At 41.2% G+C, this 144,179-nt stretch overlaps 4 protein-coding genes across 5 annotated transcripts in view; 3 read left to right on the top strand and 1 right to left on the bottom strand.

Annotated features, from left to right (window-relative positions):
* The window catches only part of TMEM209 (transmembrane protein 209), a 21,073-nt gene extending 7,581 nt beyond the window's left edge, over window positions 1-13,492 (top strand). The window contains exons 5-15 of the mRNA XM_075273917.1: window positions 267-508; window positions 2,485-2,689; window positions 3,145-3,320; window positions 4,590-4,661; window positions 4,751-4,847; window positions 6,317-6,442; window positions 8,005-8,102; window positions 9,500-9,614; window positions 9,995-10,092; window positions 11,498-11,571; window positions 12,283-13,492. Of these exons, the coding sequence (XP_075130018.1) occupies window positions 267-508; window positions 2,485-2,689; window positions 3,145-3,320; window positions 4,590-4,661; window positions 4,751-4,847; window positions 6,317-6,442; window positions 8,005-8,102; window positions 9,500-9,614; window positions 9,995-10,092; window positions 11,498-11,571; window positions 12,283-12,340 (1,361 nt within the window). The 3' untranslated portion in view covers window positions 12,341-13,492. The remainder of the gene's footprint in view (window positions 1-266; window positions 509-2,484; window positions 2,690-3,144; window positions 3,321-4,589; window positions 4,662-4,750; window positions 4,848-6,316; window positions 6,443-8,004; window positions 8,103-9,499; window positions 9,615-9,994; window positions 10,093-11,497; window positions 11,572-12,282) is intronic.
* A 12,963-nt stretch (window positions 13,493-26,455) lies between these two features.
* On the top strand, window positions 26,456-63,718 carry LOC142203310 (uncharacterized). Its single transcript, XM_075273916.1, has 20 exons — window positions 26,456-26,523; window positions 31,664-31,816; window positions 32,656-32,783; window positions 34,797-34,905; window positions 35,147-35,263; window positions 36,211-36,272; window positions 38,919-39,065; window positions 39,175-39,360; window positions 40,283-40,385; window positions 45,863-46,004; window positions 50,818-51,001; window positions 51,145-51,244; window positions 51,449-51,567; window positions 54,044-54,081; window positions 55,813-55,925; window positions 57,007-57,155; window positions 59,394-59,488; window positions 60,793-60,871; window positions 62,195-62,303; window positions 63,645-63,718. Exons 1-20 carry the CDS (start codon window positions 26,469-26,471, stop codon window positions 63,716-63,718), a joined length of 2,262 nt encoding a protein of 753 aa, XP_075130017.1. The 5' UTR covers window positions 26,456-26,468.
* A 7,577-nt stretch (window positions 63,719-71,295) lies between these two features.
* KLHDC10 (kelch domain containing 10) lies at window positions 71,296-114,118 on the bottom strand. 2 transcript variants are annotated; one of them, XM_075273909.1, is made up of 10 exons: window positions 114,013-114,098; window positions 94,919-95,011; window positions 86,559-86,780; window positions 84,207-84,361; window positions 82,480-82,628; window positions 80,190-80,274; window positions 78,956-79,022; window positions 78,415-78,462; window positions 77,645-77,784; window positions 71,296-76,449 (listed from the first exon to the last, which is right to left on the bottom strand). In XM_075273909.1, the coding sequence occupies exons 1-10, from the start codon at window positions 114,077-114,079 to the stop codon at window positions 76,240-76,242; spliced, it is 1,236 nt and encodes a 411-aa protein (XP_075130010.1). In that variant the 5' UTR covers window positions 114,080-114,098; the 3' UTR covers window positions 71,296-76,239. The 2 variants fall into 2 exon arrangements, with proteins under 2 accessions (XP_075130010.1, XP_075130011.1); XM_075273910.1 differs by lacking the exon at window positions 94,919-95,011 and having other exon boundaries at window positions 114,013-114,118.
* A 6,583-nt stretch (window positions 114,119-120,701) lies between these two features.
* ZC3HC1 (zinc finger C3HC-type containing 1) lies at window positions 120,702-130,031 on the top strand. Its single transcript, XM_075276263.1, has 10 exons — window positions 120,702-120,829; window positions 122,946-123,060; window positions 124,954-125,104; window positions 125,261-125,344; window positions 126,074-126,201; window positions 126,679-126,827; window positions 127,596-127,815; window positions 128,691-128,879; window positions 128,991-129,200; window positions 129,612-130,031. Exons 1-10 carry the CDS (start codon window positions 120,711-120,713, stop codon window positions 129,678-129,680), a joined length of 1,434 nt encoding a protein of 477 aa, XP_075132364.1. The 5' UTR covers window positions 120,702-120,710; the 3' UTR covers window positions 129,681-130,031.
* Window positions 130,032-144,179: the final 14,148 nt, after the last annotated feature.

The raw sequence follows: 144,179 nt of genomic DNA, 5'->3' as shown, positions 1-144,179 counted from the left end.
CACTTTCATGTAGACATAAAATAAGACTTTTTATCGTTTTAGCTCAGAAAGTTTTGATGCAAAGTAAGTCAACTAATTATATATGGTTAAACTAGACCGACTAAAGAGGTACCTAATATACCATACAGCCTCTGCCAGTGTGATAAATCTTGTGTGTTTTTTTTTTTTCTAGTCTTACATTTTTGAAATATTAAATACAATTAATCTGATAAATGCATGTATATAATTTCTCTTTTATTTCTTAATTTCTAATGTTTTATTTACAGATGTTCAATGTTCTCCACCAAAGGATCTTGTGAAAAGTGTAGTTCCAGCATCCACACCTTCTCCAAGCATGCTAGGACAAAGTGTACTGAGCTACAGTCCATCACGTTCACCCAGCACCAGTCCCAAGTTCTCTTCTAGTTTCATCAGTGGGTATAGCCCCCAGATCCAGGCTCTGTTACCAAGCAGTGGTAGTTCTTTTACTACAACTGTCCCTTACTCTCCAAACAACAACTACACCAAGGTAATATCAATTATGTTAAAATCCTCCACTACCAACTTTTCTTCATTTAATCTGGAAACATTTAGAGTAATAATTAGTCAGCAGTGTTAGAGTATGTTAGTACAGCACATTTTGTTATAAACCTGTAGAAAAATCCTTTATCATTTTCATCCTCAACAGATGTCAACATAGCCTAAACTGTTTGGCTTATTTTTAATTTTTTTTAAAATTTTTTACCCCTTCCCAACATCTGCTGTAAAAGCAATACAGTCACCAAAATGGTATAACTAAAATGTACACCAGGCACCACAAAAAAGACACCTTATGCACATCTCCTTACATGGAAATATAAAAAAAAGTCAAGGGTGTCAGAACATGACGACTTTAGGAAATTATTTTTTCAAAGCTTTAGATTTTTTTTAAGGGGGGTAAAATGTAAATATAATATAATGTAAAATATAAAATTGTACCGAAACAGAATACAGGTGACATGTCGTCATAGTTGTAGAGGGAACACCATAAAAACAAAGCCCCTAAGAAACTCGTACAAATACACTTTTTCTCCAATTCTACCTCATTCTGAATTTTTATCCAGCTTCCCGGCAAATAGTACAGCATAATAATGGCACCATTATGAAGAACAATTTGTCCCTCAAACCATAAGCCCTCATGTGGCTCTGTGAACCGAATAAATTAAAAAATTATATGGTCAAAAACGAATATCAAAAATATAAAAAATGTCACTGTCAGGAAGGGTATAATAATGCTTTGTGTACTCCTTGTATCATTGCTATGTTCACTTATAGCCACCCTTCGTTTCTTTGAAGAATGGCTTTAATTGAATACCAAAATTCCGACATTCAGGTTTGCTTTAGGTTTTTGGTTTTTTTTTGCTTGTTCTTATTCCAAAACCAGGTGTGGATCATAAAGAGAGAAGGTATATGGTGCAGCTACTGCTATTTTATTGAACGCACTCCTAGTTTTTGGTTTTGAAAGAAAAAATTTATGTGGAAACCCAGTCTTATTCATGGATAAAGTATTGCATTTTCCAGACCATGTGCAGGAGGCTTTGGAGGGAAATCAGATCTAGCCCATTTAAGCTCACAAGTACTGACAAATGGAAGAAAACTTCCTTTGCTGGATACTTACTGCCCTGCATTAGATGATTGAATGTAGGGAGGCAAAAACTTAAAGGGATCTTATCATTCATACACTATTTTTTTCTAGGTACCATGTTGGAATAGCCTTTAGAAAGGCTATTCGTCTCCTACCTTTCCTTTTCTTCTCTGTGCCGCCGTTCGCCTACAATTCCGCTTTTTCTCGTTATGTAAATGAGCTCTCTCTCCGCACTGGGGGCGGGTCCCAGCGCTCAAACAGCACTGGGGGCGTCCCCAACGCTGCCAGAGAGCTCTCCAGCACCGCCTCCATCTTCATCTGCAACGAGGTCTTCATTGCGTCTTCTTCTGGCGGCTTCTTCTTACTTCTAGGCCTCGGGCACAAGAAAAATGATCGCTTCCACAGTATTGTAAGCGGCCATTTTCTCGTGGCCGGCGGGCATGCGCAGTCTGCTTGCCCGAGGCCTAGAAGTAAGAAGACGCAGTGAAGACGTCGTTGCAGATGAAGATGGAGGCGGCGCCAGAGAGCTTTTTGCCAGCATTGGGGACGCTTCCAGTGCTGTTTGAGCGCTGGGGCCCGCCCCAGTGCTCCGAGAGAGCTCATTTACATACCGAGAAAAAAACGGGATTGTAGGCGAACGGCGGCACGGAAAAGAAAAGGAAAGGTAGGAGACAAATAGCCTTTCTAAAGGCCATTCTGACGTGATACCTAGAAAAAATAGTGTGTGAACGATAGGATCCCTTTAAAAAATTTTTTTTTTTTTTTTTTTTTCCCAACAACCGATTGTCTTGCTCTTTAACTGATAAAATGTTTTTGGAGGTCTCTTTTGTTACCTCCTTTCTTGATTATGGGAGAAATAAAAACGTGTCTTCTGTTTTCAGGTACAAAACTTTAGTCCCACGCCAGGATCGTCATCCTATCCCAGTAGTCTTGGTCCGTTGGAAAACAGTGGCTTACGATCTCGGTATCGCTCATCACCATTTGCTTATAGTTCCCCTGCTGGCAAGGATGACTTCTTGAATGACCTCAAGTCACTGGATACTTTTATCCGTAGTGAAGAAGAAAAGCAGCAGCGTTCCCAGCTAGGTATATGATTTTTAAGAAATTTTAGGCTGGTGAAACCTGAGACTTACTGGCCGGAGGTTAGCTGCAGACCCACCCACTATGATGTACAGTAGCGCATAGTGAATGAGATTTTCCTCATATCTCATTGACTTGCTGAGACAAAATCCCGCAGTGCAAAGTGACCTATTCTGTCTGTTTTAAACCTGCAGCAACCTTTGATTGTTGAAGGTTTCATCTTTAGCTTTTAACCATTGACGTACAAAGGTTGAAAGGTATGGGAGACCCATGGGGAGTCGTTTACACTATGGGTGGTTTTTACTACTGTGGATTTGAGGGGAAACTCGTGTTCATGCCAGCATTAAAGTGATTTCAAGACAATTTACTATTTTGTCTTTTGTCATATTAATTTACTGTTTGATGTTCTACTGGAATTTCTACTGATCTTGCTACACTACTCTATGTACATGGTAATATAGGAAGTCCAGAATCAAGCTCGACATCAAACAGCCCAACCTTCTGGAATTATAGCCGCTCCATGGGAGACTACGCTCACACACTCAGAAAATACCAGTACCAGCTGGCATGCAGGTCTCAGGCTCCTTCTGCACATAAGGATGAGGCCGACCTTGGCTCTAAGCAGGCAGCAGAAGAGGTACAGTATTAAGGCCTTCTGCTTTTGTGTATTGTTTCTTGAAAATATTCACTTAACTAAAATCTAGGTAATGATTTCTTGTGTGTAAGATAATGAGCTATATAATTAGGGATAGAGAAAGTGATCCTCTGTTCATTGCAATACATCAAATATTTCTGTTGATCAGATAAATGCAGTGATCTCTCTTCTTGGCACACTTTACCTACATACCTAAGCACAGACATTTGTATATCATTTTCTTGACACTTAAAGGGGTATTCCCATAACCCTTGTTCACCAACCTGCAGGCTGTATGCTCTCTTCACTTCCTGGCTTTCTCGGCACATTGGTGGGCGGGGTTTCACTTGCTCTGCTATCTGCTATGTTTGCAGTCAGTAATGAGGGACTGGTTGTAAATGCATTACCACAGTATGAAGCTGATGTAGCAGAGCTGGATTTGAGTCGGTTTGTAATACATACAGAGGTACTGTGCTCCCTATCTCAGCCCTTATCAGCCAAATTCAATTAAACCGGCTGATAAGAGGAAGAGCAGGAGACAAAAAGTTGAAAAATTTTGGAGCTCTCACTTCCCCCCTCCCCTATTTCAGGAGCTCCCTTGAGACATACACAGCTCATAGCTGCTTCCAGCATTCAGCCCCAGCCTCCCCCCCCCTTCCCCCCGCATGTACACAATGAAGTGGATAAATTATCATAGCGGCCAAACAAAGCAGTTTTGTTGAAGCAATGTATTTAGAAAAAGTCTTAAATCCACATAAACTAGCAGTATAGATAGGATCCTTACTATGGGACAACCCCTTTAAAGGCGTTTTCCAGTCTTAGAGAATCATGTCTTCTTTCTCTAGAAACAACACCACAGTTATCTACATATTGTATGTGGTATGCTCTCTCATGTTAAGGTTGTATTCTTCTACTCTGATCTTGAATGAAGCGCTGCTAGCAGAGGAATTTAGCAGAATGTGTTCAGCTTTTCTACCGCAACTCTGCAATGAAAATAAACCATACCACTTTGCTTGTGGCCGGCCGCTTAACCCCCCGCGTGCCGGCTACGTCCATTCATTTCTATGCGAGCGTGCTGTTCAGATCGGCTGATACGAACAGTACTCGCTCATCTCTACTAGCCATGTAAAATGAGTGACCAGGCCCTCAAGAGGGAAAGGTGTTTTTTTTTTTTTGTTTTTTTTTTTAAAACTGCTTTGCTCTTCTTACTGATGCTGGATATTTCTGAGACATAAGTCAATGTTAAAAAGAATGCTTAACTCTCCTTTTTAGATCTGGGCTAGAGTTACAATGAACCGTCAACTTTTGGACCACATGGATTCATGGACAGAAAAACTACGGAACGTATGTCCTACTTCTAAAAAGATTTGGTGTTTGCAGTCTTAGCCACAAATATTAACTGCTAATGTACCAATACCTTTCTTCTCTTCTAGTGGATTAATGAAACCATTTTGGTACCGTTGGTTCAAGAGATGGAAACTGTTAACATGCAGATGAGAAGGCTTGGATGTCCTGAGCTGCAAATAGGGGGTAAGTCACTTAAATGGGTTGTCAAGGATAACTTTTTTTTTTTTTTTTTAAATAAAAAACCCCCCCAAAAAAACAGAACTCTCCTGTCCTCGGGTGTCTCTCACCATGGTCCAGTCCAAAGACACTGGGGTCAGGCGAGTATCGGGTTGTGTTTTGTTTTTTCTTTTGTTTCACCTACCCCATCCTCCAGACAAAAAGTTATCCTGGATGACACCTTTTCTGACCAACATTGCGACAAATGTTATTGTTTGTGTATTGTCAATTCCTAACGATTTTCTAGATGTCTGCTTGCTGTCATTCATTCTGCTTGCTGCCAGTGGATGAAAATCAGGCCATGGTCATGTGATGAGCACACAGGTGCACAGTTTGTTGCAGCATAGTAATCTGACATCTGCCTGGTAACAAGTTGTGCACCTGTGTTCACCCCATTATCATCTAATAAATTAGTGACAACCAATTGGCTACAATTATGCTCAATCTTTGTTTTATTATAGAGATTACAAAAAGTTACTGAAACAGAAAAGTCAAGAGATGGGGCAGATCCTCCTTTATACCGCAAGATTGCCTAGGTTTTTGAACACCTCTTTTTTTAGGACTGATAATTTAATCCCTGTTCCTGGCCATCTATTTTCTTTTTTTTTTTTTTTTTTTTTTTAATTTCTGCAAACTACTCTCAGTTGTTGAGCCTTGATAAGTACTAGAACAGTTCCTTGATCATGTTATTCCAGAGGTAACCGTGTAGTTTATAACAATAATGGAGCAAGATGCTGGCCTAACCTAAAAGCCAGGAAGTGTGTGTGGGGGGGGGGGGAATAGGAAAGAGGACAGCTGATAAAACCCCTCGAAGTATTCCTCATCTTCTTGTGAAGTATTCCTTACAATCATAAGAAAGGAGAGAAAAAAAATACACTCTTTATTCATAAATAATGTTGAATGTAAATCTAGAACTTTTCCTAGATAATTGGCTTCTGTGTTTCCTAATGATTTTTGTGTACAGAATATTTAATGGGTTGCCCTGAATGTACAATTTTCAGCAAGGTGGGTGGAGAAGTGGGAAAGAACGAAACAAAAAAACAAAGCAACGTTTGTCCCTGGTGTTTCGATGTCCCTCGCCATTGTCCAGTCTAGTGGTACCCCAGTGCTGCTTTAGGCAGAAGTCCTCATCTCGCATAACTGCTGAGGGAAATCAGTGGCTTAAGTGGCCTTTCCTTAGGCCACTGAGGCTGCTGGTTGGCCTCAGTGGTCACATGTGAAGTAGACTTCCAGTGTAACAAAACCCTGGGAGCAGCAGGACCGAACTGTGGTGGGAGACTCTGGGGACAGGGGAGGTATGTCATCTTTGTGTTTTGTTTTTTCACCTTTCCTTGCCTTTTGAAAAACTATCCTGGACAATCCTTTTAAATGGTGTAGAAAAGTGTACCTGAGTTATTAGACATCCCAGTAATTGGTACATTTGTTTTTATTTCTAGAGTCCAGCATTAGCAGTCTAAAGCAAGCCGCTCTTGTAAAGGCACCACTAATCCCTTCACTCAATGTTATTGTTCAGTACCTGGACACCACTCCAAATCAGGAATACCTCTTTGAGCGTATTAAAGGTAACAACTTATATAGTGCACAAAAGTGTGTTTCTTTTTCTGCCCAAAAAAAAAGATTGTTTTCCATATGGCTATTCATCTGATACATAACTTGATGATTGTTTCTGAAGTATGAGTAAAAGGTTTGTATACAGCATAAACTGTGACTGAATTCCATGCCAGCTAGGGTATTGGCTAGATATCAGTATCTGTCCATGTACTTGTTGGAGGAAGTCTAATTTATCACTATGCATATTCTTCAGCAGCACATGGGTTACAGAGACTGTTCCAAAAATTAAATTTACACTGCCTGAACTTGTAACCAACTTCACTTAAAACAAAATTTTTATTCAGTCTCAGTAAAAAACAGGAGATTACATGCATAGAGTCTGGAAAAATAAGGTACATAGTTCAGTTAATTGTGATTTTGATTTACATCACAATTGCTCAGCCCTTCTACTGTAGAAATCATATTGCCAAATCTCAAGCCCATGTCTATATCCAAGAGTCAATAAAAATACAGCACATACAGAGGAAATGCATTGGGAAAAATAATTGATGTGTATTATTGTCCCATATACATGACAAGTATGTTCTTTAAGTCACTGTATGTGGGGGCATCTTTCAGTGCCAGATAAGTCATGCACACTACCACAGATCTAAATAAAGCATGCAGATTTTAACCAATTGAGACCACAGAACATCCTGAAAATCCAGTGTGTGTGTGTGTGTGTGTTCAGTAATAGTTTGTCCCATTTGCCACCTCTAACAGGAAGTCTTGCCCATTATATTGCTTGAAATTGTAATGCCTCCTAATTGCTATGCCTAGCAACTTCTGTTTTCTTTCAGGTGCATGGGAGGTTGGTTATCGTCATTTCTGTCACTTTATTAGCACCCCCCTTGCATCGTAGGTATCTAGATATAGACTTAAAGGTGTTTTTCCCACATTATAAATATTGATGATCTGTGCTTTTGGGATAGGTCTGCAACATATCAGATTAATGTGAGTCCAACATCTAGCACAGTCACCTAACGAACAGAGAACAGAACTGGAAACCAGTGTATCGGTCGTAAGCTGTGGTAACCCAACTTAGTCACCACACAGAACAAAGCGGTCTGGTTCTGTCTCAGTTTTTAGTTATATCCAGTGGTTGTTTCAAGTAGATAATCAGTAGGTGTACCAATTGTCAGACCCTTACCAATTTGATATTGACGACCAATCCTAAGGATGTGTTCTATTGTATATATAATGCTGGATTCACACCAACGCTCGCTCTATATTTGAAGATAATGTCCGCAAATTTGCTTTAAAAAGGTAGATGGAAGTCCTGCAAGCAGGATTTTTCTCTCTGCATTTGTTGGGCGGAAACCCAGCTAACCTTATATAGCCTACAGAGTCTGTGGGAAACCACTTTTTAAGAGGATTGGGTTTTATGTTTTTCGGTTCTCCAAGCAGACCCAAAGAATGGAATCTTTAGCATAAGTGTGTAACACTCAAAATTCTTTTTAAATAAACTTTATCATCCCACTTTTTTGTGTGCTTGTGTTTCAGTTTAGGTATTTGGTTTTCTGTTTTCTTCTAGAACTGTCCCATGGGGGATGCATGAGCTCTTTCCGGTGGAATGGAGGTGGAGACTTTAAAGGTCGGAAATGGGACACTGACCTTCCTACAGATTCTGCGGTATGGTGGTTTTTTGTTTTGTTTTTTTTCGTTCTGTTCCTGCTAGAGGATACTATGAAGCATTATAATGTGTAGAATACACTAAGGAGCATTAAACTGTGTAGGTGGCACTGCCCTTAGTTCCGCCACAAATTATAATGGCACTTTATAGACCCCACACAGAACTAACCCAGACAGTGGTCGGGAGGAAAACTGACCTACAATGGTGTTGGCAGTCCTCAACATGTTAATGGTAGATTTTGGTCAATATGTTTTTATTTCCTCTTTTACCTGTATACTGCCAGTCGGTCCTGTGGCATTCAGCAGAGACATTTTCCTTTGATATCATATGGCCAGTTGTAAACTTTGCTTTAATAAATTTTACGGGTAGAAATAAACTTTAAAATCTAGCTTATTAAAGGGATTCTACCACTAAATAGCTATTTTTCCTGCTTTAGACGTCGGAATAGCCTTTAGAAAGGCTATTCGTCTCTTACCTTTAGACATGGTCTCCGCCGCGCCATTCCTTAGAAATCCCAGTTTTACCGGTATGGTAATGAGTTCTCGAAAATATGGCCGCTGGCCGGCATGTGCAGTCGGCTCTACTAGTGTCTCGCTGGCAGAGCCGACTGCTCAGGCATCGGAAATGACTCAGAAGGAGGACGACGAGAGAAGGGCAGGATGCAGTTGAAGAAGGAGGCGTCGCTGGAGAGGGTTCTCGGGCAGCAGTGGGGACGCCCCCATCGCCATTTGAGCGCTGGGGCAGCTCCCATTGCTGCGAGAGAACTCATTAGCATACCGGTAAAAACGGGATTTCTAAGGAATGAGATCACATCTAAAGGTAAGAGACAAATAGCCTTTCTAAAGGCTATACCGACATCTAAAGCAGAAAAAAATAGCTATTTAGTGGTAGAATCCCTTTAAAGAAATGTTTTCTCCACTTTTCCAGCAAAGCTATTTTCTCCATATAGCTATTTTTAAATATATGAGCTATGAAGATGAGTGGGGACAGCAAAGACATCTTATATAATACTATCTGTCTAGTATTGTTATATAATGTTATATATTCCATATTACAGCTTGGAATCCTGTCCCGACTGTGGGTCTAATAACCTGATATTACAGTAGCATACATCCCTCTGATGGTGCTATTTTGGGTCATTGGACCTTCTTCAGGACAATATTCGTGGCCCTAACGTGTACCATGTAATGGAAATCTGAGTGAGACCTCATGAGTTTATTGTATTACTTTAATTGCAAAGTTTGCTGTACTGCAAAGGTATCCACACATTTCCTTCTATTTCATGTACAAAATTAATTCACCATCCAAGATAACTGTGACCAGTGTAACTTGTACTCTATATGGCCTTTGATTATGAAACGTTCTACAACTGCCTTTTGATCTATTTATTTTTTAGATACTCATGCATGTCTTCTGTACTTACCTTGACTCTCGACTGCCTCCTCATCCAAAGTATCCTGATGGCAAAACCTTCACCTCTCAACACTTTGTTCAGACACCTGATAAACCTGGTATGTTAGTGTAAACTGGCTATAGGTTTTGAGCCGCATGTGTTTTATAACCTGATTCTTGTCAGAATGGAACATAATGTACTAACTTAGTCCTATGTGTAATTTCATTGACCATAAGTGTCCAATATCCCGATCAAAACTCATGCAGGTGTTAAGTAAAACTTTATATTACAAGAAATGTGAACTTTGAACATCTCTTTACCAGAGTAGGTATTCATTGTGGAGATTTTAGAATATAACTGGATAATACTTTTTTTTTTTTTTTTATCATCTTCTGTGAAATTGTATGTCTGGTATATGTGAGCATATCCAATGTTATGTTAACTTTTGTGCTGATTTTTATACTTGTCTTATACTATGTCTTATACTTTTATACTTAGATACTACAAACGAAAACGTATTTTGCATCCACCAGAGCAACATAAATCCTCCTCACTATGAACTTGTCTATCAAAAGCACATATACAACTTGCCAAAGGTATCAATTTTGCATAAGCATATGTGGGCATGTATAACTTCCACATTTCAGCTGTACAGAGCTCTACATTTTAATCACTTGCATCTATATGTTTTTTTTTTTCTGATCAAAGTATGTTTGTACATTATTTTTCCTTACAAATGAAGCATGGCACTATGGAATGCTTATAAAGGTTTATGGCTTGCCAGTGCTCATGATTTGAAGACTTCTAGTACTGTGCAAAAATTTTAGGTGGTGCTGACAAAAATAAAGTGTATGAACAAAAGAGAAATAGAAGTAAAATCAATATTTGGTGTGACCGCCCTTTGGATGAGTAGACGTGGTAGTGATATGGCCCCCACAGAACCCTGAACTCCAACATTGAATGTAACTGGGATTACGTGAAGGATTTGTGCAAGCCTACATCCACATAAGATCTATGGTTAGTTCTCAAAGATATTTGGAACGACCTCCCTGCCAGTTCCTTCCAAAAATTACCTTCAAAACAGCATCAGTTCTTGTACGTATACTTGCACACTTAGGGTATGTTCACACTGAATTTTTTGCAGGCGGATTTTGACACGTAATCCACCTGCAAAAAATGGCTCCCATTCACTTTGATAGGAGCCGCTCGTTTGTTGTTTTTTTTTTTTTTTCCCCCCGCTAGTAGCAGAAAAAAGAAGCCACATGCCCTATCTTGCCGTGGATTCTGCGGCTGAGTCAGCCGTGGATTCTGCAGCTTGAGACCCATTCCTGTTTAGGCCCATTCATTCGGGCCTAATCAGGAGTGGAATGCATTGGCAATTGGCATCTCATCATGGCTAGCCGCCGGCCAAAAAAGCACATGGCAGAAATATTTTCCGCAGTGTGAACGAGCCCAAAGGGTGGTCACACTAAATGGATAATTGACAAAACAAACTATAACACTTCTATTTTTGAAAGAATTCTTGTGTTGCAGACTTTCCATGCGTGCCTAAAACTTTTGCCCAGTACTGTATCTGGGTGATATACCCTGAACAACCTTTTGTAATTGTTCCTAGGGAGGGGTGCAGGTCTTATCTACTGTTCTGGGTGTCAGATTATGTTAAACCGTTAAAATCAATGTCATGGTTGCCTTTTTTAAGGAAACTATATTGGTTATACCAGATCCATTCTCAAATCGTTCTCCCCAAATCCTGTGTGTTTCTTTAGGCTGTAGTGATTAATATCCTATCACAAATAAGAACACTGTATTGTCTTGAGGTACTTCTGTATTTTATTGACTGGGGCTGCTGAACATCCTCTAGCTATTTTTATGGCTCCAAAAGAGTGTTGGGTAGGAACCCTTTGTATGAAATATATTTTCTATCATTAGTACAGTTTTTACCTTGTCAACATAAAATTATTTTAGTATATTTTTTCATATAATTTTTTTTTTTTTTGTTAGGGGAGAAACAACTTGTTTCATACATTGCTTATGTTTCTGTACATAATAAAGACTAAAGAATCAGGAATGCTTGGGTGAGTATAAACACTTCATGGATTTTTAAACATAACTTATTTTCCTGTGTTTTATGTTTTTTTTCTTTGCAGAATTTCTTCCCTTAGTAAATTTGTTGGGAAAACTCAAGCAATTCTGCATGTGTAATTGATGGCATGCGTTTTCTGAAAACGCAAATTTTCCTCAACTAAATGCCATACATCATTTTATTCTTGCTGTTCCGCAGATCAATTTGGTGCTTTTTGTTTTTTTAAATCTGTCTACCCATTCAAAAGATATGGCCCTGGAAGGTTATAGCTCTGATACTTCAAGTGGGTTTTTTCTCTGAAAAAATAAAAGGTTTCCGCCCACATGGAGAATCAGAGCTAGTTTACATATTCTCTTTAGGGGCCATATCTTTGGTGTCTTTCCTTTTAAAATCTGTCCAACCAGATTGTTCTGGGGAAGAGCAAGAATTAAAAGATATGTGTGTGTCATTTTCTAAATGGTGACAGGTCCTCTTATAGAACCTACACAATAAGACTGACTCCAAATGGTATGGGAAATTACAAGCGCAATGAAACACAAACTTAGTCCCAAACAGAAACCATAAGAACTTGTACAAATTTCCATTGATTCTACATGGAGAAGAATTTGCAGTAAAGACTTTCTATCCTGTTGTGAAATCATATTTATGATCTTTCATTGTGTAGTAAGTGTTTTTTTTTTGTTTTTTTAATTTTCTTCTCTAGGAGAGTCAACCTTGGCTTATCTGGAGTGAATATATTGTGGATTTTTGGTGACCTTTGAAAAAATGTATAATATTTTGATATGGATGCTACTTTCTGCTTGTTATTTAAAAGGATTGTCAGGTTTTTTTTGTTTGAATGAGTTTACACATGCCCCCCCCCCCCCCATCCCACATGGACTATGTAAACAGACAGCCTATGTAAATAATGTATTCTGGATTGGACATGTTCTTGAACTCATGATTACTTAGTGTGATTCCTCTTTTAAAAACCCTTGACCTTTTTGTCTTATACAGGCGTAATATTAGTTGGATAATTCATGTTTGTATGGCACCTAGTTTATTTTTAATGTTTGATATCTGTTACACCTGACCTCCATTATCATTGTTTAAAATCCCCTTTTGACTCTGAAGAATAGTAAAGTACAGACACTACTGGAATACATATGTGATTTTCAGTCCTATCTTCAGTAATATTGTGTAATGTATTTTTATATTAAATTGGATTGGCTGCAACATTTCCAGTGGTTCATTTAGGAGCAATGAAAAAAAATAAAATAACATATATATATATATATATATATATATATATATATATATATATATATATATAATTTTCTTTATTTAAGTGGGGGCCGTCAGTTGTAAACTAAATACACAATACTCTAGGGCAGATCACAGATTCTAATGGTAGCTCTTCTTATGACCTGATGCTTCAGTAATGAGTATTTCAGCTGTCCTCAGATTCAATTGCCCTTTTATTTATAAAAGGTTGATTTTTCTCCATGTTGGAGCATCATATTACCATAAAAAATACCTCATCCTTGTAATTTTGTGAAGTTCCTGAAAGTACTGTGTTTAGTTTTATAACTCGTACTAAGACTCCCTTTAAATTGATCCTGGCAAGCGATTTATTCCACCCTGTCTGAAAATGGAATATGATAGAGGAAGACCAGCTTAACTCTGATATATAGGATTCTGGGATTTGAGAGACGATTTCTAGGTAGAAGTGGAGTAAATACTTACAGGACTCCTAGGAGAAATGGAGTCCTGAATACCCTGACTCCCACCATGATCGACGGCATTCCCTGTATTGGTATCCAACTCTGTGCAGGTGGGTTAAGCAGGACGGTTGACTGATTCTCCTAGGAGTCTTGACAGGCTTTTACACTGCTTCCTATTCAAAAGTCCTCCAAATCATATAAATCTATATACATATGCTATTTTCAGATATGATGTGTGATTCAAACCCTTTCATTGCTGTATAATACATGTATTGTTCAGTCAGCTGTACATATTTTATATGGAATTGTTTATGAAATAAAACTTTAAGTTTTGACTTTGACTTTTTTTGTGCCAAGTATGGAACCCTCCCTTCATGTAATTTCATTAATCAAAAAATTTTACACATTGGCCCTTGAAAAGTGAACAGATGTGGAGGGATAAGAGTCAGGTCAGTCAAATGGCAACTGAACCATAGGTGCTGATTGACCCAGGTCCTCCTATTTAATGTATTACTTGGTGACATTTTGGAAAATTTACTGATAATGGGGTTGGCTTCCATATTTTTTATTTTATTTTACATGGATTGAATTCTATATTTTCCATTCAGTTTAAAAGACTCGGTAGGACTAGTACCTAGCACCAAATTCAACTATCGGAGAAATTGTCTTCCAGTAAAGTCAACTAATGGACTTGTGTTGGGTTTTGGGGGGGGTTTGAGCCAAAGTCAAGAATGGCCCGAAAAGAAAGAGAATATATTGGAAGATCTTATACTTCTGCCTTCTGTTAAATCTTTTGGTGGCTTTTGCTACGTTTTTTTAGCCAAATCTGCAAGAAAAAAAAAGTAGCTTTTCCACAACGTGAGACCTTTGTTCATCTATAATGGGAATATCTCTTAACTTTTCAAAATGAAACAAATCAGCAGCGCAGAATCATGAGCAATGCAAATTGGGGTGCACATATCACTAAGAATTGCAGTCCTTAGATAATTTAGTAATTGAGATACAAGCAGCACTTTATTGACCTGCTGCAACATTTCAGCATTAGAAAATGCTTATGAGCTGATATTTTGCATTGGCTCAATTAAGGATCAGCACTGGAGCGCTGCTGTATCCTCTTAAAGGAAGCACAGTTGCTATCGAACTATAAGGGTAAGTTCACATGGGGGTTTCTGGTGGGCACACATGCCGTTCCTCTTTCTGTTCTTTGAAAGTTGGGAGGCATGATTTAAAGGTTTTCATTAGATATTTGTAGGGATTTGAACCTAAGAAACAGAACATGCAGGGCTCCTCTTACTCTCCTTTCAACATGGGGCCACTTCTAGGGGTTTTTCATTGTTCTTGTACCTCTGGGGCTCTGTAAATAAAGAATGGCACCTGAAAACCACTCCAATAATGCTCCTTCTGAATCTTCCTGTGTGCCAAAACAGCAGGTTAATAATAGGGTATTGCCATACTTGAGAGAAATGTCATAATATATCGGGGTATTCCTAGTGAAAAATATTTTGTTTAAAATTACATCATAATAGGAAAATTTAATTTTTTTTTTTTTTTTTTTTTTTTAAATTTCATAATTATTCAACTGAAATAGAACACTTAGGGCTAGTTCACATGTGAACTGCCCGCGCGGGTTTTGACACAGAGAGAGACGCGGCGAGCCGCGTCTCTCTCTTGTCAAAACCCGCCCGCCGCGACCATCGCTGTCGCGGCTTAACCCTCTGCTGTCGGCTCAAATGAATGAGCCGACATAGGAGGGAGCTGCGGGGGGCGGAAGCCGCGCGACTGAGACAGCGCGGCTTCCGCCTGAAGAAAGGACACGTCCTTTCTTTTCTCCGCTAGCAGCAGCTCGCCGCTAGCGGAGAACAGAAGCCCGGCGGTCTCCATAGACCACCATTACAAGGGGAGGTTTTGGACGCGAAATCCGCTGTCAAAAACTTCCCCTTATACTCACGTGTGAACTAGCCCTTAATTGTAACTTTTATTATAACTTATATATACTGCAATTTTGCCTCTGATCCATTAATGTTGTCCTGTGAACCTCAGAAGCTGGTTATTCCCATACAAACTTATCTTTTAGCTGCCTGGCCATCTGGTTTCCATGCAACTAGAGGAATCTATGGGTGCCATATTTGACCCAGCTCCATGCAACTAAAGGAAGGGGAATGTCCCTATCTGGCATTGGATGCTCCTCTGCTGTTATTGGAGGGGCTTGGATTAGGGCTTATATATTCGGTGCTTTCACCCTCACCATACATTAGCAGGAACTTGTCTGGTCTTTTTTTACAGCTGATTGGCTATTAGCATAGCTTTCAATATTGAACGGTATGCTTTTTTTCAAAGATCACTGCAGATCACTATTAGCTTTCATTATTGAACTATCATTTGTTAGTGGGGAGAACTAGTTTCACACTCGAGCTTCAGGGGCTTTATTATCAGTGGATGGCAGCAATTAATTATATGGCTTAATTTGGTCCGGAAAAAAAAAGCTTCCTAAATAGGAAGTGGTTTTTGGACCTTGGCACATTTTTTGAGTGTTTTCTGGAGCAGTTTTTGGTAAAAACCGCTTCAGAAAATGCCAGGCGGTTTTCCCCTCCGCTGAAGTGAATGGACGCGTAAAAAAACATGTCCAGTTTTTCGGTTGCGATTTTTGTAAAAAAAAAAAAAAAAACACAACACTGTTTCTGCTTCCCATTCACTTCTATAGCTTTCCTCAGGTGGAATCTGCCTGTAGAAAGGTCATGTTGCTTCTTTTTTCCGCTAGCGGAAAAACAACCGCTAGTGGTCTCCATAGACCACCATTGTATTAAGGCGGATTTTGAGGTGAAATCCGCAAAGTCTGCCTCATTGTCCCCGTGTGAACTATCCCTAATTCCATTCCTCTTTCCCATGTTTTTGTGATTTTTGACCAAGTGAAACAATGCGCTTTATTTAATCTAGTAGGCAATTTGTAAACTAATATTTAAAAATAAGTTACATTTTAGTGTTCTATTTTGGTTGATTTAAATTTAATTTATAGGAGAACACATACTATCTAGTGTGATTTATGATGAGTTTTGTACATATATTTTTTAAATTCATAGCTCAATTCAAATAAACTTTGTGAATCCTATATGTTGAATTAAAATTTACATAACGCCCATATATTTACTTATCACTTTGGTTTTCATTGGTCTGACACAGTTCTGGCTCTGCAAATGCAACACAGAAACTGAAAACCAATCATGCAAATTCTACACAGGAAAAGATAAATAATGCTCTTTCCCTTCTGAGTCTACAGTATTTCTGGGCCAAAACAGAAGTTTATGAAAACAAATGGAGTACTGTCATGTTTGTATAACAAACTGGAGGTATTCTGTTCCCTGTGAAAATGTAAGATTTCAGCTAAAATTGCATATCAGCAAAAATGTTTGATACATCTTGAAGGGTGTAGAGCGCTTTACAAGTGCGACATGGAGTCTGAAGAATATACTTATTGAATGGTGGCACCAAAATCCATAAGTTCCCCTTTAATTTCTGAGGGCTATGTTTGAGTCAAGTGGCACACTGAGGTCACATATGGGATATATATGCAAACTGCAGAACTAAGGTAACACATAATGAAGTATGTTTAGCTCAGAATAATATGCAAAAACCTCAATATATACCAGAAAATGCATTTTAAAGCAAAACCATATGGAATGGAATGATACTTCCCACAACAAAGAACATGGAGCACTGAGATAGATAACATGTTTTTGGTCAGACATGATGTACAGTTAAGGCTAATTATCATATAGTCCAAAGAATGTATATCTGATATGGTTGCAAAATCATAATGGAAGTAAATAAATTGGAGAAAACTCACTAACGACAATGCTTTATTAAGACTATGAGGTGAATAAGATTTAAACAGATATATCCATTGCATTTCTTTTTGTAATAATTAATTGAGGATTAAAGGGGTATTCCCATGACGCTTGTTCACTAACCTGCAGGCTGTTGTGCTCTCTTCACTTCCTGCTTTACTCGGCACATAGGTGGGCGGGGTTTCACTTGCATGGGCTTGGTTGTAAATGAATTACCACAGTGTGAAGCTGATGTAGCAGAGCTGGATTTGAGTCAGTTTGCATTACATACAGAGGTAATGGACTCCCTATCTCAGATCTTATCAGCCAAATTCAATTAAACCGACTGATAAGAGCTCAGAAATCTCTGAGAAACTCCTCTACTTAAAAGACGCAAACAGCTCAGAGCTGCACCCTTTGGTATCTTGTGTTTCAGTGGTAGTGGGTGTGGTTCTTTCAACGCAATAGACTATTCATAGTAGTGGACTTTCCTCTGGGTTGAAGATATCCCTCCATAATCATTTTTTCCATTTAAAGCAATAGAAAAATAACAGCTACAAAATCAACAAATTGAGATCTAGAACCAGACCATAAAATCAAAATATCATCCCAGGAGGACGTTCACATAAATTGGGGCGCAGGAACTCCCCATAGACATCTTCCTGAGCTGGTGGTAGACTTTGCCATCGAATAGAAAAAAATTTGAGTTAGTATAAATTCTTAACAGCAACTAAAGAAATTCATTATGAGCCAATAAATACGATAAGTACCCCAACTCCTAAGGAAGAATTTAGTTGCCCTATATTGTAAGGAATAGAACTGTATAGTGATTCAACAGCTATATTGCCTGAATAACAATGTGATTCAATCACCGCATCACACAGTTTTCTAAGTAGTTCCAAGTTATCCCTAACTTAAGAGGGAAAAGAACTAAAGTCAAATGTTTTGTCTAATGTAACTCAACCCTGAGACAATAGATTTTCCTTAAAGGGTTGGCCACTTTCTGACCAATATTGAAAGACAAATGTTATGGTTTGTATAACAAAAAGTTGTACAATTTCCCAACATACTTTCTGTATCAACCTCTCTGTTTTCTAGATCTCTGCTTGCTGTCATTCATTCTGCTCACCTCTAGTGGATAAAAGTCTGACCATGGTCATGTGATGAACAGACAGGTGCTGCTTGTTTTAGTCACAGCACAGTAATCATCTGCCTGGTAATCAGCTGTGCACCTGTGTACTCATCACATGACCATGGACCATAAATCACATGACCATGGTCAGAGTTTTATCCTCTAGAAGTAACAATGAATGACATCAAGCAGAGATCTAAAAAACCGTGAGGAATTAATAAAGAAAGTATATTGTAAAATTGTATATTGTACAAACAATAGCATTTGTTTCTCAATGTTGGTCTGGAAATGGACAGCTCCTTTAAGGAGTGAAATTACTTTATGGATTTTAGGTAATCCATAAAATGAAGCAGTTTGAGGTTCAGAAAAAGAAACGCATTCTTATCAATCAATCCTGGCCTCCCTCAGAATACTATATAGTTGAGGAACTCATGAGCTGGAAAAGAAGAAATCCTCCTCACTTTGAGAAGATTGGGTTCAAAAGATTATAATCTACTTGATTCTTCTATAATGAGTCGTTTCCATTACCTTCCATCCTTCGCCTTTCCCTCTTTTCTCACTAATCTAACACTATTGTTCTTCCTGACCTACCTGTTCTTCTTCCTTCTCTATGACCTGTTCTTGATCAGTAGTGTAGATTCTTCTATTTCATGTCCCGGTACACCTAGCCTGAATATGAAATGTCCTGTCTTTGCACTGCTGAATTTGTTCTACTACTTCTGTTCTAACTCCTGTATTGCTAATTTAACATGTACAAAGCATGTCTTTTTGTCTTTGTGTTAAATTGAAAATAAAGAAAACTTTTAAATTAAAAAGAATACTTCAGAACTCAGATTTATCTTGTAACAAATTTAAACACATTCTACAATACTACTTGTAATCCAAGACCACCAAATTTTCCCGTGTCAGAATGTTTGATAATGATTGAGTCATCTTTTGCCACTTTTAATGGAGCCTGCATTTCCTGACAACTTGGAGTATAATTAAGAGTCAGTTCAAGAAAGATATCAGTGCTAGTAAGATCAGATAATCTTAGGGTGAGTTCACACTGAGTATACGCCAGCTTATTCTGAACTTAAAACACGTTCAGAATCAGCGGCGTATAAAGCAGTTCCCATTCATTTCTATGGGAGCCGGCATACGAGTGCTCCCCATAGAAATGAATGGGCTGCTTTTTTCACTATGAGCACTCCCATTGAAGTGAATGGAAAGTGCCCGCGTGTACGGCTCGGAATGAGCTGAGCTAGCCGTACACGCGAGCACATCCCATTCACTTCAATGGGACTGCTCATAGTGAAAGAAGCAGCCCATTCATTTCTATGGGGAGCGCTAGTATGCCAGCTCCCATAGAAATTAATGGGAACTGCTTTATATGCCGCTGATTCGGAATGTGTTTTACGTTCAGAATAAGCTGGCATATACTCAGTGTGAACTCACCCTTAGAGTCCTTCCTTTGGCCTATACAGCCTGTTCCTGATCTTTCCTCATCTTTTTCACTCCATTACCTTCAGTCCAATAGCTATCGGATGAAGGTCTCATTGACCAAAACAGTGTTATTTTTCTGGACTTTAATAAAGTTGGAGTTTTTCTTCCATGCACATTATGAGTTCCAGATTTTTCATTATACATGTGTATTGATGGGTTGAGCCCCTTCCTGAGCGACTATAAATGTCTTTCCTGAGTGCTGAAGCATTAATATCTATAGAATCTAATAGTAGAGACCCAAAAATGCTGGTGTGCAATCGTCATTAAGCCTCACCATATGGGAGTCCAAATTATTATAAATGGTATATGAGATGGCTCAGAGAAACACACAAACGGTGCAAATATGTGACCAATATGGATTCTGGTCTATAATGGTCATGGTGAGGTTTTTATACATTGTAGGTGTGGTTATACATTGCAATTAGTGTAATTAACATAACATGATTGGTTACAAAGTTGTAATATTAATTTTACCACATAACTATTGGATAAGGCATAGAAAAAGTAGTTTCATCCGATTAGATAACAGTTTTTTTCCGGAAAAGAAGGGATGAGCTCTAGGAAGCGCCCAAGAAAGGAATGTAACATGGAGACAGGCACAAGCTGGCATCCTTCACACTGGTATACTTAGGGTGAATGCACTCTTGTGTACTGCCCCAACAAACATTAGACTTAACTATACAAAGGCGCTTTGTACTACTGTATAATTTTGGCCATTCATTTTTACATACGACCGCTGAAACTTATTAATTATTGATTAAAATGCTCAGGTGAGTTTTGACTCGCGTGCAGGCATGTATATGACGGTTTTATAGTCAATTATAGTTACTAATTACTATTATTCACCACAGTTATTCTTACTTTCTGTTGACTATTTAATATCAGTGGTTTAGATATCCCTTATAGGACTCCATATCTGGCATTCACTTGAGCATAATTACTTTTAGCTACAAATGCAATCTTATATTTGGATAATTCTAACCACACACTATATGTTATCTCAGCAGTTTCTGATTAGGTGTTAAGTTTTAATTTCCATCTCACCGCCGCCTTCTCTCCTCCTTTTCTTTGATTTATTATTAATATTGTCATATGAAATGCCAATTTTAAAAAATCTGTACCACCATTGTGTCACAAAAATATCTCAAAATCATATGAATAAATAAAACCATTCCAAATTTATTACTAAATAGTGACTGATGTCATATTTGAACTTAAGGCCAATGTAGACTTAAAGTGGTATTCCCACCACGCTTGTTCACCAACCTGCAGGCTGTGTGCTCTCTTCACTTCCTGTTTTTCTCGGCACATTGGTAGGCAGGGTTTCACTTGCTCTTCTATCTGCTATGTTTGCAGTCAGTAATGAGGGATTGGTTGTAAATGTATTACCACAGTATGAAGCTGTTGTAGAGGCTGATGTAGCATTAATGGATTTGAGTCAGTTTGTAATACATACAGAGGTACTGGACTCCCTGTCTCAGCCCTTATCAGCCAAATTCAATTAAACTGACTGATAAGTGGAAGAGCAGGAGATAAGAGCTCAGAAATCCCAGAGCTCTCACCTCCCCTATCTGAGGAGCTCCATTGCTTGTCTGTGGCAGAGACATACACAGCTCAGAGCTGCTCCCAGAACTCAGCCCCTCCCTCCCACCCTGAGAGCAGGCAACTACTGAGCAGATAAGCCTGTGGTCCGGGGCCCATGGACATAGAAACGCATATAAACAATTAAGTGAATAAATTAAGATAGCAGCCAAACAAAGCAGTTTTGATAAAGCAATGTATTTAGAAAAAGTCTTATATCCACATAAACTATCAGTATAGATAGGATCTTGTTATGGGACAACTCCTTTAAGTTAATGTCTGCACACATGTTTTTATCAAAGAAATTAAAACAAATTCTAAAAATTGGAACCTCTAGGAATACCTCTATAGCCATATACTAAAATAAAATGTGCAAAGTTATGTATTTTGGTCACCTCCCTTTCCCCAAAAAATATCATTATTAAGTGATCAAAAAGCCATACATACCAAACATTGGTACCAATAAAAAGAACAACTTATCCCGCAAATAAAGATCTCTTACTTATCTCCGTCAACAAAACTGTAAAAAAGTTATAGGTGTCAAAATACGGTGACCCAGGAAAATCATTCATTTTCAAAAAGTGACGTTTTATTTGTAACAGAGGTAAAACATAATAAAACCAATATAAATATGGTACCACTGCAATCGTAATGACCTGCTGGACAAAGTTGCTATATTATTTTTAATGCGGAGTAAGCGTTGTTAAACAAAATGCTGAAAGATTATGATAGAATTGTGTATTTTTGCACATGGACAACCCAAAAAACATTAATAAAAGCTAATCAAATCATTATGTGTAGCCCAAAATGGTGCCAAATAAAAGTACAACTCATCCCACAAAGAATAAGCCCTCAGTTAGCTATGTTGACAGAAAAATTAAAAAGTTATGGATTTTGGAATTCAGTAAAGAAAAATATGTTGTGCATTAATGTAGAAACTACCTTGTATCCTTAAAGGGTGACATAGTCGATTTTAGGCTAATCTTCTGATACAGTATATATAATGGCAACAGAACAGTACAAATAATTTAACAATGTCTTGTGACTCTTGGCTGCATCTTAATGAGTATGCTCCTTTCATAATACCGTATATGACATTTCTATCTAAATTTTAATTAATTTGTAACACCATAAAAAGTAAAACAATCATGAGCTTGGTTCTGAGACTGAAAGACGACCAAAGATACTCGTGATCACCCATAGCGTGTGTAACAGATTGGTACAGTCATGATTTGTGCGTTTCCTGCCATAACCATTCAGCAATTTATTTACACAACAGACAGGACAGGATGTTTTCCTTCAACATCAAATGTATTATTTATACATGACGAGTCACATACATAAAAATAGATAAAACTAGCATGAAAAGTAAATTATAGTCTACAAATGACTTATTGTTTAAATCACATTTTTATCTTAAACATATTTTTTTGTAAAACTTTTGGTGATATTTGTTTTCTTTAACTTTCCAAGTCACTATACATAAAAAAAATTCTAAAGTTCTTGCTGTTTTCACACCAGAAAATTACCCTCACAGTATACTGACACTTGCTGTTCTGTACAGATCTTTTGAGTAGACATCTCATCTTTGCAGACAGTGTTACAATGGAAGGTAACGCCTATATATATGTTATAGATGGTTCATGAGACAAATGAAAAATTAATAAGCAATCATTTTTATTTCAACATACTGTTCTCGGTATGTATTCTTACTACAGCACTGCTCACTGGTGCTTGGATTTACTGCGTTGGCATATGAGGCTGGCACTGACTTATCAGAGGTCTGAGATACTAAGCCAATCAGCAGCTTTGGAGGGATATTTAGGGTCTGTTCAGAACTCCCCTTATGCTAGCTATTAATTAATTGTTATTAGCTAGGTTCCTTTTCTCTGTACACATCTGTATGTTTGCTGTTTTTTTTTGGTGATTGACTTTGTCTCATTTTCTGCATATTTACTTGCTCACTGATTTGGCTTTGACTCTGAACTCTTGCATTGACCTCTGTTTTGTAGATGATTTGAAAACTTTGTGCTTGTTTTTTCTGTGGTTCCTGGTTTGATTTCAGTATGTAGTGCATCCATTTTAGTGCATCTACACTGGGTCTAGATCCAGCCAAGACCATCCAACCTTGCAATGGACATCTGAGTAGCTTTAGACTTTAGGTAGCTTATTCTACTGCTCTTTGTTATCTTGCATTATCTGCAATATTAGAAACTTCCTTAGAAACAATACATAGACTACATTATACATAGACTCTTGATCGTTTTGGTGATTATTGCCCTTTATAAAAGCTCCTTAGGTTAGGGCAACAGGGCAATTTTGACCAAAAATTGCCAGGTTACTGTGACTGCAACTTCAAGTTGCAAAAAAAAAAAGTCCAGAGCTCACTGGGTCACAATGCAATTCTATCCAATAACATGAATGAAGGAAATGCAGAGTGACCCGGTAATCTTTGTTCACGCAATGAGAGTCGGTGTCTAAATTGTTGTGTAGCCCTAGCCCTAAGGTGTTATATAAGTGACCAGATGTCTGCAAACTTAAAAACCAAATAATTGTATATGTTTGCCATAAGTAATGTCTCTCTGGTGCCACCACAATCTTAACCCTTTAAGGATAAATTTTCAATGATGGTTGCTAAGAAACCATGAGGAAAGAAGTTTTTTTTTTTTTCGACTGATGGGAAAAACCGATGAAAACTGATGCCACTCGATGAGGAAAAAACTGACAAATGGAACAAATTCTGAAGGAAAACTGACCCAACACAGTTGTAAATTGTATATTTTTTCTCTAAACACACATTGAGCAAAGGAGGCTTTTTTTTTTTCTTTTTTTTTTTTCTTCAGTCCCATGAAAACAGCCAGGAAAACAATGTACTTGGGGAAAATATGATACTCTGTGTATCAAATTAGCAGTTCTGTGTTAGCCAAAACTTAAATGGGTTGTCCAGGCAAAATAAATAACCTCTTTAACTTTTAAATCAGCCGTGGCCAGTGAAAAAAAAAAAAAAATCATACTCCCCTGTCCCCGATGCTCCGGTGTACTTCCAGTGCATTCCAGTCCTTCTGATGAACGGGTCTCTTCCGGAGTTCCGCTGAGGCCAATCAGTGAAGGGCATGCAATGTCACTACCTTTGATATCACAGATCTCTGATTTGAAATACTGTTTTACATGTCTGCTAAAAAAATTGGACATACTCTACTTTTGTCTATTTTGACAAACATAAAAAATAGGCATGTGAATAAACCCATAGACATTCTTGGAAGTTAAAATCAGCATGACTGCCTTTCAGAAAATGTCTGTCATGAGGTCATTATTCACTATTGTGTGAATAAGTCCTTAAAACAGACCAACATATTAATTTTTCACAAACAATAGACTGGTAAACATGATGTGTGTAAAAATGGGCAAAACTCAAGAATTGTTTTGTTTCAGTTCGGGTGGCTCGGGCCTAAGATTAGTTTCAGATTGAACATTATCATTATGAACCACACCTTAAATTGGCTTAAAACATAATGTATAAGGCTAAGGCCCCACGGGCCGTAGTCGCAGCGCTAAAGCGCTGCAGAAAGAACCGCTGTGTGAACGCATTGCGGTTCTTTCCGCAGTGTTTTAGCGCTGCATTTATGGCTCGTGGAGCCATAGCCTAAGGGTGCATTCACACAGAGTAAAGTGGTGTTGATTCTGCCACGATAACTCGCGCCAGAATCGACGCTGATAAAAAGACTTCCATTAAAGAGGACCTTTCATCAGATTGGGCACAGGCAGTCCTATATACTGCTGGAAAGCCGACAGTGCACTGAATTCAGCGTACTGTCGGCTTTCCCGATCTGTGCCCCGGGTAAACCGCTATTGGTCCCAGTACCGTAGTGCTTTACAGTCAAAAGGGCGTTTCTGACAGCCAGGAACGCCCTTCTGCCTAGCAGCACCTATCGCGCTGTACAGTGGAGCGGGGAGGAACGCCCCCCACCCTCTCCAGATAATACTCGTCTATGGACGAGCAGTGTGAGCAGAGGGAGGGGACGTTCCTCCCCGCTCACACGCTACAGCGCGATAGGCGCTGCTGGGCAGAAGGGCATCCCTGGCTAACTGTCAGAAACGCTCTTCTGACTATAAAGCGGGACTGAATTCAGCGCACTGTCAGCTTTCCAGCAGTATATAGAACTGCCTGTGCCCAATCTGATGAAAGGTCCTCTTTAAGTTTAATGAGTTCCATCTAACGCGCGGAACACATTGAAATCAATGGGAGTCTTTTTTATTGGCGCTGATTCTGCCGCGAGTTATCGTGGCAGAACCAGCGCCACTTTACTTCATGTGAATGCACCCTAAGGCTCCGTTCCCATGAAGTAACACGCCGCTCATTCTGACACGTAAATACATGTCAGAATGAGCGCTGTAAAACAGAATCCCATTGACTTCAATGGGTGGCGTCTTACGCGCGCTACACATTGAAATCAATGGGAGGCTTTTTAACCCATTGATTTCAATGTATAGCATGCATAAGACGGCACCCATTGAAGTCAATGGGATTCTGTTTTACAGAGCTCATTCTGACACGTATTTACATGTCAGAATGAGCGGCGCGTTACTCCGTTGGAACGCAGCCTCAGGCAAACTGGGCAGAAGTTATGTCAAAGTAGAAGTGACATGTATGTCTATGGAAAAATGGATGGTAAGCAGTGGCTACAAACTCCAAATTTAACCATACACTACACTGCACAGCCACTCTCTTTTATGCATTTTATACTTTAAAACCAACTATAAAATGTGAAGAAAATGTTATGGCGAACTATAAGCATGCCTGCCTCTTAAAAAATGGAGTGATAAATATCCTGCCCCGCCTGTGAGCATATACATATCTGCCTGAGACATAACTGCAGCAGTGTGATGCAGAAATCCCACATTTCTATATAGGGACATATTTTTTGGTCAATCAGTGTATATATAATTAGTATCTATAGATAATTAAGTAACTTCTCTACAGACAAGTCTCCAATATATACACGAGAATACACTAGCCATTCCACAAGTGCGCCTCCTAGGGGCACAGCCCGGCGTGCTTCAGAGTAATACAGGGCGCATGCGCACATCAGTGGTCCCGATTCTTTTAAAACAGCGCTGGTGTGTGCTATGGCTTGTGTGTAGCGGCGGGAGCCCGGCTGGCGCAGTCATGTCTTTGGAAGTGGATTACGCGCGGCGCAGGAGGTTCACACATGACACCTTTGGTAAGAGAACAATTGTCTATGTCATGGCTTCAGTCAGTCAGTCAGTCGGTGTGACTACGGAGGGCTCCTACCTGTGCCTTGTCTTTCCATCCCGGGCTCATTCCTTACAGCTGAAGTTGCTTTAGCTTTGCTGTCTTGTGAGGAGCTACAAGTGACACCCAAAGCTGAGCCTGCATTATAGGGAGTGAGGATCTCTGTGGAAGCTTCTGAGTAAATGCTGTGTGTCTATATATCCATATATATATGTATAATGGGACTGTTAAGATAAAAATGCAATAAATGACTGCAACGTGTGTACAGAGGCATAATAATGGTGTCATTTACCACCTAATAAACACCTCACATTTATTTATGGCAGCGAATATCCTCTAACTTTGTTTAATAAAACCTAAGGGAGCCTTCACACGGAGTAAACGTGCGTGTATTTTTGCAAAATGCACGTGTAAAAATAAGACTCCCATTGACTTCAATTATATTTTTTACACATGTAAAAATACGCCTGTAAAATATCATTGAAGTCAATGGGAGTCTTATTTTTTGCAAAAATACACGTGCGTTCACTCCGTGTGAAGGCTCCCTAAAAGTGCTGAGTGATTTTCCAGGACACCTTCTTTATTTTATTAGGAACCTGGCTTTGATATTTACCTGTAATTAAGGCCACACATTACCGTATAGCAGGCTTTTTGTTGCAGCTTTTACTGTGGGTTTTTGAGCCAAAGTCACAGAATGGCTACAAAAGGAATGGGAACTATATAGGATACTTCTATCTTCTGCTTAATCCATTCCTGTTTTGGCTCAAAAACCGCAACAAAATCTACAACATACACAGCTGTTATTCACAATGTGAAGCCTTATCCTAATAAAGGTGTCCATATGTGTTTAAAGTAAAGCCATTTGTCTTCTGAATGAGCGTTCTTTCCATAACTATCGAATGTATATAGCCTACTTTTATGTGAAATTCACTAATAAGAGCACATAAACCGTGCAGAACATGTACATTGTTGCTAAATGCAATGTAAATCTATTTTCCACAGCCAACAACTTGGTTTTGCAGACTTGTTCACTGACGTGACAGCTGGAACTGGTCTGATCTTCATGTGTCTGCAGACTACTGACTTGTTCTGTTTACTATACAATGGACTCTCTTAGGTATTGATACAAAAATATTACTGGATGGGTTACAAACTTTCCAGTTGTCGTTCACACTACTGCTGGTGACCGTCAGTAGTATCTGTTACGAGATTTTAGCAACAGGCCACAGCAGAACTGTTAAAATCCCATTGAAATCAATGGAATTTTTATTTGGTGTCTGTTTACCCCAAATATGTGGTATGTCCTGTATTTCACGGACAAATAATACTGCTTGCAGGACTTTTGTTTTCGTGAAAAAATAACTTAACGACATGTGCCGGATATTTTTTAACATTAAAGTCTATGGGTAACTCACAGGCATCCGTTATTGTGTTTTGTTTTTTTGTTTTTGTTTTTTTTCTTGCTCATGCTCAGAAGCCAGAAACAACAACCAAAAAAACAAACCGAGTATAAAAACAAACACGACGTGCTGCTAATGTGTCCATTTTGTTTTGTTTTTTTAACTGTGTGGTCTGATCTGTTTGAGGATCAGTGTTCAACCGTTTACACTTGGTCACCTATCCACAGAATAAGTTTGGATTACAAGAAACCCCTTTACAAACCAGGCTCTTGGCAAGTTTCAACAGAAATTGTTTAAATATGGAATTTTTATTTGTGAATTACGTATGGATTTCCACTTAAAAAAAGCAATTACCTGCAGCCCCCATAGACTATAACGCCATCTGCCGGGTTTTCGTCTAAAAAGGGCGAAAAATGCAGTCTTTCAAATGCAGGACCCCCCCAAACATCCACAAGGTAATGACGATGCAGCATATTTTTCAGTTTATGCAATTAAGATGGAGGAGTACCCAGAATCAACAGACTCATCTAACACAAAGTTAGTCACCCCCCAAACGCTGCGAGTTTACCAAGTAGGATCTTAAAATGGGCTATATGCTGCTGATTAGGCAGGTAGTGCCCTGCAACTGTGACTACTGTACTAATGCGCAGTTTCAGAAAGTCAAACCTACGGTCAGTGTCAAGCATTGTGTCCAGTACTTTGTGTTGAAGTCTGTGCAGGGCAATGGATATTCTCTTAGGGTATGTTCACACAGCGGAATTTGCATTCTCCATGTGAACACTTCTGCATCGGCATCCAGTCGCGGCATTCCACTCCAGATTTGGCCCGAATAATAGGCCTACTCAGGAGGGATCCTCACGCTGCGGACCCTGCAGCTGAGTCAGCCGCAGAGTCCGTGGCAAGATAGGGTGGCTCGCTTCTTTTTTTCTGACTTCAATGGGAGCCATTTTTGGAAGTGGATTTTGAGGTGGATCTGTTCCAAAAAACTCCGTGTGAACATACCCTTAGACTGCAGTTGGGTTGATGTTGTGGAACCATAAAGAGCAGTGCCTACTACGAATATCCAGGACATGGTGTTCCTTGAAGTGGGTGTCCTGTTAAATAAGGACGTGTAAGCAATTCTTAGGCATCTGATACAGAATTTGGTTTCTTCTGAGCAATATTGAGGCCCCTAGCATTAAAGGGGTTGTCCAGGGTAAATTATATTATGTAATTATAAATTATATTTCTATATACCGTATTTTACGGACTATAAGGCGCACTGGACTATAAGCCGCATTGCCCATGAGCGCCTTATAGTCCGTCTCGGTTCATATATAAGGCGCACTATAAGCCGCAGTCCGGTGCGCATTATATCTTATTGAAAGCGGCGGCAGGCAGACTTTGCCAGCGGCCGCTTAACCCCCCGCGTGCCAGCCGCTTCTATTGGAAGCGCTCGGCAGGCGAGGAGGGGCTCTATCAGCAAAATCATGCTGATAGAGCCCAACCGTAAATGTTAGGTTAAACTACCAACCCCCCCCCCCCCCCCGTTTTTAAATAAAAGCCTGAAACAGAATGTCAAACTTACCGAGTGGTGTAGGGTGGGCGGGCATTCAGGCCTCCTCTTCCTCCGATGTTCCGTCCTCCTCCGGCGCTCGCAAGCTGATAATGGCCAGGGCACATGCGCAGTAGAAGCATTATGATATTGCGCATGCGCCCCGGCCATTATCAGCGAGCGCCGGAGGAGAAGGACGGAACATCGGAGGCAGAGGAGGCCTGAATGCCCGCCCGCCCGCCCTGCACCGCTGGGTAAGTTTCACGTTCTGTTTCAGGCCGGCGTGACAGCAGGGCTGCCGGACACTTCCTATTCATTTCTATGGGAGCCGACATGCGAGCGCTCCCCATAGAAATGAATGGACTGCTTTTTTCCATTCATTTCTATAGGGAGCGCTCGCATGCCGGCTCCCATAGAAATGAATGGGAAGTGTCTGTCCATTCATTTCTATGGGGAGCGCTCGCATGCCTGCTCCCATAGAAATTAATAGGAAGTGTCCGGCAGCCCTGCTGTAACGCCGGCGTGTACGGCTGTGATACATGCCGGCGTTCGGTAGTGTGAATGCACCCTTACGGTGCCTTTTATGTATGTATGGAAGCGGCACGCAGTCTTTGCCGCCGCTTCCATCCATATATAAGCCGCACCGGACTATAAGCCGCACTTACGATTTCTGAGGAAATCGTAGGTTTTTATGTGCGGCTTATAGTCCGGAAAATACGGTAGATATGTCCTGGAGGTCTCCCAGAATTTTTTTTCAATTTATTAAAGGTTATGTTTTCAAACCTATTTACAGAGCCTTTGATGCCTCTGGTATACCAATTGGCCGTCAGACTCATTTGCATATCTGGACTATGTGCATTTATCGAACTATATAAAGAAGTGATCTAGTGATTTTTAGAATCTCTTACCTGTTCGGCAGACTCTTGATGGTTCACCCGGGAATTCCAGGGGGCAGACTGATCCATGCCCACAGCCTGAGTGGGAAATATAAAATGTGTTTCGGCCATATGATTATTAGCAGCAGAAAAACTGATGACCAACTTGCTTGGTGAAGCCACTATTTCCTCAAACTTCTCTGGCAACAGAGGTCCCACCACACTCTCCCATTTCTCCTTCACAAGATCTTTTAAATATTTAAGCAACAAGATTTTCCCAACATTTAGATGAATCACTGGAACTTTCCATCCTAACAACAGAATACCACCTATATTCAAATTCACCGCCTCTGCTTTAGCATGTTATGTGTATTTCAGATGTTTCTTCTGGTATAACATAGTGTTTCCGATTTGAAACTTTTTTTTTTTTTTTTTTCTTTATTTTGCTTACTTTTAGAGCGCTATCATATTCCACAGCGTTTTGCAGACATTGTTAATCACTTTCCCATATAGGGCTCACAATCTATATTCCCTATCAGTATGTGTTTGGAGTGTGGGAGGAAATCCACATGAAAACGGCGAGAACATACAAACTTCTTACAGATTCGGATCTGGGACTATAGCACTGCAAGGCAGCAATGCTAACCACTGAGCCACTGTGCTGCCCCTTTAATGTCCTTTTCTCATACAACAGATACAAGTATTTTACTCCTGCTCCTTCCTGTCCTGCTTTGTACCCTGGCTTGGACTTATCCAGCCAGCAGGATCAGGATATTTGTTCATGCACCTTGTACCCGCATACCTCAGCTGCTAGGACACGCTCCCCATGATTGATTCTTGGGATAGGTCAACTTCTCTCCTGTGTGGGGTTCAACACCCCACCAATTAGTACAATAATTCAAGTGAATAAACTGTAATCCAGAATTTGAAATCTGCACCAGTAAAGAACTGTCATAGATTTCTGGTATAGCTCATGACGGCTTTTCTAAATTTGTCAGATCAGCGTCACTGCCTGATTCTGCCCACTTTTGTCGAGACTGGTAATTGGGGTGCAGACACACACAATGATGTGGTGCAAGAGAGGGCCATGAATCAAACATGTGCCACTTTCACAGTCATCTGGCATAGATGGGCTAGTAAACCCCTACAGTGTCTGTTCTTTGTCTGTGGCAAGAACACATGATGTTTACTCTTATTTCCTTTTAAGCAGAGCCAAAATATAGATGGCCTGTGATTTATTTGTGTACTGTTTGAGTGAATTAGAATCATTGACCTAGTCTGTGGCTTTCTTTGTTCCAGATTTTCCACGTGAATTTGAACACCGCTCTGATCCACATCATCGAAGAGGATCTCTCTGTGACAGACATTGTTCCATAAATATTCATGCTGAGTTGGTAGAAACACATTCTGGATCTCATCAACATAGTCTTCTTACTCCAAGACTGTTAACAGGTGTGTATGATAAACATATTAAAAAAAAAAAAAAAAAAAAAAAAATTAAAATTAGTGTTTGTGTGAATAAAGCTCTCAGCATAAATGAGAGATAACTATACTGCTAGGATTCCCTGTTCCCCAGCGACATCCAGAACTGACTTATAGTACAGGACAATGTATTACTGGGAGGCGGGGACTCCTAGTAGTGTAGTTACCTATACTGCTAGGAGTCCCTCTCACAGCATAATGTTCAGGCCGATAAATCCGACCAACACATGGACTTTGATGGCACTCTGTCAAGTGAATATGGGTTAAGGCCCCACATCGTGGAATCGCAATGTGGGGCCTTTTGTTAGAGATTTTGCTGAAGTCCCTCCCCCTCAACGTTAAATAGCACTGGCTTAGAAATCAGTTCTTGGCATACCTCTGAGCATTGTTTTAAAGTAAATCTGTATTTAGGGTGTGCTATACATGCTGAATGCGGCTACAGTAACAGCATCCTACCTTAGCTTGTAACTGCCTCTCATCACCTTGCCCCTGTATACAGCATTAGAACAGACTCTTCCCTCCCTCCCCCCCCCCCCGACTCCACCCAAAACTGGCCTAATTCTGACACTACAGTCTGAAGTTCTTGATAAATAGTCATGTTAGCCAGTTAGAAAACTAGGATTTGACTGAAAGATTCTGACATTTTGTTACTTAAAAATACATAAATTCATCATGCACCAGTTTTCTGACATTAAAAAGTTTTTGTTTTGTTTTTTCCTTGTGTGTATTTGCTTGTACAGAGTGTTATTAAAATATTTCAAAATATGGTTAATTGTCATAACTATCATTGACTTGTTGATAACTTATAGGACCCTCAACTCCACCCTGTTGTCCACATCACTCAGGAGAGATTCAATCTTGCGACATTTGTCATATTAAAACCACAATAACTGCGGAGAATGAGGTGGAAGCACTTAAACTGTCTAACAATTACAAGGTAAGTTTGAGGGAGTGGGGTGGATATTTGTCTATTTTGCTTGGCCAAATGGGTTATCCAGGATTAGAGCGCCTAGCCGCTTTATTCCAGACTGTTACGTCATATCCATTGGTGACTTGGCCAAAGCAGCCATGTTTTCTAATGCTGAATAACCTCTATAAGATTTGCCTCTGGGTAGAAAAAAAAACTATCCAAACACTGTGACCTTATGGTCGGCGATTGCAGAATATTTCTTCTGTCTTCATTTAGGGCACCATTATGAGGCTGCATGGTACTCTAAAATCAAAAGTCTGAGGTTCTCAGAAACCTATATTCTGTATCATCACAGCTTTAGGCCATTGCTGTACTCCTTCATCCTTGACACTGCATCTATATGCTCAGAAAAACTACTATAAATATCAAGTTTGATAGGAAATCTGAATGTGGAGATGAATTATCTTACAGCAGTGTTAGAATGATTATAAAATAGAAACCATTCTACACATAGCTGACTAAGTTACTACTGCACTTATATTATGGCAAATTAATCTTAATCATGTGAGAAACCTAAGTAGAGAACTTTTTCTTCCAGCAAAAGAGTGGGCATTATGACAGATACCCAAATTCCATGTTTTAGGTTTTTGTTCCCTTACACATATTGAAGACCTTAAAACTATGAAGGAATTGCTCTATTTGAAAACTGTTAACAAATAGTTTGAAACCAAGACATACTTTATACTCTTCTTAGTTTCCCACTTTTATTTTTTTACAGATTTACACAACCTTGTCATATCAACTTCTTGATGTAGCCATTTAGCTTCATTTTTCCAGCAGCCTTGAAGGAGTTCCTTCAGTTTGCGTCCAACGCAACTCAAGCTTTAATTGGGTTTAAGTCGGGTGATTTTTTTTTTTTTTTTTTTTTTTTTTTTTTTTTTGGAGGCAAAGTTAAAGAGGACCTTTCACCCATCTGGGCACAGGTAGTTCTATATATATCGGCTTTCCCGATCTGTGCCCCGGGTAAAGAGGTACTATAGCTCTTTACAGTCGGAAGTGCGTTCCTGACAGTCAGTCAGGTATGTCCTTCTCCACAGCAGCGCCTATCGAGCTGTACAGTGTGAGCGGGGAGCAACGCCCCCTCCCCTCCTGATAATACTCATCTGTGTGGACGAGTACTGTGAGCAGAGGGAGGGGGAGTTCCTACCTGCTCACACAGTACAGCGCGATAGGTGCTGCTTTGAAGAAGGACGTTCCTGACTGACTACAGTCAGAAGGGTTTTCCTGACAAACAGCTACAGTGCCGGGACTGATAGCTCTTTACACAGGGTACAGATCAGGACAGCCGACAGTGCACTGAATTCAGCGCACTGTCAGCTTTCCAGCAGTTTATAAAAATGCCTGTTCCCAAATCGGTGAAAGGTCCTCTTTAACTGATTCAGTACTCCATCACACTCTTTGGATGAAGGCTATTTGACCAATGTCCATTCCTTGTGTTTCTTGGCACAAGCAATTCTCTTCTTGTTTCTATACAGAGTTTTCTCTACAGCAGTTTCAATATAAAAGTCTGATTCTCGTAGGCCCCTCTGAACATTTAATCTTCAGATGCATCTGGTACTTGATCTCAGTAAAGTATTCATGTGGACTGTGATCTAAAGTGCTGAAAAAAGCTGCATTTTACAGTACTAATATAGCAACATAAGATTTGGTTTAATGTCATCCACACGTTGCAGAAGAGCTGCATTTAAAAACAAAATATGCAGAATGTTCATTTTAGCTGCAGGATCACAAGCTTTTTCTGATTATAATTTATTTTTTTAATTACTTAACTCCATGCTAGTTTTCATGTCTTCAATATTAATCTACAGAAGTATAAAAATAATTTTTTAAAAAAATTGTGGCTATTCTTCTGAACGGTATTGTATATGTGCCATAAATTAGTTACCTGCTATGATTTGTCTCCTGTGTTTTGTTGTTACTATAATAGACTGTCTTCCATCAATCTTATATATAATACAATTTATTTATTTTTATTAATAGTTTGGTTTCAAAAAATGGAAAGGTCATGTAACAGAGAGACCATGGGAGGATCGGTCTGAGATAGTAAAGGAACTCTATTCTGAGCTGAATGTAGTGAAACCATCAATAGGTATGATAAACTTTACATACAAAATCTAAGTACCGTAATTTATGTAATGTGTACAAATATTTGTTTCTCTTTCCATTTGCGTTCCCCGAGATGCCAGATTTGATACTTTAAAAAGAGGAACCAATTATTAGGTTTTCTGTTGGTAGTGGCAAGATCCGTTATCCCTAGACTGTGGAAATCCCCTAGATGTAGATTTTACATCATAAATGTCTGGATTTAATGTATCGCTCTGTTATTTCAGATTCGACTATTACCTTTGGGAATATTCTCTATCTTCTCCTGTTTGGATGGTGGATAAGCCTGTTTTATCTCCTGATTTCAATTGTGATGTTCATCTCCATTCTGGGATATCCATATGGTATGTTGTTTAATCAGAATTTGATGTGTATGAGAATGACCACAGACAAAAACTGACTATTGTTGGTTATTCAGGAATGTAACACTCATTGGCTACCTTTGTTATGACTAAAGAATTGACCATTTTTGACAGTATTAACTTGGTTAAAGGGGTTATGCCACAAAGTATTTCTCTGTATAGAGGATAAATATTTGATCATTGGGTGGTCTTACCCATGGGTTTCTCAGAACAAGGGGTCCTTTTCCACAGCTGCACATTCAGCCTGACCACAGGATGAATGTTGGTATGACTGGTGGTGTACGGCAGTCCCACTCACTTTAATGAGAAAGCCAGATACAGCTGAAGCACAGCATTACTTCAATGGGAGTAATGGAGATGCCGCAAAGTGCCATCCACCACAAGTAATGTCCACATAATTCTGTCCTAGCTAGGTGGTATTAATTTTAACTGGGGTACTCAATCAAAATCCGCTAGAGGAGAAAAACTGTGTTTGCGCCCCCATTGAAATGAATGGAGGTTGATTTTTAGATGGAATTTATAGCTGATGTTGATACAGAATCCACTCCAAATCCCTCCTTGTGAATACACCCTGAGACTGGTGTCCCAAGTAGCATACCTGCAAAGTAGATGGGATTCTGGGTAATTCCATCCACACGTCGCAGAAAATAATAAATCCGCAGTTGAAACCTTGCGATCTGAAAAAAAACCCAAAACACTTGACCTACTGCGATTTGCAAAAATGCAATTAAACTTATGGAAAATCTGGCAGTTTCCATGTAGGTATAATGGAAGCAGACTTTGTGAAAAGCGCTGTGGGGAAAAGTGTAATGCATTTTTCCTGCAGCACTTCATGGTTGCAGCACACTACGTGGTGCTTTAGCCTAAATCTTTTCAGTAGATCAGTAATGTATAACTTTTTTTTTTTTTTCCATTTATGCCCATTGTAGGTGTACTGTGTTGGAGGCTTGCTAGGTACTTTGTTTGGCCATTTGGAAAAGTTATTTTGAAGGTAAGAGCAGATGTAGTAGGGTGTGTATGTGTTTGATTTGAATGAATAAATACATAAATAAACCTGTGCAATTGTCCGGAACAATAATGTAATCTCTGCATAGGCAGGCAGGGATTCCTAGCATTATATTTAATTATATAGCAAAAAGTTCTGGTCTCCAGGCCACATGCAGTCCTGCAAATGTGGTCAATATATTGTCAAGGTTTCCCAGACCATAACTGCCCAAATGCTGTGATTACATTTTTTTTTTTTTTTTTTAATTAACATTTCTGTTCAACTAGAGAATTGCAGTTGTGATTAAGTATTTAAAACTGTTGCCTGCAAGTCTTTGAGCTGACTATTGACATTTGTTCTATATCTGTCATATAGTTTTACAATATTTGAAGCATGTATAGCAACTTTTAGATGCTACATCACAGGTAGAGATTTTATAAATGTGAGTGCAAAGTTAAGCAGTGTGTGTGGTTCCTGTACAACAGAAATATGTGTGTGTGTGGGGGGGGGGGGGTAAAGCACTTGATTCCTAATATCTTCATACTAAAAGAGCTTTCCATATTGTAAAGCAAGTACTAAAATATGCCATTTCTTTTTGATCTTTGGGGCTTTCACCTTTTAGGACCCTCTCCAATCCTGAGAATAAAGGAACTGTAGTGTTAGTTTACTGCTGCACCTTTTTCACTGTTTCCTGTGTCTCTCCCAGTTACCTGGCTGTACTGGGATATGCCATCAATAGAACTGGTCTCTTTAAAGGGGTATTCCCATGTTCCTTGCTCACCAGTCCTCGCAGCTGCAAAGACTTCTTTCTTCCTGGGTTTTTATGTCAATTGGTGGGCGGGGTTTCATATGCAAAGCCATACTATCAGACTACCTCCAGTTTAGCTCCGCGCCCCCCCCAAAAAAAAAAAAAAAATAGTGTAGCTCCGCCCACCACATAGCGTGATACTAGGGGACGACTGAAGGGCCTGTGATGAAGGGATTTAGCTTGTTCTATATAGAGTCGGCTAAATCCTAGTGGGCTAAGGGACCAGGTCCTTCTTCCCACTAGCTTTTATCCTGCTCCATATAAGAAAGCTAAATCCTAGTGAGCAGAGGGACCAGGTCTAGGATTTAGACTGTTTTATATAAGAAAGCAGCATTCATTTCTCCCCTCCTTTCTCTGAGAGCAGGAAGCTAGGTCACATGTGTGGTGTATAAACAGGAACAGCTACAGACACAGGCTTGCTCCCGTGCACTTAGCCCCTCCTCCCTCATCCCTGAGAACAGGCAGCTACGTCACTTGACATTTGAGCAGATAATCCCAAGGGCCATAGAAACGCAGTGTCAACAATGAAGTGAATAAATTAAGATAGTGGACAAACGAAGCAGATTTGCTGAAGCAGTGTATTTAAGAAAAGTCTTAAATCCTCATTAACAAGCAGTATAGATAGGATCCTTGTTATGGGACAACCCCTTTAAGCCTCAGGTTTAACTCCTGCATATAATATATGGCTGTAAACCATTAAATGCAGCCATGTCTTCTGATAATGATCTGGCCAGAAAATGTTGGTAGTTACCGAACAGTTTTATAAAAACACTCCAAATTCGTTTTTTTTTTTTTTTTTTTTAAGTAGGTCTGTATTTTGTCACTGCATATAAGTCAGAGTATTCACTTATTTATTTTTTCCTTTCTGTCTGACTCTTTCTTGCTAAAGGGGTATTCCCAAGAACATTAATCATATCTATATTTGTAGATAATTAAGTTACCGTAAACATTTTCGCAATAATATATAATTAAAAATTCTGCTGATTTATTATTATCCACTATGGAGTACAATACTGTGTGGAGGGGCCACTATGGGGGATAATACTGTGTGGAGGGGCCACTATGGGGGATAATACTGTGTGGAGGGGCCACTATGGGGGATAATAGTGTGTGGAGGAGACACTATGGGGGATAATACTGTGTGGAGGGGACACTATTGGGGGATAATAGTGTGTGGAGGGGCCACTGAGGGACATAAGTGTTTGGAGGGGCCACTATGGGGCATAATAAAGCGCGCAGGAATGCATAGGAGGGGATCCGTCGAGGCCGTCTGTGTCGGTCGGGGGTGCCCCGTGTCAAAAGTTCGCCACGGGGACCCACCATTCCTAGTTACGCTACTGGCTTGAGGGTCTGCATGGCACCCCGGTTGGGAATCATTGGTACATCAGGTGATCAGAGACAAGTGAATGGTAAATACTAAAATGTATATATACATACTTGAACCTCACATGTTGACATTTTTATGTACTGTTGTTTGTCTAGAGTAGATTTCCAAAGCATAGAAAAAAAGCAGGGCACTCGCCAGAGCAGTTCATATAAACGACAATCCTTTATTGCATATTCTTTAAAATCTTGAACTGCTACCATCTCTCCCCTGATGCATTGAAGATTTTAAAGGATTGTTGTTTTTATGAACTGCTCTGGTGAGTGCCCTGCTTTTTTTCTATGCTTTGGACATTTATTTCGTTATTAATGCAGTGAGCAGCACCACTTGGATGCCATAGTTAATGGACTGAGCATTGTTTATATCGCCCATTGCTGTACACTAAGACTGGATGATAGAAAGAACAGCTCCCAGTATAGTAGTGCTGCTGATTGTTTCTCTTTTTTTGCGATTTGTCTAGAGTAGTCTCACCTACAATAGAAAATGCTGTGTGAGATTCTCCAAATGTGAGGCTATACCAGAGCTTGATGAACTGGAGAAGACTCTCCTTATAGAAAAATGTAAGCGAATACATATGGATTCCGGAGGCCATAATGTCAACTACTGGGTAAATCTAGCATTTGTAATTACTACGGTGTTTACAACTGATATCTTGTTGAAACTAGAATTTGTAATATTGTATGAAAATTTTTTTTTATTATATTTTATTTCCCCAGAAGCGTGTAAGCACTTACATTTGGTTGTTTGGGGGATATCCTGCGCTGGCAGTAGTCCATGGACTAGCTTGTTTCATATCCTGGATCTTGGTCTTTTTCATCCCAGTCTTCAAGATGAATGCCAGGGTTTTATCCTCTGTGCTGTTAATGCCTCCAGAGCATATTCATATCCACTGGGAGAACAAGGTGCGAGATGCCCTAAAGACTAAAATTATACATGTGTTTTGTGTGTTTTTTTTTTTTTTTTTTTTTTTTTTTCGCGCCTTTTAAAACGTTCTTAAAGGGGGGCCCTATCATTGGGAAAAGTCATTTTTAACTAAGCACATTTAGAAAGGCTATTTCACACATGCCTTTTGTATGTAAATCGCCTGAGTAGTTTTTGAATGAGCCCGGTTTTATTGATATTCTAATTGGGTTCCAGTGAGCACAGGAAATTCTCAGCGAGCACTGTTTCTCTCTGCTGTGTATAAGAGCAGGGAGATGAGTCAGCAGCAGCCTGTGCTGTACTCATTCTGGAATGCATGCTGGAGGCTAATTAGCATAACAATAAAAAAAAAAATGGTCTCATTCAAAAACTATTGATATGATTAACATACAAAAGGTATGTATGGAATAGACTTTCTAAAGGCTATGCAAGTATGTGCTTAGTTAAAAATGACTTTTCCCAATGATAGAGCTCCTTTAATATAATCAACAGTGATATATAACTGAATCAGTGCTGGACTGGGGCACCTACACCTCAACAGAAAAACCCATTTGGGCGTACATCTGTTATACATGGGAAATATTACCTGACTCATATACACAAATTCCTAAAACTGTTACAAAACTGTTTTTGTTTCAATAGTAACTTGCTGTCTAGTCCTTGCCTCAGATGATTTCTATCATTTAAAGGGGTTGTATAAATTTTTTTTTTTTTTTTTTTTTATTCTGGAAATGTATCCTCCATCATGTGTTTAATAAAGAACCTTTAGTTCATCTTTCCTTAAATCATGAAAGTGTTTTTGCAAGGGAGGTTTCCCTGTATACGTTTTCACGTTTCCTAATCCACACGTCAATAACCCAGTATGTTTCTTTTGTAACCATTTTTTTTTACTCTACTTGCTAGGTGGATGACTCCTGCAATAAAGAAGTTGTTCTCTGCTGCTATTATGCTGTTAATGTCTATTACTACAAGTACACTGTGGATGGACTCAATGTGTTTGCTGTTAGTATCCTTTGCTCTGTGAAAACTTCAAGATTTAATTTTTTAATTTTTCACATGAGGTCAGTCTTGGGTTATGTTTCCAGTGTTTTTTTTTGTTTGTTTTTTTAAACAGTGATTAATTTTTTTTTTAAAATGTTTTTTTTTTTTTTTTTTGCAACGTCTTCCATGTTAAAAAAAAAAAAAAAAAAAAAAAAAGACACTAAGCTGCAATTGATATCAGTAAGTCTGTAATGGAGTCGTTGTTTTATTAGCGCATTGGCATAGTTTTAGTCCTATAAATAAGGCTAATTATTCTACCGACCCTGCAGAAGTGGTGTTGAAACATTAAATTTTTTGCCATGTGAACAGTCATAATTCTGTTTAACCCTTTCACTGCCAAGGGTCTCTGGAAATTTTGAACCTCTGGTAACTGGAGTTTTTTTTCAGTTTTTAGATGGACAAACCAAACCTAAATTGCCACATTAAGAAATCATCCAACCCCCCCATAACATTATTATTATCTATTAATTATTATCCGATGGCTGGTCAGGTAACGGAGGGGGTGTACATATCACCCAGACTACTAAGGTGGGTGAGATGAGACAACTTCAGAAAGAATGTTTCTCAGCAGATAACTATTGTCTGCTGAGGGTTATTTCAAAGTTGTGGTTACTGGGCTGGATTTTTAGGAATGGCAGGTAGGTTGGCAGTGGGACCTGTCATTCCACCCCCCCTCCAGTCCACCCTTTGGGGATGTTCCGGCAGCGGCTCAGCTGCTGAGAATCTGCTCATCAAGGGAGCTTAAAGGGGTATTCTCATAACTCTTGTTCTGCAGCTTGAAGGCTCTGTACTCTCTGCACTTCCTGGATTTCTCGCATGTTGGTGGGCGGGGTTTCACTTGCTCTGCTATGATCCACAATATGACGCTGATGTGGAAACTGATGTAGCAGAGCTGACTTTGAGTACGCTTGCATTACATACAGAGGTAACGGACTCCTTATCTCAGCCCTTATCTGCCAAATTCAATTAAATTGGCTGATAAGTGGAAAAGCTGAAGCACAGTAAGCCCAGAGCTCTCACCTCCGCCCGCCCCTATATGAGGAGTTCCATTGCTTGTCAGCCCCTCCCTCCCCCCCCTAAGAGCAGGCAGAAGCAGGCAGCTACGTCACTTGACAAATGAGCAGATAATCCCAAGGGCCAGTGTCAGGGCTCGTTCACATCTGCGCCCGGTCTCCTTTCATATAGGTTTCCATTTCCTGCACAAAACAGAGCAGGAGACGACAAGCTGCAGGACTCTTTCAAACCCTTTCATTTGAATGGGTTTGAAAGGTATCCGTCCGTGAGCGCTGGTGAGCGTTTTATGCTCTCCACCGCGAAACCGTTTTGTTTTTTTTGTTTTTTTTTAAACCAGACACAAAATTGGACATGCAGTACTCTGTGTCTGGTTTAAAAAAAAAAAAAAAAAAAACCCCGGTTTTGCGGCTGAGAGCATAAAACGCTCACCGGTGCTCACGGCCGGACCAGGTCTGACAGCTTTCCATCTTCTGCATGCAGAAGACGGAAAACTCAGAACGGAGTCCGGGTGCTATTGTGAACCCCACATCAACAATGAAGTGATTAAATTAAGATAGCGGCCAAACAAAGCAGTTTTGATAAAGCAATGTATTTAGGAAAAGTCTTATATCTACATAAACTAGCAGTATAGATAGGATCCTTGTTATGGGACAACCCCTTTAAGAAGTCAGCTCCAGCAGCAGAACTTGGCTGGAGAGCCAAGAGAGAGATCATATTTTTGGAGCTGTGTCCTGAATGATTCTACTGGCTTTTGATTTCTGTTATTCTAGGTGAGGTAACCTATTCTATATTTAGTTAGAGCCAAACCGGGCAGGTATTTGTGTATTGTTTCCTTTTGTTGCTGCACTATATTTTTGAGTGAAAATAACTCTACCTTTTGTTTTGGACTAGAGAAACTGGGCTTGTGTGTCTATGCCACCCCACCTAGCAACCCCAGACCCTGACTCATATATATCTATATCTATATCTATATATATATATATATATATATATATATATATATATATATATATATATATATTTTATACACACACACACGAGGGGGGACCCAAAAGTTTCCAGAATGAGGCTGCTGCGTACGCGGTTTTCGTAGTACGTGATTCTGCAGCTAACTATTTGTTCAACCACGCCTTCTCAGTCAGTGTGCCAAGCGGCGTTGATGCGGAAGGTTTCGTTTACCCGCAGTGAATTTTCTTGCAAGAGCTGTTTTGTCCAGCCGTCGTTTTTCTTCATGGAGAAGTTTTATGAGCAGCGCACGGCTGTGAAGTTTTGCTTTCTGCTCGGGGAAAAAAAGAATCGGAAACCATTCAAATGTTGAAGACCGCTTACAAGGATGACGCTATGTGTCAAGCTCAAGTTTACTCGTGGTTCACCCACTTTAATAATGGTGAAAAGTCAATTGATAATCAACCGCGTTCTGGACGTCCGTCAACTTCCCGAACGGACGTAAGTGTCCAAAAAATCAACAAGCTCGTGTGTGAAGATTGACGACGAACCATTGAGGAACTCGAAGAGTTGTCTGGAGTGAGTTGGAGCTCGATTCAGTGCATTTTATCAGAGGTTTTGGGCATGTCACAGTTCGCTGCAAAGTTTTTGCCGCAGCTCTTGACTGATCAACAGACAGAGCATCGCATCGAAACATGTCGTGTCATGAAAGAACATGCCAAAACCGACCCAGAATTTTTTTTTCGAAAATTATTACGGGAGATGAGTCTTGGTGCTATGCTTATGACGCCAAAACCAAACAACTATCAAGCCACTGGAAGACTCCATCTGCGCCCTGTGCCAAAAAGGCTCATCAAGTGAAGTCCAATGTGAAGACAATGGTCATTTGTTTTTTCGACGCAAAAGGGATTGTGCACTCGGAATTTGTTCCAACATGTCAGACCGTCAACCAGGTTTTCTACTTGGGGGTTCTCAAGAGGTTGCGCAACAGTGTGTGGCGAAAAAAGGCCTGAAATCCGGCAGTCTGGTGATTGGTTTTTCCACCACGACAATGCCCCAGTCCACACCGCCATCTCGGTGACCACTTTAATGGCAAAAAATGGCATGGCTGTCTTGCCCCACCCACCCTATTCACCCGATATGGCTCCCAGTGACTTTTTTTTTTTTTTTTTAAAATTATTCCCACGAATGAAGAGGAACCTCAAGGGGAAGCGTTTCGCTGACGTGGAGGAAGTGAAGAGGAAAACGACGGAGGCGCTTGCAAACATCAAAGTAGATGAGTTTAAAAAAATGTTTTGAACGATGGGAGACGATATTTGACAAGTGTATTGCCACTAAAGGAGAGTACTTTGAAGGAGATTGAAAAAAATTTTTTAAAAAAAATACACGCTTCAAACAACTTTTCTGGGAACTTTTGGGTACCCCCTCGTGTGTGTGTGTGTGTGTGTGTGTGTGTGTATGTATATGTGTGTGTATATATAATATATATATATTAGCTGGTACCCGCGACTTCGTCTGCGGTGATTGTAGAAGTGGGTAAATACAGGCGCGGGTAAGGTTTTTGTACTGTGTATAAGGTATGGGATATGAAATGTAACTATCTTGTTTTTGCTGTAATTCTGAGAGCACCTGAGACTTTTGTGTTGAATGTAATTTGTATTTCAGCTGCTATACGGTGTTGGTATAAACTGCACATAGTGTATTCCTAATAATGTGAGGCACACAGGGGTTAATGTGAGGGACATGATGGGGTTTATTCCTATTAATGTGAGGCACATGGAGTTACTAACACTAAACTAATAACCCCAAATGCCTGACATTAATGAGAACAGTAATCCTATGTACCTGTGTGTTTTTCAGTGTCGCTTTGCTAGCAGCTTCCTCTCCTCCTTGGGGAATGTTGGCAGGATGCAGACCCCTATAGCAGGCAGGCACAGACCTGAGCAATTAAGCTCCACTCCCTGGGTTTCCTGCACCCCTCTCAAAGGGGAGTGTCCTTATGCTTGAGCTCTAGCAGAGCACTTAAGGGACTTCATTTAACTCTTGCAGGTCCTGTGCTGCTGGTGTGCCAGTGAAATATGGCAGGAGTGCCACTCTTGGCATGTGTGCCAGGGGTTGCTGACCTCTGCTGTAGAGGGTAATATGAATTTTGTGGCTTGCTATGGTCCAAAGTGTGTGAGATTGCAGAAATAGTGATGTGAGTTTGGGTTTTGTGGGGGTCCTGGGAAAAACGTATGTGCGCTATTGTGACGAAAAGTAGCCTATTGCGCAATCGAGTGTAGTGACTATGTTTGTGGAAAATTTCAGCCAAATCGGTGGAGCGAGTTTTGCGTGATTGAGGAACAAACATCCAAACGCACAAACCCACAAACATCCAAACTCACAAACTCACTTTACTGCATTTTTTTCAAAATTATTTGTCACAAAGTTGCATGAAGGTGGATGCGGCTATTAATAACCCATTGAGACATATTTTATATGTAATGTTCAGGTTGTTTAATTTAAAAAAAACCAATAATAATATATAGGGTTTAAAGGGTCCACTTGCTATCTACAATATATAATCCCTACATTTTATAGGATGATACTTTAGCATTTCCAGCTTCAAAGTAGATTTTTGTTCCTTCCAGTTCTGGTGATTTTCTGAAGACATGTGCAAGCGTGTGTAGGCGTTAGTGATGTATGAACTCTGCACATGTTGAACTTTTATTTATAGGAGGTTTGGTGTATAGAATTTGTTTGGTTTCCACTTTTACCAACTATATACATGTATTTGCATTTTAATAAAACATTCACTTTAAATCAAAATGGCATGAAGGTGCCTGTTTACAGAAAAAAGTGGCTTTCTGACAATGCTGTATGTGATATACATACACTAATAAAAAAATATAAATATGTGTGTGTGTGTGTGTGTGTGTGTGACATAATATACACAAACCATTACAAAAAAAACCCAGAGGACAGGTTGAGTCAAAGTGGAAGCAGGTAGGACTAAATTTACTGCAGCATGCATGGCACATTTTATTCCTCTTTTTGTTATTTGAAAGTTGGGAGGTCACTAAGCCATTATATTATATGGGAGCCATTGTGGGGGCACGACCTGTTCCAAAGACAGCTGAGAGCCTTATGAAGGCACCCAAGCTTGTCTTAAGAATATTACTATTGAGGCTAATCTATGTAGTGAATGTCCCATGGGACTTGCAAACTATTGCAGGTTCAAGCCCCCTGGGGGAAGGGGGCTAATAAAATAGTAAAAAAAAAAAAAAAAAAAAAAAAAAAAAAGTTTTCAAAAATATAAAAAACTAAAAGTTCAAATCCCCATCCCCCTCCCCTTTCCCTAGAATACATATAACACACAAACTTTATAAAAATATTTTTCCCATATGGTGAGTGGCATAGTGGGGAAAGTCGTGTTTTTTGTTTTTTTGTTTGTTTTTTTCCCCCACCCCCTTAGCAGTAAAGCACCTTAACTGTCTTTTGTAGATTTCATGGTATTGGTGATAGTGTCTCTGGTTCTTGGCTATGCTGATGAACACAACCATTACACAAGTTCACCTGTGAAATTCACACTTTCTTTGATCTCTATCATTCCATTATCATACTACATTGGAATGGCTATAGCAAGGTAAGTGAGACATTGACAGGAGGTGGGTTATAGACTACCTCAAGCTTTCATTACAGTTCAGTTAATTTGCTGCTATCTGATTGCTGTACCTGAGTCGCCCCAGCTCGGCCTATGTAGATTCACGGTGCGAGCAGGCCCGACACCGGGGGCGGCAGCGCCTTGAAAAAGGGGAGTTTTAAGCAAAAATGGATTAAAGAAAAATAAAAGTTTGTCGTGACGCCAGTTGGGGTTTTGGCTTGAGGTGAAGCCGGGCACTGTAGATAGGGCCTCTGGGAATAGGTGGTGACGCAGTGCCAGATGTTAAACCCTCCCCAACCAGGGCAGGTCCCAGGGCCAGATGATATAGGTGAGGAAGGGATGATTTCCAGGAGGAGTAACAGAGGATCGATGAAAGAATACAGTCCAGACAGGGGTTAACCAAACACTTACAGTTTACTTCTGTAGTCAGCAGGAGATAACAGATGTTACAGGAGGATTCACCTTGCTCCAGTATAGTGAGATGCCAGTCTTTCTTTTTACCACTAGTATGATTCAGCCTTCCACTGCTGCTCAAACTCTCTAATAGATTTCCTCTGGTCCTGGGTTCCAGGAGCTCAGAGGTTAATTACAACTGGGTAGATCCCCCTTCTGGACAGCATGTAACGCGAGTTCTTTGGGATGCTGGATACACTCACCCCAACTCTGTATGTTACTGAGCCTCCAGGAATCCTGCATTCACTAGGCCTCAGTCCAGTGAATCTCTCAATTTTCTAAGTGTTTCTCACACTAGTTAGGAATTGATGGTCCTATAACTGCAGCTCCGTGCCTGTGAGGTCTCATCTCACCTCTGCAGGTCTCCGGCCTCCTGTGCTGTTCTATCACACCATGAGGCTGCAGCATACCCTGCACCTCAACACACCTGCTCCTCTCTCCTACACACTCCTGCACCCTCTGAACTGGAACTGAAAAAGAGAGAGACCCTCTTCCAGTCTGTAGCTCCACCCCTTTTCTTAAAGAGATAATGGCTGTGGAACTTTGTGTATGCTAACAGGTTGACTGGATCTCACTATACCTTCACAGTACACAGTATAGATCACATAAGATGACATTTGTAGTGACCCACTCTGTGGGGCGCTACATTCCCCCCTTGTTAAAAGTAGCACGTCCCGGGCTACCCTTCCGGTGGACTAAGAAGAGGGTTAGTAGACGGTAACATGAACATCATAGTGTTTGAAGGACATTACATACAAGTGTAAACTTCATATGTAAGTAAATTCCCTAAGGAGAAAAGTGCAACTTATTTAAGACCATTTTAAACTGTCACAAAAATGTTCAAGGAAACACAATTTCTGTAACAGTCTCTGGTTGTGTATTCCTTACAACCCAGCAACATTCACGGTTGCTTTCCTTGCGGATTACAGCCCCAAACCGCTTAGTCCACCTCCTTAACTCCGAGTGCAGCTGCGGAGTATTTTGGAACATTCAAAATTCTTCACTGCACAGGCTGTTTTGATGGCTCCTATCCGACAGGCCGCCATATTTGAAACATCCCCCAACCCCCAAGAGCGTTGGTGCACCTGCATAAATTGCATTCCATGCACTTGAAGAGGTTGGTAGGCAAATGCAAGTTTTAAAAGTTTCAATACCACAAGAAAGTTATTGTGGTAGGAACCCTGAAAAACTAAACATGTTAAACACTGGCTCAGTTCCTTTAGTCCATTCTCTCTTGGTAGCGCCATGCTCAGGAGAGTAAGTATTAATGCACAGTTCATATTTCTGACTCACCTATTAGTGCAATCCGTTAGGGAGCCAGCACTTAAATTAAACCTTTAACGTTGCATAAACTGAATTGAACATATACAAATACAACACAACTATCTGTAAACATATTGGGTTAGTATGCCTTTACTGATTGTCCCTGTAACGTATGGAGAGTTGCTCCTCCATCTGTCCACATGGATAGACAGGTTCCCTCAGGATACGGATGGATCCGTCCTTGAATTCAATAAAGCTCATATCAGGATTCTGCAGCGCCATCATGCGCAGTTGGGCCTTACCAGATTCTGACAATAGGCCTTCTACAAACTGTTCTTTTAGCATCCTGTCCTCATCCTGAATACTTTCTGGATCTACTTGTTTAATAGCCCATAAGGCTTCTTGCAGATTAAGGGCAAAATCTCTCACAGTGTCCTGCGGTTTTTGCTTACAGCTGAAAAACCGCATCTTTATCTCTGATGTGGTGCGGGTGTCAAAGGTGATCCTGAGTTTGGTAAAAATGTCCTTTACAGTTCTTTTATCACTCAATGGCCAGGATTTAACTTCCCTTTGTGCTGCACCACCAAGTTGACTTATTAATATTCCAACCTTTTGCTCCTCTGTCATAGGGTATAGGTCAAACAGGCTACTCAGCTTTTCTTTAAAGTCTCTGAGGCTATGGGACTCGCCTGTATACTGGGGCAGCCAGGATGCACCTGGAATGTACGGCATTGTTAGCGGTAATATAGGTGCCATAGTTACTTGGTTGTGACCACGGTTAGAGTCTATGGGGGAATCAGAGGGGCCTGGAGATGAGGATCCAATTGCTTGATACATCACCCCCCCCTTGTTAACCCCAGCAAGGCCACACTCACCGGACTTGATACTGTGAAGCGTTGATCCGGAGGGACGGATGGATGGATCACTTATCACTGCAGGGGATGCTGGTCTGGCTGCTACAGAGACTCCTACAGTTGTCAGGGGTAGACTGCAATTGAGGATGATGCAATCTGTATCTTTCACTGCTCCTTGCACAGGCATGTCACATGTTCTGCACTCAGTGTGGCTTGCAAGGAAGAGAAACCAACCCTGCAGTTCAGTGTAACTTGAATCATGCAATTGCTGTTCATTGCTATTGTGGAAAGCAGGGAAAATTTTGAAAAATGCAACAGTCTTTTGAACAAAAATAAAAGTTTTGCGCACTTTCGCTATCCTGTTCGTGACGCCAAAAAGGTGAGTCGCCCCAGCTCGGCCTATGTAGATTCACGGTGCGAGCAGGCCCGACACCGGGGGCGGCAGCGCCTTGAAAAAGGGGAGTTTTAAGCAAAAATGGATTAAAGAAAAATAAAGAAAAATAAAAGTTTGTCGTGACGCCAGTTGGGGTTTTGGCTTGAGGTGAAGCCGGGCACTGTAGATAGGGCCTCTGGGAATAGGTGGTGACGCAGTGCCAGATGTTAAACCCTCCCCAACCAGGGCAGGTCCCAGGGCCAGATGATATAGGTGAGGAAGGGATGATTTCCAGGAGGAGTAACAGAGGATCGATGAAAGAATACAGTCCAGACAGGGGTTAACCAAACACTTACAGTTTACTTCTGTAGTCAGCAGGAGATAACAGATGTTACAGGAGGATTCACCTTGCTCCAGTATAGTGAGATGCCAGTCTTTCTTTTTACCACTAGTATGATTCAGCCTTCCACTGCTGCTCAAACTCTCTAATAGATTTCCTCTGGTCCTGGGTTCCAGGAGCTCAGAGGTTAATTACAACTGGGTAGATCCCCCTTCTGGACAGCATGTAACGCGAGTTCTTTGGGATGCTGGATACACTCACCCCAACTCTGTATGTTACTGAGCCTCCAGGAATCCTGCATTCACTAGGCCTCAGTCCAGTGAATCTCTCAATTTTCTAAGTGTTTCTCACACTAGTTAGGAATTGATGGTCCTATAACTGCAGCTCCGTGCCTGTGAGGTCTCATCTCACCTCTGCAGGTCTCCGGCCTCCTGTGCTGTTCTATCACACCATGAGGCTGCAGCATACCCTGCACCTCAACACACCTGCTCCTCTCTCCTACACACTCCTGCACCCTCTGAACTGGAACTGAAAAAGAGAGAGACCCTCTTCCAGTCTGTAGCTCCACCCCTTTTCTTAAAGAGATAATGGCTGTGGAACTTTGTGTATGCTAACAGGTTGACTGGATCTCACTATACCTTCACAGTACACAGTATAGATCACATAAGATGACATTTGTAGTGACCCACTCTGTGGGGCGCTACATACCTTTCTAGGAATAGGTCTAAATAATGGCTGCCATAGAAGAAGCTAACCTGGCAAAAACAAGAATAGTAACCTAGTACTTGAGGTTGGATAAAGACACAGGCACATTAGGTCGAACCTATAACTAGGGTTGGTGCTGAACTTGTCTTGACAAACTTGTCGCTAGTAATATTTTTCCACTAAAGAAAAGAATCTAGTTTTTTTTTTTTTTTTTTTGAATTTGTACAATGAAATCAACATCACAATGTCCTGTTGCCGTGCGTTCTATATGTTGTTGCTAAATTTCCTTCTTCTAGGCATAGAAGATGTTCTCTTTTTTCTCAATCACACAGGGCTAGGTGTAAAAAGGTCTTTGTAGTGTCCCATCATGTATTTGTGTATTATTAGAGCTCCCCATTGTTTCCTTAATCTGAATAACGCCACATTTATTAATCTGTCTCTGTACTCCAATCCACCGTTTTTTTGGGTTTTTTTTCCCCCTATTTATCATGGTTGACCTTGTCTGCACTTTCTCTAGTTCAGTTATGTCCTCCTTGTACATTGGAGCCCAAAACTAGACACAATAGTCTGTGTGTGGTCGTGATTATTTAGGGACTTAACTATGTTCTGGTTTTTGTTTTTTGTTTTGTTTTTTTATAAATGGTGTAGCTATATGTATTAATTTAAAGGTACAGTCTTGCATGCTTCCAGCCTAGCATCAATTATAGTTGTTTTTGTATGGTTCATATTTATCACAATAGTAAAATAGTCTTGAATTTTTGTCACATTATTTCTATTTCTCTTCTTCCATATTGTGGAACACTGTAGTATCTCGGCTCAAAGTAACTTTGCATTGGGAGCAGTGGTGAATGCTACATTTGGCTCCATAATTGAACTGACCTTCTACATCACTGCACTGATTAAGGGGGCAAGGGAGGAAGACAAGTGTTATGAGGAAGTGGTGAAGTCTGCCCTGACTGGCACATTGCTGGGGTGCGTCCTCTTCGTTCCTGTGAGTCCATTGTAATAAAAATTCATGACGTGATTTTTTTCTTCTTTAAAATATTTTAAAAGTTTGATAAGATATATTTAGACCCAAAAGTATGCAATAAATAACTCAAGTAAGAATTCTTAAAGGTGCTGTGATTGCTTTAGGGATTGTGCATGGTGATTGGAGGAATAAAACATCAGGAGCAAAGATTCAATAGTCGTTCGGCTGGTGTGGGCTCTGCTTTACTGTTTATTTCTGTTGGAGGTGAGAATCCTGTGTTCCCAGCGGTAAGAGGTTTATGGTAGTTTACAGAACGTCTCTATCAACTTTCCATAATTGCATATCCCACATGATTAATTCTACAAATCACCAACATATCTACATACATTCTAATAGTATTGTAAGCAAATTATGGGTTTATTTTACCAATTGTATATGAAGACTTGCATGTGTTTCATGATATTCCAGGTGTGTTTGCACCCACTCTTTTCTCCAAAGTATATGGGAAAATGATTTGCGGAGAGTGTGTGAATTTTGGACAAAATGGAACCTTTCAATACGTCTGTCAGAATTGCCACACTGAGTTGGTAAGTGGAGTGCATACATGGTCGTTGAATTAGAAACTGTAGCAGCAGGTCTTTCTTTACGTTAGACTTGGCTTTTTGGGGTATTTGTTTGGTCTGTTCCATATCTTTTTGTTTACGGTTTGAGGTTTTTAAGACCTTTTTCATTTTCTGTATTCGTTTTTAAATTTGTGTTACTTCTGTGTGGACCCATGTCTCTCCATCTGAGCAGACTCCAAACCTCTCGTTCCCTACTTTTGATTACTGTTTTTTATAAATCCCGGGAAAAAAAAAATTTAAGGGTACCTGAGTTTTCATGAAAAGTTAAATATGTTAAGGGTCTTGCTAGGCAGTCTGTTCTGACTGTAAAAGTCCTCATATATGATGTCCTATCAGTTTTTCTGCTGGTAATAAGCAAATTATGGCTGAATTAAAAAAAAAAAAAAAAAAAAAAGTTACATTTCTGTATGAGGCTGTCGGTGTGCACAATGAGGATCAGTCTGCACTCTCCCCTATCCATTACTGATCTCAATCTGTCATTCTGCCAGGAATAACTATACATTTCAAATACCAAAAAAACACATACATACCCGAGAAAAGCCCAAATTACCATAATATAGTAGATCCAGGAACATTGGAATATGAACGTTTTAGAAGTTTTTCAGGCATCAAGCAGCCATATTTTTAATGAAAGTACATAACGCCTTGGTCCGAAATCACATGCTATATGAAAAGAGACTAAGCTAAAAAGTTAGTGACCATATAAGTTTAACTAGAATTTTTTTTATTTTCAGTTTTCCAAAGCTCCATCATAAAACATAAATACTATAGAAACTATAGTAGTAATTATTCCAAAATGCAAAAGTAAGTGATATACAAAGGTGTTCTTGAGAGCGCTCCATAATTTTTGGTAGTGTAGTGGTATAGTTCAGTCCTTTTCTAATAGGTTTGCGTTTTAATACTGTATCCAATTTGTTTACTACTGCTGATCAATCCTTTAAAATATACTCTTCAATAAGAGCTCATGGGAGTTCAACACCTGAGAATGTTGCTGATCAGCCATTTGAAGTTGCTGCTCTGAAGGGGATGACAGCCATTGTAAATATTGAAGTCATGCCATTGGCACAATGATCATGTTATTGATGACCTATCCTGTGAAGTAACAGTAGCCAGGAGAAGTGTAAAACAGACGTTCACGAGATTGGAGCTAAAATGCATATTTCCATGAACCCAGCCATATTCCATAGCTGTGTTTCTCAACTCTTTCAAGTCAAATACTCCATAGTGAAAAAACATCCCAACAGAGTAACCCCAAAGTAGAAATTACAAACTTAAAGGGAGTCTGTCTTAATGTAGCCTTTGGAAAGTTTATTCTAGGCCGGTGACCGAGTGCTAACACATCAATTTAACCTTAAAACTCTGTGGATCCACAATTGCGGATCCACAAAGTACAGTCGTGTGAATAGGGCTTTACAGGGCTTGTACTGAAATGTAAAGCTCTCTACATTTGGCACTTTTGAACAATTAATGTTCACTATTTACATCACACGATCTGTTTTATAGTGACTGTGCAATGTTATTACAGCCTGTACTAATATGAAAAATACAAAAGAAAAAGACACAGAGCGCCAATATGGTGTAGTAATCCAAGCGATCAGGTGGTAGTTAGACCAAACTAAGGCCTCTTACCTTGACGTGTTGTGATACATACAAATACACATAAAAATGCAAATGTGGTGGCAGCAGCTATTCCCCTTGCGTCAGCCAAGGCTCGCAATCAACAATAGACAAAAGTCCCTCAGGGTCTGAGACCAATCAGGTAGCGGAGGAATGGGGTGACGTGCGCACAAACCATCAATCGGACAAGTGTTCTTCAAAAAGTTTGATACTCAAGCACGACGTGTTTCGGGCGGGTAGCCCTTTCTCAAGTGCATATAAAACTATAAAGAACCGACCATAAACATATCGGTAATATACACGAGTATAAGCCGAGTTTTTCAGCACCGTTTTTGTGCTGAAAAAGTCCACCTCTGCTTATACTCGGGTCATTCTGGCAATATCATAGTTACAGACCCGGCATACAAACACCGGGGTGGGTGCAGGGCCACAGCATCGCCTCGCTCCTGTCCCCTCTGCCCTCTACCCCCCCCCCCTCCTTTTCCCTGCTAGCTACAACTCTGTGCGTACCACAGGTGGAGAACTGCTGTATGCAGAAAGAAGTAAGCTGAGGATACTGTGCAAGTATGAACACCACTGATGTATTGCATTTGTTGCAACATTTGACAATGAGCTATAAGAAATGAAAATGACTTGGGACAGAACCCTAAAGGAGGAGGCAAAATTAGCTGAACAAAGTATTTAGCAAATTCCTCTTTGGGCACAAGGGAGAGTGATAAGACATAAGCCTTTAAACTGGCATTCTCATCTCATTGTATGAGTGTTTTTTACTTGTAGTAATGTTATTGTTATACTAGCATCACTCTGAATTCTCTCATTCTAGATGGGACAGAACAGCACAGTCTTCTATAATGACATTAAGTAAGTACTTATTCTTATGTGAAAGCTTGGCATTGGGGTTCAGTGTTATGGCATTGAGCGTTTATGTAACTTTGTAGAAAGGATGACACACCTTTAAACATTAAACTCTTTCCAAAATGCCTTTCTTATTCTGTACTAGCTTCTGCCTGCGACTTCATCTGCGGGTTGTTGTTGGCGATGAGCCGCTAATAATTAGCCAAATGTGGTTGGCGGTGATCGGCAGCATCTGTATGTCGGCTTTGCTACAGCTATGCATATGCGAAGCAGGCAGAGCAAGCTGTGGTACCGTGCTGCCTCAGCTCGGCTACATCCGTGAAATTTGACAGTTTGCCCCTCCCTGCCCCCCCAGCACAGTCTGAAGACCACATGCCCCTGTGTTACGCACTCAAACTGCTAGCGTGCGGCCTTGGCTCTGCTACATCTGCTGATTTAGAATACAGGCTTGTGTTGTGTGAGTGTCTGAGCAGCTTCTATGTTAGACACGGCTGAACGGATGTTGCTGAAATGTACAACAATTCTAACAAGCAGTGGGGGAAGGTGGGTTGGGTGGCACTTAAGGGTGGTTATCTATGTAAAATATTCACTATTTGGGTGAAACTTGTGACCACGTGTTGTGCGGCCTTATCATGATGGGAAGAGTGAGCTTCTGAAATCAGTGTAGGGGTTTATTAACATCTTGAAGGAAAACACAGGAACAGGGAAAATGTCCAGAATAACAGAAATATCAGTCAATGTCTCAATAGCTTACATCTTCAGAGAAGTTGTGTTTCTTTATCTGGATATCTTGTAGAGTTACAGCTTGGTTCATGCTTGTCATCTGGATGATGGACTTGGGCTGGTCACAACGTATCCATGAATGATCACCTTTCAGGACCACCCACCCTGGTCCTCCCAAAGGCCCAGACATGTGTATTTCTCACTCATTTATATTCATGAGAGGGGGTGTTACCTTCCATCTTGTTGCTATGTAAGGAGATTTCTAAAATGGTGTACTCTAACCACACCCATGTTCCCAAAATATAGAAGTGTGATGTCAGTAGAGTATTAACCCTTTGTATACTAGAAAATATTAGAAGAAGAATATAAGAAGAAATGCCACTAAAACCCTTTTCAGCATCAGAATAACACACTGATAATGCAGAATAACAAAAGGCATCTTTGGAAAGTATAGAAGTCGCCCTACAATGTACTGTCACTAGTCTACCATTTTTCTTGCTGAGCAACTCCCTTTAAGTGTTTTACTAAATTTAAACTACTAAATAATTTAACCTACATCATATTTCCTCTACACATATTACAAAGTTTTTAGAGTTGAATCTGAGCTGGAATCTCATTTCTGCAAAAACAAAGATTGAAGATTGTTTTCCATGATATTACACATAATCCTTTTGAATTGTACATTTTGCAATGCACATAATGCATTAGGTGCCAGCAGATGACACTCTGTTTCTACCCCACCCATGTCGCTATACTTTCTTCCTGTCCCTATCTGGATACACATCAAATATGATTTCCTCCAGTAGTTCTGTTTTCCATCTAAGTATATTTCATAAGCCATTGTGTTCCGCATTCATATCTATTAGGTCCATCCCACAAAGTGTATGAAGGCACCAGTTAAGTTCACTGTATCTTTATAGTTATCAAACTTTCCAATAGTAACAAGTAGTACACAAAATGTCATTGTGTTAATACTTTTTACCAGTAAACCTGTGTGATTATTCTCTTGTTTAGGCCTTTAGTATATACTGTGTCCATTCTTCTGCCTGCTGCCTATGTCATAGGACTCATTTTCACCCTGAAGACGCATTCCCATATTTATGATATTCACATCAGTGACTGTCATGGTAAGATTCCCAAGATCAATTTAAACTAAACATGTTGTAGTATGTTATACTACAGGCAACTACTCTGAGCAAAAAGTTCATTTTTGTACGGGGACTCCTTATAGAGGTTAGGCCACAAAAAGATATTTATAGATATCTGATGAAGAAGGGGGATTCTGACTTCTGTATTTCCCTCCGTGCTGCGTATTTGTAATGCACTCTGCTACATCAGTGCTTCTATAGAAGTGAATTGGAGTGCAGTTTTGTCCATCTGGCAAGCAACACTCCTACAATCTCTGGCTATGGTGAGACTGAATGTACAGCAAGAGAGAGCTGAACATTCTTGGGATTAGTGGGGGTTTCAGTGGTTTGGCCTCCACCGATCTGGTAGTTATAAAAATAAATAGTTTTTATGGCATAACCTATTTAAACTGGAGAAAATCTACCATGGAGGTGGCTGCACTGGTATAGCTCTAGTAGTATTAATGTTGTATAAGATCTCTAGATCTCTTAAATGAAGTTTATAATATTTAAAGAGTTTTTCTCCCTGTGCTGGGATATGCTGTCACTTACTGGTCACTGGAAGTTGACTTTTGGAGCCCCCAATAATACATGGGGTGGCCATACACGTCCATTAGCCCTTGGGCTGAGAACTGTTCATTATGAACATGCAGGGCCATGAGGCAACCTAGCACAAACTGATGGGACAGGATTTTTTTTTTTTTCTTTTAAATAATCTGCCCCTACCTATTGAATTATTACAACAGGTAGTGGCTGATGTAATATACAATTTTATCAAAAGTGCACATCCATGGGGTCTCAGACAGAAGAAAAAAAAATATCAAAAGTACAAATTGTAAAATCTATCATTTAGTGTGACTAAACATGCTCATTTCCCCACAAAATTCCACCTCCTGTCCCCTTCTGATTCTTCCGAAACCAGATTTCTATTTTAATATTTTCATGTTAAATAACACATTATATTCTTGTCATAAGAATTAAAATAAACCGTATTAAAAATTTAGATGTCTGTATAATGATGCGTTTACGTGTTACGGAATTTGTCTTGTTTACATGTACCAGCTCTGTTTCTACTTTCTAGTACCTGGACATCATCACAGCGCTGTGGTCCATTGGTCCAGATGGAGGGCTGTAGTCATTCTCATTGGCTCTACATTATTAATGTCTGCTTGTGCAGATCTGGCTACTGAACATATTAGCCCCATTCTTAAAGAAGCAACTGTGTCACAGGTAAGCAGGGCAAGATTAACCCCTTAAGGGCAAAGAGTAGTTTGGGCCTTATAATGCTCAGACCTCATTTTTCAAATGACATCTTTTACTTTGTGATAATAGCTGCATAATATATTTACCTATGCAGGTGATTCCAAGATTGCTTGTTTGGTGTTTTTTTTTTGTTTGTTTTGTTTTTTTTCATGACACATTGTATTTTAAGTTGGTGGTAAATTTTGGTAATTTTTATACTTTTTGTATGTGTCTCTAAAAAAAAAAAAAAAAAATACTGAAAAGTTAATAATTATCAATTTTGTTTATTATGATAAAAACAGTCATATCACACAATTCTTTAGTAATTAACATTTGCCATATTACCCCATTTTGGAAACTCGATCCCTTAAAGAATTCATCTGTAGGTGATTTCACCATTTTCAACCCCCTGGACTTTTCACTAAATTTATCTGAATTTGGCCATCAAAGAGAAAAAAAAATGATTTCTTCACTTACATGTATTTTTTTTTTTCCTTTTTGATAGAATAAACATTTAACATTTCATGTAACCATATTCTACAAGTTATAGGCACTCAAAAATGGTGTCATTACCCTCATATAGCTATGTCACCAGAAGGAGCAAAAGACAAAGAAAAAATTCTGGCACTGCGTTTTTACCTTTGAAATAGTTTTCCGTGCAGCATACAGTATAAGTAACGTGACATTTATTCTGTGGGTGGGGATTACAGCGATACCTCATTTACAGTGTGTTTTGGGTTTTGTTTTTGTTTGTTTTTTTTTTTGGGGGGGGGACATCAATTCTTTTTCCATTTCCATCTTCTGAGATGCGTGACATATTTTTATTTTTCAGTTGAAAGAGTTGGCCGACGGTTTAATTTTTATGCAGGTGAAACCTGTGCTCGTTGGGGTATATAACATATATATAAAAAATTTTTTTTAACATTTATATAATTTATTTGATGTAGGAAAAGAGGCTTTTTTGGGGCTTTGATTTTTATTTATTTCACACACTTTATTAATTTTTTTTATTTTTATGAAAATGCATAACTGTACCTTTTGCTCTTGTCGCCAAAAAAAACAGCTCTCATATGGCTACATTGACAGAAAAAAAATATAGCTTGCACAATGTGAAGACAAAAAAACACCAAAACTTGCCAAGTCATTAGAACAAATCTGGTTGTGGAAGGAAGGGAATGTATAAGCAGTGTGTGTGTATATATATCTCGGTACGATCAAAGCGAATCTCCAACCTGGGGTTAATGGGGCAGCTAGTCCCAGTTCTCAGCCAAGACCTGGAAGTAATGTTCAGCGCGATGGAAATGGTACAGTGCAGAGTGGGAAAGGGTTAAAGGGGGTTTCCCATGAACATAACCAAGTTTAAATTTATAGACAATTTTAAACTTAAATCTTTTTAGCAAATTATATTTTCAAAAATATTAAACTTTTAAAGATTTTCTTGAACCAGTTTAGTGGTAACTCCCTTCCTTCCAACCTAATTGGTTGCCAATGGATACATCCTAGTCTGTCAGATATTAGAATCTCTCAAAATTATATAGATTTTTTTATTTCCAGTTTATCAGGCAGAGACTGTGCATACATTAGAAGCTAATCTGACCGCAATAAAGAAATTGTGTGGGTTTAAGCGTATAGAAAGTTCCTGTATTCATGGCCCTATCTATTGGCAACCAATCAAGACAACAGACTGTCATCACTAAAATGCTTAGTGAGGATCTTTAACAATTTAAAGTTGGCTTTTAACGTTTATATTTGCAAAAATGTTTGGATTTTAAAGTTGGACAAAGATATGGTGTGTAGGAATACTACTTGAAACAAGTTCCCATATTGACTGCAAGACACATTACAGCTGTTTCTTGGGATTCTTTCAGTAAATAAAGCTTAACCACGAACTAAAATTTACAATATAACAGATATTAAATTGTGCTAAAGACTGACCCATATCAAACAATTTGTATCCAATTCATTTACTGCGATGTCTAAATAAATTAAAAATAAACAGAAGGTCCCTTCTGCCTTCTCAAATTTTTAGCAGGGGATACCAAAATAGACAATGTAGACTCTGACTCAAAAGCAACCTTATGCAGTTCTATTAACATACTCTTGAAGGTGTATGTTTTTGTCGTGTGTGTGTGTGTGTGTGTGTGTGTGTGTGTTTTTTGTTTTGTTTAATGTATAATTTGGCTTTGATCTGGTGTAAATTCTTCAGTATTTTTAATTTATTGGCAGTATTTTATTGGTGTCACTGTCCTCGCCCTGATCCCAGAACTTCCAGAGCTTGTGAATGGAATCCAGTTCGCTCTTCTTAACAACTTGAGTCTAAGGTTGGTAAATTAATGATTATATGAAGCAATTATGTATCTTGCTAAATATGTATTGGGAATATTTTTTTAAAATGATTTGGTTTGATCGCTCAATTGATTGTACTGTATATTTTTGTATGGCAGTATATTGTTAGATTGCTGCACTGCTATTACACCCTGCTTGTGTAGCAGAATCCGTATGATGACCGGCCTCAACTCTTTGCTGCCACACTATGAAAGTAGAGGGAGATTGGTTCCAAGATTGTGGCATTCGTATACCACAACCAGTCCAGTCAGGTCTCAGTTTTATCTTCCAGAGGATGTTTCAGTATTCTTTAGAGTCCATGCCCTGGATGCCGAACTCATGCACCAGGAGAGGTGAGCAATAAAGTTATACCCCTATCTCATCGGCATTTAGTGGTCTCCAGTAGAGATGAGCGAGTACTGTTCGGATCAGCCGATCCGAACAGCACGCTTGCATAGAAATGAATGGATGTAGCCGGCACGCGGGGGGTTAAGCGGCCGGCCTCCGTCAAAGTGGAAGTACCAGGTGCATCCATTCATTTCTATGGAGCGTCCTGTTCGGATTGGCTGATCCGAACAGTACTTGCTCATCTCTAGTCTCCAGTCATCCTCTTCAGGCCACTTCCAGCCTCTGACTAAAGTCAAATGCCCCCAGGTCACTTCTGAGGCCTGTGATTAGGGTTTGACCTACATGACAGGCAATTACAGGCCTTAGCAGAGCCCACAGGGCAGATGACATCAGCTAGAGGTCGAAAGAGATTGCCTGAGGACCACTGGATGCCACAAGGCAAGGAGAGTATAACTTTTATTTTTACTCCCCTCCTCTGGGCCTCCACTTGTACTCTGGGGTATTCTCAAACCCCATAGTATTGTAATAGTGCTTTGTTGGTGACTAACTTCAAAAGGTTCAGGATCAGCCAAGCTGCAAAACGTTTGGAAAATTCTAACATATCAGTATGTGGAGGCCAAGAAAGGGGGCAGTATACTGTGTGAGGGCAAAAAAGAAGAGGGCATTATATTGTGTGGGGGCTTAAAAAGGGACTACATATTGTGGGCACCAGTAAGAGGCAATATATTGTGGGGGTGAGTAAAGGGAGAGTTATTTATATAGCTATCTAATACATAAAACCGCAGACGAAAGGAAACCTTTCAAAATCTGCAGGTTAAATGCAACATCTCTTACTTCAGAACATCTCATATACTGGCTTGTGTGTAGAATAAATTCTGAATCTTTCTACAATTCTTATCTCTAATTTAATTATTTTGACAACATTACTTTAATATTTGGTTTTATTTTCCAGCATAGAAATTGGGAGTTGCATTGCAGTGCAGGTGTGCATGCTACAGATTCCTATTCTGGTGCTGTTCTCTGTGTTTTATGTAAGTGACACCATTTTCACTTCTTTCTACCATCCTTGTAGTGCACTGCATAACATTTAGGCTGAGGCCCCACGTTGAAAAAACCCAGCTTTTTTTGTTGTTGCAGATTATGCTGCAGTTTTTTGAGCCAAAGCAAAGAATGCTAACAAAAGGAATAGGAAATATATAATTAGTCAATGGAAAGGTGGGGGAAAAAAAGGGGGAAAGGGACACAGCCCACTATCTGTATCCTTCAGAATATGAAAAACATCATAGTCCTTGCAGATTATGACCGTTGCCTCCTCGGCTTGGAAGCAGAATGAAGACAGCAAAAGGAAATCCAGCATATGGATACTCCATTAAAACATAACTTTTAATATGTCAAGTCAACATTTACATAAGTTTAAAAAAAACAACTCACAAGGTCCTTTTGAGCCTCCATATAATGCCAAGAAATTCTGACGCGTTTCGGAGAATAAATAGTCTTCTTAATCAGCCTAGGAAATATATAGGAAGTTCTTATACTTCTACCTTCTGCTCAATCCACTCCTGGCTTTGGTGCAAAAAACTGCAGCAAAATATGCAACCAAAAAAGCTGTGTTTCTGCAACGTGGGGCCTTAGCTTTACACGGTCTCTTTATCCTTTTATCTCTTTATTTTGGTGACCTATAATGTGCTGGTTATGGGTTTTGGTTTTCCTTTTCCAGTATATAAAGTAATGCTTATTTTGCCCTGCTTTTTTTCACAAAGTAACTTGTCTCTGTTTAAACCTATACAGATGTAATTCCGTTCATGTATTCTGAGACAACAGGATTTTCTTTTTCTCAAAGCCAAGAGTGACTTCAAATGGAATGGGAATTATTTAAGGGGATTTTCTAGCCCCAAAATGATATTTCACACTGACCTAAGGAGGGGCAATAAGGATGTGATATGATCTGTGAGGGTCCAACACCCAGATCCTGCACAGATCAGCGGTTTCGGCAACCTCCGGGTACTGGAGTTTACAGCTCTGGACAGGAAATGTGTCTAGACTTGAGATGCAATTTACCAGAGCCACAGCTATACAGTGGATAATACTGCAGTACTGCTGCTATTACTTGAATAGATGCAGGCTGCATGCACTCCCCATCCACTGCTGTAATTTTTGGTGCCTGGAATCTGCCAAAACAACTGATGAAAGATTCTTTTGGGGCCCTACATTCCTCTTAAGGATGCACTTCTACTTCTCCTAGTTTTGGATAAAAAAAAAAAAAAAAAAAAAATCAGCTAAATCTGCAACATAAGTACAGCCTGTTGTGTATGGCCCCGCTGCTAAGTTAATTATTTTTTTTTCTTTCTACCCAGCCATCAGGATTTACTTTGATATTTAGTGATCTTCACCTGTGGGCCAGTATGTTTAGTGTGATCCTGATGAACTACATCTTTATGGATGGAAAGTGTGACTATTTTCAAGGTAAGCTGTGTATTGTAAGGGCCTGTGCACACGGAGTTAACGCAAGCGCATTTTAGCATAATACATGTGTATAGAATACATGTTAGAATAACACTCCTATTGACTTCAATGAAATTTTTTACACATGTAAAAAACACGTCACGTTTTTATGCGTTTTTTTTTTTTTTACACATGTAAAAAATTTCAATGAGGTCAGTTGGAATGTTATTCTAATACGTGTATTCTATACACGTGTATTATGCTAAAATGCACTCGCGTTAACTCCATGTGCACAGGCCCTTAAAAAATAGAGAGCAAGAGTAAGCTGCTCTTGAGCTGAGCAGTCAAACTAAAGTCTAAGGCTAAGGCCCCACGGGCCAGAACCGCTGTGCTAAGGCACTGCGGGAACAACCGCGGCATGAATGCATTGCGGTTCTTCCTGCAGCGCTTTGAACAGTAAGTTCACAGGGTTTTCCTCTGCGGACTTTCTGTTAAATTATATCTATGGGAAAGCCGCCGGCGTTTCTGTAGACATAATTGACATGATGCGATTTTCAAAACCGGGACAGTTTTGGAAATCGCAGTGTGTCCGTGCTGCGATTTTTATTTATTTTTTAATGTGTGGGTCCATGAAAAAGATGAATAGCACACTGCTCAAATGAAGAGAAAAAAAATTAACCCATATCAAAAACACTCATTCTAAATATGGATTTTTGTAAAAAATAGTCGAGTTTTGCATCTATAAACTGGTTTGGAAAAGTGAATAAGGCTTTAGGTGTGTTTTACATCGTTGGGTCCTAGCCTAAATGAAAGATTATAAAACTTCCATTATTTTTTGATTCGGCATTATTTACATACCAGTGGAAAACTGCTTTATTGAATGTTTACACTTGAGTTTTTTGCAAGAAAATTTTGACACTGAATCAGCCAAAAAACTGCCTCACAACTCTCCCATTCATTTCAATGGAAATTAGCTGATTTTTTTCCACTAAATGGGAAAAAAGAAAATCTACTAGTGATGTCAGGACATATATTAAGATGAATTCTGCCCTGGAAAACACATTGGAATTAAAGGGAGTCAGGAAAAATCAGAAAAAAAAAAAATGCTGATTTTTGCAGCCTCTAAAAATCCGCCTGCAAAAATTTCAGGAGGAAATGCAGTTCCCTAGTTCATTGGGCTGTGTTACCTCCAAGCCTAGTTTGACATGCTTTACATACACCATGTTCTGCTCCGATCATCTCCTGGCCTAAAGATGGCTTTCAGGTCAGACTATACACCTCTCCATGCGAGGTTAGCATATAAATTGTATCTAAGTCGTTCATTTATCTGTAGATGTAACCTCAAGCACTTACTATTTGCAGGAACTGCCCTGGTAATGGTTTACTTCATACTGCTCGCCATGTATTTCTTTGCACCATCTCCTGCTGGTTGCTGATCCTTCTTACAGAACAGTCACCACTTTATAGACTGCAAAAACTGCTCTTAAATGACAGCAGGTTGACGCCTATAGAAAGAGGAATACGCAAGGCCATTTAGTTTGGAACTTGTATATCCAGATCCATACAGCTGCCAGACCACTGAAGTGTAGCTGTGTGGATGCGCCATACCTGCTGAGACTCCTGCAACCAAACAATCCTGACCTCTCTCCTGTGTTTAAGTCTCTGACCAGCCTGGGATGAACCAGCTCGTGTACATCTCTGTTCTGTACCGCACAGGTCATGCTGTTTTTGATGTTTTTTTGTATTTGCATATATTTAAAGATGTACACAAATAATTATAAATAAACTAACTTTCTATGTTTGAAAGACTCTTTGCTTGAAGCTATAGGTTTCCTGCTGTATTTAAATAGTCTTTCTATTATTTAATCTATATATGCCCAACAACTGTAGAGATAGAAGCTGCATATCGCTACTGTAGGTCTCTGTGCATAGAATATAGGTGAAAGGCTTAGGGCCTTGAACCAGGTGTATGGCTACGTATTTCTAAATGGATTTCAATGCAAAGGACTCAGAGTGAATTAAGTGTGATAATGATAACCTAAAAGGAAACCTTTCACAAGGAAAATCCGTGTCAAACCAGCCATTATACTGAGCACCATCGTACCTTTTGGCAGAGGCACCCTTTCCTTGAAAAAGCCATTTAATAAATATGCAAATAAGGCTCAAGTGCGAAGGTGCATGCCAAAACCTGCAGTGACTGCGCTCGGGTTTGAAAATATTGGATATTGGAAGTCCAGCAGCTGCAATAAAATCTTGGACCCACTGCACTTGAGCCTTATTTGCATAGTTGAAAAAATACATTCTTATAAAGAAGTGGTGCAACTGTTAGACTTTAAAGGTATGATTCTTAGCATAATGTTCACTGCAATGCACTATGGCTGCTTTGATACTGAGTTTCCTGGTAAGAGAATCCCTTAAAGGATTAATTTTCTATCCATTTTTTTTGATGTTGTGCAGAAGCACTGATGCAAAAATATTAACTTGGCATTTTTTTTTTAAAGGGTTTTTCAATAAATGTTAAAGGTGTTTTCACCTGGAGCATCCATAAAACCTTACCAGATCCAGGTGGACCAACATACACTGACACCTGGATCTGCCACAAATTGTTCCGTTAGGAACAGAATAACTTTTACTTGTGATCCCGGTACTTCTGTGCACCACTGTGCCAGTAGCTAGTAACTTTCTCTAAAAGCACATATGTGCAAGGGATTGTGTGTGTGTTTGGTAAACCCCAGTAGCATAAGGTTAGTAAGGTCCCCTGATGATGGGTGTGAAAGCACCCTGAAACCCCGCGTAGGGACTGCTAGGGTTTCCTTGGTAGGTTCAGCTTGGGACTGCCCTTGTTAGGGCGGGAGTCTTTGGGATAGAGGGACAGCGCTTAGGGATATCCAGGGTCTGTCTCCTCTCGACTTCCACTTGGGGATAAAATGATATTAAGACCATTGAATGGGTAAGATTGAACAATTCTTTTTACTTTCCTTAAGTGAACTAAGTGAGAAATGTAATGTATTTTGGTCCCTTACCTTGAACCTATGGGATTGCAATTTGTATGTGTATGTTGGTCCACCTGGATCTGATCTGGTAACGTTTTATGGATGCTCCAGGTGAAAACACCTTGTTAAGATTTATTGAAAAACCCTTTAAAAAAAATGCTAAGTTTTAATATTTTTTGCATCAGTGCTTGTACAGTACTAAATTTCTGATAGTTTATGAATAACTAACTTCCCTTGGCTTACCATTGGGGGGAGTATTCCATCTAGTAGCCAGTGCGTATTTGCCATTTTTTTTGAAGACCTATTCATTATTTATTACGTTGGGGGTCCAACCCCAGGGCTCCCGATCAGCTGTTTGGTTTACATTGCTCAGCCCCTTCAATCACTGATTACATTGTGTGCCATTTGTTTAATAGCTGCTGTACTATATACTCAGAGCCCGTATGGGAAGAGGTTGTAGTTCCATTACACGGCCACTATCAAACAAGCTGCATGTGAAAAGGGACTGTGGTGGTGTTCCCTTCAATAAAACATCAGTTGAGGACAAGCATCCAAAACCCACCCTGATCAGTTGTTTGACCTACCCTGAGAATAAAATTATATGTGAAATTTTATTTTTTTTTAAAAAAGCCTTATTTGCACAAAACTTTTGCAGATTTTTGCATCTAATCCATTCTTTAAAGTCATTTAAAGTTTTATTGAAAAAGTTACAATTGTTACTGTGCCCTGGGCCTGCCCTGCCATCTTATACTTTAAATGGCATAATATCCCCAGACAGTATAACACCCCAGTTACACACACTGTCCCAAAGTAGCCTCCAGACACTAATATCCCAGTGTCTCCTCTACACCGTATACTGTCACGTAACAGCCTCTCCATAAAGTATTATGTCCTGTCATGGTTCCTACTGTGTTGTCTGCAAATATTGCACACTTACTATACTCTAGGATCTTTTCAGATCTGGCCTGACCCACATGATGTCACTACTGAGGTCCATAGACAGCAGGTCCACTCACCTCTCATGGACCTCCAATCACTATACTCTGAGGTCCTGCAATTCCAACCTCTGACTCCATCCAAAAGAGCAGATACATGGCAGAGAGGCTGAAAACGGACATCAATGATTTAAAAAAAAAAATAAAAAAAAATCACTGAAGTGAATGGTAACAGTTAGGGTGCATTCACACTGAGTAAACGCTAGCTTATTCTGAACGTAAAACACGTTCAGAATAAGCGGCGTCTAAAGCAGCTCCATTCATTTCTATGGGAGCGGGGATACGAGCGCTCCCCATAGAAATGAATGGGCTGCTTCTTTCACTCCGTGCAGTCCCATTGAAGTGAATGGGGAGTGCCGGCGTATACGGCAAGCTCTGCTCATGCCGGAGCGTATACGCCGGCACTCCCCATTCACTTCAATGGGACTGCACGGAGTGAAAGAAGCAGCCCATTCATTTCTATGGGGAGCGCTCGTATGCCGGCTCCCATAGAAATTAATGGAGCTGCTTTAGACGCCGCTTATTCTGAACGTGTTTTACGTTCAGAATAAGCTAGCGTTTACTCAGTGTGAATGCACCCTTAGATTAAGTTTTGAAATAGTTTACCTGACCTTAAACGGGCTGTATCATTTGGAAATCGTGTTTTTTACATAGTGATATGCCTGAATAGCCTTTTTTTTTTTTTTTTTTTTTTTTTTTTAAATCTGATAAGTAAATGAACCTCTCAGTGCACCCTGGGCATTCCCCAAGCCATCGTGCACCCCCCCCCCCCTCCCCTACGTCATACCTTGGTAATGCCTCATCCTCCTCTGTTTGTGTAACCGCCTCCATTCTCTGTCGCCTCGATCCTGCGATTTGAAATCTCAGGCGTGTGCAGTAACTCTCCCTTCTGAGCGCTACTGCACATGCCCAAAGTCAGTGATGGAATCCTTTGATTCATCTGATGGGGAAACCTCTGATTCTATATTTTCTGAAGACAGAATACTGATCAGCTTATTATTATTAAAGGTTATTGAAATACGACAGACCTCTTCCTCTCAGGATAAAGAGTTTGCTTTTATTTCCCCAAATAGAAGGCTATGGTTCTTTCACAACATCCGGTCCTAAAACTTATTATAGAATGGGAAGGGAAATTTCCACCTAGAGACTTGCTGGGACCCTATGAATCCTAGAGCTGATACTTTTTTTTTTTTTTTAAAGTTTTATTTTATTCTGCTGGTAGTTTTAACTAAAGCTGCAATGGGGGCTTTTCCAGTCTCTTGTGCCCTGAGGTTAGGGTTAAGCCAATTAAGAAGTGATATTTAAGATGGAATTTCAAGGTAAAAGTTGTGGGATGAACTTAATTTTTAAGAATAATCAGTGGATTGTATGTCCAATTTTCCTTTAGAAACCTGGAGTCACTTCTAAGAATCACAGGTGCTTTGGCTGAGGAGGTGAATTTAAAAAAAAATAATTTATGCTTGAATATCTTTTGAACCTGGAAGACTTTTTGGAGAGAAGTTGAATCAACTTCTGGAAGCCAAAAAACTTATTTTCCCAATCTAATAAAAAAAATAAATAAATTAGATTTCATTTTTGCTGTCAATGCAGGATTTTTTTTTTCCAACCCAAACAGGGAAGGGGAGAAGATTAGACTGTGACAGTTCCTTCCAGAGCTTTTGATCTCCCCATTAAGACCAGTCCGAAAAGCAGCAGGATTACTGGTGCGTTTTGGACACCAGAAGACATCAAATTGGAGGAAGCTTACAAAACCATCCACTTGAGCCTATTTAAGATGTTGGAACTTTAAATGGTTATCTTTTGGGTAGCTATTAGAGATGAGCGAACACTGTTTGGATCAGCTGATCCGAACAGCACGCTCGCATAGAAATGAATGGAAGCACCTGTGACGCCGGCCGGCCACTGGCAAAGTCGGCGTCACAGGTGCTTCCATTCATTTCTATGGGTGCGTGCTGTTCGGATCAGCTGATCCAAACAGTGTTTGCTCATCACTAGTAGCTATAACTTCAGCTAAAAGACTGGGAGAAGCAAGCCTTATCCTCTGGGAATTCTGAGCCTTATTTTGACAGGTTTTAGGGACATTACATCAAAGTTGGATCAGCCTGTAGTGTTTGGTTTTTTCCCCCCCACTTTTTGTGTGTGATTTATATATATATATATATATATATATATATATATATGTCTCATACTCTGGTGCATTTTGTTGCATCTAGTGTAAAATACAAGTGGGCATGGCTTGTATTAAAATGTGACAAAATCAAAACTTCTAAGGTCTGAGCAATCTGGCATAACTTCAGACTGTCTAGTTCACAGTTTGAGAGCAGATTTATAAAGTTTTAAACAGCCCCAGGAAGATGCAAGACATGTAGAGAATTCTTGAAATGTTTGGATGTTAATACAGTACTTTGTTTAATATAGAAAGCTTCTACTTAGCTTCAGAATCAAATTAAAGTTGGTCATTGCTTCTTCCATTTCCTTCATTGCTCCCCATAGACATGAGTCAGCTTAGCAGGGGAAGAGGCTGAAACTGGAGAGTATTCTCTCTGGTAACAGTTCTTATTACTTGTACTATTGAATTATACAAAGTTTCTCAAACTAGTACCTATTTAACTTGCTTTCCTAAGCACCATGTAAACAGATAATATCATGGGAACGGCAGGATCCTAGGAGACTTAGATTAGTTCTGTAGTGCATTGTAGCAGGCTATATTCCTCCTGTAATTGGGGTTTGGTAAAAAAATTTTTTTACACCATCTATTGAGACAAGGCACGTCTGTATCCCATTGGTTTCACTATTCTGTAAAACAAATCTGCCTTGAAAACTGTTACCATCATATAAAACTCCACCTTGGTGGATAATCCTCTATTACATTTCTTCTATTATTGTTCTACACAATGACGGCGGTGGAAATTCCTACCACACAGTGCAGCACCATTACTACTTTACTGTATTGCTGTAATACAATAAGCAATAGAATGACTGCATGTTCAAGTGCTGCAGGAAAACCTGTACCATTAAAATATAAAAATACTATAAAAAGCGTTTGGGAGTTTTTGTTTTTTACATTACTTTTTGGCAGGAGGTAAACTGTTGGAAAAAAAGTCTCATAATAAACTCAGGTTTTTGGTATGAAAAATACCTTGCCCAGCAAAATTCCATCCACATATGAGGTTACAGGTATTAGAAGGTGATGAATAACATTTTTGGAAATTTTATGTTTCTTTAAAAGATAGGTTTTGTTCTTTTTACGGAGTTTGGTTAATGTCTGTAATAAAAAGGCACAGCTGTGTTTTGTTTTTTTACCTGCTACTAGAAGTTTAAAGGGATTCTATCATTAAAATCACTTTTTTCTCAATCACACGTAGGAATAGCCTTAAAAAAAAAAAAAAGAAAAAAAAAAGGCTATTCTAATACCTTTAGATGTCTTCTCCGGGCCGCTGTCAAACTGCACTGGGGACATACCCAATGCTGCCAGAGAAATCTCCAGTGCTGCCTTCATCTTCAGGAATGGCCTCTCTGCATGTCTTCTTCCGGAGCTGGATTCAAACTTCTACACAGTCGACTCTGCCATTGGGACTCAGGCAGAGCGGACTGAACTTGCGTGCAGCCATTTTTTTGTGGCTACTAACCCCAGCTTACTGTATAAGCGGCCACAAGAAAATGGCCGCTTACACCAGGTAGGCATGCATAAATCGGCTCTGCCTGAGGCCCGATGGCAGAGCCAACTGTGTCTGCGTAGAAGTTCGAACCCAGCTCTGGAAGAAGACACGCAGAGAGGCCGTTCCTGAAGATGGAGGCGGCACTGGAGATATCTCTCGCAGCATTGGGGATGCCTCTAGTGCTGCGAGAGAACTCATTTGCATACAGATAAAAAGCGGGATTTGTACCGAACAGCGGCGCGGAGTAGACATCTAAAGAGGAGAATAGCCTTTTTTTAAGGCTATTCCTATGTGTGATTGAGAAAAAAAAACCTGATTTAAATGATCGAATCCCTTTAATGATTCCATTAGGAAATACTAGTAGTTCTGCATAAAAAAAAAAAAATCTAGAAGCACATTAATCTCACAGAACTATTACTTTGAATACTGCAGATAAAGAAAAAAATTTTGCCTAGCTCAATTAAATTGATATGAACGTGCTCAAATGGATTTCAATGATATTACATCCTACCCCACAGTCATCAGATAAAGGATGCCACTAACTTACCCTAAAGAGGATCGCTGAAATGTCTGCCACAGAATATTGGATTTGGTTATTAATAGGAGGAATAACACTTGCTAAGTCTGACAATAATCATACATGAATCATAACATGCTCAGTTAATTGTGATTTTGATTTGGGTCATAGTCACCCCCAGAAATTGACCTATGGTGCAGATTTTAAGTCTCTAGAATGTCAGTTTATGTGGATTTTAATTGAGGATTTGCAACAATCACTGCATGTAGAACATACAGATTCTGCAGCAAACATTCAATGAGACTGTTGCAAATTAGATGGATTATAAATGTAGGACACTTACATGAAGTGGTTAATATTTTCCTATTACAAAAGTAATTTAACCAAAGAAAGATCTAAGAAAACACATTGCCTTAGGGATTAATCTTACCTTTAAAACCTCATATTAGCAAGTGTCCCAAAAGTGACATTTTCCATATAGCATTATGTTCTAGGTTCACTATTGACTACACTAAACTGCTCTGGAAGCCAAGGGCGCTTTCACAATACCATTTATTATAGTCCATTGCTCATCTCTGTCATAGGATCTGTATTCAATATAATGCAAAAAAGTCACTTTTTATTTTTTAATGTTAGAATGAATGGGAACTAATGCACGCAGAGTCTGCATCTGTCATTCTATTGCCGTTCTCATTCTATGATGGTAGTGTGAAAGTACCCTAATATTCCCCCCCAGCAGTAACTAATATTAAATGGTAGCTGTGGAATTACAAGCCAAGTCTGGAATCAGTGGGACTTTTACATTTATAAGGATTTAAATACAAAAACAAATCCATATAAAAACATACATTAAAAAAAAAATTTTTTTATTCAATTTCAAGAAAATAAAGACATGTAAAACGACAATGCATTTCTCATGCATGACTGACAAAGCAAAAATATTGCACTTGAATTCTTACAATTAAAAAGTACATCTATTAAAAGCCGACACACGAAAGTCTATCATATACTTTATACATCATGCCTAGAACGTTAGAGTTTGTGTAGCAGTAAAACGACCAGCACGTTCTTCTGCCCCTTTCACAGCAGATCATTTCTTAACATTTGATTCTTGACTTGGATGGTGTAATTATGAGACGTCTGAGACATTTGGATTAAGGCAGATTCAGTTTTAGCAATTAAAAACTAAAATTATTTTCATCAAACGTAAATAGCAATCTTCCCATATATTATCTGTATGGAGTTTCCACCCCTTTGTGGAACGTCACTGACTAACAAAAGGCAGCAGGTTGTAAAGTGAAGCAGAGGACTTAGACTAGGGGTACATGGCATCTCACGGGTGTCGTACTGCCAGCTTTAACTAGCTGGTAATGTAGTCACACAGAAAAGCATCAGAATTAGTTCTTCCGACTGTCAGGTCTCAGGGCAACCATCTTAGCTCTAATTAAGTATAATTGATTAGAACAACATTGCAATATTAAAATCACTATTTAGCCTTGGACTTAAAGGGATTGCCCAGGAATTTGACAACTCGCAGAGGAAGTTGGGGAAAGTGAAACAATAAAAAATAAAAAAATTGTCTATTCCCAACATGGTCTAGTTCAGGGCATGCGGTGTCTTTGCTGCTAGAAGTTTTGTGCTGCATGTGACTGCTGAGGCTGGAAAGGACCCGGTAACGTCATTAACATAAGTAGCCAGGTCCTTTCCTGTGGCCACTGATAGGCCTCATGCACAACGATGGCACAGTGCGCGCCCAAACAGACTAGTAACTGGACTTTCTATCTAGAACTTCAAGTAAGCTGTTCTGAAACACTGATGGATTATTTTCCAAGAAAACGGTGATTACTTTGTGTTATGATGCAAAAAAATAAATTAAAAAAAATACATTGCTAGCAACAGAACTAAAACACTACAGTGCCATAAAGCAATGGGTCATGGAAAACAATTTTAGTGCCCAGGCTATTGAAATACTGCACGGATAAACATTCAGTTTCTACTTCTAATTCAAGACATTCATGGTGCATTTCATATATTACAGCTGAAAGGAGGCAGAAAATAAATATATTTGGCTTACATTATTGCTTAGACAGTGCCTTGCTTGGGATATTTACAGGAAAGAATAGCACAAATGACTAAAGCTAATGAAAAAGGCACTAAAATTGGATACAAAATACATTCAAAAACTGAACCAATACATCAAAGAGAGGCGAGAACAAACCAGTCCTAAGAGACCGTACGCAATGATTAACTGGCTTCCCCATGTTCCTTAAAGGGAACCTGTCAGGTGGTATTTCCACAATAAACTTATGCAGGTTTTAGTTAAAGCCCTTTCTATTGCTGCTCCTCTGATACATTTAGGGTAAGTTCACAGGGGTATTTTTGGTCAGCGTTTTGAGGCTGTATCCACTTCAAAACCCTGACCAAAAAGACGGCTCCCATTGAAATAAATGGGAGCCGCTCAGGTCTTTTTTCCAGGAGCCGTTTCTTCTGGTTCCCGGAAGAAAGAAGCAAGACGTTCATTCTTTAGGCTGATTTGCCCTGAAGAAACTCCCTCCTCCAGACTAGGCCCATTCATTGAGCCTAATCCGGAACGGAGTGCGCAGCTGGATGCCGCTGCAGTGCACCAGCTTTCAGTTGCGGCTACCCGGTTTTTGTATGGGAACCTGATGCGGCCTCTGCCTCAGGTTCCGATCCAAAACCCCCCGTGTGAATTTACCCTTACAGCTTCAGCTACAGCTTACCCTTACAGGAATATTAAAGTTATATGTAAATTAACCTAAGTAGTCAGGGAGCGGCTTCAGCCTAGTCACACTATCTGTGAGCTGCTCCTAGAAGAGACTGTTGTGTCCTTTACAGTCACGAAGATAACATTAGTCACACCCAGGAAGAACAATTAGTAAGAAGACCCCTGTGACTAGACTGAAGCCGCTCTCTGCCCACCGTGACTGCTTAGGGCAATTTCATATAACACTTTACAACATTCAGAACTTCACTTTGCTGTCCCTCCTGTAATTCCCTATTTTCTGATGCTGCAATGGAAAGGGAATTACTTCATCCTGCACATGATGGGGCCAGTTTAATGTGAAAAACCAGCTGACAGGTTCCCCATAAACTAAAAGTAGCTGACTGTAAGAATATGTAGTGCAAAAACTGCAGGATACACATTTCAAGCTCCACTTTCCAAACATCCCTCCACATCTCAAATCTTGTCACAGAAATGACATCCAGAAAGAGGTCTCATTCACATAGAGCCTGTCCTGCATCTCTGTATCACAAAGGACTGTGTGCCGCCATATGATGCTGAATTGTATACCATGGGTATTCTCAATGGGACATTAGGATGTTTCATGGAATATTGTATTCCATAGCAGCTACACAGTCCAGTCTTATTAATGTGACCACTGCCTACTTTTGACGTCAACGTTAAATAACCAATCGCAGAAGGCACGTGTCATCAGCCATCTGGGTGCACTCATCATTGTGGAAGGCACAATGGATCAACACAAGTATACATCTATCCTTGCGGACCATGTTCACCCCTACATGCAAATCGTTTTTCCTCAGATGATGGCATCTACCAGCAGGACAATGCGACGTGTCATAAAGCTCGCAGTGTACGTGCATGGTTCAAGGAGCACCAGGATGAGTTTAACGTACTCCCTTGGCCAGCAAATTCCCCAGACTTGAACCCTATCGAGAATCTGTGGGACCACCTCAATTGGTGTTGTTCGCGCCATGGTTGCTCAACCGCGTAACCTAGCGCAGCTGGACACGGCACTGGAGTCGGCATGGCTCAACATCCCCTCTCTTCCTGCACGTCTCACAGTGGTCCGCTCTGCAAAGGGTGGTTATTCTTGATTTTGACAGGTGGTCACATTAATGTGACTGGACTGTGTAATTCTGCTATATTCATGGAGCGGGGTTACAGCTCCATATAACTTGGATGTTGCTTTGAACCAAAGAATAATTTAAAGGAATCTAAAGCGTATATGTTGTAGAACAGATATCCAACAATTATTAAGCATTCTTGTAGGAGAGATGTTCATTTATGTAAAAAAAATAAAAAATATTAAGTCAAATTTTGCTCTGAAAAACTTAATACCTTTTGATTTTTTTTTTCCTTCTGAAAAGAAAGGAATTATATCGAACTAAAACATTTTGCCAAGACTGCAACAGTCTCTATGTCTTCACAAATTCTACATGACGGGGATTTTTTTTTTTACCAAATTTTTGCAGGAAATCAACAAACATTTAGCAGAGAATTGGAAAAACAAATGCAACACAGACACTAAGAACACTAAACTTAGGGCCTCATGCACACGTGTAAGTGTTCAGAATCTGGTTCTTCCGAAGGGAGCAGAAGTGCAGTTCATTATAAAATGGGTCCTAACCTACTCCATGACATTTGAAAAGAACCCCCCTCTGAAGTCATCCGAGTGCATTCTGCAATAAAACCAGCCACCCTTGGCTTTGTAAGCCATAGGGACAGTGATGGTCAGAGTATGCTTCACCAAGAACTACTACTGTAGAGAACTGAGAAGCCAGACCGACCATATCAGAAGCAAGCTGATCATTGTAATGTATTTGCATCAAGGACATTCAAAAACATCTAAGCAGATTCACCAAAAATGTTAGGCAACTGGAGATTAACCACTTGGCACCCGCTCAACCCTGATCTGAAGTAGCTCCTAATATCATGTGGTAGCCAGGAGAAGTAAGAAACTGCATACGAGACTCTTGCTTGTTGTAGTTAGCACATTAGGTTTGTAGCATTTCCACCATAAATCCTTCAGGCAAGAGTAAAGCCCAATTCTAGCTATAAGATTTAAAAAAACACACAAAAAGAAATTTCACTGGAAGAAAGAAACTGTCTGTATTCCACATGAATGAATTATGGAATTATTAATCTACTATAATTGGCAGTCAGTCAGTCATCGCAGATCTGCATAGGTGCCATAGGCTGCCAATAATAGTCTTCCTACAACCTGGAGGGAGGAAGAAAAAGGCAAGTTACAAGACAATGACAGATTACATCCGAGTTCTCCATGGTGGAGAGACTTTGGCCAGTAGTGTAAATATGCAGACTTGGAAGCTGTAGTGACATCTGTAGAATAGTAATAGGCAGCATGAGCGAGACATTACAGCTACAAATTTCACAGATTTAGCAAATGATGCAACTTCTATCGCCTTACATCTTAAGCCAAGATGAAAACCTTTGCAGTCAGATTATCTTGGGCTGTCAAGAAGTCCATGTAATCCTATGAAGGTAGACAGTCAGTTGAAATCCTCCAGATCAGCCACTGACGCGCAAACAAGACACGGGGTTCAGGCCTTTGATAAAAGTCTACATGAAAAGTGAAGCCGAATGTCATGTCAATGAATTAGCATGAACTGCACAGATTACACTTGCTGAGTAAAGCAAAATGTTTCAGGCAGTTGAACGCATTTCACAATACAGATATTATTTACTAAGGACTTGAGGGTGGCTGAAGAAATCTACAGTTCACAAATAGCAAGACTGTTTCAGATGGATTCTGCCAACTGCTCTGCTTACAATTGAGTACAAATAAATTAATTAAAATAAATGTAAAGAAGCATCAAGATACCTGATGGAATAAAAATACATAATGGCCACTAAAGGCATTGGACTTAAAACTGCTGATGTATGCGCTGGTACAGGAAAATGTGAAAAGGATTGAAGGCCACGTATAATCTGTGCGGTTCAGGTCCAGGCATCCAGATCTCATTAGCAGCGTACTCCTGGGTAGGACTCCGGGCAGGGGGCAAACAACTTCATTTTAGTCTCTCTATGAGTCCTTGTGATAGTCCAATCTGTAGAAGCTGATTTGTGGGGAGGTGGGCAAGGTGAGGGAAATATTTTAGCAGGCTCTCCCAGCACAGTTCTAGAAGACTGGGAACGACAAGCCAGATTTTGAACAAAGATCCAGTCCGCTTGTTCTGCTGAATATTAACTACTCCTCCATGGATATACATACAGCCAGCCTACAAGAGAAAGTGCATATCAGCATGCTGGGAAAATACAGATTATTGGACCACTATGCATTGGCAAACTTCATATAAATACAAGTAACTCTATAACAACTATGGGTCAACTGTAGTTTGGACAGGTCACAAAACAAGATATATATATATATATATATATATATATATATATATATATATATATATATATATATATTTTTTTTTTTTAAGTGACTAGATTGATTTAAAACACTGAGGCACGAAATCTGCAGACCTACAATTCACTTCAACATTAGTTTAAATATGTTCCACTTTATCAGTTGTTATACTTGAGAAGGAAACATCCCTATAAGTTTGATAAAATAGGTTTATATACTGTGTGAGTGTTGTTGTTACAGTATTACACTTGTTAAAAAGCAAATAAAATTAAAAAAATAAATAAATCCCAAGTTGTGTGTCAGTTTTTGATTGGTGAAGTTCCAATGCTTTAATACTGCAGCTACTTTGTTATTTTTACCTGTACAGTGATGCCACCTACTGTGCAATTCTTAAGTTGTGCCTCATTTCCCTGCCAACTGGGTGACCAAGAGGCAAAGTCAGGGAATGAAACTGAAGAGAGAGTTAGTCTTAGAGTAACTCTAAGGCTACATCCACACAACAGTGATTAATGGGTGTGTGTCGCTGCAGCTTTGAATACAATATTAGTGAATGGGAAATATTCACAGGACCATAATTTTGAAGGTCTGCTGTTACAAACAGTCAAAATATAGGTCATGTCCTAGGTCAAATGTATGGGGTAAATCTATGAAAACTGGGGCCACTTAGGTGCAAGACGGCTGTGAAATATGGATATTTTTCATGGATGTCTTGCACGTCAGGCATCTGATTGTAGCCTAAAGGCTCTAGCTTTACAACAAAAGTGGATGGAGCCATGATTTTGAAGACAAGAATCTTGCTAGCTCTGGATTTACTGTGGATACAGGATACGTTTGGTGTGAGCTGCATAGAACACATGCTGCAGGGAGAGTCTAAGGATTCTTAAGGATTTCATGCACACAACCAATTTTTAGATACAGTGTCTCATCCAATGTTGCATTCAGATTATTTTATAACATGATCTATTTTGATATATTGATATTTCAATAAAAGGAGATGCTCTCATGTTTATGCCAAAATAGAGAAAACAAAACTAAAATAGCAGAAACCAGGGACATACCGGTGTTACCGCTGCACAGTGGAAGTATGCTGGCTCAGGCATTACAGCAGGAAGTTTTGTCCACTGAAAGTTTCGCAGGTTTAACTTCCAGAGGTCACCCAGTATAACCTCGCCATTATAACCACCGCATATAAAAACCTCTGCAATAGAAGAACAAAATCACTAAAAACAGTATTGCTGACCAAGGTGATTTAACCTTAGAAGTTGGGCAGAATTAGAAAACCATGACTGCTTTGTGCCAAAACCACTAGCCACCTCTTCACAGTTCTACTTCCTTATCCGGCTTCCAGCAGCGGCAGATCCGGGCTTCTGTACACAGGCTCAAGTTGATCTCAGGAGCGATGTCCCATTCGTTCTAGATAACCACTGCAGCCAATCACAGGCATGAACAGCGAGTTCTTCACAAATGGAACATGGTTGCAGCCAATCACAGGCCTGTAAACTGAAGACTGGACTACAATCATATGTGCTAATTTAAGCCTGGAATCACACATGCAGTTTCTAACATATCTACACAAACTGTAACTAATTCCCATTTTTCCTCAGTTCTAACTAGGAGTCTCACCGCTGTACACAGGTTTTTATTTTGTTTGTTTTTGTTTTAATTATTCTGGAGGACACTAAGAATGAAGTCTACAAATCAGTCAATTTATTCTATAGGTTGGTTTCTGAACAATTCACCCATAACTACAGACATAGTATTAGTCTACCAGGATAACGTCAGGTAGAATCACTGCACACTGCTTACAGTCCTAAAACGTTTATCTTACCATGTTTTATTTGGACACAGCTATGGCATCTTCTGGCAGCTGGAAAACCTAGAATGGTGACAGTTACATGTTTATTACAATGACACATTAGCAGGATCATCAAAGACAAACTGACATTTTTAACTGTTAAACAACATAGAGGCAAAAATTTACAGCAAAAAGACCCTGTGCAGCACGCCAAAGAAACCCCTATAAAATCTAGCTAGGGTAGGGCTTATTTTTGGAGAAACAAGGCATTACTTGAATAGAAGCAAACTGTTTCTGCTTCTCTCCCACTGTGGCAGCTGATCTGCGCAGAATCTGGTTGTCTGCCCTCCAAAGATCAGTACGAAACATGTATTTAGTCACCAGAAAAAAACTTTATAAGGACTCTCGTGGTAATGGCTGTTACATCTAGATTTCTGAGTATTAATTACAAGACAAGACAGGATAGTTATCAAAAGTGAAACTAGAGCTTAAGGCAGGAATAGCTGGGATTTTTAACCTCACCAAATTCTATCAAAAATTGTTAACACCATTGTTAAATTGTTAAAGACCTTACCTAGATTTTCATGTGGCTTGGTTGGAATGTCCTCCCAAGTGTTGGTTTCAAAGTTATATGCATGTATCTTTAGAAGGGATGGTTGAGGTTGCAAGTGAAAATAATGTTAAATTAGTAAACTGCTAGATTTACAGTAAAATATAACACGCATACATTAGGTTTCTTAAAGTTTCTACTATATATTTCTAAAAACATATTAGAGGTATTCTGTTTCAGAAAGGGAGAAAAAGACTTTGGTTCCACACATTATGTCATATGCCATACTGGCTGACCGCAACACTATTAGTAGCAGCCATTTCACATACTAGTGTAACAGCAGGGGACAGCCAAGCATGGGCAGTAGGACAGTTAATAGAAGGGAGTCTATCACTACTCCCATATTGCTGTAGATGATGGTAGCAGAATAAAAATTATGCCTCGTGGTTCAGAGCTCCAGAGATGCGAAGAAAACGCTCTTTTAAAGGGATCTTATCATTAAAACGCAATTTTTTCTCATTAACACGTAAGAATAACTTTAAGAAAGGCTATTCTCCTACCTTTAGATGTCTTCTCCACACCGCTGTTCGGTAGAAATCCTGTTTTTTATCGGTATGCAAATGAGTTCTCTCGCAGCACTGGGGGCGTCCCCAATGCTGCGAGAGAACTCTCCAGCGCCGCCTCCATCATCTTTAGGAACGTCCTCTTCACGCGTCTTCTTCCGGTGCTGGGGGTCAAACTTCTAGGCCTCGGGCAGAGCCGACTGCACACGCCCACAGGCCACAAGTAAATGGCCGCGTACTTACTGTGTAAGCAGTCATTTTTCTTGTGGCCATGGACATGCGCAGTTGGCTCTGCTGGAGGCCCAAGGCCTAGAAGGGGGATGCACTGAATGCAGGATAGGCATGTTTACATAGTTACATAGTTGATGAGGTTGGATAAAGACATCAGTCCATCAAGTCCAACCTATAACTCTACAATCCCTACAGTGTTGATCCAGGGGAAGGCAATTATATGTTGGGGATGTTTAGGGATGATATGTTTAGGGATGATGCACAACACTCAATAATAAAAGAAAACTGAATATAGTGAATAATGGTTCTTTTTCTACACATCCTTGGGGCTCTGAAACATAAAAGGTATCATTTTTATTCTGCTACAACAGCTACAGCACTATGGAAGTTGTTTAAAGTACCTGAGGACAGAGAGTCTGCCCTTTATAAAATAGCCCGTATTATTTAACCAAACAAAAAGTTACCTTATCTAAAGTGTATGCCGTCCATGATGTGCCACCCCCTAAGACATAGATCCGCTGATTATCATGTGCTATTTCATGCCTGTACCTTGAGTAAAACAAAGAAAAGGTGACATTAATGAGTTTCTCCCCATTATAACGTAGTAGTGACAAGTCTTTCTTAAAAGGAATACTATAAAGGTGTGTTAAATCTAGCAATAAATGATAAAAGTACAGAGGATTTCTATAAACTTTCCCTGTGGAAATGCTTTGAACTGTCAAGGAGGGCAGGTTTAACAATTTGAGTGTCCTACTGCAGAGCATGAAGAGTTGGGGAGGCTCCTGCTGCAGCCAGTTGTCATATTCAGTAACAAGACAGAGGCAAAAGGGGAAAATGGCGAACAACAGGGACACGATATATTACCTAGTTTTCATTTCCTTATGGGGTTACCCAGCTTCCAAAAATGAAATCAGCAGACATATCCACAGCAGAGATAATTACTCACTATTCCCTTGTACAGCCTTTGATACAAGAAGCAGCAAGTAACAAAGTGAAGCAATGTTTACATGCAGTGAATCTTTGGACAAACTACACTTCCATGATTCATCTGCCGGGTGTGACTGTGTATCCCTCTCCCTTCTCCACTCTTCCCTGCGATGAAATCTCAGGTAATAAATCACCCCCACACCAGAAGTCACATGATGCTCAGATATTTCGCTTGCTAACTGAAATAGGATATACAGTATATTATTGTGTTTCTTGTATTGATTTATCCTAAGATTTGGCCCAGATCTTTTAAAAGCTGGATAACTGGCACATATTTACAAAGCTAACAATGCACTGAATTCAGCACAATGTCAGCTTTCTAGTGGTATAGAATGCTACTGATCTGCGAGGACATGAAAGGTCCTCTTTATGGGTCCCAGAAATCATTTCCACTTTCTTCCACCTCATTATCCAGTTTCTAGATAATACGGTGGATTTCTACTTTCCAGGTAAATTTGGCTTATTGCCAAAATTACCATAAAACTGGAGCAAAAAAAAACCCTCAATCTGATGACAGAGCAGGGATGCACCCCAAGACTCCACCCCTCTTGCCAGATAGAGATTAGTAGAAAATTATCCACATTTTTTTCTGCCAGACTTCTACAACTATGCCGTTCTTTCTACATGCTAGATGTTTGCTTTTTTAAAAAAAAACAACAAAAACCCCCCCCAAAAACGTGTGTGTTTCTGGATGGCACAATTCAAGGGCTAGGTCACACGGGCTCCACGTGTACACATTCTGCCACGGCTGCATGCCAATGCAGTGCACTGGCATCCCGTCACGGCATTCTGTGATGGATTAGGCCCAAATCAATGGGCCGGAGAATCGCGCCGCGGAGACCGCGGTTGATTCAGCCGCAGAGTCCGTGGCAAGATACAGCAGCTCGCTTCTTTTTTCCACTACTAGCTAGCAGAAAAAAGAAGCGAGTGGATCCCATTGAAGTCAATGGGAGCAGCGGATTTTGAGACGGATTCCGCATAAAAAGCCGCCGCCAACTTGCCCCGTGTGAATTAGCTCTTATTGTCACAACTTCTGAGCACATGAATGGTGTAAAACTGTAAAGGGGTAGTTTCATTTTCATGCTCTTAATTTTGCATTGCATCTTCTACTTTGGCTGCACACTACGGCCCATGTATACTAATAAATATACAGAGTAAATTTAGACAGGAAGTCTAAAAATTCGCCAGATTTATCAGAGTGGCTCATGCTGGATGACATATCTGACATTACACCACTTCTGAGTTAGCTTCCTTTAATCCATAGATCATTAACTCTGTAAACCCAGTGGTCAAGGACACAGAAATGGTAAATGCTGCACATGTGGGTGGTGTCTAGTGGGTTATTTCACCCCCTCCATGTTCTACTGTCCCTATAGCAAAGTGTCCTCTCACTCAGACTGCTCCCTGTGGTTACCCTCCTGGTGCACAGACTTATCTCAATGCACCCTATCCCTCACAGACTGCTTATAAAAGGGGTTCAATTTAATTTTATTATTTAAAATTGCTGCTATTGAAGCCATAGGTGTAAAAACCAAGTGCTAGCCTCTCACTGGGCCGCCATTTCTAGTGCTAATTGTTTGTATACAGGGTCTACAGCTGACATCACCACTGACTTCCTGTCTGTGGGAGAGGACTACTGCAGCCAATTACAGGCCTCAGCAGTGACCTCTTCACAAATGTCACGTGAATTGCCACAAGCTAGTTTCAATTCTATGGCACTGTGTGAGATAGAGTACTTATCTCAGCTAACCTTTAGTAAGAACTTACCTTTCCTCTGGTAGATCACAAGCTGGATTGTTTGGCTTAAGCTGCACCCATTCTCTGGTAGAAAGGTCTAGTCGATGTAGGTCTGTACTGTAAATATACCCAGTTGTTCCTCCAAATACATATAGGAAGCCATTTATAATTGCCATTGCCTGAATAACATAAATCATGCAAAGAAATAAATCTTCAAATTCTCTAGTATTCAATATATACAATGGGTTAACAAACAGCATTTCACATATCCTTTAGTACACAAAGATAAAGTAAATATTAAGGTACAGCTAAAAGTAACAAAGTTCTACTAAATAGTAAGGGGGCGTTCACACTACCGTCGGTGTCCGACATGTAGTGTCCGCTCCTAGTGTCCGCTCAAAATCTGTCACGGACATTAGGAGCGGACACTAGCTGTGTCCGTGACACCTGTCATTCACTTGAATGGGCATCGGGTGCGTTCTTTTGCACTCCGTGCCCGTCCTTCCCTGTCCGCAAGAGAAGATGTCAGACTTCTCAAGCGGACAGAAAAACCCTGCATGCAGCAATGACCTCTCCATCCAGAGACACTGTTGCATAGACTGCAAAAAAAAAAAAAAAAAAACGGAGGAAAAAGTCCTGCACGGAGGCCTTTTCCCTCTGCCAGTTTCAGTTTAAAAAATGTTGGCACCCGTTCTAGCCTATGGGGTCTGCCAGGCTCTATGCTTTCTTAAGGCCCAGGGGCCCTCGCTACACTGGCCCCACAACACACTGGGTACCACACAGAGGAAACGTGCAGACAACGTGTGCCTAATTTGTCGTGAGCGATGATGGGCGGAGATCCAAGGCAGAGAGTGGAGAGTAACAGAGTACTTCCCTCTCAATGCCTACCCACTTTTTTTTTTTTTATACAAGCCCCAGTAATGCCAATCAAAGAGGATCGACAATTTATAGTACAGGTATGGGTCAGGGAGACCTGCACCCCCATCACACTTGTGACACGTCAGCCTGCAGACATGAAGCCAACAGAGCAGAGTCTATTGATCACTTTAAACTGCATTACGTACAGATTTTATTCCCTAAAAGGACCATTCTGCTGTGAAGATTTGAGTAATCATCTCAAAGAGGTTTCTGAGTGTGCAAATATCAATCTAGAAATATTTGGGTGTAAACAAACCACAACAACTAAGGGCTCGTTCACATCAGCGTTGTGAACTCCGTTCTGCAGGTTTCCGTTTCCTGCCTAAAACAGAGGCAGGAGACGGAAACCTGCAGGAGTCTCTCTCACCCATTCATTTGAATGGGTGAGAGAGATGTCTGGCCGTGAGTGGCGGTGAGCGTTTTATGCTCTCCGCCGCGAAACCGGGTTTTATAATCCGGACACAGAGTCGGACAAGCAGTACTCTGTTTCCGGATAAAAAAAATCCGGTTTCGCGGCGGAGAGCATAAAACACTCACCGCCGCTCACGGCCAGACCGTGGCATGCAGAAGACGGAAAGCACAGAACGGAAGGCTGAACGCAGGTGTGAACCTAGCGTAATACTGAAAAAGGGAGATCATTCTGCAGCTACAGAGGATCAGTACGACTCGTGTGGAATTCAGATGTGCTCTCCACATTTTCCTTTGAGAACATATGAAAAGTTGCTAAGATTCTATGCATATAGTTACCAGGCTAATAATTTGACCAATGAATCTGAAAGATGAAAGTTATGCAAGCAAAAGCTGTAAGACATCTATATGCCAAAAAAGTGAAAACACACCTGGCCATAAATGCGGTTGGGTTTTTTTCCATCACAGTTTAGCTTTTCCCATCTCTTATACTTCACGTTACAGACATGAACATCGTTACCATTGCTCTCGCCAAACGGGATGCCAGTGCCTCCAAACACCAGGAGATTGTAGCCATGTAAAACCACTAAATTAGGGGGAAAAAAATACAAAATAAAATCCACACTGAACATTAGACAAGACCAAATGCTGGGTAGCATTTCACCTACAGACAACACAGACTTAAAAGGTGAATTCCTGAAATGGGACATATATCAACAGATCAACAGACAAATGCTGCTGTCTCCGCTAAGTGCAGGAAACCCTTGTTCTCAAGATGGGAATATATAATCACCTAGATTTTATTTTACTAAAAAAAAGTAGATACTGATACATATAAAGTACATCTTTTTGTGATTGATTTTCTGATTTTATATTTTAATCTGTTTTCTGTAAATGCTTATGAGGGCAGTCATCCTGAAGAAGCAGAAGCTACTCCCTTCTGTAAACTGAAGATCAGAAGTTTGCTATACAGCAATTATGTATGTGGAGGGGCGGCGATTAATATGGTGCTGAAAGCAGGAAGCTCATTATATTGGAGTGCTAGACCCCCATACATATGAAACCAATGACCTTTCCAGTCTTGGAGAATCCATTTTACATACAATATTTGTTGTGGAGGAAAATCAAATGTCAGGTTGTTAAACATTACAGGGATCCTATCAGTCCAACACAATTTTTTGTAGGTACCACGTCGGAATAGCCTTAAGAAAGGCTATTCATCTCCTGCCTTTTGGCGTCTTCTCCGTGCTGCCGTTCGCCTACAATCCCGGTTCTTGTCAGTATGTAAATGAGTTCTTTTGCAGCACTGGGGGCGGGCCCCAGCGCTCAGACAGCACTGGGGGTGGCCCCAATGCTGCGAGAGAACTCTCTCCAGCGCCGCCTCCTCCTCCTCTTCAGCAGCGTCATCTTCAGCCTCTTCTTCCGGTGATGGCTTGTAACTTCTAGGCCTCGGGCACAGCAGACTGTGCATGTCCACAGGCCACATGAAAATGGCCACTTACAATACTGTGCAAGCGGCCATTTTTTCGTGGCCTGTGGGCATGCGCAGTCTGCTCTGCCCAAGGCCTAGAAGTTACAAGCCATTGTCGGAAGAAGAGGCTGAAGATGACGCTGCTGAAAAAGAGGCGGCGGCGCTGGAGAGAGTTTTCTGGAGTGCTGTCTGAGCGCTGGGGCCCACCCTCAGTGTTGCAAAAGAACTCATTTACATACCGACAAGAACCGGGATTTTAGGCGAATGGTGGCGGAGAAAACGACGAAAGATAGGAGACGAATAGCCTTTCTTAAGGCTATTCCGACGTGGTACCTACAAAAAATTGTGTCAGACTGATAGGATCCCTTTAACAAGTTTCCCCATACCCACAGAGGATAACTTAATGATCAGCAGGGGTCTGAATATGGAGACCCTCTCAATCACAGGAAGAGGGGTGTTTTGCACCCCAGACAGAATTAAGCAGTAGTCAAAAATCCATGCCCCTGCCCCACACATTTCAGTAGGACCAATGAAAGCCAAACGCTGTATTTAGGTTCTCTCTGGCATCATTTTAAAATGAGTAAGAAGGACACGTATTTTCAACTGCTACTCCACTTAAAAACTGGTGTACAAAACACCCCCCATTCTCATGGGGTCTCAGCATTTGGGACTTCTTTGCCATTCTATGAAATTTTTCAAAGGTGAATTAATATTTAAGTGCATTGTACACAGGATAGGAGATGTGTCCGTTCAGTGGGAACTAATGACTTGGAAACCCAAAAATTACAAGAATAGGGGTACCATATACCCTTGTCTGAACATAGGAATGGTTGAGTACTTTTGCTGCTGCTCCATTTGTTTTTATGGGACTGCTGATAAAAAGCAGTAGTACTGCAATTTACCTATTTCTGGTAGTCCCATATAGTCAACATACCGATGCAATTGCTGCGCCATTCAGATGTGAGTATAACGAACTCCATTTCTAGGACTTGTGGGAGTCCCAGCGGATGGATCCCTAGTGAATAAATTGCCTCTAGGGAGTCTATTGTCTTGGAGGTAATATGAGCAATGCATGCAGTGCTATTCCATCCATCAGACATGACACACTGGAGGCTCCAACGAAGATGTGAACAAAACCTTATTCAGAAAAGTATTTATGTCAGTTTTAAAATGAACTTTAGTGTCCCTATTACTGATTGGGGGCATCTTACATGTCCTTACAAAAGATTACTTGTGTAACATGTACTTGTAATGTAGTTATTTGTTACCTAACTAAAGCAGTCTTTTATATAGTAACACTTTTAATACTCACGTGACATGGATGCAAGTTCCCTTGGCATGTAGCCATCTGTGCCCATTTGATGCCATGTTCCTGTAGCAAAGTGATATCGCCAGAGCTCTCTGAAGAGAGGGTAATCTTCATTTTCTGGGCCACCTGATTCATCATAGTCAGGGTTGTACCCACCAAACACATATAAATTTGTATTATCAGCCACACATCGATGTCCACTTCTGGCAGGTGGCGACCTGCGACCTACAAAACATAGAAAGAAGGTGGTCATAAACAAGGGGAAGGTAGGACAGAAGGAAGAGCTGACAAACAAGCAAGGCAAAGCAGAAAAAGTTTAAGAACTGGTCAAAATTTGTACCATGACAAAATTCAGCAATTGAACAGCAATGCAAGCACTTAATATGGTTTCCATTGTCAACTTAAACCCACATGAGTTTGTACCACAATGACACGCAATGCACTTCTAACCCTTTTCAAGATCTAAAATACTGTGTGCTTGTCATTGATATTTTAGTTACAAGCCCTCTGCTACATACTGGGACCTACTATCAAGTGATAAAAACACAAAATGATTTCCTCTTTAGGTAAATACATGTCATTTTTGTAAAAAAAAAAAATTGTTATAGTAAGTGTCACATACCACATCAGAATACATACTTCCCCCAATATACCCAATGTATAAATGACAAGGGTGCCAGTTGAACCCCCAAAGTCCTACTAATACCTGTGGGCAGTAATCCTAAAAAGCACTTTCCCTACAGAAGCAGTTCCACAGAATTGCTGAAATTTCAGTTTAGAAGAAAAAAAAATTTTATTCAATAAAATAGTATATAATAAAATACACACACACACACTGGATGAAATACGTATTGAAAACGCCACCAATAAAAAATGACAGGTATTGAACACACGAAGGAAAAAGAGGTGCAAAATGATGTAAGAAATCCTGACACCGTCTGAAATCTATCAGGAATTAGAAAGCAATCCTGCCATTTAGTGACAAATAATATCCACTGGTTCACCTGATGGCCTATAAAAAGGTGTCTCATTACTAAGGTGCCGCACAAGAAACAAGTCATGATGGGTAAAAACAGTGAGCTGTCTCAAGACCTTTGCAACCTCAAACATATTGATGGCATTGAAGAATTTATAAACGTCTGAAGATTCCAGTGAGCACTTCTATAATACGGAAGTGGAAAGATCATCATTGCACCACAAACCGGCCACAACCAAGTGTTCACAGCAAGATTTTAGAAAGAGGAGTGAAAAGAATTATCAGAAGAGTTGTCCAAGATAGAAAGGATCACCTGTGAAGAGCTACAGAGTCGTGGAAACAACAGATAAACTGTTTCAAAGAAAGCAATAAGTAATGCCCTGAACCTCCATGGCCTGTATGAACGCTCACCATGCAAGACTCCACTGCTGAACAAAATGTATGTTCAAGAGCATTCAGAGTTTTCTCAACAACATTTATACAGGTCTGCGAAATACTGGGAGAATATAGTCTGGCCAGATGAGATCAAAATTTAACTCTTTGGATGCCATAATACAACATCATGCTTAGAGGCCAAAAGATACTGCCTCTCACCACAAAAACACCATACCAACAGTGACGTTTGGAGTTGTAGGGCAAACTTATGGCATATGGCACTAGCAAAATTCATAGAAATGAAGGAAGGATGAATGGACAAATGCACATAGAAGATTTTAGCAAGAATGTCTGTCAATTACCAGGATGATGAAGATGAAACAAGTGCGGATATTGCAGGAAGACAATGATCCAAACACACTGCCAAGGAAACTCTCAAATGGTTTTAGAAAAAGAAAATAAAGCTGCTATAAAGTCCCGGCCTGACCTGAATCCAATGGAAAATCTATAAAAGGAACTAAAGCTCAGAGTTCAAGTAAGGAGCCCCCCCCCCCCTCCCCCCAAACCATCAGGAGCTGCAGAGTGTTTGTATGGAAGTGTTAGTGTTGCTTTGCATTGTGTCTAGTTCTCCATACAGGAGGAGTCTTGAAGCCGTCATTACCATCAAAGTTTTTGTATGAAGAATTACATTTCAGTAGCATGTTCAATACTTTTTCCCTGTGTTATTTCTCATTATTACACTTCATTTATGGACATCTTTGGTTTAACCTCTTTGCCTGTGTGGACTGAATGGATTGTTACCGACATCTGGTGAGAATTTCATGTCAATAGCACCTTAAGAAATAGATTTACTTGAATAAACATTGTGGATGAAATAAGTCTTGAAAACTGCACCAATTTTCTATTCCATACGAGGTACCAATTTGCACAGTTTGATTCAGGGACCCAAACCTATGATGAGATATTACCAATGGGTAAATGAGCTTGTGTAGCAATAAGTCTTGCCACTTCTTTGAAGAAACATCAACACCTTTCCTGATGACATTTGTAGATTGACAAAAATGTTATTCTCAGAGAAAATGAACCAACCATTCACAAAGGGGAACATTGGTTCATTCAGGTAACCCATCTATCTGCATGGCTGGGTTTAAGGCCAAGGCCCCGCATTGTGGAAAATCTGCTCTCTGTTGCAGATTCTGCTGTGGGTTTTTTTTTTTTTGAGGCAAACCAAGTGGCTGAAGAAGGAATAGGAAACATATAAAGGAACCGACATTTCTCCCTTCTGCTCAATCTGCACCTGGCTTTGGCAAAAAAAAAAAAAAAAAAAAAAAAATATATATAATAATAATAATAATAATAATAATAATAAATATGGATTAGTAGAGGGCCTGACACCCCAATTACTAATGAAATGGCTATGCTTTGCTATCATAGCTCAGCTCCCATTTATATGAGATGAATGGAGCTGAAATGCAATAGCATGGGACAACCACTACATAATGTATCTGTCAGGGTATGGTATGACTCTGTAAACAAGATGATAGAAAAGATCAGCATGCACACTGTCCAAGGGCACCAGAAACCTGACAAAAGAAAATACGTGTAGACACTAGGACATAAAACAACAACATCACTAAAGCACCGGTCCCTCCTCAAAGTTCAAAGAGCATTCACTGTTATGGAGAACAAAGTTGTATTTAGTGTAGCCATCTCATTTACAGGGTCATCCAACACATAAGATAATATTTTAAGCCCAAGTAATTTTAGTCTTACACTTAGAGTCTGCCTTCTTACTGCACAGCTACTCCCTGGGTATCTCTGATAAAGTGAAGGCAATCACGTTACAATGTAGCATCACTGCGGCATGTGACAACAGGTCAATGCATTGATGCAAGGTCATATACTTGCCGTAAACAAGGACAACGGCACTAAAATGTGCAGCCACACGCTATAAAGCAGAAATAAGAAGTATATTACAATATGCAAATAAGTCTAAGTGCTACCACCTGAAGAAACAGCCAAGTTTAATTTTAACCACTTGACAAACTCGGAGGAATAAAGGGACTTTTTTTGCCCCCCTCAAAATTGATTTTAATTTGAAGAAACAAAATGTCTAAAATATAGTAACAGAATCTGTAAGGGTCCGTTCACACCTCTGAAACGGATACTTGTCCATGTCTGTTACAGCATAACTTTTCACTCTCTGTTTAGGCTCAGACGGAAAGGTTTGCGGCTGGGGCCCACGTGTCCAGTCCTGAACCAGGGAAAACAACCCCGTATTGAAGTGGGTAAAATTCTGTATCTCTGTTCTAAAAAAGGGAACTGCTATAATTATAGGGTCGAGCAGTGACTAACAGGGAAAGATTCATTCTGTTTACACATGTCAATAGTTTATAAACATATGAAAATACTAACTTGTTTTCCTAAAAATAACATCCAAGCTATTTATTCATTCCTTTAACCCCTTCAGGACCTGGCCTAATTTTTCAAAACTGACTTTATATGGCAATAACTTTGAGACGCTTCAACTTACACAAGTGATTTTGAGATTTTTTTTTTCATGACACATTATACTTCATGTTAGTGGAAAACACGAATCAATTTTTTTTTGTGTGTTTATTAAAAAAAAAAAAAAAAAATAGGCAATTTGATGAAAATTTGAAGAAATTTTTCTATTTTCAGAATGAGAAATGCTCTGGTTTTCAAACAGATAGTCATATTAACTAAATACATTGCTAAATATCTACCATATCTCTGCTGTATACTGGCATCATATTTTCATCGTTCTTTAATTTAGTTAAGATGTTACAAGGCTTACAAGTTTAACAGCGATTTTCCAGATATACAAGAAAATTCTCCAAAATATTTTTTTAGGGACCACTTCAGTTCTGACGGAGATTATAACGGCCTATATATTAGAAACCCCCCATAAATCACCCCATTTTCAGAAATGAACCCCTCAAATAATTCTTACCAACATTTGGGAAATATATTAACCCTTTAAAGGGGCTCTATCACTGTATGTAGATTGCTTCAGTGGTGTCTGAATAAGTCCGTTTTTATTCATATGCTAATGAGCTTGCAGCCAGCTCAGGAAGTTCCCAGCAGCCCCCTCTCTCCTATTATCTCCTATGTGTGTGAAACAAACAGGAAGCTGAGGCAGCAGCAGCCTCCCATAGAAAACAGCAGAGAGAGGTGTGCACCATCTATTGTGCACTAGTCTAATTAGCATATGACTATAAATGGACTTATTCAGAAACCACTGAGGCAATCTACATACTATAGGTAAGTGTGAAATAGACTTTCTAAAGACTATGCAAAGGTTTGATTAGTTAAAAATGATTTTCCTAGTGATAGAGCCCCTTTAAGCATTTCATAGGAATTAAAATAATATGGAGATGAAATTTAAACATTTAATTTTTTTTCCACTAATATTCATTTAGCCCTAAAATTAACACATTCACAAAGGGTTAAAGGAGAAAATGTATCTGACAGTTTATCGTGCAATTTCTCCCGTGCACAGAAATACCCCACATGTGGGTGTAAACTGATGTTTGGGCAGACAACAGTGCATGGAAGGGAAGGAGCGACACTTGACATTTGAAAAGCAGATTGTGCTGGAATAGTTTTCAGGTGCCATGTCTCATTTGCAGAGCTCCTAGAGGACCAAAACAATGGGAATCCCCCAAAAAGGACCCACATCAATGGGTATAGTGATAATTTTGACCATATAGCCATTTCACAGATTTTACTAACCTTGGGATGTATAGACAAAAAATTACTGAAATGTCATTTTATCTCCAAAGTTTTCATTTTCACAAAGAGTTAAAGGAGAAAAAGCCCCCCCCCCCCCAGTTTGTTAAACAATGTCTCATGAACACAGCAATACCCCATATGTGGCCATAATCTGCTGTATGGGTACATGGTGGGGCTCAGAATGGAAAGAGCGCTATTTGGGTTTTGAAGGGCAGATTTTGATGGAATAGTTTTCAGGTGCCATGTCGCATTTGCAGAGCCCCTAAAGTACCAATACAATGGAAACCTCCAAAAAGTGACTCCATTTTGGAAACTACACCCCTAAAGGAATTTATCATGGGGTGTAGTGAGTATTAGTATCCCAGACATGACTGCACAGCGGATGGTGAAGAGTGAATAAGTAAACTGTGTGGAGAACATTGCGAACACCAAATTCCCTACTATTTCCCCAGTATCTCCTATAATTGGGGGGGCACTTCTGGTGTCTTTTCTCTTGTAAGCGCCAAATCTCGGGTATCCGCTGATATATGCTCACACTGCTTATACATTCCCTTCCTGCCGCAGCCAGTTGTGTTCTAATGATTTGGTGAATTTTGGAGTTATTGTCTTCACGTTGCTAGATGCTATATTTTTCTTAAATTTCTGGTGACGTGGCCATATAAAGGCTTGTTTTTTGCAGGATGAGATGCGTCTTGTAATTACACCATTTTTGGGTGCCTATAACTCATATAATAAATTTTATTAACTTTTTCTTGGTGGATTAAAAAAAAAAAAACAAAAAACTAGCAATTATGGCATAGCTTTTTACCTTATAATTTTTTTTTTTTTTGCCATGCAGCATACAGTATGAGTAACAAGTTATCTTTACTCTGCAGGTCGGTATGATTATGGAAATACCTCATTTAGATTTTTTTTTTTTATGCAATACTAATTCTGCAAAACAAAGATCCACTTGGGGACATAAGTTAATGATTTTTGCATCGCGATCTTCTGAGATGTGTAACGTTTTTATTTTTCGGTCTACAGAGTTGCTTGAGGGTTTCTTTTTTTGCGGAACAACCTACTTTTTCATTGGCACTGTTTTGGGGGATGTATGACTTTTTGATCACTTTTTATAGTATATATATATATATATATATATATATATATATATATATATATATAAAACTTTTTACATATTTTTTTCTCTTTACATTTTTTTATTTGTCCTATAAAGGACACTAGAACCAGCAATCAGAGATAATCGCTGGTTCTATACTATAGACTCGCAATACACTTGTATTGCGAGTCTATACAGGAATCGAGCCGATGCAGACGCATGGGCTCACTTCCTCCATCGCAAGGCAGGATCAACCAGGTAACAGGGGGCATAGCAGCCTGCGGTCACTGGCCAGACCCTAGTCTGCCAATTCTAGCTGCCGGCACCCCCCGATCTCGCGCGAGGGGTGCTGGGGTTGGACAGGAAGTGGACACAAACCTTTGAATGTCACCATCATGTATGACTGCGGCATCCAACGGGTTAAAAAAAAACCCCACCGGAGCTGTTAACACTCGCTCCCGATGCCGGCATCATGTATCTGTGAAAGACCCCTAAGATGCTGTGATCTCTATTTATCACGGCATCTTAAGGGTTAAACAGTGGGTGTTATCACCATCCCCACTTTTATGGTGAGGTGTTTTTAGGAGGAGGAATTTGAGTCAGTTTCCTGACCAAAAAACTCCGTGTGAACGCAGCCTTATATAGCGGAAGCACTGTTAGAAAAAGAAAAAAGGCGGCGGCACAGCTCTGTCTCAAAAAACTTATATAGATCGTGGTAACACAATTCCCCTTTGTGTTTAACTCTATATTTGGCATGAAAGAGTGCCGGTTGAGATTGATATAGGCGGTGCACACAAAAAACCCCTGAGAAAAGCAAGTATAATGACATATAGCAAAAGAAGAAAAGGTAGAGGTGGGCACTCACCAATCAGTAGACGAACAATCTTCTAAAAAATAAATCCTTTATTGGGTGCATTGGTAAAATTCAGAGAGGGAGTTTTACCAATGCACCCAATAAAGGATTTATTTTTTAGAAGATTGTTCGTCTACTGATTGGTGAGTGCCCACCCCTACCTTTTCTTCTTTTGCTATATGTCATTATATAGCGGAAGCCTGGCTGTCAGATACAGCCGGGCTCCCATGGTGATCGCACGGGCTCTGCTTCTGAGCCCGTGTGATCAGCATCACGTACATGCACGTGGGGATGCGGTTAAAACTATGCTACTATGGTATTCTCTCTAACCTAAAAGTAGGGCCAGTTTTGGCTGAACATTTTTTAGAAGATGCAACAGAGCTCATATTTTAAGTATTTTGTCAATACTCATTCAAAGACATTAAGGCAAAAAAAAAAAAAACCCAACAACTTTCAGCTTCCATTATATTGAAAAACTGCTGGCATTTCCGTAGGTATAACTGACATGCTGCAATTTCAAAAACTGCAATGGTTTTGGAAACTGCGGCGAGTCTGCTGCGCATATTTTTTTTTGCAATGTGTGCAAGGGACTAAAAGCACTACTTTTTTTCCGTGACGTTTATGAGGGGCAGTAGACTTAGGGTACCATCACACGACCGCGTTTCACCTGTGAAATCAGTTTGTGTAATGGTCAGATTTACCAGCTTGAACTTCATTTTGGGAGCAGGAATCCTAGTAGATAGTTACCTATGATGGTAGGAGTCCCTGCCTCCAAGCATGACGTTGAAGCTGGTAAATCTGGCCATTACATGGACCGAGTTTTATGGATCATGTGCTGCTACCCTTATGGCTAGGTTCACATCTGAAATTGTATTTCCATTTTTTTCTATGCAACATGGGGGGGGGGGAAACCACAACACACATACAGACACCAATGACACCACTACATTGAGGTCCATTAGGTTTGTTATGGTGACTTGTCAATTTAGTGGGGGGAGAAAAAAAAAAAGTTAGGCACATGAAATTTTTTTCTGACATTTTTGACAGAATCTATGATGAAGCTTCCACCACAGCCTAAGATTTAATCTAGTGCCAATGAACACTGGTGGACTTCTTATTTTAGAATGTTAATGAAGGATTTCAATTGCCTTTTCAATCCAAGTATTTAACACAAACTATATATTTACACTCAGAAAAACCAGAAAAAAAAAACAGAAAAGACAAACAAACAGTTGCTTGAAGGACAGAACAATAGATAAACCAGACAAACAAACAACTATGCATGGCTGGTAAGCATCACCCACCTTCTCTTAAAAACCTGCTAGGAATCCTGATGCTGGGACAGGAGTGGGTGAAGAGTCGCCTAACGGGAAACCAGCGTACCTTCTTCTTAGAGCCTGTTACCACAATTACCAGCAATGAGTCAGACATACACAACACAAGGAATCAACAGACAGCAACATGAGCAGCAGCGTTATACAGCTGGTAACACTGATATATACCTCCCCTGACACAGCACTAGGGCACCATCCCACTAGAACAGGGCAACACCTACAAGAATTACACTGAATAAACTGGGCCCAAATGCAGAAATAGTATTTGTACTATTAAAAAAATATATATATCAGTCCATGGTCATGTGATGGACACAGGTGCCCGACTCATTAAAAGTAGAGATGAGCGAACACTGTTCGGATCAGCCGATCCGAACAGCACGCTCCCATAGAAATGAATGGAAGCACCTGTGACGCCAGCCGGCCGCCAGGAAAGTCAGCGTCACAGGTGCTTCCATTCATTTCTATGGATTACAAAGTTGTGACTATAACAAGCTGTGTGCCCATCACATGACCATGGACTGCTTTTTATCCACTGCAAGTAAACAATGAATGACAAAAAGCAGAGCTCTAGAAAGCCTGAGTAACTGATACAGAAAAGTATAATGGAAGATTTTTCATTACACCAGTTAAAGAAAGAATAGGTCCCTAGCCAAAACAAAAATATGTAAAATGGAACGTTGGATAAGGCATATGATGAAATTGGTATATCTGGAAAGGCATAAACTATAGTATAAAAGCACAGGTGTACTAATGGTGAGGGAGCTAATGCCAGGTCCACCTCACATCGATCATGTGGCCCTATGTGCTGCTATGTTGGGATAAGAAACGTATAGCTCAAACCCATAATACAAATTAAGGAGATAAAGTCAAGACGCCTGCGGCAATTCAATAGGCTGTGGGTACACTAATCCACCAGCCCCGTATTAGAACTGAAGATTCCCTTCTGTAGCCAATAAAATAAATACCACAGGGGGGCTGTTAAATATTATATTTACAATATTCTCTAGCAGACATGGGGTTAACACTCTACTGACATCACATACTGCTATATTCTGGGAACATGGGTGTGATAAGGGTGCACTATTTTAGAGTTATCCTAATATAGAAGAAACAAGCACAGAATAATGGGTAACACCCACTCTCATGAACATAAATGAGTGACAGACACACACGTCGTTGTCATCCATGAGGGTCGTCATCCATGAGGGGGATCCATGGGGAATCTATAGCAGGTCTGTCTGCTATCCCTCTCTGTCATCCTGGACAAGATGTCGTGAATATCCCAGATGACCAGACCGGATGATCAAGCATGAACCAAGCTGTAACTACAAGATATCCAGATGAAGAAACCTAATTTATCTGAAGATGTAAGCTATATTGACATTGACTGATATGTGTTATTTTGGACACTTTCCCTGTTCCTGTGTTTTCCTTCAAGATGTTTAATTAAACTCTACATTTTTATAACAAGCTGACTCCTCCCATCGTGATAAGGCCTACAACACGTGGCACAAGTCTCCCCGCAAATACAAGATATTTAACAGGGGCATAGCACATAGCACCCATACATTCTCCACTAAGGGTGAACCTGGCTCAAATATCAAGGGAAGACACGTATAACATACCCCTGAATACAATATAGCAGTACCCCAATTACACTGAAGAGTTCTACTCAAGGTGTTTCTCACCCCTATAGCACAGGGTTCATCAGGAGTAATCTGTGGGTAACTATCGGAGGAGCAATGCCTACAAAAGCGCAGTAAAAACTACAGTTCCCGGAGCCCTGATAGTGGTACTGAAATTGCCAATGTAGTACAGCCTAGCCTTATACACCAGAGTCCGCTGGCTGTCCCGCAGCTTGTTCCTCTTGTTAGCTCCAGTCTCATTGGGCTCCTCCTCCTGTTCTCCCTCCCCTTCCCAAGGGCTACAATGTAATCAAATCTATGAGTGAACCATACAGTCTTCACAGGAGAGTATCTGAACTGAGTAGTTTGCCAGGCAGGAGAGGAGCTTATAACAGAGGATAGGAGCATTTTACCCTGGATCAATAAATTACAATAATTTTTATAGTTACCTGAACCATCCATTTGCACAAAAAAAAAATAAACAAATATTGAAACTACCGTTACTCTTTAAAGTGTTGCATAACACGTAACAAGCATTTAAAGTGTTTATTTAGTGTCATTTTTCACATACAATTCTACAGGAAAACCAAAGCTATACCAAGGGTATGCTATTAGAGATGAGCGAACACTAAAATGTTCGAGGTTCGAAATTCGAATTGAACAGCCGCTCACTGTTCGTGTGTTCGAACGGGTTTCGAACCCCATTATAGTCTATGGGGAACATATACTCGTTAAGGGGGAAACCCAAATCCGTGTCTGGAGGGTCACCAAGTCCACTATGACACCACAGGAAATGATGCCAACACCTCTGGAATGACACTGGGACAGCAGGGGAAGCATGTCTGGGGGCATCTAACACACCAAAGACCCTCTATTACCCCAACATCACAGCCTAACAACTACACACTTTACACACTCAATACCACCTCTCTGACAGTAGGAAAACACCTTGAAACATGTGTATTTGGCACTTGCAGTGAGGAGAGCTTGTCACCAGCAGTGAATTTGGCCCTTGTAGTAAGTTGAGGTTGGCACCAACATTTGTTTTGAAAATCAGGGTGGATTGAGCCTCTAACCAGCAGAGTTTGGGCAAATTCATGGTGGAGGGAGCCTCTAAAAACCCCAGTTTGGACCAATTCATGGTGGAGGGAGCCTCTAAAAACCCCAGTTTGGACCAATTCATGGTGGAGGGAGCCTCTAAAAAACCCAGTTTGGACCAATTCATGGTGGAGGGAGCCTCTAAACAGCCCAGTTTGGACCAATTCATGGTGGAGGGAGCCTCTAAACAGCCCAGTTTGGACCAATTCATGGTGGAGGGAGCCTCTAACCAGCCCAGTTTGGGCAAATTCATGGTGGAGGGAGCCTCTAAAAACCCCCGTTTGGACCAATTCATGGTGGAGGGAGCCTCTAAAAACCCCAATTTGGACCAATTCATGGTGGAGGGAGCCTCTAACCAGCCCAGTTTGGACCAATTCATGGTGGAGGGAGCCTCTAAAAACCCCAGTTTGGACCAATTCATGGTGGAGGGAGCCTCTAAAAACCCCAGTTTGGACCAATTCATGGTGGAGGGAGCCTCTAAAAACCCCAATTTGGACCAATTCATGGTGGAGGGAGCCTCTAAACAGCCCAGTTTGGGCAAATTCATGGTGGAGGGAGCCTCTAAAAACCCCAGTTTGGACCAATTCATGGTGGAGGGAGCCTCTAAAAAACCCAGTTTGGACCAATTCATGGTGGAGGGAGCCTCTAAAAACCCCAGTTTGGACCAATTCATGGTGGAGGGAGCCTCTAAAAAACCCAGTTTGGACCAATTCATGGTGGAGGGAGCCTCTAACCAGCCCAGTTTGGACCAATTCATGGTGGAGGGAGCCTCTAAAAACCCCAGTTTGGACCAATTCATGGTGGAGGGAGCCTCTAAACAGCCCAGTTTGGACCAATTCATGGTGGAGGGAGCCTCTAAAAACCCCAATTTGGACCAATTCATGGTGGAGGGAGCCTCTAAAAACCCCAGTTTGGACCAATTCATGGTGGAGGGAGCCTCTAACCAGCCCAGTTTGGGCAAATTCATGGTGGAGGGAGCCTCTAAAAACCCCAATTTGGACCAATTCATGGTGGAGGGAGCCTCTAAACAGCCCAGTTTGGGCAAATCCATGGTGGAGGGAGCCTCTAAAAACCCCAGTTTGGACCTATTCATGGTGGAGGGAGCCTCTAAAAAACCCAGTTTGGACCAATTCATGGTGGAGGGAGCCTCTAACCAGCCCAGTTTGGACCAATTCATGGTGGAGGGAGCCTCTAAAAACCCCAATTTGGACCAATTCATGGTGGAGGGAGCCTCTAACCAGCCCAGTTTGGACCAATTCATGGTGGAGGGAGCCTCTAACCAGCCCAGTTTGGGCAAATTCATGGTGGAGGGAGCCTCTAAAAACCCCAATTTGGACCAATTCATGGTGGAGGGAGCCTCTAAACAGCCCAGTTTGGGCAAATTCATGGTGGAGGGAGCCTCTAAAAACCCCAGTTTGGACCAATTCATGGTGGAGGGAGCCTCTAAAAACCCCAGTTTGGACCAATTCATGGTGGAGGGAGCCTCTAAAAACCCCAGTTTGGGCAAATTCATGGTGGAGGGAGCCTCTAAAAACCCCAGTTTGGACCAATTCATGGTGGAGGGAGCCTCTAAAAACCCCAATTTGGACCAATTCATGGTGGAGGGAGCCTCTAAAAACCCCAGTTTGGACCAATTCATGGTGGAGGGAGCCTCTAAAAACCCCAGTTTGGACCAATTCATGGTGGAGGGAGCCTCTAAAAAACCCAGTTTGGACCAATTCATGGTGGAGGGAGCCTCTAAACAGCCCAGTTTGGACCAATTCATGGTGGAGGGAGCCTCTAAAAAACCCAGTTTGGACCAATTCATGGTGGAGGGAGCCTCTAAAAACCCCAGTTTGGACCAATTCATGGTGGAGGGAGCCTCTAAAAACCCCAGTTTGAGCAAATTCATGGTGGAGGGAGCCTCTAAAAACCCCAGTTTGGACCAATTCATGGTGGAGGGAGCCTCTAAAAACCCCAATTTGGACCAATTCATGGTGGAGGGAGCCTCTAAACAGCCCAGTTTGGGCAAATTCATGGTGGAGGGAGCCTCTAAAAACCCCAGTTTGGACCAATTCATGGTGGAGGGAGCCTCTAAAAACCCCAGTTTGGACCAATTCATGGTGGAGGGAGCCTCTAAAAACCCCAGTTTGGACCAATTCATGGTGGAGGGAGCCTCTAAAAACCCCAGTTTGGACCAATTCATGGTGGAGGGAGCCTCTAAAAAACCCAGTTTGGACCAATTCATGGTGGAGGGAGCCTCTAAACAGCCCAGTTTGGACCAATTCATGGTGGAGGGAGCCTCTAAAAACCCCAGTTTGGACCAATTCATGGTGGAGGGAGCCTCTAAAAACCCCAATTTGGACCAATTCATGGTGGAGGGAGCCTCTAACCAGCCCAGTTTGGACCAATTCATGGTGGAGGGAGCCTCTAACCAGCCCAGTTTGGGCAAATTCATGGTGGAGGGAGCCTCTAAAAACCCCAATTTGGACCAATTCATGGTGGAGGGAGCCTCTAAACAGCTCAGTTTTGGCAAATTCATGGTGGAGGGAGCCTCTAAAAACCCCAATTTGGACCAATTCATGGTGGAGGGAGCCTCTAACCAGCCCAATTTGGACCAATTCATGGTGGAGGGAGCCTCTAACCAGCCCAGTTTGGGCAAATTCATGGTGGAGGGAGCCTCTAACCAGCAGAGTTGTGGGAAAGCAGGGTGGAGGGAGCCTCTAACCAGCAGAGTTGGTGGAAATCAGGGTGGAGGGAGCCTCTAACCAGCAGAGTTGGGGGAAATCATGTTGGAGGGAGCCTAGTATTAGCAGAATTGTGCAACGCTTATGGTGGATGAGTATGAGGATGCGGAGGAATTGGAGAGGTTGAGTACAGACATGGAGTTTCATGTTGGGGTGCTTTACACAGGTGGGCACAAAAATGAAGGCTCTATCCAGTGGTGGTTCATTTTTATCAAAGTGAGCCGGTCGGCACTCTCAGCTGACAGACGGGTGCGCTTGTCAGTGATGATGCCACCGGCTGCACTGAACACCCTCTCAGATAGGACGCTGGCGGCAGGACAGGACAGCACCTCCAAGGCATATAGGGCAAGTTCAAGCCACAGGTCCAACTTCGACACCCAATACGTGTAGGGCGGAGAGGGGTCGGAGAGGACAGGGCTGTGGTCGGAAAGGTATTCCCGCAACATGCGCCTATACTTCTCACGCCTGGTGACACTAGGACCCTCTGTGGCGGCACTTTGGCGAGGGGGTGCCATCAAGGTGTCCCAGACCTTAGACAGTGTGCCCCTCGTTTGTGTGGACCGGTGAGAACTTGGTCGCCTACTGGAGGAACTGTCCTCCCTGCCGCCAACGTCACATGCTGGAAACATCTCCATCATATTCTGCACCAATTGCCTGTGGCAAGCATTGATGCGATTGGCCCTCCCCTCTACCGGAATAAAAGACGAGATGTTGTTTTTATACCGGGGGTCAAGGATAGCAAAGATCCAGTACTGGTTGTCCTCCATGATTTTGACAATACGCTTGTCGGTTGTAAAGCACCCCAACATGAACTCAGCCATGTCTGCCACAGTGTTAGTTGGCATGACTCCTCTGGCCCCACCGGAAAGTTCAATCTCCATTTCCTCCTCATCCTCCATGTCTACCCATCCGCGCTGCAACAATGGGACGATTCGAAGTTGCCCGGAAGCCTCCTGTATCACCATCACATCATCGGACAACTCTTCTTCCTCCTCCTCCTCCTCCATTAAACGCGATGAAGCGGACAGATGTGTGGACCTACTCTCCAGCTGTGACGGATCGGATGCTATCCCTGACTCCTCTGTGTGATCTGAGTTATCCCTGATGTCAATCAGGGATTCTCTCAGAACACACAAGAGCGGGATTGTAAGGCTCACCATCGCATCCTCAGAGCTCACCCTCCTTGTGGACTCCTCAAACACCCGTAGGATGTCACAAAGGTCTCTCATCCATGGCCACTCATGGATGAGAAACTGAGGCAGCTGACTTTGTGGCACCCTAGGGTTTTGTAGCTGGTATTCCATCAAAGGTCTCTGCTGCTCAACCACTCTATTCAACATCTGAAACGTTGAGTTCCAGCGTGTGGGGACGTCGCACAAAAGCCGGTGTTGTGGCACATGCAGGCGTTGCTGGAGAGATTTTAAGCTAGCAGCGGCTACTGTCGACTTGCGAAAGTGGGCGCACATGCGCCGCACTTTCACCAGTAGCTCTGGAACATTGGGGTAGCTCTTTAGGAAACGTTGCACCACTAGGTTGAAGACGTGGGCCAGGCATGGAACATGTTGGAGTCCGGCAAGCTCCAGAGCTGCTACCAGGTTCCGGCCGTTATCACAAACGACCATGCCTGGGCCCAGGTGCAGCGGCTCAAACCATATTGCCGTCTCATCGAGGAGGGCAACCCTCACCTCGGAGGCAGTGTGCTGTCTGTCCCCCAAGCTGATCAGCTTCAGCACAGCCTGCTGACGTCTACCAACGCCAGTGCTGCAACGTTTCCAACTCGTAGCTGGGGTCAATCTAACAGCGGAGGAGGAGGCGGTGGCGGAGGAGGAGGCGGTAGAGGAGGAGGAGGAGGGGGGTGTTCTTCTCGTGTCCCTGCCAGGAATGTTAGGCGGGGAGACGAGGTACACCGGGCCAGTTTGGGAAGCAGTCCCAGCCTCAACTACATTCACCCAGTGTGCCGTCAGTGAAATGTAGCGTCCCTGTCCGCATGCACTTGTCCACGCGTCGGTGGTCAAGTGGACCTTTGTGCAAAGCGCGGAACTAAGGGCCCGCCTGATGTTGAGTGACACGTGCTGGTGCAAGGCGGGGACGGCACACCGGGAGAAGTAGTGACGGCTAGGGACGGCATAGCGAGGTGCCGCAGTTGCCATCAGGTCCAGGAAGGCGGGAGTTTCAACAAGCCGGAACGCCAACATCTCCTGGGCCAGCAGTTTAGCGATGTTGGCGTTCAAGGCTTGCGCGTGTGGGTGGTTAGCAGTGTATTTCTGCCGCCGCTCCAATGTCTGAGAGATGGTGGGTTGTTGTAAAGAAGCGCCTGATGGTGCCTTTGATGGTGCAGGAGAAGGAGATAAGACAGGAACAGGGGAGGATGAGGGAGAAGTCAACAAAGTGGCGGAGGCAGATGAAGTGGTGTCCTGGCTCGTCCTCTGGAGTGCATCGCCAGCACAGTCAGCAGTGGCAGTGGCAGAGGCAGTGGCAGTGGCGTGAACGGCAGGCGGCCTTTGTCCTGCCGTTGCTGCCTGCCACTGATTCCAGTGCTTGGATTCCAAATGACGGCGCATTGAAGTGGTGGACAGGTTGCTCTTCTCAGAGCCCCTAATCAATTTCGAGAGGCAAATTGTGCAGACAACACTATATCTGTCCTCGGCGCATTCCTTGAAAAAACTCCACACCTTCGAGAAACGTGCCCTCGAGGTGGGAGTTTTTCGGGGCTGGGTACGAACTGGAACATCTTGGGAGATTCCGGGTGTGGCCTGGCTTCGCCTAAGCTGCTGACCTCTGCCTCTGCCTCTAGCTACCCTTTTTGGTGCTGCACTTGCCTCAACATCCACACTACTTTCCCCGCTTGACATCCCCCCTGTCCAGGTCGGGTCAGTGTCCTCATCATCCACCACTTCCTCTTCCAACTCCTGTCTCATCTCCTCCTCCCGCACAATGCGCCGGTCAACTGGATGCCCTGACGGCAACTGCGTCACATCATCGTCGATGAGGGTGGGTTGCTGGTCATCCACCACCAAATCGAACGGAGATGGAGGAGACTCTAGTGTTTGAGCATCTGGACACAGATGCTCCTCTGTTAGGTTCGTGGAATCGTGACGTGGAGAGGCAGGTTGAGGGACAATGAAAGGAGCGGAGAACAGCTCTGGGGAGCAGGGACAGTTGGGGTTATTGTTCTGTGAAGCTTGGGAATTTTGGGAGGAAGGAGGACAAGACTGTTGGGTAATAGGAGGAGAGGAGGCAGAGTCTGACTGGCTGCTGGACAATGTGCTGTAAGCGTTCTCTGACAGCCATTGCAAGACCTGTTCCTGGTTCTCGGGCCTACTAAGGTTCGTACCCTGCAGTTTAGTTAATGTGGCAAGCAACCCTGGCACTGTGGAGTGGCGCAATGCTTGCTGCCCCACAGGAGTAGGCACGGGACGCCCTGTGGCTTCACTGCTACCTTGCTCCCCAGAACCATTCCCCCGACCTCGCCCACGGCCTCGTCCACGTCCCTTTCCGGGAGCCTTGCGCATTTTGAATTCCCAGTTAGAAATTGGCACTATATACCAGTAGCAAAAATTGTGGATGCACGTAACCCCAATATATTCTTTGAATTCCCAGTCAGAAACTGGCACTATATGGCAGTAGCAAGAAATGAGGGTATTTATAACCCCAATATATTCTTTGAATTCCCAGTCAGACAATGGCACTGTATACCAGTAGTAAAAATTGTGGGTGCACGTAACCCCAATATATTCTTTGAATTACCAGTCAGAAACTGGCACTATATGGCAGTAGCAAGAAATGAGGGTATTTGTAACCCCAATATATTCTTTGAATTACCAGTCAGAAACTGGCACTATATGGCAGTAGCAAGAAATGAGGGTATTTGTAACCCCAATATATTCTTTGAATTCCCAGTCAGAAACTGGCACTGTATACCAGTAGTAAAAATTGTGGGTGCACGTAACCCCAATATATTCTTTGAATTCCCAGTCAGACAATGGCACTATATACCAGTAGCAAGAAATGAGGGTATTTATAACCCCAATATATTCTTTGAATTACCAGTCAGAAACTGGCACTATATGGCAGTAGCAAGAAATGAGGGTATTTGTAACCCCAATATATTCTTTGAATTCCCAGTCAGAAACTGGCACTGTATACCAGTAGTAAAAATTGTGGGTGCACGTAACCCCAATATATTCTTTGAATTACCAGTCAGAAACTGGCACTATATGGCAGTAGCAAGAAATGAGGGTATTTGTAACCCCAATATATTCTTTGAATTCCCAGTCAGAAACTGGCACTGTATACCAGTAGTAAAAATTGTGGGTGCACGTAACCCCAATATATTCTTTGAATTCCCAGTCAGACAATGGCACTATATACCAGTAGCAAGAAATGAGGGTATTTATAACCCCAATATATTCTTTGAATTCCCAGTCAGACAATGGCACTGTATACCAGTAGTAAAAATTGTGGGTGCACGTAACCCCAATATATTCTTTGAATTCCCAGTCAGAAACTGGCACTATATGGCAGTAGCAAGAAATGAGGGTATTTATAACCCCAATATATTCTTTGAATTCCCAGTCAGACAATGGCACTGTATACCAGTAGTAAAAATTGTGGGTGCACGTAACCCCAATATATTCTTTGAATTACCAGTCAGAAACTGGCACTATATGGCAGTAGCAAGAAATGAGGGTATTTGTAACCCCAATATATTCTTTGAATTCCCAGTCAGAAACTGGCACTGTATACCAGTAGTAAAAATTGTGGGTGCACGTAACCCCAATATATTCTTTGAATTACCAGTCAGACAATGGCACTATATGGCAGTAGCAAAAATAGTGGGTGTATATAGCCCCAATTCTATTGCTAGGGGACTTGCAGGGTATTTCTGGGGTGAAGGTGGGGGGGCACACCGTTGGAACGGGTATCGGGGGTATATATCGGGTATACGGGAATACACTGACAGTGTATTCCATTCAGGATCCTGGGAAAGCTGGGTTGCGGCGATTGAGCCCGTCAGTGCCACGTTACACTGACAAGCTTCTCCCTGGAATTTAGCTCTTACAAGAGCTGTTGTGGTTGTCTTCTCCTTCCTATCCTAGCCTGTCCCTGCCTACCCAGAATCTAAGCCCTAGCTAGCTGGACGGAAACCTCCGTCCTCGGTGAATTGCAAGCTCAGAATGACGCGAACCTGGGCGGCGCTGTTCTTTTAAATTAGAGGTCACATGTTTTCGGCAGCCAATGGGTTTTGCCTACTTTTCTCAACGTCACCGGTGTCGTAGTTCCTGTCCCACCTACCCTGCGCTGTTATTGGAGCAAAAAAGGCGCCAGGGAAGGTGGGAGGGGAATCGAGTAATGGCGCACTTTACCACGCGGTGTTCGATTCGATTCGAACATGCCGAACAGCCTAATATCCGATCGAACATGAGTTCGATAGAACACTGTTCGCTCATCTCTATATGCTATATTTTGAAAAGGCACTACTAACCCCAAAATGATCACAAAAGCACCACACCCCTAAACATACTAAAAGTGAACTGTATGTACTAAGCTATATTATACTATATAGTAGCATTATTTAAAAAAAAAAAAAAAAAAAAGAAAAAAAAAAGGGCGTAGATCATCACCAAGATTTCTCTGGTATAGCAAGTCATCTTATAGTATATACTGACAGCCATAGGCATAAAACAAGCTGTACTGATGCACAAATTAGAATAACTCTCCAAAGACGTCAGAACTGGAACATCGCCAAAGTTTCCTTTGTAACGATAAAGGGGTTGTCCCATCACAAGTATCCTATCTATACTGCTTGTTAATGTGGATTTAAGACTTTTCCTAAATACACTGCTTCAGCAAAACTGCTTTGTCTGTCCACTATCTTAATTTATTCACTTCATTGTTGACACTGCGTTTCTATGGCCCTTGGGATTAACTGCTCAAATGTCAAGTGACTTGCTTCCTGCTCTCAGGGGGAAGGAGGAGGGGCTAAGTGCACGGGAGCAACCCTGTGTCTGTTCCTGTGTCTACACCACACATGTCACCTAGCTTCCTGCTCTCAGATAAAGGAGGGGGGAAATGTGTGTTGCTTTCTTATATAAAACAGTTTAAATCCTAGTGAGCTAAAGGACCTGGTCCCTCTGCTAACTAGGATTTAGCTTTCTTATATAGAGCAGGCTAAAAACTAGTGGGCAGAAGGACCTGGTCCCTTAGCCCACTAGGATTTAGCAGACTCTATATATAACAAGCTAAATCCAAGTTTTATAGGACCTTTGATGACATCACAGGCCCTTCAGTCGTCCCATAGGATCACGCTATGTAGTGGGCAGAGCTACACGCTAATTTGGGGGCGGAGCTAAACTGGAGGTAGTCGGACAGTGTGGCTTTGCATATGAAACCCCGCCCACCAATTGACATCAAAAACCAGGAAGAAAGAAGTTTTTGCAGCAGCAAAGACTGGTGAGCAAGGGACATGGGAATACCCCTTTAACAATCCTTGTGCTAAACTTTTGACCTTCACCACTTGCAAGGAAAGTGGGCAGGATTACACAGAAAATACCACCCCTCTCCACAAACACACTTTTAGAGCCCATGCACTTCACAAAAGCCATCTAGACCACGTGTAGCAAGTTGATCCCCCTTGCTTCCCAGCTCCTCTTCCTGTTTAACTCTCTCCCTCCCAAGGGGCTGACGACTAAAATGGTCTGCGGTGGGTTTGCTCAGGATCGCTGATATGATTGACCCCACTACATTCGAACTCAGGCCCTTTGAATATCTCACCTCTACCTTTGGCCTCCCCAGAACTGAATGGCTGCATTACCAGCAGGTTGCACACTTCGTTCGCTCCCCTCATGGTTCCCCAACTGCCTCCCTTTCCCACCTCATTTGAAAATCTTTCCTGGGCTGGCACCTCCACAAAGGGTCTGAATCTTCTCTATTTACAAGATGCTCTTCTCCCCAGGCGGTAGAGATCCCCCTATGCATAAGTATATACCCCAATGGAAAAAGGAACTAGGCAGACCGACATCTCCTCAGCAGTGGCAAATTGTGTGGTCACAGGCTATGAAACCCTCCACTTGTGTGGCATTTAAGGAAACCCTGAACAAGCTTTTGATGCGTGTGTCCCCCATTCACCAGAACAAGCACCAGATGTAATCCAACTGTCTCTTACAGTTCACCATTTTCCATCGCCCTTGATCAGGGAAAGCGATTACTTCAGCTCCTTTCATGGCAATAAAGTAAAGCACACATTGAGTGGCATAAGCTGAAGCAATTTAGGCAACAAAATATGATGAATGATTACTACATGAAGCAAGCCACAGAAATAGGGTAGATAAAGAGGAAGAGCTTCTATCCACTGCTTGGCATCTTTTCTCCCATAGATAAACGAGTGGCACTTTTCCATAACTTCCTTTGTGTGTGCCTAGAAATTGGCTAGATAGAATCCTAGGATCCCTGACAGATCATACAAAATGCTTTAAGTGACCTGAGGATATTATAAGGTCATTACCAGATTTCTATGGCATCTATTCTAATGTTGCATCAACAGGTTCTCCACCACAGTGTTTCTTTTTCCACGTAACAGACCTTGTTTTCTGTAGAATTTCCCAGGTGATATCAGGCCTGCGGCCATCTGTCTGCTCTCAAAATCCTAGTAAGAAACCCCCACCAATAGCTATGTAAACTGTGGAGACATCCGTATTAGCTCACAAGTGAAGCTTAGCACATCTGATGTGTGACAAAGTGCAGAGAAGCCAAATACAACGGTTCTCTCAATCTTGTTAGTCAATGTTGACATCGCTGAAACATACAATATTTCAACTGTATTTTTTCCCCCGTTTTCTCTATTTGGTAGGTTCTCCTCTCACTTCAGTGAGAGTACAAGCTTGAGCTAGCATAGACTCCACTTTTTGCAAAATCTATTCCATGTCATTCCAGTATGTTTTCAAGGGATTCAATCATTAAATTGCAATTTTTCTCCATAACACGAAGGAATAGCCTTAAGAAAGGCTATTCTTCTCCTACCTTTCGATGACTTCTCCGCGCCGCCGTTCGGTAGAAGTCCCGATTTTCTTCTGTATGCAAATTAATTCTCTCACAGCACTGGAGGCGGGCCCCAGCGCTCAAACAGCACTAGGGGCGTCCTCAATGCTGCGAGAAAAATCTCCAGTGCCGCCCCTAAAAAATGTATCTTAATGATTGAATCCCTTTAAAAATCTTCCAAAGTTAACTACTATACCCTTGCACTTCAGGCCCATCAAAATATTTTTTGAGGGGCACTTGATGTGATGTGACTGTAGAGTAAAGTCCATTACAGGAAACACTTCATATCTTTCACTTCCTATCAGTACGTCTTTGTAGAATGGGAGTAAATCCACGCAAACACGGGGAGAACATACAAACTCTTTGCAGATGTTGTTCCTGGCTGGATTCGAACTCAGGACTCACTAGCTAGCCACTGAGCCACCGTGTTGCCCCATTCCTTCATGTAGTTCTTATGCTTGGTTGACACTTGCATTTGGGGTTGAATGTTGTTTGTGGCAATGACAACAAATGAAGAGGACTGAGTAGCAGCAAGCCTACATTTTACAATTTTTTCTAGTCTGAGTTCTAAATTAATTCAGTGGTCTAGTTTGGGGTCTGAAGGGGTTTAGCGGTGTATAGCATTTGTACTGGAGAGTCTGTCCTTCCCACTAACAAATAAGACTTGAAAAACATTACAAATATGGCACTGTCTACATTCACACAACAGTGGTACAAAACGGCCGTGAAAATTTACATTTAATTTACACCTATGCAAGGCCTGCCTGCTTATCTCTTCTCTGTCGTACTGGACAAGATGTCATCACCATCCCAAAGTCCATCAACCAGATGATCAAGTATGAACCAAGCTGGAACTCTACACAAATAAAGAAACCTAAGGGTAAGTTCACACGTAGTTTTTTGGTCAGGATTTTGAGGCAGTATCCGCCTCAAAATCCTTACCAAAAAGACGGCTCCCATTGAAATAGCTTCTTCCGGCTCCCAGAAAAAAAGAAGCGAGATATTCATTCTTCAAGCCGAGTCGCCTTCAGGCCATTCATTGGGCCTAATCCGGAGCGGAGTGCGTGACTGGATGCTGATGCAGTGCACCGGCTTTCAGCCACGGCTACCCGGCTTTTGGTCTGGAACCTGAGGCAGCCTCCGCCTCAGATTCCAGATCAAAAAATGCAGTGTTAGGGTGAATTCACACTGAGTAAACGCTAGCTTATTCTGAACGTAAAACACGTTCAGAATAAGCGGCGTCTAAAGCAGCTCCATTCATTTCTATGGGAGCGGGGATACGAGCGCTCCCCATAGAAATGAATGGGCTGCTTCTTTCACTCCGTGCAGTCCCATTGAAGTGAATGGGGAGTGCCGGCGTGTACGCTCCGGCATGAGCAGAGCTTGCCGTATACGCCGGCACTCCCCATTCACTTCAATGGGACTGCACGGAGTGAAAGAAGCAGCCCATTCATTTCTATGGGGAGCGCTCGTATCCCCGCTCCCATAGAAATGAATGGAGCTGCTTTAGACGCCGCTTATTCTGAACGTGTTTTACGTTCAGAATAAGCTAGCGTTTACTCAGTGTGAATGCACCCTTAGGGTGCATGCACACTACGTAACGCCGGGCGTGTATGAGAGCCGTACACGCCGGCGTTATAGCAGGGCTGCCGAGCACTTCCCATTCACTTCAATGGGAGCGCTCGTAAACGCCGCTGTTACGAGCGCTCCCATTGAAGTGAATGGGAAGTGTTTGGCAGTCTGCTGTAATGCCGGCGTGTACGGCTCTCATACACGCCCGGCGTTACGTAGTGTGCATGCACCCTTATACAAGACATCTCTACTCCAATACTGTCAAATTTTTGATTTTCTCTCTATGCCCATATACAGAACAAGCAGCCAGAATATATTCCATATACTGCATTTACTGGAGTCCAGCTCTGGGGCCAAGCATATGAAGAGGTGGCATTATTCAATAAAGCATATAAATTTATTTGGGCCATCATAAAATGTTTGAGAGAGAAAAAGACTTTACAGAAATTGACTGTGTCTCAAAATGGATTCCATAAGTGATCCATTTATTCCCACGTTGCAATGTTTCAGCTCTTAAGGAGCCTTTCTCAAACAATACAGCGATGTGCTACAACTGGCCAGGCTTCAGAAGCCTATAACAACCGAACGGCTCCTGTGATCTCACTGCTCAGTAGCCATTCACCCACTCCAATAAGTCCAGCTCTTTTTATCATTTAATAGGTACTGCTCCACCAACTCTGGCACAGTTGGAATTTTCTTTCTAGCCCCCACCATTCCTGCGCTTGAATCAGTGGACTGGAGTTTATAAACAGATGCTAAGAACTTGAATAAATGGAGGTGGTGGTACTTTAACATAAGTGAAATCTTCAGAACCCCTCAGGTGCCATGGTTGATGCTTCCGACCATAAGCAGAGAACCTCACAGCTATGGCACCCACTCAGCTCTTGAGAAGGCGCAAGTTTAAATGGACTGGAGACATTCACCACGCATGTACAGCAAATGTTGGCAACTGCAAGGAGAATTCTCATGCGCATGAATATGCACAAATCTTTTTCCATGCATATAAAATATTCTGACACCTGTAGAGGGATTATTGCAACCACTTGACATGATTCTGCTCATTTTTTGATCCACTGTCCATTTTTTTTTCTCATGGCCAGCAGACTGACCGATTATATACTGTTGGCTCCATAAACACACCTGTGTACAGTCACAAATCTGTGACCCCGAGGCAAAACTCAGCACAAGTCTTATTCCTGTCTGATGGATTCTTTGAGGCACAGGTGAAACACCGATATCATCATGTGCCATCCAACCCCAGACACTCGGAACATGCATTCATGTGCATGGAGCCGAAACCTGTGGCAAGCATTACCTGAGAAGTGATGTAGACACTGCTACTCATACTTTAAGATGACAAGGTTGACCTTATTTTATACTGGATGAAGTATCTTTATTCAACACATTTTGGCCTGTAACAAAAAAAAAATCCTATTCGTGCCCTTAGGCTAGCTACACAGAGGATGTTCGTTGTCTCAGGTATTCACTCCAATGCCTGAGATAGGGAGTTTTTTTACAGCAGCATTACCTCCAATAACAACACGCATATTGAAGCGGTCAGCCTTTGCACTGTAATGGTAAAAAGTCATGGTGCAAACCTACAGCATAAATTGACTTGCTGAGGGCTGAAAACTCAGTTTGTATTGCAAGTTTTAATTTTTTATTTTAAATGTAGATTGTGAGCCCCATATAGGGATCACAATGTACATTTTATTTCCCCTATCAGTAGGTCTTTGTAGAATGGGAGGAAATCCTTGCAAACACGGGGAAAACATACAAACTCCTTGCAGATGTTGTTCCTGTCTTGATTCGAACCCAGGACTCCAGCGCTGCCAGGCTGTAGTGCTAACCACTGAGCCATGTTGCCCCATATTGCAGGTTTTCAGTACAGCACACAACATTTTGTTAAATTTCATCCACTCTGCAGGTACGATCCCATTGAAGTGCCACAACTACTGTACGTGCTGTGTGGACCTGCTCTTACTAAGTAAACAGAAACTCCAATTGAACTCAGATAAATGAAGAATTGATTATTCACCTATGACAAAAAAAATTCCAAAAAGAATAATCGGTACTAAAACATAGCTTTTGATACATGCCGATAAAACACATGAACTTTAAAAATTAAAATGCATAGAAATCCCACGAACCAAAGGCAAGAGAACCCATGTGCCAAATAGAAGGTGTCACCGTATACACATGTGGACAAAATTGTTGGTACCCCTCATTTACTGAGAGAAAAACCCACAATGGTCACATAAATAACTTGAATCTGACAAAAGTAATAATCACCAAAACTACACGTTGACAAGCCACAAAGCCTTTGGGAGAATGTCCTATGGACAGATGAGACAAAAATAAAAATTTTCAGCAGGCGTCCGACGTCAAGCCGAAGAAGGAAGGGGAGGATGCAGAAGAAGACAGAGGCGGTGCTGGAGTCGGTTTTCGAGCAGCAATGGGGACGCCCCCATCGCATCTCCTGTGCTGGGGGATGCCCCCATCGCTGCGAGAGAACTAATTAGCATACCGGTACAACCCGGTATTTCGAATGAACGGCGCGGCGGAGATCACTTCCAAAGGTAGGAGACGAATAGCCTTTCTATAAAGGCTATTCCGACGTGTTACCTAGAAAAAAAAAGTTGTTTAATGTTAGAATCCCTTTAAAGGATTATTTTATCTTATCTTATTAAACGAGGGGTACCAACAATTTTGTCCACGTGTGTACTAACCAATAACTTTGAGATACAGCAGTCTGCAAGAAATAAAACCATGTAATTCACCATGATAGTTGTACACTGTTGGTGACGGCACGCTGGCAAATGGACAACCCCAAGGTTTAAAAGAGATACTACAGTTTATAGGGACCTTGCTTTTTGCGCCCTTCCCTTTTACCAGCGTGGTAATGTATTTCCCTGCGGCATCACCTTCAAACCTTGGGGTGCCCATTTGCCAGCGTGTTGTCACCAACAGCGTACAGCTACGTCACGGTGAGTTACATGGTTTGATTTCTTGGAGGCTGCCATGTCTCCATGTTATTGGTTACTATATGGTGACTCCATCTGTTTAGCACATGGGTCGCGTTGCCTTTGGTTAATGGGATTTCTATGCATTTTCGTTTTTGTAGTTCATGTGTTTTATTGGCATGTATTAAAGATTATGTTTTACTACCGATTATTTTTTTTTTTGAATTTCTTACTATGCAAAACAAAAATGACTGGTCTTCTGGTGCCTTGGACACATTTAGTTTCCTGATCATGCTTTGTATGTATCTGATGTAGTTTTGGAAAATAAGTGTCATGCACAACCATGTTAGAAACCGTTCTTAGAACTAACATTGTACACTGATGTTACACACCACATTGGAAGTCAGTAGAAAACGCTTAGCGTAAATTCACATACGATAGTAGTGCCACAGAAAGAAAACCAAAAAGAACCGCACAGCAGAAACATTACTAGCAAACCACAGACAGAAGAGCAGAGGAATATGAGCAATGCACAATTACATTATCAGAGATCCCCAGGATTTGTTTGTTGCTCCATATGGTATAGTAGCTATCACCACACACACAGACATGGGTTTATTAACTGAGCAGTGGGACCCAGATCATCCACAGACACTGACTCGGAAGCCTGCTTATGTTACACAGTGGATAGTTATCACAACAGATACAGTCTAGTGAGAAGCCCTGTCCTTTGTTACGACCACATCATGGCTGACCTGTTAACAGAAAATTACACGTGCACGCTGACTGATCAAACCAATGTTAGGCCAAACAGTCCATAGGTTTACCAGCTCACTACATGACCAACGGCCCCTGCCGGGAGCACCAGGTCGGCGGAGTGCCACAAGATGTGAGAGAATCTGTTGGTAGCCTGCAGCAGCCCCTGTCCCTCGTCCGATCAGCCAAGGATAGTCGCTGTACACTCCTACACCCATAGCAGCCCTCCACATTAGCGGCCCTCGCCTCCTTCATTCTCCCCCTCACAGCTCAGTCAGCCTTACCTGCTGCTCTGCCGCTCAGTTTCACGAACCGAACCAGCGGTTCCCCTCCACCGGCTTCAGCCGCCATGATGAGCCGTGCACCACCAAACCTCTCCACCCGGAAACACAGGAGCTGCACGAATTGACCGCCTATCAGCTGTACACTGGGGAAGTTTAAAAATTGCGACACCCAAACCCGGACATGCTTTACGGTGTAAACAGTTGTTACCTGTAAGCTGCAGTCTCCGGAGACTACATTTTATATTATACTATATACATATATTAGAGTCAACAAGCAGCTCTTCCTAGAGGCAGTGTACCTCTACTATGTTTTATACAGCATTTTCTGTTAGTGCTGATATAACATAGCAGGTTAATGTAACTTAACCCCTTAAGGACACAGCCCAAACGAGCATTAACCCCTTCCCGCCGATAGCATTTTTTGATTTTCGTTTTTGACTCCCCTCCTTTTATTTCTCCGCTCCCAGAGCTATATGAGGTCTTAATCTTTGCGGGACAAATTTTTCTGCATGATGCCACCATTAATTATTCTGTATAATGTAGTTGGAAGCAGGAAAAAAATTCAGAATGGGGTGGATTTGAAGAAAAAGTGCATTTCTGCCACTTTCTTACAGGATTCGGTTTTACGGCGTTCACTGTGCATCCAAAATGACATATCCCCTGTATTCTGTGTTTCATTATGATTCCAGGGATACCAAATTTATATGGTTTTATTTCCATTTTAACCCCTTAAAAAAAAATCCAAAACTGTTAAAAAAAAAAATTTTTTCTAAAAGTCGCCATATTCTGACAGCCGTAATGTACGGGGATGCATAGGGCGTCTATTTTTGCGGAGCCGGGTGTACTTTTTAGTTCTACCATTTTCGGGAAATGTTATTGCTTTGATCACTTTTTATTAAAATTTTTATCAGCATCAAAACTGTGAACAAACGGCGGTTTGGCACTTTTGACTATTTTTCCCACTACGGCGTTTACCGAACAGGAAAAATATTTTTATAGATTCGTAGAGCGGGCGATTTCATACACAGGGATACCTAACATGTATGTGTTTCACAGTATTTAACTACTTTTATATGTGTTCTAGGGAAAGGGGGGGGGGTGATTTGAATTTTTAATACTTTATATTTTTTTTACTTTTTATTTTTTTTTTGCATTTATTAGACCCCCTAGGGGTCTTGAACCCCAGGAGGTCTGATCACTAATGCAATGCATTACAATGCTAATGCATTGCAATGCATTACAAAAAATCATCATTTCTTTTGCAGGCTGCATAGACCAGCCTGCAAAAGAAAGTGAATGCAGACCGACCGGTAGCCTTTACAAGGCTCCCGGCTGTCATGGAAATGTGACGTCAGCCCTGAAGCTTGCTTCAGGTTCCAGCGATCACCGGCAAAATGCGCCGCCAGGAAAATGGTGCCTCAGGTGCCTTTGACCGCGGCGCCGGAGGAGTTAATGCCTCCGATCGGTCCAGGGACCGATCGGAGACATTAGCGCCGGTTGTCTACTGCTCCCGGGCGGTCGCTATAGTTACACACCCAGCATGCGCCGTACTATTACGGCGGATGTCGGGAAAGGGTTAATGTAACTTAACCCCTTAAGGACAAAGCCCAAAAGAGCGTTAAGGACCAGGCCTCTTTTTTTTAAATCTGACATGTCACTTTAAATGGCAATAACTTTGAGACGCTTTAACTTACACACGTGATTTTGAGATTGTTTTTTCGTAACACATTATACTTCATGTTAGTGGTAAACACTAATCAATATTTTTGTATTTATTTATAAAAAAAATATTGGAAATATGATGGAAATTTGGGAAGAAAATGCAATTTTCAAAATGTGAAATTCTCTACTTTTTAGGCAGATAGTCATACCACCCAAATACATGAATAAATATTATCTCCCATATCTCTGCTTTATATTGGCATCATCTTTTGATTGTCTTTAAATTTATTTTGGACGTTACAAGGCTTACAAGTGTAACAGTGATTTTCCAGATTTACAAGAAAATTCCCCAAACTAATTTTTTAGGGACGACTTCAGTTCTGAAAGGAATTGTAAAGGCCTATATAATAGATACCCCCATAAATAACCCCATTTTCAAAACTGCACCCCTCAAATCATTCAAAACAACATTTGTGATGTTTGTTAACCCTTTAAGCATTTCATAAGAATAAAAATAATATGGAGGTCAAATTTAGAAATTTCATTTTTTTTCACTAACACATTCATTTAGACCTAAAATTAACACATTCACAAAGGGTTAAAGGAGAAGATTCATCTGACAGTTTATCATGCAATTTCTTCCAAGCACAGAAATACCCCATATGTGGGTGTAAACTGATTTTTGGGCAGACGGCAACGCATGGAAGGGAAGGTGCAACGCAGGATGTTTGAACAGCAGATTTTGCAGGAATAATTTTCAGGCACCATGTCTCATTTGCAGTCTCCTTAGAGTACCAAAACAATGGAAACCCCCCAAAAGTGACCCCATTTTAGAATCTACACCCCTCAGAGAATTCATCAAGGGGTATAGTGACCTTTTTGACCCTACAGCTGTTTCACAGATTTTACTAACATTGGGATGTGTAAATGAAAAATGACTAAAATGTCACTTTATCCCCAAAATTTTCATTTTCACAAGGGGCTAAAGGAGTAAAAGCCCCCCACAGTTTGTTAAACAATTTCTCCTGAAGACGGAAATACCCCATATGTGGTCATAATCTGCTGTATGGGAACATGGCGGGGCTTGGAATGGAAGGAGCGCTATTTGACTTTTAAAGGGCAGATTTTGCTGGAATAATTTTCAGGTGTCATGTCGCATTTGCAGAGCCCCTAGAGTACCAATACCATGGAAACCCCCTTAAAGTGACCCCATTTTGGAAACTACACCCCTCAATGAATTTATCTAGGAGTTTGGTGAGCATGTTGACCTCACAGCTGTTTCACAGATTTTATTAACATTGGAACGTAAAAATGAAAAATTACTTTTTTCCAATAAATCGTCCATTTAGCGCCATATTTTAAATTTTTGCAAGTAGTTAGAGAATTAAATGCCCTCCACAGTTTGTTACACAATTTCTCGTGAACACAGCAATACCTCATATGTGGTCATAATCTGCTATATTGGTACATGGCGGGGCTCAGAATGGAAAGGGGGCTATTTGGCTTTTGAGGGCAGTTTTCTGGTGCCATGTTGCATTTGCAGAGACCCTAAAGTACCAATACAATGGAAACCCCTCAAAAGTGACCCCATTTTAGAAACTAAACCCGTCAAGGAATGAATCAAGGGGTATTATAATTTTTAGCCTAAAAATGCTTCCCAAAAAATGTACAAAATGAAAAATTGAAAATTTTAAAGAAATATGCCATTTCGGTGCCCAATACGTTGCACCCACTTTGTGTTGTAAGAGACCTGCACTCCTAAAACTATTAAGTGGGCCATCCTGAGGGTCAAAAAATTATATATGTGGGTAGAAACTGCTGCTTGGGCACACAGCAGGGCTCAGAAGGGAAGGAGCACTGTGTTTTTTAGCTTTTGGGGTACAGATTTAGAGGGACTTTCTGGGCGCCATGTTGTTTTTGCAGAGCCCTGGAGGTGCCAGTAGGAGTTTGGTATCCGGACGTCATTTCATGTTTGTAGAGCCTGTAAAGTACCTGAAAAATGGATTCCCCAAAGGAGTGACCCCATTTTGAAAACTGCACCCCTCAAAGAATTTATCAGGGGGTGTAGTGAGTATTAGTATCCCAGACGTGACAACGGATGGTGAAGAGGGAATATTTAAGCTGTGCGGAGGACATTGCAAACACCAAATTCCCTACTATGTCCCAGTAGCTCCTATGATTGGGGGAGTCACTCTGGGGGTCACTTCTGGTGTCTTTTCCCTCATAAGCTGTAAATCTGGGGTATCCCCTGATATCCGCTCGCACAGCTTATACATTCCCTTCCTGCCGCAGCCAGTTGTGTTCTAATAATTTGGCGATTTGGGGGTTTTTTGTCTTCACATTATGCAAGCTATATTTTCTTTATTTTTCTGGTGACGTGGTCATATAAGGGCTTGTTGTTTGCGGGATGAGATGCATTTTCTAATGACACCATTTTTGGGTGCCTACACCTTATTGAATACTTTTTATTAACTATCTCTTGCTGGATTTAAAAAAAAAATCTATTCTGATATTGCATTTTACCTTTTAAATTTTTCGCCATGCAACGTACAGTATAAGTAACATGTCGCCTTTATTCTGTGGGTCGGTACGGTTACGGCGATATCTCATTTATATTATTTTTTTATGCGATACTAATTCTGCAGAACAAAAACACATTTGGGGACGTAAATAATTGATTTTTGCATCGCCATCTTCTGAGAGGTGTAACATTTTTATTTTTCGGTTGACAGTGATGGTTGAGGGCTTATTTTTTGCAAGACAACCTGTGCTTTTTATTGGTACTGTTGTGGTGTACGTATGACTTTTTGATCACTTTTTATACTATATTTTGTAAGATGAGGTGGCGAAAAATCATTACTTCCGGCGGGTTTTTTTCCGTTTTTTTCCACCGTGTACATTAAATATTGTTTCAGTTTTGTTGTACAGATTGTTATGGACGCGACAATACCAAATATGTATTTTTTTAAATCAGTTTTTAGTTTTTTTTTTAATATAACTAATATAACTTATATACAATTTAATATAACTCATTTTCTATAGAAAAAAGGGGAATTTGTTTTTTTTATAACTTTATTAACTTTTTTCAATCACTTTATTTTTTGCACAATAGATTACAAGATGCCTCTTGCTTTTCCCTTTCGTTGGTCTCGATCGGCCATCTTGTCACATAATATCATATTCAGTTTGAAACATAAATAGTTATACTGCATTTAGTTTTAAGGATAACAATGTTTTTTGTGATCATATATTTACAACCTTCACAACTTCAAAGGTCGATAAGGGGTTAAAGAGGGCCACACACACATACACACACACTACGACATTACCCCCTTCCCAATACAGTCTTTTTTTTTTTTTTGCTTTTCACTCCCATCCTTCCAAAACCCATAACTTTGTTATATTTCCATTCACAGAGCCATATGTGGGATTAAAGGGGTTGTCCAGGCAAAAACAAAATCATATTTAAAGAGGACCTTTCACCATTTTGCACACAGGCAGTTCTATATACTGCCGGAAAGCTGACAGTGCGCTGAGTTCAGCACACTGTCAGCTTTCCCGATCTGGGCCCGGTGTGAAGAGCTTACGGTCCGGTACCGTAGCTCTTCTATGGTCAGAAGGGCGTTTCTGACAGTTAGCCAGAGACGTCCTTCTTCACAGCACAGCCAATCGCGCTGTGCTGTGAGAGTCGGGAGGAACTCCCCCCTCCCCTCCTTTTTAATATGTGCTGAAAAAGCATATGATGTAACGGCAAATAATTTATGTAAACTGGTGGAAAAATAAATGCTGTCAAATGGCTCATAGTAACCAATCTGGTGTCAGTTGTCATCTGTCCAAGGCCCCTTAGAAAATGAAAGTACTAATTTGATTGGCGGTAACAACTGCTTTATTGCACCATGCCATGTAGGGTTATGTAATAAAAGTTCACAACTTGGTGACTGCCAGATGTAGGCTGATTTTCTACTGGTATAATACAGGCCACGTTTGTAGCTATATTATGGCTACAAATCATGTAACGGAGAACAACAGGGGATAGGGTTATGTGAGTTCTCTGGTGGTGGGTGATAACCTGGGGCACAGATCGTGAAAGACGACAGTGCACTGAATTCATAAAACACATTGTGGTGTAATACACCGCTAGAAAGCTGATAATGCGGTGAATGCAGCGCACTGTCGGCTTCCTTTTCTGTGCCCCCGCTGAAGAGCTATCGGTGCCAGTACCCTAGCTCTTCACCATCAGAAGGGCGTTTCTGACAGTCAGTCAGGTACGCCCTTCCTCACAGTAGCACAGCGTCACCACAGGGTGGTAAGCAACGCCCCCTCTCACAGTACAGCACTATAGATGCTGCTGTGAGGAAGGGTGTTCCTGACTGTCAGAAACGCCCTTCTGACAGTGAAGAGCTACGGTACCAGCACCGATAGCTCTTCACCAGGGGCACAGAAAGGGAAAGCCGACATCAGTGCACTGTCGGCTTTCTAGCGGTTTATTAACCATGCTCCAAATGGTGAAGGTCCTCATTACGCCACACCCACACATCTAGCAAGTCAAAACATTTTAGCCCAAACTAGATTTCCCACATTGCCCCAGAGGTGTACCACATTGTTTATGCAGTGTCTAGGGCTAGGCCATTGCACTGTAATCCTCTGCGCCATTCCTACAACAGATGTAGAGCAGCTGAATAACCCAGCATGTCTGCCTAATGTGGATTGTTTGGTGCTAGCTCCGCACTCACCCACATTGTACTGGACTCTGTGGTGACATATGACCTAAACCTGATGTAAAATGAGAGAAGGTTCAGATGAGACAACCTGGACCCTACACAACAGGCCATGGCTATGTTCTATATGGCTGCTGCTGACTAGATCCACTTTTAGGAAACAATAGAAAACTTGTGCAGTGCTACACTTGTGTGCTGCGCAATGCCGCCGCATAGTATGAGGAGACGCTACGGCCATGCGCAGTTGCCTTTCTATGTTTAGCCGAGCGCTGACTTCCGAGTATCTCTGTTAGTAACGACATTTCCGGGGCTACCAAGATGGCTGCGCCCTGCACTGAGACCTCGGGAACCCTAGTGAGATCGCCGGTAGGAACTCCTGGAAAAGTCCGCGATCTGATCAATGAGGGAATAGTTAGCGACGATCGAAGTGACAGCCGGTGAGTATGAGCGGTCACTGAATGGCGGGGATGTAGCATTATGTGCCCGGAGCCCCTCCGCATGGCTGCAGCTCTAGCAGGGCATGCAGTCCTGATCAGTTATACGCTGGAGCTTCATCTTCTCTTATGGGTCTCCATAGTGGACCCGAGCATGCACAATGCAGTAAAATAAGGTAACGGCAGACCGAGCCTCCGCTATAGTAACAAACCTTCCACTGTCACACTTGTGTAGTTCAATCTGTTTTGATTCGTCATTCCTCCAGAGCTTGTGACAGATGTGTGAACATAGCCTTATCGATCATGTGCATCCATGCTCATTCACACTAGCGCCCGTTCAGGCCATTTCATCCATCACAGGACTTTTCTCTCCGCATTTTTCCATCTTGTTAGTGCAGACCCCATTATAGTCTATGGAATCTGCGGGTAACACCTTTTTAAAGCGGATTAGATTTCCATTCGTGTGAACCCCAAGGCTTAGTTCTCACGTAAATAACATGTGGCTTATTTTGACACCGGAAAAAACACTTTCTAATTAGGAAGCTTTTTTTGACCTTGGCACGCTTTTTGTGGAGCGTTTTTTTTTTTTAAAACCGCTTCCAGGCGGTTTTCCCATCCTTTAAGAGAACGGGCCGCAAAAAACGCATCACGTTTTTTACCGCGCGTTTTTTTTGCAAAAAACTGCGCGGTAAAAAACTCTTCCCATTCACTTCTATTGCTTTCTTCAGGCGGAAAATGCCTGAAGAAAGGTCATGTTGCTTCTTTTTCTTTGCTAGCAGAAAAAAATCTAGCAGTCTACATAGACTAACATTATATGGAGGAGGATTATGACGTGGATTCCGCTGTCAAAATCCTCCTCCATGTCCCCGTGTGAACTAGCCCCAAGAATGGAAACCGGAATTCAGGTGTAAACCTAGTAATACTGGAGTAGGAGAATCTGAGATCTGACAGGATAGAACAACATTGGGGATAGGTATATTCAAAAATTGTCTTTTTGTGGTTGTCTTTGGGTTTGTGAAAAATGGATGACACATGGTTACCATTCGTCTTTTTTAATAGACCAGTAGACTTGTGTGACTTATCGACATCTGGGACAAAAATGGACGTGCTGCAGTTTCATATCTCTACAGTACACAGTCCAAAACAAAAACACATGTACTGTATAAATAAATATATTTACGTTGAATGGATCCTTATGTTGTCTGTGACAAAGGGATGTGTATAAGGGCTCGTTCACATCTGCGCCCAGTCTCCGTTCTGCAGGTTTCCGTTTCCTGCACAAAACAAAGGCAGGAGACGGAAACCTGCAGGACTCTTTCATACCCATTCATTTGAATGGGTTTGAAAGATGTCCGGCGGTGAGCGTTTTATGCTCTCCGCCGCGAAACTGTTTTTTTTTTTTTTTAAAACCGGACACAGAGTCGGACATGCAGTACTCTGTGTCTGGTTTTAAAAAACTGGTTTAGCGGCGGAGAGCATAAAACACTCACCGCCACTCACGCCGAACCCGCTCTGAAAGCTCAGAATGGAGACCCGAACGCTAGTATGAACCTAGCGTAAGGCTCAGTAGCAGTACCCTGTACATTAGACATAGACTTCCATGTTTCTGGGCTGAAGTAATCCCAGGAGCCATGTAGCCAATGCATATAGAAATTTGATATTACTCTGCAAAATTTTCCTCTGCGGACTTTCTGCTTCAATTATACCTATAGGGAAAATGCCAGTGTTTCCGCAGGTATAATTGACATGCTGCGATTTCCAAACATGCAATGGTTTTTGAAATCACAGCATGTCCGCTACGGATATTTTCATGCAATGTGTGGAAGGGATTAGCCAGAATCCCATACTCTTTGCGGTCAGTGTCTGAATTTTTTTCAGCTTCCCAGTACTTTGTAATAAATAATAAATGGCTTCATTATGAAGAATAATTGTCCTGCAAACATTAACCCCTCATATGGCTCTGAACAGAAAAATAACAAGCTTATGCGGTTTGGAAGGTGGGGAGTCAAAACCAAAAATTTAAAAATGCCAGCAGCGGGAAGGGGTTATACGTTTCTATAAACTGTATTCATACCACTAAACCCATGTTTTCTTTCCTTTTTTTTGTTCTAATCTTTAGGAAGGATGCAAGTATTTTGTCAGAAGAAAACATTAGCTTTGAAGCCTTAGATGATTCGATCTCGTATGAGGCAACAAGCAAAGAAGCATTCTTCTCTAGAGTGGAAACATTTTCCATATCCTTTACATTGATGTCTACGTGCCAAAAGGTGATGACATATTCCCCAATCACTCGGCATTAGTACTGGAAGCTTTTTTATCTTATACACAAACTTCATGTTAGCCAGCTATCTTTTTTATTGGGTTTGAAAACCTGATTCAGTTTATGGGTGGAATATACCTTAAAGTGTAACTAAACTTCCAGACAACCTTTTACCTTCTGGTAGCTTTTGTGTCCTTAATAAATTTTGTAATCTACTTTATTAAGCCTCTGACTGTTTTCAACCAGTGATATCTCTGGAAATTATACAGGTACAACTGAATCTTTGTCATATGGAAGATGAGAATCTTCTCTTTCATATGACAGCAAAAGAAAGTTTCTATGTTTAATCATGCCTGAGATATAGTTTGTAGTGTCTCTCCCCCACCCTTAATTTGTCATGTCACACATATACGATGAGAAGCATAGAAGCAATGGAAAGAGCTAAAAATTGCAGGATTTCACAGTAAGGATCGAAAATTGGTTAATAAAGTATATTACAAAATGTATTAAAGACACCCATGCTGCCTTGAAAATATAAAGTTTAGGCTAGGAGACTCTAGCCGCAGATCACGGCAAAAATTGGCAGAGCGAAAAGTTCTGCACAGAGGAATTTTCTCTCAGCTTGTTTCAGTATAAAACCGTGGGAAACCCAGCGGACCCCCTTATAGTCTATATGGTGTCCGCAGGAAACCGCTGTTTTATTGGACAGCTTTTTGACGTTCAGGTTCCCCAACAGACCTGAACAACAAACAGCTCGGTGCAAGTGTGAACCTAACCTTAGTTATGCTTTAATAAGACAGGGCTGCTTTGTCTGATAAAACACTGAATACTGTCATTATGGTATTATGTACCGTATTTTTCGGACTATAAGACGCACTTTTTTCCCCCCAAATTTCGGAGGAAAATGAGGGTGCGTCTTATAGTCCGAATGTGGGGAGGAGCGGATTTAGAGCATGGCCGCGCTACTGCCACCGCTGGTTTTCTGCAGCGGCAGGAGCGTGGCAATCTGCAGGCCCCGGCAGCTAAAACACTCCCCGGCATCCGCCGGTCTATTACAGCAGCTGCCGGGGCCTGCAGATTGCCACGCTCCTGCCGCTGAAGAAAACCAGCGGTGGCAGTAGCGCGGCCATGCTGCAAATCCGCTGCTCCTCCGCAGGTCCCAGCAGTTTAAAGTTAGCCCCGGGGCCGGTCCCCACCGGCCCCATACCTTTAGTGATGCAGGCCGGCTCCTGCACGGCGAGGCCACAGGAGCCGACCTGTTCCGATGACAGCCGGGAGCCTAATGAAGGCTCCCAGGCCTGTCATAGATATATATTACTATCGCGGCTGGTCTATGACACTCCGCGATAGTAATGTATAGACTCTCCCATAGACGGCAATACACCTGTATTGCCGTCTATGGGACTTGCAATAAAATGATTGCAGGTTCAAGCCCCCTAGGCGGGGGATAATAAAATAGTAAAAAAAAATATATATATAATAAAAAATAAAATAAATAAAAGTTCACCTCCTTTCCCTAGAATACATATAAATATAACATTCTTTTCTAGGGTATTATTTTAAAACGGGGGGGGGGGGGGGGGGGGGAGGGGGGGTAGTTTAATATAACATTTACGGTGCCTGAATAGCCTTTTTAAAGGCTATTCACGCATGTGTGGGGCTCTATCAGCATGATTTTGCTGATAGAGCCCCTTTAAATACTTAAAGGTTTCTCCCTGAGCACTACTGCCAAATTGTCCACAATACTGATCCCTTTTATAACTCTGTTATACAATCTATGTGTTCTGATTGAATAATGGTTGAGCGTTTCATGGATTACAGAATTTTAGTCAATCACCAATGTTCAATGTTTCCTTAATCTGAAAACTCCTTAAAATGGGCTGGGAAACCTGCAGAGTTGTCTCCTCTCATCTGCGCTCAGTATGGATGGTCAAGTATAGAATGTGACATGCTCAAGTGCTCCAGTTGCAGTGCCTACCTCTGCGCTAGCCTCCAACCAGCATTGGACTTCAATAAGTGTGAGTAATGATTACTAATGTGTTACTTTACATGTATCCAAGGCCAAGATACAGGGCTTCTAAAAGACATCCATTAAGAAATGTAGCATCTGCATTTATGTTAACGTTGAATTGTTATATAACTAATTTGTGATTGTCTGCTTTTTGTGTCATCAGACAAGCAGCGCTGCTTAGAATTGCAGGAAGCACTGAGGACCTCTCATGAAAAGTTCTGCTTTTGGCCCGATAATCCATGTTCAGGTAATGCTTGCTATGAATGCCTCTGCTGATTCAAATATATTTAGTTTTTACATATAGGAATCTGGGCATGCAGCTGTCCCCCTTGCAGATATATGAAAGAGTACAGTTGACTTCTGCGCTAAATGTAGGATTTCCAGCCTAAGTCTAGCTCTTCGTGTCCCTGCATCAGGAAACACCGCCTTCCCTGAAATAACAAGATATAGTAAAGCATTTGCTGCCTGATATCCTTTAAAAAAATCTATATATAAAAATAAAGACAACTCGTGTCCCATACTTATAACAGAGATCACATAGTAGTCTCCTTGACTGTATATTTTTAGTCTCTTCAATTATTTTGGAGAATATGTAAAGAAAAGGATAATTCCGCTGTCCCCCAGCAGCAGTGATAGTACAATCCTATATCTGCCCATGTGATGTTGTGCGGAGGCATCATGGGATTGATAGCACAGAGCTAGAGATATATAAAATTCAAGATGGCATCTTAGCAGGAGCTAAGGAAGCTGGAGTGTAGGGATATGAGGGCAGTATACATTAAAGAAACCTGCAGAGTGACAATCAGTTAGGTGAGGATGGAAAAAAAATGCAGTTTAATCCATAATATTTGCAATTTGTTAAAAAAAAAAAAAAAAAAGCCACTTAAGAAATGTTTCTTTGTGACTGAATTATTTTGTTTGCCTAATAAAGTTCATGTAAAAAGCACTGGATTTCTTCTTCCTTTATTCATTCCAGAACATTTCTGGACCCTTCTGGTATCTGAGACCTCTTCAGTAATCACTGACTTTATGGAACGTTTCCAAAATCTTTGTCACTTGGAGTTGCAGCTTCCATCCTTAAAACATGAAGATCTCAAAAGCATGGTACAAAATGTCATATGTCTGTATAGTGGAAGACTTGTTCAGTAAGCAGTCAGATTCATTTCCACAGATATGTATGTGACGTCCTATTACATGCCAGTGATCATACGGAAGTGGCTGAATATTATGTTCTTCTATGTTTTGTATTCCAAGACTTTGCACACAGGAGTCACTGATCTCATATATTGTCAGACTCACACTGAAGGTCTGATAATGTTCTGTGTAGAACAACCACTTAGCAATGATTAATGAAAAGTCATTTTTCTGGGTACTACGGTACTTATTGGGCACACATTGCATTTAAATGCCCTTGTTTAAGTGCTGCTTTCTCATGACCTGGTGAGAATTAGTGTATAGAACAATCGTGTTATTGCATTGCTGTTTTAACATGCAGTATTCTGTTATCATATTTCATCACCATATATAATGTATTAGTTTTGTAATTTGTTAAGGTGAGATGTCTGTTTGTCCATATCTTAGGACCTTACAGAGGAAACTGTAAGTCTGCTTCTTCACTTGATTGAAGATGAGCTACAAGGACGAGAGAATTCCAGCCGCAACTTGGTCAGTGACTCTTTGCAGGTGCACATCTCTGCCTGCATTTTGGCACTTTGTGGATGGAACAGCAGGTCCGTTAAAATAATTTTTACTCTTCACACCTGTAGGCCTTGTTATAGCTTGTTTAGTTGTATACTAGTTTTATTTCTGCAGTTTGTTTTGTTTTTTTAGAATGGATCTTGACAATGTTTATATAACAAATGTATGTCTAAATAATGCTAGGTTCACACTAGCATTCGGGTCTCCGTTCTGTGGTTTCCGTCTTCTGCATGCTGAAGAGAGAAGCTGTCAGACCGGGTCCAGCCTGAGCACTGGTGAGCGTTTTATGCTCTCCGCCGCGAAACCGTTTTTTTAAAACCGGACACAGAGTACTGCATGTCTGACTCTGTGTCCGATTTAAAAAAAAAAAAACGGTTTTGCAGCGAAGAGCATAAAACACTCACCGCCGCTCACAGCCGGACATCTTTCAAACCCATTCAAATGAATGGGTGAGAGAGTCCTGCAGGTTTCCGTATCATGCTCTGTTTTGTGCAGGAAACGGAAACCTGCATAACGGAGACCCGGGCGCATATGTGAACGAGCCCTAAATAAAATATATTTCATTGTGTGTGTATGTAAAATAATAGATTTAACAACATGCTGTCTGTCTGCCACCCTAAGGCATTGATTATTTATTGTATAACAAAAAGTTTTTTGCTGAAACCTGTAACACCTCTTTAAGGTATATGTTGAAATAAGGTGTTATAGTAACATTCCGACTGAGAAAATTGTAGTGGTTTACATGCAAACCTAATGTTGTGTTTTTTGTTCTTTTTTCAATTTTTTTTTTGTTAATCAAGCCCTTCCTCTGGTTCTTTGAATCTCTCTATCATTCACTGTCCTCGATGTATGAGAAAGGTTGGTTTGTGGAGTTTCCAACAGCTTGAGTCTGTCGATCTAGACTCCTCCTTGGGACCGCCGAGCACTCCAGTGTCTCCAGGAGAAACTTTTGCTGACAGAATACCTTTGGGGGTTATGTCCCCAAATAGAAGGATGACTCGAAGCCGAGAACTCGAGCAGGTAGTTTTGATTAGTCAGTGCATTGTTTTTATCAACATAACAAAAAAAAAAACAAAACTGGATTATTGTGACTCAGATTTGATCCACATTTTACCCAAAGGGTAAAATATTTGCTGTGGAAATCCACAAGAGAATGGGCATGCCAAATACACAGCATGAACTGAAATCTATGCAGATGTACTTCCACTAAATGTGGAAGGGGTTTTGCAATGCCATCTGCATGATTTTACTATACATTGTTACAGATTTGGTTGTCGGTTATCAGAGCAAAAATGTAATTTGTATCGTTTTTAAAAGGGTTGTATGGAACTGAATCATCTTTGAGTATGAGCATACATTGTCCTGTTTATAAAGTTAATTTAACAGTATTATTTGCTTACATAAAAACCTGTCTGTCTTTATGCTTATTTATGTCCTTTTCCTGTCTATGGACCAACACTAACACTTGTCTGCTCATAGTTAGATCTATGAGCAGCTTACAGAAGCATTTGGAACCTTTACCATATACTTTGAATATTAGTGGACATAGAGTTCTTAGCAATTTTGTTTGACTAGTTGTAAATTTAATCTTTTAAAGTCATGTCATAGAAGGCATTTTTTTTTTTTGTTTGGTTGTTTTTTAAACTTCTTCTTTCTCAAGAAAGATGCTTTATTGTACGTATTAAAGGCAGTGAAATCTTGCATTTCTTGGTACATTTTCATCTTTCATACTTTGTGCAGGCTGTGGCACCAGCTTCAGCTTTGTTGACTATCCTCAGGTTTTTATTTATACGTGATTTGAAAGTGGTTAGTGGCCAACTAGGCCACCTATCTTACATTGACGTAGGAAAGTGGAAAAATAATTACGTTTTTGCTGAATTAATTTGTATTCTTAGAGTCCCTCCATGACTAACACACAAGTGCGCAGTGGAGGATCTTCAGTCTTGCCTGAGTCAGATACTGTTCGGAGTCGTCCAGTAACCCGAAGCATGGGACATGGTGAAGGTCAAGGAGCCACACCTGAAATGTATTCCAGTCCTCATCGTAAGGCTAAGCGACCAAGACTCTGCTCAACTGGTAGTATGGTAAGGCTTGAGGGAGGCTTTAGTTTATTTGGTCCAGTTCTGTAGTAATTCTGGATTTTATATTTGTCCTTTGTGTAATTTTTTTTCTTGATACACATGTTGTTCATTTAGGATTCTTCAACCAAGGGTTCTTTTGATCCACTAAATCAACACAGAAGTTGGTGTCCTTGGTTGAAAATACTACAAGAAGGTGATCGAGGCATAGCAGAAGCAAAAGAAAATGGAAATTCAGATCTGACGGCAGTTGCTGGGTGGAAGGAGGTGTTGCGAGTACTGCTTGGTGAGGAAAAATCCAGGACCCGGTTGGAAGCAGATTCTTCAGTGAGTAACAGGAATGACACTATAATGGTTGTCCTCTATTCTTAGAAATTCTTACATTTTTGTAGCTCTGTCGTAGTTCTGATTTGACAAAACCTTTTCGGTAGGCATTGATAAATATCTTGTACTACGGACAAGGTCTACCCTAGTGTGAGCATGGATTTATAGAAAGCACCTGACTGTGCAGTGTGAATGCACCCAAAGTGTATGTGTTTCATGCATAATACTGAATGTACCTCATAGCTAGAGAGGTATATGGTACATTGCAGACTGCCGGTGTAATAGGAAGAGGCTTTATATGCCCTGCTTGTTGTCAGTTGTTTCCATTACTGCCATAGTTTTTATGTATTTTTACATTTGCTAAATACTTAAACCTAGTTAAGAATCATACATATCTGCAAAATCTCGTTTCAGAGTGTTCCAGAGAAATCTAGCAAAGTATTCAGAATATTTAGACAATGGCAAGTGAGCAGCTCATCATGATGGCCACGGAATGTCTTTCCTTTACTAGGCAGTTTTCTGTTTAGTCACCATGTACCAGCATCATCGCTGCTGTGAGATGAATATGCCTGTCTTCTGTAAATCCATATCTTTACTGAGGACTGTTTTCTATACAGTGCTATCCCCTCACCACTTCTGGAAAGTAGACAGTCACAAATGGGGATTAATATAAAATCCTTGTAAAAAGCAGTCTATTATCAAGTGAGTGGAAGATGTCTGGGAAACCTGAACATATGAGTCACCTGCATTTGTAAAAAAAGACGGCTGGGCAATTATGGTCCAGAAATGATGCTATTTTTTGGAAGTATGTTACTTGGATAGAACATTTGTGAGCAGGGGTTTCATTCCTATTTTTATGTTTCTTTGCATGTCTTTCTTACTATAATAAATATTCTTGAACTTTATTTCTCTGGGTCAAAACGTAGTTTTTTGCAGTAATATAATACTGATTTTCTTCCAACTATGGTGGAACTAAAATACAACTTAATGTTAGATTAATTAGACATATATGACAGACACATTCTGTATTATACATTTTAGAAATTTAACATTAGGCTAACAGTTTGGGGGTAAAAATATTAATCTATCCTAAAGGCACGTCACTAATATCAGAACTGTGGGAGTCCGGCACAGCCATTGATCTGCTGTTCTCAGCAGCTGATACACAGAGGATGGTACAGGAAAAAGACATCTCTATTCGCTTTGTAGTGGCTGAACCAAGTCACTGCAGCTTAGGTCCCATTCAAATAAATGGAAATGTATCTGGCCTGGGTACACAGGGAACACAGATGTCTGCTTTCTTTCTTCAGCTGAGAACAGCTGATCTTTTGGGATGTCAGAAATTGGACTCCAACTAATCTGGTATCCTTAGGATAGGTCATCAATATTTTTCACTCGGAAAACCCCTTTAGGCTACGGCCCCACGTTGCAGAAACTCAGCTCCGCGGTGAAACCGTTTTTTTAAACCGGACACAGAGTCGGACATGCAGTACTCTGTGTCCGTTTTTAAAAAAAAAAAAAAAAAACTGTTTCGCCGTGGAGCGCATAAAACGATCACCAGTGCTCACGGCCAGACTCTGCATGACAGGTTTCCGTCTGCTGCATGCAGAAGACAGAAACCTGAAAACGGAGTTCAGGCGCTGGTATGTGAACCCAGCGTCACTATGTCTGTGCCACCTTTCCACAGATTGCTGTTAACGTGAGCTGATTCTGTGGCATTCATTTTTCCTACAATACTAGGGGCTACTGAGATGTAATACTATGGCTAACACTGTCTACAGATTTCCCTGGTATGGTATCTTAACCCTAGTGACTGTCAGCAGCTTTGAGTAGTTGCTGATCACAATCCTTGCAATACCAGCAGCTGTATATCGTTCCTGATCACATTGAGTTAACAGATTAGAAAATGAAAATCAATAGGTAGAAGTAGTTGAGAATTTCTATTACGACACAGTACCCCTTTTGAAACTGTGTAGGAACTCCTTTTGCACCTTACTCTGCTGGCATCATGTTATTGGGAGATGGCACTCACATTTGGTACATGCATTTAACATTTACTTGTTTTATACTTTGAAAGGGGTTATTTGGAGATATACATTTTTTTTTTTACAGTGCATTCAGGATATGTATAGTTGCAGGTCTCCAGTGCTCCAATGAATAGCTTTGTAGAATGCAACAGGAGTGAAGGTTAGTGAAGCAGGGGTTTGCGAAAGTCTTATTTCTCAGCCCACCCTGCTGACACTGACCTGAGGCAGAAGTAGAATGGTGTTACTGATGGCACAGGTAGCTGGAGTAGCAGTGGGGAGGCCGCCCCATCTACACCTCCTGCTTCGCTGTGCAAAGCCAATCGTCACGGTGCCTGTGGACCTTTATCAGTAAGCAAGTTTATACAGTGCTCTGAATCCATTACAAAAATGTGTATTGCCAAATAACCCCTTTAAAGCCTACATTGCAGTCTGGGGAGGACAGGCTGTGCCAGGGCCTGTGGGAGCCAGAAGCACATGAGTAGGTGACAATTACTTTGTTTGTGGTTATACTGCGTAGCAGGCCCAGGGTGTCATAGTGAGCGACACTGAATATGTAGTCAGTAGCCAGATGGCTGAGGATTTATTTTGTACTGTGATGTACATGCTGTTTTGTTGTGAAAACAGAAGAATAAAGCTGGCTAAGATCAGTTTTGAATGGAATTCATTGTGTCGGAGTGAGAATTTATTGGAGATTTCTGATATGCCAACCATCTTGATGAAGAAATGGCGATCCCATGATCTAAAATAATGCCCGAGGTGTCATACAAGCAAAATTACAACCCATGATTTTGGAAATGAGCTTGTGACGCACAATCTAGCATGGGACTTAATCAGTAATCCGTTGGTAATTAAGAAATAGGGAGTTGTAGTCTTTTTCTTTGTCAGGGGGGAGACATTTAATTGAATCAGAGAGTATGCAGCATAAGAGCCTGTTCAGTCATAGCATACAGAAAATAGCAATGTGCAGAAACAATCTTAGGCTGCATTCACACTGAGTAACGCTGGCGTTTTTTGTGCTTATTTTTGCACATAGCGCCGCGTTAACTCCGCGTATACGCCGCGTTTGCGCCGTGCAATGCGACCGCAAAATAGCGCGGTGCAAACGCGGCGCTATGTGCAAAAGTAAGCACAAAAAACGCCAGCGTTACTCAGTGTGAATGCAGCCTTAAGGGGAAAATGCAGCATAGACACTTTACTGTTTGCACCATGTCTAATCTATTAAAATGTGCCTAAGAAGGGATTGTGTGAGGTTTTTTTTTTTTTTTTTTTTTTTAAAAAAATAACTATATATACATTTAACCCTTTCACATCCTCATGCAATTTTTAATTTCAAATAATGTTTTATATAAAACAAAAATGCTAATAAATTTATATTAGTTGATTAAAGGTGGAAACCAACCAAAGAGTTATGCACTAGAGATAAGCGAACACTATTTGGAACAGCCGTTCCGAATAGCACACTCCCATAGAAATGAATGGAAGCGGTCAGCACGCAGACTTTGCCTGCGGCCGGTCGCTTAACCCCCTGTGTGCAGGCTACGTCCATTCATTTCTATGGGAGCGTGCTATTCGAAATGGCTGTTTAAAATACTGTTCGCTCATCTCTATTATGCACCACAACTACTAAAAATAAGAGCTCAACATGTGCAAAGTTCATTCATGCAGGCCTACACCTGCATGCACATATCACCAGAACTGGAAGGAACAAAAACCTACTTTAGGTTAAGGGCTTGTTCACACTGAGTTTTTTGGTAGCAGATTTTTACGCGGAATCTGCCTCAAAATCCGCTGTCAAACCGGCTCCCATTGACTTCAATGGGAGCCGCTTGCTTCTTTTTTCCACTAGCTAGTAGCGGAAAAAAGAAGCGAGATGACCCTTCTTGCCGCGGATTCCGCTGCTGAATCAGGCGCGGCACGAGGCTCCCTCCCGATTTAGGCCCATTCATTCCAAACAATCTCTCTCAAATAATCACTTTGATAACTTAAAGCTTCTCAAAGTTATTACCACATAAACTGACATATGTGAGATTTGAAAAATGAGATTTGGTTCTGGTACTTTTGGGTTGCACCCCCAAGGGGTTAAACAAATCTTATCTATACATTGATGAAAACCCCCAGTGCAAAGTGTCTTGTGCTTTTGAACCTGCAGCAGGTCGATCTGTGCTGCAGATACAGTGCACTTTTTAACCTCTGCAATGCAAAGATTGAAACCTGACCCAGCAGCAGGCGTAAAAAACATTTCCAGCTGTTACTGGCAGGTGCCTGCTGTAAATGGAGAGGGCTCAGCTACAGTACTCTGACGCAGATGTATGTTGGGAAGGGGTTAAAACAGAAAATTTACAAGAAATAAAAGCTTTGGGAGTACAAGTTCTACAATATAACAGCTGCAATATCTTAATATGTAGGTTTGAAGTAGTGTATACATAGATTGTTGTACCTCTGGCATGCTGCCACTTGTGAGCACTTTTATTAATGAGGATCTTGTTTGACAGGAACTTTAATTTGAGTGTTCGGTTCAAGAACAGCTGGTTTTATGTGACTGATTCATATCATCAAGCATGACAAGTATGTTGTTGATTTTATCAGCATGGAGATTACATAGGGAGCTGTAAGTGAAGTAAAAGCTAAGCAGGGAGTGTTAATACATATGGGGAGATAGGCTCTTAATGGATAAGGTATAAATGATATTGGATATATTTGGCTGACTAGTTTAGTAGTGTGATGTCCAAATACCTTTTACAGCGGGATGCTGCAAGTGATGCGGTCAGGAGGACTCCTTTAGCTTTTTAAACTTGGCAAGTCTGTGATGGTTTGATCTCTTCTGAGGTCAGAGTCTCCTGTGGACAAGATTTCCTTTCCAGGTCTTACCCTACATCAGTGGAACCTAGTGTGGTACTCTGTAGTGTGAGTACTTCATAGGGGAATGGAGGGTCTAATCGAATTTATACTCTCTCTATGATGCGGGTTCCTCTTTTTTTCTGCCTTTCATAGGAAGAGAAAAGGGAATCTCAAAAAAAGAAAAGTGATACAAAAAAGATGTGTAAATAAGCAGAGTGTGCAAAGAAATTGTCTTTATAGTATAAAAAATCTTTATGTAAGGACTGTATTTCCCAGATACCTAAAAATGAACAATTATCACTCATCTCAAGAGTGAAGTGGTTTGGTACCAATCTCCAGTGGTCCAGATCCAAATAGGCACCAGTCAGTCAGGCTGAGTAGCCACTCTGATGGGGACATTTTTTCAGGGCTCCTTGCAAAAGAAATTAGCAGGGAATTGTCAAATTTCAGGGAGATGAAATCCTTACTATCATTATCAGCAGTACATCTCAAAGGATTATATAACAGTTGAGGAATTTCTTTGTTGCAGGAAAATAAACTCAGGGGAATGTTCCTTCCATCAGAAAGTATTCCATCATATAATCTGTCAGTGGGGAACTCCCTAAATAGATCTATTTGCCTCAGCATAATGTTGAAACTTCCCTAAGGGTGACCAGCATGGGGTGGTTGTGCTTTCTCAGTCCTGGGGAAAGCTATGGCATATGTCCTTTCACCATTACCTCTAATTCTGAGAGTGTCACAGAAAATTCTACATGAACAAGCCATAGTAATCTTAGCATCCCTAATCTGGCCCAAGAGAAGTTGGTTCCCTCTCTTTCAGATACTCTTGCGGACCCTCTCAGACAAATAATCTGGTAAAATCTTCTAGATTAATGGCCAGTTGCTCATCCCAACCCAGAGTACTTTCAGCTCTCTGCCTGGAACATAAGACAATATTTTTTTTAAACGCAAGTATTCTTTAAAAAAATGATTTATGTTCTTAAGGCAAGCGGGAAAAAGATTACTAATGACATTTACCCAGTGGCATAACTAGGAATGGTGGGGCTCCGTGGCCAATTTTTGACATGGGAGCCCCCCCACCCGACTGATGCCCGCCAAAGAACTCAATTGACCCCCCCCCCCCCCGCATTCCTGCACTCTCTATTATGCCCCATAGTGGCCCCTATGTGACCGCATGTTGTTGGTGTTGATGATCCACCTACATTCAGCAAATTGCTGCCGTCTGGTTTGCCTGCTCCGGTGTTTTGGCAGCTCTCAAGCTGTCCTGCTGCTGAACTTGTTCCTCACGCCGTGCCTGTGATTGTTCTGGCATCTCAGCAGCTCGCTGGGACACCATATAATGAGCGTGTTGTTGGTGTTGATGATCCGCCTGGTCCGGCGTTTTGGCAGCTGTCAAGCTGGCCTGCCACTGAACTCATTCCTCGCGCTGTGCCCGTGATTGTTCCAGCATCTCAGCAGCTCACTGAGACACCATAGAATGAATGTGTTGTTGGTGCATGATCCCTGTCAGCTCCGCTTGAGGAAAACTCTGTTAACTTCTGGCTACATTCATAGCTGTCGTTGTTTTAGAATTTTGCAACAAATTAGATAATGTCCCGGCATGTTTAAAAGTAGCAAACTGCTAATTTGGATTAAAGGTGTTTTCCCATCCAGTGTGTCAGCATGTTGCCTGGAGCAGATCAGATAATATGCAAATATGTGTACACAATCCACTGAGGGTTAGTTGAGGGTTTACATAGCTTCTGATAAAGCCAGGTCTGTTACCTCTCTGAGATAAGCTGCAGCAGCAGCAGTGTAATATAGTACAGTATGTGAACATAAATTCATAACAGTCGTGAAACCATGTCATTTACCGTTATAAAAAGGAGCCTATGTTTTAATCGAAGTTACAAACTATCTATGTTCCAAACTTCATCCAAATCCGTTCAGTTTTTTTTGCGTGACGGAGGAACAAACATCCAAACACACAAACTTTCCAAACACACAAACTTTCACATTTAAGGATTAGTAGGATAGTGGCCCCTGTACACAGTATTATGTCTCATAGTGGCCCCTTCACACACTATTATGGCCCATAGTGGCCTCTGCACACAGTACTATGCCCCACTGTGGACACCCATGAACAATTACTATTATTATTCTTTTCAGACTCCAGAGTATAATAATCGGAGACCGAGCGGGATATACATACATTAAAAAGACTGTTACTTACCTATCCCCAGCTCCACTGCACTCCTTGGTGGTGTCGGCCATCTTCAATGACGTCCGGGACGTCACATGACCCGGGAAGCAGGCCTGGTTCATGTGACATCAGGGACGTCACAGAAGTAGGCCCGAAGCCTGCCTGGAGAAGTAAGTTATGCGTTTTTTGTGTTACCTTACCTCCTCTGGGCCTCCGATCATTATACTGGGTCTGTAAAGAAAATTATGTTTGTGGGGCCCATGGTGTCACTTACTGATCCCAGCCCCTGGAGTTACTCCAGCTGGTATTAAGAAAAGGAAATGTACAAGAATGATAGGAAGAAAAAAGTATCGAGAAGTTATGGAATAACTTATGATCCATAGCACACCCCATGCTCTGTAAAACATGGTAGAGGAGGTGATGGCATGGCTTTCAATGGTACTGGGTCAATAGTGCTTATTAATGGTGTGACAGCCTGATGAATTCTAACGTGTACAAGGATATTTTTTCTAATTAGATTTAAACAAATGCAGCAAGGTTGACTGGACAGCACTTCACAATATAGCGGGACAATGACCCAAAACATACTGCAAAAGGAACTCTAGAGTTTAAGGAATATTCTGCAATAACTGAGTCAATCACCAGATCTCAACCCGATCAAACTTAAGACAAAACTTAAGGCAGAAGACTCACAAAAAAGCAACCATTGAAGACAGCTGCAGTAATGACCTAGCAAAGCATCACAAAGGAGGAAACATAGTGTTTGGTGATGTCCATGGGTTGCAGATTTCAGATAGTCATTGCCTGCAAAGAATTCTCCACAAAGTATTAAAGGGATTCTACCACTAAAACACTTTTTTTTCTAGTTACCACGTCGGAATAGCCTTTAAAAAGGCTATTCGTCTCTTACCTGTGGAAGTGATCTCCGCCGCGCCGTTCGTTCAAAATACCGGTTAATACCGGTCAAAGTACCGGTATGCTAATGAGTTCTCTCGCAGCGATGGGGGCGTCCCCATCGCAGGAGCAGCGATGGGGGCGTCCCCATTGCAGCTCGAAAACTCACCGCAGCGCCGCCTCTCTGGTCTTCGGTGTCCTCCCCTTGCCTCTTCAGCGTCTGTCGGACGCCTGCGCAGTATGCTCTCTGTTCGGCGAAGATTGCCGAACGTACTGCGCATGCGCGAAAGTGCGGTGCCCGCACTATGGCTCGGACCGCAATTTCGCGCATGCGCAGTACGTTCGGCAATCTTCATCGAACAGAGCGTACTGCGCAGGCGTCCGACAGACGCTGAAGAAGCAAGGGGAGGACACCGAAGACCAGAGAGGCGGCGCTGCAATGGGGACGCCCCCATCGCTGCTCCTGCGATGGGGACGCCCCCATCGCTGCGAGAGAACTCATTAGCATACCGGTACAAACCGGTATTTTGAACGAACGGCGCGGCGGAGAGCACTTCCACAGGTAGCAGACGAATAGCCTTTTTAAAGGCTATTCCGACGTGGTAACTAGAAAAAAAAGTGTTTTAGTGGTAGAATCCCTTTAAAAATAAATTTTATTTATGGTAATGTTAATTTGTCCTATTACTTTTGGGCCCTTGAAATGAGAAGGCTTCGTAGAAAATTGATTGCAATTCCTAGATGTTTCATGGAATGTTTTTGTTCAACCCCTTGCATTAAACCTGAAAGTATAAACCTCAATTGCATCTCAGTTGTTTCATTTCAAATTCTAGAAAGGCTATTCGTGTCTTACCTTTAGATGTGATCTCCGCTGCGCCGTTCCTTAGAAATATCGTTTTTTGCTGGTATGCAAATTAGTTCTCTCACAGCGATGGGGGCGGGCCCCAGCGCTGGAAATGCGATGGGGGCGTCCCCACTGCTGCTCAAGAACACGATCCTGTGACGCCTCTATCTTTTGCTGGATCCTCCCCTTCTTTCTTCGGCGTCACCTCCGACGTCTGCGCAGTTGGCTCTGCCAGTGAGACACTAGTAGACTTGACTGCGCATGCCCGCGGCCATAGTTCCGAAGCCGCAATCTGCGCAGTCGCTCTACTAGTGTCTCACTGGCAGAGCCAACTGCGCAGGTGTCGGAGGTGACGCCGAAGAAAGACAAAGAAAGAAGGGGAGGATCCAGCAGAAGATATAGGCGTCGCAGGATCGTGTTCTCGAGCAGCAGTGGGGATGCCCCCATCGCATTTCCAGCGCTGGAACCCGCCCCCATCGCTGTGAGAGAACTAATTTGCATACCGGTAAAAGCCGATATTTCTAAGGAACGGCGCAGCGGAGATCACATCTAAAGGTAAGAGACGAATAGCCTTTCTAAAGGCTATTCCGACGTCTTAGCTACAAAAAATGGGTTTTAATGGTAGAATCCCTTTAAGGAACTCCCAGTTCCTGTTTCCTGTCTGAGGAAGGAGGCATTCTACAGGGGTGCTGTCATTGACTCTAGGAAAAGAGATTACCAGTAATTGCTGCCGGCAGTGGCAGAGAGCCTGTGCTACTTGAAACTACAGTAGTTCCTGAGGCTTCCGTAGCTACTGTTAAATTCTACCTTAAATTTCCTGTCCCCTAGAGTGATGGGGAATATAGTATAGAGACTGATTTATAAAATTAGGAAAATTGAATGTTTACTTTTCAACACTCCAAGCTTAGAAAATGAGCCTCACTCAGACATACCCTTGAACTAGACAGCTGAGTAATTTTAATATCTTTATATGCTAAACCAAGAGTGTATACCGAGTAAACGAAATTATTCATTTTTTTTTCTGTGTGAATTTGGTACCGGTTTTAGCTTTATAGTCTGATACACTGTATTCCACACAACCTTACAGATGGGGAAAATTAACAGCTAAAACAAGAAAAATGACAAGTAATCATAAGCGATGGAAAGAAACCATTCAAAATCCAAATACATGGCCTTGCTAATCTCATATCCTGTGTTAGCTTTAAATGAAAAGAGAGCACTGAATGATGTCCATAAAAGTTGCATTTGTTTTTTGTTGTTTTTTTTTACAATCCATACATAGCCTTATAACAGTGATCATATCTAATTTTTTATTTTTTTGTAATATAGTAAAGCATTTAGAATTTACTGGCCACATTGTTTATGAGTTACTGGTTAATGGTACATGTAGCTGATATACTGACTTTTTTAGAAATAGCTGGCAATAGATTTAAACCCCTCTTTATTAAAATGTGTAAATAGTCTAAATGACTCAAACGTGCAGCATATATAGTAATGGACACTAGGGAATGACTGCTTATCCCCCAGGCTCTATTTGTCTCTTGTGCAATATATTTATAGAAATACATAGTGGGTGGAAAGAAATAAAATAGGACAAGTTTCCCGTGTCATAAATGACTCTATAGCAGTGGTTGATAGCAGTGGACAATCCTACCACTTTTGTTGATATTATATCAGATTTAATTCAATCTGCCTGTTTTTATACATTTAGATCAATTTAACCATTTGTGGTCACATATTACTTTTAAGGAGATCTTTAAAAGCTAAGGTTCACTGTCACACATTTACATATCTCTCAGCACCTATTGTCCAAACCTTATTCTTTTCTATAATGTACACCTGGGTGAGCTTAAGAGAGATGAATTGGTTCTCAGACATGGATTTTTATGACTTTCCTAGCTTGGAAGAGACTTGCTACCTCTGCTGTAAAGATTTCAGAGTCATCGATGACATCGGTACATCTCCAGAGAAGAGTGAAGGTCAATCCATCTATGTGTTTCTTGTTGAGAAGGTTCTGTAATGCATCAAAGCTGTGTATGATTCAAATCAACTGGATCCTGAAAGTCAGAACCTAAAGATCAACAGCATCGCAAACCAGGGGTACTTCATGTAAAGTATGTCACCAGTGTTGGTGCTGGGGGGATGTGGGGCAGTCAGGACAATTGCCCAGGACCTTCCCCAAAAGAGCCCTCTGGGATTCTGGGTCATTAGGCCCAGCCACATCGATAACACAAAGGGGCTTGCCAGGGTTGTCCTCTAGCTCCACTTATCTTTGCGTTCTGCATCAATTCCCTACCATCTAAAATTTATTTTAACCCCGGATATTACAGGGATGACAGGGAGCTTAAGATCAGTCTTTTTCCCATTGAGTCTTTTTCCCACTAATTCTTACCAAGCCTCACATTACCCTACCAAACCTCATGAATACCCTATGGGACTACGGCTCTCTCTCTGGTTATAAAGTTAATCCTACCAAGAATGAGGCTCTATTTGTTACTTAGGGATTCAATTGTCCTCCTCCTCTACCTCATTGTAATTGGTTAACTATACCCATTTGTTTCAGGACCTCTGCTTCCTCCTGGATAAGTGACGCCTGCTTCCCATATCCCTTATTGGCCTCATTACAGAAGTCAAGGTGACCCTCCTCCCAAAGCTTCTCTATTTCATCTAAACACTCCCTGTAGCTGTACCCCGTTTGGAACTACGCTCCCTTCAAAAGGCCATTTTCCAATTTATATGGAATGCGAAACACCATCGCATTCCACGCTCTGTCATGTTAGCAGGTGAGGCTAAAGGGGGACTGGTGGTACCGAATATCCTCCACTATTACTAGATGGCCCATTTACTTTGCATTCTACTTTGGGCGGTGCCTTAAAGGGATCCTGTCATTCACACGCTATTTTTTCTAGGTACTACGTCGGCATAGCCTTTAGAAAGGCTGTCTCCTACCTTTCCTTTTCTTCTCCGTGCCGCCCTTCGCCTACAATCCCGGTTCTTGTCGGTATGTAAATGAGCTCTCTCACAGCACTCATTTACTCTCCGGGCAGGCTTCGGGCCTTGACGTCCCTTATGTCACATGAATGGGACCTGCGTCCATATGTGACGTGACGCAGGCCCCCCGGTCACATGACGTCCTGGACGTCATTGAAGATGGCCGACAGCGGCGGAGAGTGCAGCGGAGCCACAGATAGGTAAGTAACAGTGTTTTTTATGTTTTTATTCCTCCTGGTTCTCTGGTTATTATACTCTGGGGTCTGAAAAGACCTCAGAGTATAATAATTGTTCATGGGTGTCCACTATGGGGCATAATACTGTGTGCAGGGGCCACTATGGGGCATAATACTGTGTGCGGGGGGCACTATGGGGCATAATTCTGTGTGCAGCGGCCCCCATAGGGCATAATACTGTGTTCAGGGGCCCCCATGGGGCATAATAGTGTGCACAGAAATGTGGAGGGGGGTCCATTGGTCAAGATCTTTGGCATCAGTCTGGGGGGTTCCATGTGAAAGGTTCGCCACGGGGCCCCGTCATTCCTAGTTATGCCACTGGTGCCCATTTTTTGTCAGATATGAACACTACAAAAGCTGTTGTGTCCAGAATACCGCTTAACAGTTTTTTTGGCACTGAAATGGTGCATTTCTGGAAAAATTGTAACTTTCATTATCAGCTGCACATTCATTTATGGAAATTAAATTAATGCAACGCTCAAGGGTTAAAAATGCTCACTCCACCACTTGATACCTTCAGTGGTGTAATTTCCAGAATGGAGTCACAAATCTGCGGCTTCCACTTTACTGGCAACACAGAGGCTCTGCAAAAGTGGCATTATGTCCAAAAACCAAAATAGCTCTCCTTGCCTTTTGGGCCCGGCTATATATACTAAGTACGTTATCCTGGATATAACAGTGTCATACATGTAGGCATAAACTGCTGTTTGGCAACACAGCAGGGAGCATATGTTAACATATTCAGAGTGAACATATTCTCGTCTCCTCAACTGTTAGGACAGTTGTGTGTTAGCAAACATCAAACATATGGTAGTACCCAAAAGGAAGGGAGTGCCAAGTGGATTTCAAGACACTAATTTTGCCCAAAAATGTTTAAAGCCCCATTGTCCATTTGAAGAGGCTTTGAATTCTCAAAACAATTTAAAACCCCTATAGATGACCCCATTATTAAAACTAGACCCCTTAAAGAGGACCTTTCATTGATTTGGGCACAGGCAGTTCTATGTACTGCTGGAAAGCCGACAGTACACTGAATTCAGCGCACTGTCAGCTTTCCCGATCTGTGCCCCGAGTGAAGAGCTAGCGGTCCCGGTACCATAGCTCTTTACAGTCAGAAGGGCCCCTTCCCTCGGCTCACAGTGCTCGTCCATAGACGAGTATTATCAGGAGGGGAGGGGGCGTTCCTCCCTGCTCACACTGTACAGCACTGCTGTGGAGAAGGACGTACCTGACAGACTGCCAGGAACACCCTTCTGACTGTAAAGAGCTACGGTACCGGGACCGATAGCGCTTTACCCGAGGTACAGATTGGGAAAGCCGACAGTGCGCTAAATTCAGCGCACTGTCAGCTTTCCAGCAGGATATAGAACTGCCTGTTCTCAAATCAATGAAAGGTCCTCTTTAAGGTATTTATCAAAGGGTACAGTGAGCATTTTGACCCCATAGTTTTTGCAGGAATTAGCGATGATGTTTTTTGTTCACAAATGTGTAACTTTATAGCTTTATTTGTACAGCATAAATGAAAATAAAGATACACACCCAAAAATATATCACCCTGTTTGTCCCGTGTTCCAAAATATCCAATTATAAAAGATTTGGTGTTCCCTAAATAACATTACTAATTAAGAACTGTGTGATAGGTCTCAAAACAGGAATATGCACAAAGGCAAGGTTGTGATCGGCAAATGGGGCAATAAAATCTGGTGTCCCTCCTCCTCCAATGCTTGCTGCAAAATTAGAATCTTTTTAGGAGTAGATTTTAGCACCAGTGGCTGGGATGGGGTGAATAAAATGCCTTCATGTGGTAGGATTTCCTTCACCAATATCTCATGGCAGATTTTTGAGGCCAGTCAACTGGATAAGAGTAACCACGGGCTCAAAGGAGAGGATAATAGCCTCAAATTTTCAAAAACTGAGGAAAGTTTACAAGATTCTGTTAACCTTCAACAGTCTGCTCCAGGGGATGGCAACTTTTTTTGTACGGTGTGCTGATTATTTTTATTAATTTATTTTTTTTAATTCAAAGATGAAGTCTGTGTGCCATGCAATAATTTTCAAGATATCGACCTCTACATGAAAGTCATATACCACAAACCATATCAGCAACCAATTAATTAGTTGATTAGGCTTATATTTCAGTGTAATCCTTCTCTGGTGATAAGATCGGCTTTCATATGAACAGAGGGATCCGAGTAGGCTCAGACAATTACACAGACCAAAATTTATGTTGAATAAATTCATAGAGACCTTTCCAGCCTTGCTGAAATGAAGAAACACCGCTGTATTGTGCTTTGTTGTTATATTAGGCTCTCACTACTGGCACAGGTGCTGTAGGTTACTGACCCCTTGTCTTGCCAGCTTGTATCAAATTAGACAATTGTACAATAGTAGCATATTTGAACATGAAGAGTATCATGAGGTCTTTCATAATACTACAGTCTTCAGGATCCTAAAATGGGCAGAGAGAAAGCTCCTATACCTGAAGGTTGTGTATGGCAAGAGAGAATGCTGATGGATGTCATCTTCAGACCGCAGAGTATTATGATCGGAGTCCCAGGGGAGGTGAGGAAACATAGAAACCAGTGTTACTCACCTCTCCTATGCTCTGGCATGGTTCTTCAGGCCTATTCAATGACATAACATGGGTATTGCTAGCATCATGATGCATAATACTGCTGGCAAAACCCATGTCTGTGATGCCATAGAAGAGGCCCAAAGACCCGCGCTGGCACCTGGGAGAAGTGAGTAACACTGTTTTTTTTTATGCTTGATCACCACCGCCCCTGGGCCTCTGTCAATTATACTCTGGGGTCTTTTTGGATAGATGAACGAACATAAAAAAAACAGTGCTACTCACCTCTCCCAGTCTTCGATGTGATTCCCTGCTGTCTTTAGCGCTTCTGACTGACATCAGGGACTGGTGAGGCCTGTTATTGGGCATTAGCAGTCACTTTTGTATCTGTATCATGATGC

Source organism: Leptodactylus fuscus, chromosome 5 (assembly GCF_031893055.1).
Source record: "Leptodactylus fuscus isolate aLepFus1 chromosome 5, aLepFus1.hap2, whole genome shotgun sequence".
Classification (NCBI taxonomy): domain Eukaryota; kingdom Metazoa; phylum Chordata; class Amphibia; order Anura; family Leptodactylidae; genus Leptodactylus; species Leptodactylus fuscus.
This window is presented reverse-complemented; position numbering and strand designations above follow the sequence as displayed.

What these genes read in the sequence shown, in the direction of transcription:
- LOC142203310 (XM_075273916.1), top strand. Translation starts at nt 26,469, where the DNA reads ATGTCTTTGGAAGTGGATTACGCGCGGCGCAGGAGGTTCACACATGAC. An exon ending in TACTCCAAGACTGTTAACAG is followed by an intron (nt 31,817 to 32,655) that starts GTGTGTATGATA and finishes GATAACTTATAG; the next exon opens with GACCCTCAACTCCACCCTGT. An exon ending in TGCTGTTCTCTGTGTTTTAT is followed by an intron (nt 60,872 to 62,194) that starts GTAAGTGACACC and finishes CTTTCTACCCAG; the next exon opens with CCATCAGGATTTACTTTGAT.
- KLHDC10 (XM_075273909.1), bottom strand. Translation starts at nt 114,079, where the DNA reads ATGGCGGCTGAAGCCGGTGGAGGGGAACCGCTGGTTCGGTTCGTGAAA. An exon ending in TGTGATCTACCAGAGGAAAG is followed by an intron (nt 80,275 to 82,479) that starts GTAAGTTCTTAC and finishes GTTTTACTCAAG; the next exon opens with GTACAGGCATGAAATAGCAC. An exon ending in ACTGTGCAGCGGTAACACCG is followed by an intron (nt 76,450 to 77,644) that starts GTATGTCCCTGG and finishes TTTCTCTTGTAG; the next exon opens with GCTGGCTGTATGTATATCCA.
- ZC3HC1 (XM_075276263.1), top strand. Translation starts at nt 120,711, where the DNA reads ATGGCTGCGCCCTGCACTGAGACCTCGGGAACCCTAGTGAGATCGCCG. An exon ending in ATGAAGATCTCAAAAGCATG is followed by an intron (nt 126,202 to 126,678) that starts GTACAAAATGTC and finishes TCCATATCTTAG; the next exon opens with GACCTTACAGAGGAAACTGT. An exon ending in CTTTGTGGATGGAACAGCAG is followed by an intron (nt 126,828 to 127,595) that starts GTCCGTTAAAAT and finishes TTGTTAATCAAG; the next exon opens with CCCTTCCTCTGGTTCTTTGA.